A 116819-nucleotide genomic window follows, 5' to 3' on the forward strand; every position below is an offset into this window, starting at 1 on the left:
TACATTTAAAACTGCAATATATGATCATTTATTGTTAAATTTGAAATTTTAATTGGTAAAGTAAGTTCACAATTCACTATTCAAAATGGTTTTTCTGATGCAATTCTATAAGTTATAAGTAATTATAACCAATAAACTGTTTCCACCTATCTGATGAGTTATCACAGATTTCGGCATTTATTATATATTGTGTGTATCGATAATATTTATTGAAAGTACTTCCATATAAAAAACTTCCATTTAATAAATTTTTTTTTAGGATCAAGTCAAATAAGAATAAAATGCATTTAATTATATTTAACAAATTTCATAATAATATGATTTTTTTTTTCATGAAATTTGTTATTTGGAAGTTTCGCTGTATATTTACTGAAGAATATAAAAGTAAAATATTATTTTTATCGTTCGTATAGTTAGTAGTTACTATATAAGTTACCAGGTACTATATAGCTCTCAAGTCCATTAGCTTATCTATAAACACAAAATATGTGTCTTAAATTACCCCAAAATTGACTCAACGGCAGCTGCGTCAAAAGTAAATATTTACTAAAATCATAAACACACAAAGGGGAAATATTACGTCAGAGTTTAATCATTTATGTTATATGTCTCATGTATAGATTTATTTTAATTATTTATCTATATATAATATATATTATGTATAACAATTTAGCTATATCGTGTAATGTATACAATATTATTCAACTGACAAACATTCTAAAGAGGAATAAAACAATAATAATCGAATTGAGAACAGTTGACTGACATAAAAAAAAAAAAATGTTTTAAATAAATTGATTGTAAATGATAATCGTAATGGTTTATACGACAAATAACGTGTGAATTACAGGTACAGTGATTTCTGATTTTCATAAATAAAAATCAAATCAATCGTAATTTCCGGCGTCTGCAATAACAGACATTATATTGTGCAATCCTGTAGCGATATATTATAAGGATAGCACGTCCAACGTATGTTTCACGACTTTTTTTTTCGTGAAGACCTCTGACGAGTAGGAGGACGTGAGAATAAAGAAACCGTCAATAACGTGTCATACAATATAAATATATCATATTATTATAATAATTTCGATATACCTTTATTATTTATAATACACCCATATATACATATATACGGTGGGGGCCATTAGAAGAGTAAAAACCGCGATTACAATGATAGTATAATATAAAATATAAAATGTGTCTCTTGGCACACGTTATTATACTGTACCAGGTGACTTGACAGCGCTCGTCCTGATCGTATAATAACACACGGACAGTATACACATACATACTATATAGGTACGCCCGTTATAATAATAATATACGAAGATATCTGTATTTTTAAACGTCTATTAGGCCACGGACGACCTGACATCCGAGACGCGTCTCACGATAGCGCACGCAAGCCCTCCCACCGCGGGACGTCCTGAGAGAGTCTTGTTTTTACGCAAACATACAACACACACGCACACACTTGCCGGTCTCCTTCTCTCACACATTACAATATTATACGAGAAGAAAGAAAGAAAAAGGTCACCTCTGCGACGATACTCGCAAAACTCTTTAATACGTACGTCCTGTTATTTTGACATGCCGTCCCCGAGGCTTAAGCGATATTACATTATCCGTATACATTACGAGTGGGTGTGATCGACATTCTTTTGGTTCTATTCAATTATATCGGTTACGTCTCTACATAATGTATACGAATATTTTTTTTTTTATAGTACAACATCGATGTCACTGAAATCGAAAACATAATATGTTTATAGTTTTTTTTATTATAATTTTAATTTTGTTTTTAGTTAAATTAAAATATATAGGTATACATCTTACGAGAGCATTAATATGCTCTCATATGTTTAGATAGTCAGATGGACCGGTTAATCGATGTTGTAACTTATTTAGTGTTATAATAATTATTATATTACTATCATAGTATACTGCAACTATAGTATAGCTCTAACGGCTATTCCTTCAACAAAACTTAAGAAAATGAAACTTAAACGTCTCATTAATAATTATTCTGCTCTCTATATTATATTTATATATAATAAGATTTTGCAATCTATGAGTGCTATTTTATTTTACTTATGTGTTTTTAAAACTAATTGACGGTTTAATGAAACTTATAATTTTAGTTTCTAAGCAGCGAGTTGGATGTAATAATAGTTTTACAATGATGTATGATTTTTTTCCTATAAGATACTTTGCCTAATAGAAAAATATTGCCATTATCATAAACTTTCAAGAAAATTTCAATTAGAGAAATATAGTAGTATACCTAGTCACACCTTTAAAAAAAAATATTTTGCATTTATTTCTAATTATTTTAAAAAATATTAAGAATTATCTTCTTTACCTACTTGATTCAATATTCTACCAGAAATTAACCAAAGATATAAGATTTAAGCAATTTTGTTGTTCTAAAAGCTGATGATAGATACAAAAAATAAGCATACATAATTGTAAAATTAATATAAATTCATCGCTCCACTAAGAATTTAAAAATATTAAGAATTTTATTAAATTATGTATACAGCCATGTACTACCTACTCATTAAATTTCATTTGTATTAAAGAAAAATGAATAGTATTAAAATTTTGAAATGCTAATTATATAATTTTTTAATCTGAGAGTAGGTACCTAAATATTTTTTTCGAGGTTCTATTCATTATGATTAGCTATTTCGGTTAATTATTTTGTATTCCATTCAAAATTTTGTAAGTACGTTTAATGCATTTACGGATATACAGTTGAAAATATATTATTACTTTTTTAAATCGAACATTAAATGTTACGAAAAACAGTAACTAATATTAAAAACTATATCAGTCTATGATAGTATTAAGATTATCGATCATACAATATATTAATACCGTAAATCAAAAATTGTCTATTGATAACCCCGCGGGTCATTAAAAGGCCATCGGTTATGGTAATATTCACTGTTGAGCTTCATTATATACAAATTTTAAACTGTTTATATTTAAATTTCTCTTATAAAATATAAAAGTCAAATTATTATTTTGTTTTTTGTAATCATGTTTATCGTATATTTTATTATTCATATTATAGCTATTAAAAACACCAACAATTGACTTTAGACGCTGTTGCATTTTGCATATGAACATTATACGTAGGTAATGTATATTTATTTATTTTAATTGGCTTTTATTTTAATGTTATAGAATAACGATCCCTATAAGGCCCTCGCCCAAAAAACATTTTTTCATTGGTGTTATAACATTTAATATAATATACATACTTATTACATTATATTATTACCACTCGTTTTAAACTGCAGTGCTGATATCCCCGAAGTGATTTTGACGAAAAAACATATCCAAGATATATTATAATAGACATACATAATATTACGATAATGATATGTTTTAATATTCATATAAGCATTTGCGAATAAAGACCGCGGTCAAAAACAACTGCACTGCCGAGTTTTGCAGGAATATTTTTTTGGGGGCCATAGGAAATTGACGGACTCCTCTGCTCCCACACGTACACGCCCGATCACCAGCATCTGTGATTATTATTATTATACGCCAGGATGGGGTGAAGTGGTTTGTTCACCGTTCGGAGGCTGATGGTAATATTGCGGCGAGGGGTGAAGGAGCTATAGCGCGCGCGTGTGAGCCATGCAAGGGAGAAGTATACACCGTGGCTAGTGCGTGCGCGCGAGCGGGGATGGTCCGTGGGCGTTATGTGACGATACAGGGTAAGAGGAAAATCATATAATATGGATAGATGTTTGGGGGGGGGGAGTGTTTTGTGTGTAGGACTTGGAGTTATGGTCATCGATCAAGCGTGCTGTCAACCTGAAACACCCAGCACAGAACCTGCAGGGTATCCCTTCGGCGTTCGTATATATACGGTCACACACACTCGGGATATTATTCCGTTTTCCTCTCGCGTGGATATATAACCGCAGCCCGGGAGCCAACCAATTAAAACAAAAATTAAATAATTGTTTCGGGTCATTGCTGAAGGAGATTGATGGTGTGTTTGGAATAAACACTTCTTCGCCCGGTGTATAATATGAGCCGTACACGAGCCGGCAGGACGAGCGCGCGGTCGTTGTCCGAACAGACATTTTCCGGACAAGACGTTTTGACGCACCGCATACCTATACCTGCAGAAGTATAGTCGTATAGAATTCAACGATAAGTACATATACATATTACATGTATATCACATTATATACGTTCTAGATAGATGTATAAGTATACATTTGATATATGCTCAAACAAATTAAATAAATACTATGCGAAACTTACGTTATTATTATTTCGTCTACTTTTACGCATATACTTATACGTGTATAATACCTACATATAAATACTAATAACTAATAAATAATAATAGGTAATTTTTTGCATTTTTAGACTTTGGTGTAATTAATAACCAAACCTAATGCGTTAAGAGTTAAAACAAAATACTAAAATACAGTATAGGTATTATAAAGGTCAGTGGTCACACATTTTCAAATATTACCTATATTTCGTTTAATTTATTATCCATATTATATTATTCATAATCATTAATTAGTCATTACATAATATAATATTAATCAAACGGGTATAAACAAAAAATGTGTGTATAAAATAATTAGGTATTGATTATTTAGATATCAGGCTATTAAAAATAATAGATACGATTGTGATGAGAAAAAAATGTTATCAGCCGTTTATATTGGCAGGTAATAGATATGCATAATACTAATGTGCTGTGCTCAGGTATCAGTAGTTATGGTACACTCGGTTGGTCTGTGATCTAGCTATAAGCTCTAGGTAACGTGATAAACTTTAATAAACACTTTTTGAATAATAATTTTATTTAATCCGAAATGGTAAACGACATTGTATTAGAGACGTGGACCAAGAATGGAGAAAGGACGTAAATACACATTATAATTTTTTTTTTTTAAATATACAATATTTCATAATTCATTTTTTTTACAGTGGTCTTATTCGCCATAGAAACGATGAGGACACAAAACCACTGCATGCCTATAGAAGTCAAATTTTAGTTATCTTCATGATATTTTCTGTGCTGATTATCACGTTTTTGTTGTCAGTTATCGATTTCTGGATAGACGATGATCAATTCGTCCAGGTAAAATAAAACACGATAATACATAATTAGATACGTATGTATTTATTGTATTTGCATCAGTTTAGAGTATTTAGACAATAATTGTATATTATATTGGTTACGCTTAGATGCCTTCTTATTTATTGTTGAATCTGTTCCTTCGGTGGTAGATTCATAAAAAGAGGCTAAGGTGTACAACTTTTTACAAAAACAGAGAAATGTCCAACAATTTAAGTAGTCTGTGTTTACAAAGTACAGACCACAAGTAACATAATACCGAAATATCCAATCATGTTTAATTTATTCTTATGTGAATGCAAAACAATTTTAATTATTTGTCTGTAATCGTTATTGTCATAATATGGTTTAAAATTGTTTAATATGTTCTTATAAATTCTAAAATATTTAATATAAGTATACACTTTCAATAAATAGCATCAACAGGCAGAAATTATTAAAGAATATAAAATATAGATAAAAATATTATTCATACTTTAACTTCGAGTTTTCAATACCTAAAATTATAAAAAAAAATAATAATAAGGGACGTATAAAGTATATGTATTATATTTTATACGTGTATAATATACTCAATAAAATAACTAAAATATATCAAAATCAAAATGTTATCTTAATATTCAAGTACCTATTTTAATTGTATAATTTTAGTTCAATTTGTTGGCTTTAATATTCACCTAAAATCAGTGTAATTCCTAACCACTGTTAAGTAGGTAAATTAATTTATCATGTCACATGTACAATATTATCAGAACTTAGATATACCTAATACACTAACGTTAATCGTTAAACGAGCTCTTATCAATAGTTATTATAATCTATGTGAATGTTTAAATTCATAAAGTAGATCGAATTTTTCATATAAATTAGTTTCTTTCCATTTGATAAAAAATAATTATATATATATATATATTGGTATTATATAACGAGCAACAATAATAAAATTAATAACAACTATTATATAAAAGTAAATTGGGAGTATTATAGCTGTATTTCTATAGTTTAGATTATGATTTATTATATTATAATTTGTAAAAACGAGTACTTAAAATATTTGTCTATTACAGTTGTGAATATTGAATTTTAATGAAATGTATAAAAAATAATAAATTAAATAAATATGAAAGATGGTTCTTTTTATAAACTACTAGTATTCGAGTAACAAAATTATAATCATTATATTTTCATGGGATTTTTATTTTGGAAAACGCTTATGAAACAGTAAAAAAAAATGTAAAAAATGTTGTACAAAATGTCAATATAATTTGTAAATATATAGATCATAAAACAATGGCTATAAATATTATAATAATAGTTAATACATTAGATAAAGAGTAATTTATTAACATTCATGTATTTTGTTATCATCTTTACGCATTTTAAATCTGTAACATAATATTAATTACGTAAATTAAGAAAATCGATATTAATAGTTGAAAGGTTTTTGGAAAAAAATAATAAAGAGTTATATTATAATATTTTGATAAATACGAATTTTATTTAACCATTTATATTAGATTATATTTATATTTTTTCAATCATTTATATTTATATTGTGCTTCATTATAATATACCTATTATACTTGTTTAAAATAGTCACAACACGCAATAGTTAAAAATAAAGATCACCTTGCGATGAAAAACAGAGAGTATTTCTACCAATGCGCACCTATTGTCTCATGTGATTACAGTGACAAATACAGAACTAGCAATGGGACGTGTAACAATCCAAACAATCCAATTTGGGGTTCATCGAACACCCCATTCATCAGACTTGTCGACGCACACTACAGCGATGGTAATTAATAATTATTGTTTAAACAATTGTTTATATCTATGTGGTATTTATTTATATGACATAATATATCCACGTTTCACATAACATATAAATTAGGTAGCGTATTGATGATTTTTATTGTTGAAGATTTTTTGATAAATTGTTACTCTTAATCATTTTATAATTTAATATTTAAAACACTTTTAACTGAAAATAAGCATAGGCGTGAGCACGGGGCTCGACTGGAATCTTTTTAGGAATATAATAAAATTTCATTTGTGTACATTATATTATATTATAGCAATATGTGTTCGTGGAGATCATAAAAATTTTATTTGTCGTAGTAATAAAATCAAATTAAAAATATCAGAGTACTACTATTATACATCAATTTTATTGATTTATTTATTTAACAAAATTATTGTGAACAAAACACGTACTATGACTATAGATTATGTCAGTATGGGAAATAGGAGAATTCATATTATACTTTTTCTTTGATTAAAATTATTACATAATTACACATTTATACATTACTAAGTTTATATGTAGGTACATACATGCATTATGTATTAATATAAAAATGTACATAGGTATAAATAATTTTTTTTTTATTCAACCAGTTAAATAACCGTATTTACCTATGTACAAAATTATTATCGTTTTGTGAATAATAAAATAATATTATAATACAAGTTAGTAATATTTTTCTAGGTGTCTACATTTGATATAATGTTATAAATTGTAACCAACTCTAATATCAATGGTATTATTATTTATTAGAATAACAATTTAAATACACCCAATCGTTATTATTCGTTCTTGAACTAGTCTATAAACACTAAACACTACAAAATAAAGTTTAAAATGTTATTATTATAAAATTATTGTACATATGATTAATTGCAATATGATATAATATGATTAATGTTTATTGTATAACATATCTGGTAATATTTATATTATTATTATTATCATTGTAATTATTTATGGCATTAGATACTGTAGATTTTAGCTATCTCAATTATGAGATATTCATTTTTTTAAGAAAGTAAATATATATTTATTAATATTATTATTATTTTCTCGTTATTAACAGATTGCTTTGTATAAATTGTCGGTGATATTGAATTCATTTTTCACTTATGTGAAATTCGGGCAGTGAATGATGATGTATTTTGATGATGATGAGTAGTTTTTTGTACTGTATGTTGGTTTAAAGAGTGTTCCGTATTATTCATAATAAGAGGCCAATGTGAGATTTTAGTGTATTCAACTCTTAGCCAAATAACTATTTTTATAAATAATATTTAAAAAATATTAAATATACATTAATATGATTTTTGAATGAAATATATTTTAAAGCCGGTCAATTGGCATTAAACTGTGATTACGGGAAAAAAATTACTTTAAGTTACTAATTCTTTTTACATAAAAAAAATAAGTATTATTAATTATAATTATGAGTTTTACTAATATTACACTTTTAATAATATGTTTAAGAATATTGTTTGTGCTTACCGTACGTACATTATAATAAGCTCCTATAGTTGTATTTATTTTGAAAGGGATCTCTAAACTACGCACATCGTCTGATGGGGAACCATTGCCGAGTGCAAGAGAAATTCAAGTGAAACTGTTTCTGAATAAACAAATAAGAATCCCTGACAAAAATAACCAATTACTAATGCAATGGGGTCAATTCGTTGCTCACGATGTTTCTAACTTAGCAATTGATATAAACGGGGAAGGTAATATAATGCTATTTTATTTGAAATTTAATCATATAATTAAGTAATGTATAATCAAGTCTACCTCTTAAAATTCGTTATTAAATTATACACTTACGCTTATTCTATGTACCTACAGTTTAAATATTTTTTTCAGATTGTTGTACATATAAAAATGAACTTGGGGTTTCAAGAGCATGTGAAGCTACCATCAAAATACCTATAGACGATCCTGTATACTCAAAGTACAACATAACATGCATGAGATTTACTCGTGCAATGACATCAAATAACTATAGTTGCCCCTTACAGCCATTGACATTTGTAAGTTATTATTAAAAATGTTTATCATTCATTCTAGAAAATTCAATTATTTATATTTTATACCATTGCACTCACAATTATAATACCCTATATTATAGTGTACGATATAGAGCCTAAAATAAATTTAAATAGTAACTATAAACCTTACTTTTATAGTGTTATGTAGCCAAGTCTCAGTATTTCTTACATTTGATTTTTATAAATTTGATTGTTCATTAAACTAAATGTCTGCTAAAATTTCTGTTGTAAAAGAAATTATTAACTGAACTTTTAAATAATAATATTATCTCTTAAACATAAAACATTATAAGACCAAAATATTAAATTTAAATATCTGTATTATTTTATTATTTTATTTACTAAAATTGTATTACAAAAAAAAAAGACGTGAAGTGTAAAATATCTATAATATTATATAGGTAGCACATTTTTAATTAAATAATCGTAGCCTAAAAGACGGGTGGTTTTCTCTATGCAATTCCATTTTAAATTGTTTAGATTCTACCTAACCACTTTTTCATAGTTAACAACTTAAAAACATGCCAATGAATAAATATTTTGGTTACTGTATAAGTTTTAAAATTATATTTCATTCATATATGTTGTTCTTAATTTGGTAAACTTATTTTTTTATTACATTGATAACATCATGTACCTACTTCTAATTATTATTTTTTTACATAGTTAGTTCTTCTAATCTAACAACAAAATTAATAGTTAACTTGCATTTTTAGATAGACGATGCTTCACACTTTATTGATGGATCTCAAATATACGGTTCTAATGATTACGTTGTATCAAAATTAAGATCGTTTACTGGTGGGACGTTAATTTCTGTTCTTGATAACAACCAGGAGTTTTGTCCACGATCGTCCTTTAATTCTTCTGATACCAACAAATATTTGTACAACTCCGGTAAAACTATCCACGCGTTGACACTGATTGCTGACTATCATGTATCATGTGCTAATGTGCTATAATATATATATAGTTATATTCTGTTATAGGAGACTCACGTGCAAACTTGAACCTTGGAATAGCACTTTTTCACAATATGTTTTTGAGATTTCACAATTACGTAGCGTTTAAACTAAAAATTGAGAATTCTTTGTGGTCTGATGAAAAGTTATACCAAGAATCTCGCAGATTCGTTGGTGCAATTATCCAACATATTACATACACACAGTTTTTGCCAATAATTTTAGGTAAGTTTATACTAATTTAAGGAGGAGAGGGAAACAAAACAAAAAACCAAAAATATTTTACACAACAATCAACATTGTTTTAATCTTAAAAATTGTATGCGTTATGCCATAATACTATCTGTTATTCAGGCAAAAATTATACTAAGGACGAAGTGCTTTATGGTAACAATAAATATGATCCCACTGTGAACCCATCAACTTCACAAGAATTTTCAACTGGCGCATTCCGTGTACTGCACAATATTATACCAGCTCAACATAGGTTCAAACAATATAGACACTTCTTTTTATAGAAATATCGTATGCGTAAATATAATATTTGTATTTATATTATTTTTAGATTTATTGATTCGAATTACACAACTGTGCAAATAGTCAATGTTACAGATTGGATGAACTGTCCGTATCTTTTACAACAAGGTTCGAATTATGATCAGTTACTTCGAGGTTTATTAAGTACAGAGGGACGCCTGAGTCAACCTTCGTACAATCCTTTAGTAATGTTCTCTTATTAAACAAATAATAATTAAAGAATACTATTTCAATGTTAACTTATTTACCTGGTAACATAGCTTCTATTTTCGAATAGATTTCGAACTTGATGTTTCATTCAAACAATTTGATTGGCGTGGATCTCCTATCGTACGATATTCAAAGAGGGCGCGATACTGGTCTGCCGCCGTACAATAAAATGAGACAATTATGTGGATTGCCTGTTGCTAAATCATTTGACGACTTGATCGACATTATACCAATAGATGTTAGTGACAAACTGATCAAATATTTGTTTTTTAAATATGAATTAATGTTACTATATGAATTGGTGATTGTAGTTGGAGTATAAAAACTCTTTTATTACCACGCTTTAATAGCTAAGCATTTAAACATAACTTAATTGCTAATTATCTGATGTGTTGTTTATTGTTCAATTTCAATCACTTACCGATTTTTTTTTTTTTTGTTTCAGGACATTTATAAATTAGAGACACTTTATTCATCTGTGGATGACATAGATTTCATTGTGGGGGCTTTGTTAGAGACACCAGAAAACGATGCTTTGGTTGGAAATACCTCACGATGTATTATTAGAGATTTTTTCTATAGGTCAAGAGTTGGTGATCGATTTTTCTACGATAACAATGGTCAATCCGGTCAATTTTCCAAAAGTAAACAATTTATTTTTTATTTAAGTACTTATGACACATTTGTGTTTTTATGGACATTAAGTAAATATTTTAATTTCGTTTTATACTTGAATTTTTAGATCAACTTGAAATAATCAAATCAATTAATCTGGATCATATTATATGTACTACTTCGTCTGTTGATAACTTACAAAAAAACATTTTCACCAAAGTAGACAATGGGTGAGAACATTGATTATATTACTAATAATAATGTATGTATTCTTAGGTAGATACATAATATAATAGTTACACCAATGCACCACTAAAACGTCAATAGCATGAAATATTTAAAACACTACAAGTACTATAAAATATTAATATGTCAAAGCTTCTCTATTAATGATTTATTATTGAATATAAAAGTATTCACTATTATTTATAACTTACCTGCTATACTATTACTATACTATATAGTATATTGTATGTATTTTAATATATTTTAGATGGTATTCTCCAATGAAGTGGAGTTGCAGTGAAAAATACATGATAGATTTTAAACCATGGAAAGAACAGTATGATTAAATTGTCATTAAAACTAAACATAATTTCTACACCGTGTAATTTGTGTCTATTTTATTTTTTTATTTGAAACCCTATAGTACAACATTTAAAATGTATTCATAATTTTTATAAACATAAAATATATATTTGATTTAATAATGTATAAATGATTAATTAGTATTTGTAACAGAACTGAAATACACAATTATAGAATTTCAGTTATTTTTTTTAGATTTTATGTTATCAATATGAAGTACTTTATACTTATGAATATAATCTTGTATTAAATTTTCAAAACTTGAATACTAAGTAATTTTTTTATACATTTCAAATGAATTGTGTCAAAATTCCATTGTAAATGAAAACAAATTGTACCAATGTATTTTTCATATTTTTATACATAGCTATAAGAATAGCTATTTTGAAATATTGTATTAAATATTCAAGAATTTTAACCAAGAGAATAATTTTTTATCAATATTTATAGAATAAAAATTAAAAATAGTCATGACAATTTTATGGTATAAAATAAATTTACATTTCACGATTGGTCAGTTACTTAGCTCATTATACCTCAACTATAATACTATGGGTAACCATTTATGTATAAAATTAGACCTATCGTATTGTAACTCGTATCTTTAGTGGCCTATCTACGACTCCGTTTAATCGTTATTTAAAAAAATACATTTTATTTTATAACACTATTTCTATGATATATCATTTTTTTTTTTTTTTTTATTATTAAATATATTTTCAATCTGTATCATGTGTATAATAAGCAAATTTGATAAAATATAATAGATACTAAAAATTACATGACATTACTTTCATGAGGAGGGAGACTATCCATTGACAGAACCCTTTATGATATATCATTATACCATTCAATCAGAATTTTCATTCTTATTACTAAAAAAAAAACATCGCATTTAAATATATTGACTTTTCACAGAGATACTAAGAATTAAAGGATTATATAGGACTTATTGTATAGTAAATTTATTATATAATGTATGTAATATTTTATTGAATACGCAGTGATAGTTTTTTTTTTTTATTGAACAAAGAGAAACATCGGCTACGTGGCCATTAGTTATAGTAATACATTATTTTTTTTTTAAGTTTTTTTTAACCTAACTTTTCTTGTGTAATGTTTTAAATCAACTGATAAGTTAGTGTTTACACCTTATCCTTAGACATTTAAGCTTGGCAAGTAAGCGACGTAGTTATCACAAATTCGTGAATCGTGGTATTTACTATTTATTATTTAGTATTTACACAATTACACAGAATATTAATTTATTCTTTGCTCGTACATATTAGTTTTGAATATTGTAGTGTACTCGTTTATAAATAATATCAATAGGTATATGATTAATAATACTGATGTGGCTTTGCGCAAACATAATTGCAAATTGCAAATTGTAAAATTCAAATTATGAATTTTGACTCTTTTTAGGAATACTCGATTAAAAATTATTTGCTAAGTTAAAATTTCTGAAAATGTAATACAAAATCTCACATACGTTGTTCTTATAGTCATGCAGCAATTGATCATATTTTTAAGTGTTAGAAATTGTCATATTAATACTATTATTTTAGAATTATTATTCATTAATCGTCTTAGTATTTTGTTAATTATTAAAAATTAGTCAACTTTCCCAGATTTGCATTTCAATACTTCTTTTTAACACATTTTAATAAATACATTAAGATTTTTTTGTATTATAATTTTTATCTTTACTCTTATAGTACGACTATTATAAGTATTTTATTACCACGTATAAGTACATTAATACACTACATACAATTATAATTTATAATATATTATATAACTGCTACAACAGCACATTTAAGGAATAAAATGTGTGGTTCAAAATTAATACACAGTTAATTAAGACATTGAGTAATATGTAATAAATAATAAATCAATTTTTGAACATTTATAAATTATAATATTATGTAAATTAGATTATTGAAAATTAATAAAAACGATTTAGTTTAATGAAAAGAATATATTTTTCTCCAATAGATTTATAATAATGACTAATGAGTAATGACTTAGTGTGCAAATTTCTGTCTCGTTATTTATAGTTAGAACGCTTGAAACTATAAACATAGACGTATAGTAACAATCCGAAACTATAGATCACGTTTGTATATAAAACAATGTGCTTTTATTTTATTTTTTCGATAGTATATGCAAATATAGAACTAAAACTAAAGCCTAGAGAAATGTTACTATCTAATTATTATAGTATTTCAACGAAATCGTAAAAAGCCATACATAATATATATAATATATATGTATAATAATTATGTAGAAATTATACATACGTGTCCGTTACAGTTGCTATTTGTCATTCAGTAATTTATCTTTCCGTGAAACTTTTTTATGTTTAAAATCTAGTTATTGCATAATGTATAGGCTCCCAGATAAGTTAGCCAAAAACAACAGTATAATATAGTATACTGGACAGTGGTGGCAATATATAATATCCTATACTCGTTGGTATTTTCATTTTCATATATGCCCTCAATTCAGACACATCAAACGAAACCATGGCGAATTTAGGGACAATTTTTACTATAATCATTTACATTATTATATCCACTAATACGTCTGTTTTATTGGTAAGTTGAGTTTTAATTATCATAGTTATTAGTTATAAATGTATTATCTAAATAAAATAAATTATTTAGTATTTCTAATAACTTAATTAAGTATTAACCTTTTGTCATTTAGATTATATACCTACCGGTTACCATAATTATTAACCTATAAACCAGGGGTAGCTAATCCGTGAACCTCTAGATTTATCACACTTTTATAACGTATGTTTTTTTTTTATGCATTGAGTGTACAAATTTAATATAGAGATATATAATTTTTTTTATGTAGCTTACGTGGGTATAATACATTTCCAAAGTGGCCAGCGAGATTATTTGGGATGGTCATCCCTCTTATATACTTATTATTTACACTATACTATAAGTTATATCAACTAAAAGAATATTTCATCTTTACATTATTTTCCTTTACTCACATAGTCGCATTGAATAATTATCTTATAACTATATCTTTGAATATCAAGTTAAATAATATCCTTATATTTTTGTCAAAGCTTAAAATATTAATTTAAAATATGAGCTATAAGTTCATTTTTTATTGTAAAATTAACTATTTAATTAACTTTATTTTACCTCAATATAATTCTATTGAGATAATATTTAAGTATCGTATAAGGCATCAAATTCTAGATCATATTGAGTTTGAAATATTTCATTTTATCTTTATCGTTCAACACTCTGTACACCTAAAATTATTCCATACTATGTATATTTACTTTTACTATATGTCATTTATACAACTATATAATCTATAAGTACAACATTAAATTTAATATTTAAATATACCTCCCTATGGTTTGTTATGACTCAGTTTAAGTTAGCACCGAATTATGCTTTGACATACGACGATTATGCCAATTTATGTGCTCCGACCATTTCTTGCAACCCAGCTGTCAAATATCGAAGTATTAATGGATCATGCAACAATTTAAAAACTCCATGGTTTGGTGCTTCTATAACTCCACATTTACGAATACTCGATGCTTACTACGATGATGGTAAGTGATATATTAAATTAATTAATAAAATAAATAATACTATAATAAGATTAAAATTAAAATAGTCTTAAAGTAAACAGAATTAGAATAACAGTGTTAAAAAAAGTAATAAAGAAAGGACTACATTGACATTTAGGCAACCTAACCTAATTGCAAACAAAATATTAAGTATAGCAAAAAAGGCAAATTGTATTTTCATTGCAGAAGAATGTGGGCTAAAATTAATTTTGTAAAAATAAAATCTCAACAAACATTATCATTTACAAAAAATTATATATAAAAAAAAAATAGTCCAAAATGCACCAAAGTGAATACACAAAGCAATCTCATTCTATAAATATTTATAGTGTTGCAAAAGAAAAAGATAATGTTATATAATTAGATGCCAATATGACAACATCTATGATTTATAGATACTACATGTTGGTGTATAGTATTTGGTTTCAGCTATATTAATTTCAAATTTACATAATGTTTAGAGTTGTGAGCATTGAATTTTGATAACTCTATGTTATCTCATGCGGAAATAATCAAAATCATTTAAAAAAAGAAAACTATTTTTCGCAGGAGAGTACCAATTCCGTAGGCAAATAAACGGCAATCCGTTGCCTAACGCAAGATACATTCAATTGAAAATGTTTCTTGACAAACAGTTTCCGTACCCAAACGACCATAACATCCTTTTTATGGAATGGGGTCAATTCATTGCACACGATACAACCCATCTACCACCCGACGTTTCAGGTAATCATCAACGAAATATAACTCTCCACGAAACACATAACAAATACGGTATACAAAATTAATAAAGTTCTAATAATTAATATATAGACATAAAGCCAAGATGTTTTTAAGCCTAAGAATGGAAAGGTATAGAGATGAAAACAAAATATAAATTAACCCATCACTTCAATACTAATTTATTATGTGTTCTAGAATTTTTAAGTTATGTGCTTGTAATACAACGTTACGTACGTTACTTAGGTAGGTATTTATATTTTATATGCTTTATAAGTATCCATAATTTAATTGAGCTACATTATTGATTTAACTAATTACAATAATAAATAAATTTTTTTATACACAATTGTTATGCAATAGTCTATTGATTATGCAAGCATACTGGCATACTGCATAGTCTGTATTAAATATTATGTAGGTACCTACCTACCCTACAATATCTAACCTATATTGAGTACTAGCTGACCCGGCAATGCTTCGCTATTGCAAGATTTCTCAGATATTAAATTGCTATTTATTTTCTGGATGTTTCTGGATGTCTTTTTATTTAAGACTACTTTTAGTCACGTCTTCGTGGTAAGTAGTTAGCGACTTAGCGTCGCCACCGCGGATTCTTCATAATATTTAAAACAAATTTTTTTGTATGTAGTATATATTACATATTATGCCTATAAATTTAAAGCCAAACTCAAATTATACTACGAATAAAGAGCCAAATAATTATTAATTGATTTCCTTAAATGTACTTATTTACATAATTTGGGTCGTTTTCAGTCGGTTCCAATTGTTGCGATTTGCAAAATCTCAATCCGGTGCCTGCACAATGTCAAGCCGTTATTGAAGTACCGGAAAACGATCCAATTTATTCAAAACTCGGACAGACGTGCATCAATTTTAACCGTGCTCGGACGTCTATTTCTGACGGCTGTCAATTAAAACCTGCGACATTTGTTAGTACAATAAAATTATTTTTTATTTATCCAATACTATATTATAATTTGTATAGTATTAAATGCATTTATTATATACTATAATTAATAGTATACCTATCATACATAATCCAGCGTTTTTCAACTTTTAGTGCTTATGCATATTATAATGCTTATTATATTCGTACTATATTTATCTTAAAACTATCTATAGATTATTGTTAAAAATAAAATGGTAAAATACTTTTAGATAAATTATTTTTTTAGATAAACAAATACAATATTATATTTTAAAATACCTACTTGATTTTCTCAACCATTGTATATTATTATTACAAAAAAAAAAAACGAGTGGTATTTTAATTTTGATTTTCACACAATTGACTATACCTATATTAGAAACAATTTACTATCTACAATAACTTATGTTAAATTTATAATAATATTAATAAGTTTATTTATTAGTATAAAGAAGTCAATCAAAAGTACAATAGAACAAAAGGCTTTTTTTTCTATCCACTAATCGTGTACATCTTAATTATATATTTATGGGTTGTTTTTTTTTTTTTTTGTACATCTATTTGAATGTATTTCACATTTAAATTGATTGAGTAAATAGACATTATAATCTTACAATTAAATATTTCATGGTAATATCTTAAATTTGTCAAATTCGATAATAATATTAAGTACATTGAAAATAATAAATGTTTACAGATTTTGTAATGATTAGGAATTATACAATTTAACCATCGTGACAATAATAAACCTATTTTTACCATAAATTAAACATTGGTCAGTATGGCCACTTTAAATGTATTATTATTAAAATGAAAAAATTCACAAGTAAAATCGCATAATTAATATCTTAAACCATGTACCTATACCTAAAAATTGAAAAATGCTGTAAATTCTATATACAATAATAAATTATTTTCAGATGGTACAGTCGACGCATTTCATCGACGGATCCCAAGTATACGGTTCAGTAGAAGAACTCGCTGAAAACTTGCGGTCGTTCAAAGACGGTCGATTAAAATCGGATTTTTCCGTAGATCAACAAGAATTTTGTCCGCAAAGGAATCGAACGTCACTGCAATGTGACACATCGACACATTCATTAATTTGTTATTTTGCGGGTACAAATACTTTTAATTTCATCAAATAAAATAATATGTAATTGAAAAGTTTCGCTTTCGATAATATTTATATTAATTATTGTTTTAGGTGACAGTCGAGTAAATCAAAACCTAGGCATAGCTCTTTTTCAAAACATTTTTTTGAGGTTCCACAATATTGTCGCATATCAGTTATATCGTTTCAATCCATTTTGGTGTGACGAAGAAATTTACCAAGAGACCCGTAGAATTATAATCGCCGTCATTCAGCACATTACTTACTCTCATTATTTACCAATCTTATTGGGTAAGAGTTGAAATGTATAATATTTACGAGGTTTGCATTGTTCGTGTGCAACTTAAATGTTTTAGGAGAACAATTTATGTATTCACGCGGATTCTTCGGACAAACAGTATACGATGAAACTGTAAATCCGGGCACGACTTTAGAACATTCGACTGGTGCATTCCGAATACTCCATAAGCAAATTCCTCCTATCTTAAAGTAACTATATGTCTATATTATATTGTTATGAAATAATGGTCTGAATTTATATGCATTTGCATGTTTTTTCTAAATAATTCAAAAAATAGCGAAGTAAGTTACAAGTTTGAATTATAGTCAATAGATCTAAAATATAAAGTTGTAATTTGCATATTTTGACATGTACTGCATATTTCAGTATTTTACGATTTTTTATTGCATACATACGGTTTTTAAATGCATAATATGTAATATTTTGCTTATTTTAATTAAAATAACATATTTATAGTTTTATTTAATATAGTCCATGTAATTTGACGAAGTCGTTTTCTTATCTGAAACCTATCGGGATACCAGACGGGACAAGTAATACCTAATGTGTTATTGAGTAAATTTTCAGATTTTTATGATTGAATCATACATCATTAGTCGTGTTAGTGTCTTTGTGTGTGTAGTATCCGAGTGCGCGTAATTTTCATTTGATTTATTTTATTTATATTTAAAATGCCAAAAAACTTTTATTTTATTTTTTTGCATATTTTTATTTTAAAACATGAATGCATATATTTTATAGTGCATACTTCTGAGATTATTAAAGCATATAAACTCGGGCCCTTCTGAATACTGATAAGTAATTATGGCTGAAAATATGTATTTCTGAACGCTTCGTGTAATTTTAATTTAATAGAGACAGAATAATTTTATAACTTATAAGTAATTTTGTATAAAAATATTAATAAAAGCTTATAAGATGCCCCGGATATTATTGAGTTATATTATAAATAGGCAATATTAGGTCAAATCACTCTAATATAACGCTAACACACTAAGTTATTGTTTCTACTGAACGCAAATGTACAATGTTGTACGTTTATATAAGACAGCGATTACCCGCGTATTACTAACTTTCAACTAATAACCATTCAACAATTATAGTATTATCCCTTGGTAACCAGTAACCACAATGTGTTCGTCAGTATTATAGATGAAAACCACTTCAACTTTCATCGCTTTTTGCTGACTGACTGGATGAACAAGCCCGATCTTCTGTCATTACCAAATAATTTTGACGGATTACTACGTGGATTTCAAGAGACGCCTACTCGTGAAGAACAACCGTCTTATAACACTTGGGTATAATAACCAACTTTAAAATAGTATAAAGTATATGCTTGTTAATATAATATACCCCGTTATCGATTAAGATTTTATATTGTGTAATGTTATATCCACTTTGATTTCAAACCGAATTTATCACTGGCTGCCTATTATATAATATAATTTAAGTTTCTAAAATATGTTTTGCATAATACATTACAGATTTCAAACTTCTTATTCCAAAAAACTACACCGAAATTCATCAGTAATGATTTGCTCTCAGCAGATATACAAAGAGGTCGCGATACCGGAATGCCACCTTATAATAAAATGAGATCGATTTGTGGAATCCCGGAAGCTACAGAGTTCGACGATCTAAATGATTTAATCGCTTACGATGTTGGTACTCGTCCGTTTCTATAGCACATTCATCATGTTTTTTATTATTATTCAACGTGTAGGACATCCAAAAATTGAAAACCCTCTACTCTTGTGTGGATGACATCGATTTTATAGTGGGTGCACTATTAGAAATGCCCGCTGAAGGTTCAAAGGTCGGTCCCACTTCTCAATGCATAATAGCTGATAATTTTTACCGGCAAAGGATAGGTGACCGTTTCTTTTACGACATACGAGGACAACCTGGAAGCTTTACATCAGGTATGTATTATTTCAGTATTGGAGAGGAAACTGTACGATTAATTGGGGTCTTGATGATAAATGTTTATAATAGAAATTAAAATATTATGTATAGGTATCTGTATAGGTTTTAAATTGTAATTATAATCTCTTTCTTTTGGTTTTGTCCAATTCGAGTATTGTGATTTGCTCTTATTATGTAATATTAAATAAATATATTTAAGAATAAAATTATGACATACCATTTCTTTCAAAATTTAAATGCAATACATCCGTGATCTATCATTATCTTCTATACCTACAGCAGAACAAGTTCTTCACCTAATATATTAATTAATAGGTACAGTTTTCGCGTTTAAATATTAGTTTTTACCAAGCATTATAGTTTTTTGTTCGTTCAGGATTTATCAGGTAATATAGAGTAAACTTAAAACTATTAAACTTAACAGATATACGTAGTTTATAAGTTAAAAATTTTTAAAATATATTTTGTTTTCAGAACAATTACATACATTGAAAAACATGAATTTCGGCAGTGTATTATGTGCAACGTCTAATCTACGATATTTACCCGAAGATATATTTATGCCGTTTAACAGCAAGTAAGCGACTTAAAGCGTGTACTTATACTGTACTGTGACGTGTTTATTCTTCGTTTTCAGAATGATATTGAATTTAAAATTTAGAAACATTACCAATCCGATTAATGATTCGATTTATTTTACAGATTTAATTCAAGACAAATCGACTGTAACGCTTTTACACTAAATCTAAACGCATGGAAGGATATTTATATTAGTGATTAGCTAGTTATAAGTTATCGTTTGTTTATTTTAATAAATTTATAACTATGTGTTGTGTAGATGTGTAGTACCTACTAATACGGATAATAATTAATAACATATATATCTACGTGTTTTATAGTCCTTTATTTATAACTCTCTAAATCGCAATTTACGTATATAAACATACTGTCTACTCACTAAAGATCGATGGATCGTCACCACCGATCATGTTATATTATAATACATAAAATTATTATTAATATAAACACGACGGGTGGCATACTGCATACATAAATGACGAATATGCTACATTACATATATCATGTATTAAAAAATCGATTTACTTTTTAAAATTATCATTTGGTTAAACCTATCATTGGTGCAGGGTAAAATTATTCAATAATAATAATGTTTATTCAAATGAATAAAAACGGGCAATGAAATGAAATTGATTTACGCGACATGTTATATAAAAATTCTGTGTAATTTTATACGAGTACAATAGATGCACACCCCTTATTTTGTATCAATAATAGAGTTATTAAAAATCTGATTTTTACTGACAATTATTTAACAGGTTATTAATAACTGAATATTTTGAGGTATTTAACTTTATGTATTAAAGATCAAATTTATTACAATAGATTTATGATTACACGCGAGTTAAAAAAGTTATTCTGTACCTATATTCCATTATATTATGATACAGTCTCAGAAAATTGGGATTTCATTATAATATAGTAGAGATTCACAACTGTATGAATAGATACATATTTTTAAATAATAATAATCTTTAGCGCACATATTACCTACTATACACAATGTATGTTGTTATTTAGGCTTATACTGTAGAATTTATTATTCATTCATAACAATAGAAACAAAGATTATTTTATTTTTAGGTATTGAATGGTTATAAAAATTTATAATATATTATAGAAATTGTATTTTTCTTTTTTATAAAGTGCTTATGAAGTATAAACAATTTTTAAATAGAATGTTCAAGTATAAAAACTTATACATTTCAGTGATAACAATTTGGTAATACATGTAAGATTTTAAGCTATTAAGAATATTGATTTCTATGTTAATTAGGAGGAAAAAATACCTGAAGTGGCATAAATGGATTACCCATAAACCAGTGTACCAATATTTGAATCTTTGTACTGTATCTTTATGTAAGTTTGTCGATTTATTAAAATAATAAAAGAAAAACCATAGTCTATTAGTAGGTTACTTATAAATTATAATAGTATGTAAATAAAACACTATAATTTAAAAATATAATATAATCCAATCAATAAATTGATTAATATTTCCTATACTCCACATACATGGATTCAATTAAAATTACAACAAAATATACATTTATATTGAATCATTATTATTACAATATATTTTAAGATCACAACCTAGTTGTCATTATAGAACATTTAATCGCCCAATGCAGAAAAATAGTCTTGATAAACTTGTATGTAATGTTCTTTTTCTGATGGAGTCATTTGACTAATGGCATCAGTCATGTTTACTACTTCTGTTATTGGTACACGACGCCCAGCCACACTGACCAAAGGTACGTCTTCATCATCTTCTTCTTCTTCTTCTGATGTTAGCTCTTCAACCCCTAAAACAGTTATTTATAAATTGAAAATTAAAATTAAAATTTTAACAACTTAAACGTTCTTAATAAAAATTTTAACACTAGTATTAAATTGATTTTTAATGAATATGCTTATCGAAAAAACAATGGACTTTTTTTATTTTTAGCTTTAGTTTTTTTCAGAATTACAGAAATATCTTTTGAAAAATTGAATTAATACAATATAATGTTTGTTTATGTTCTTTATACATATTTTTCATAATTCCTAATTAGAATATTTAACTTCATTAAAAAATTAATAAAAATTAATTACCTGAACCAATAGATGGTTCATTCTTTATGGTTTTTGAAAAATCTTCATCACTTGAATCCACGTCCTGACCACTTTTCTTACCAGGCCCATCAGTTTGATCAGCACGTTTTTCGTGTTGCAGTAAGACAGTCATTATATCTACATCAGGAGTGAATTCTATTGGAGCTCCTTCAGTTTGATCTTTAGTGTCCATTTCAATTGAATCCTTCAAAAATATTTGAACACAAATTAATATATTTATACATCAAAATACAAAAGTCAATATTCATAATATAAGAATGATAAAACCTATAGTTATTGACTCACAATTTAAGAATAATATACTGCTATATACTACTATAATTAAGCAAATAAATCTATAACATTTACCAATTTGTATGACATGTAAAGACAAATGAACTCAACTTTTATAATTCTTAATTAAAAATATAAAAATAAAATACTTAAACAACAAATATTTACATGACATAATAAAAATAAACTTAAAACATTAATATCTAGGAATTATTATTGGCCAGTAACAAAAAATGGCACAATTGTATGATTTCTATATTTCTTAATTTAGAATTTGTACAATTTGTAAATATTTTTTTACAATAAACATTAATTATGTTTATTAGATTTATATGAAATAAAATAAAATTAATTAGTTACATTTTAAAAAAGACTGAGGGCTTTATTGAGGTAAAACTTTAACACACAATATATATTCTAAAAATGTAATTAAAAAAATAGCCTTATTTCTATATAAATGCAAGGAGTCTTTGATTAACCTATCAATTTACTTTGCAGTGATGTAGTTGATTATTAGTATGGTATAATAACTTGAGGATGATTGATATTGTTGCAAATAATAAACAATTTAAAACCCAGATAAGTATGATAAAACTAACCTTAAATAAATCTAACATACATTCCATAAAAAAATTATTTAATTACTTTAAAGTATGAAGTATAATATAATAAATCTTTAACAGAAATAATTTTTATTAAATAGCACAGTCTAATTATTTTAAACCATTATATCATATGAAAAAAAATGTGTAAATTGCTATGTTTAACACACTAAAATTTGAAATACAATAAATAAATTTGCTTCTTAAAAAATATTATGTATTATGTTGTTAATTAATTTTAATAATATTAAGTATGAAAAACTATTTCTTACCCGAGTAGAAGTATTTTCTACAACAGTACTTTCTGTTAACCATATAGGCCGTTCTTTAATAACTGGGCGATTATCTTGAAGGTCTTCTCCAATAGTAACTTCCATTTTAGAATTATTCGAATCCATATTTCGCATTTTATCAGGTCCCCATCGTTCCATACCATTAGTTTGTTTACTGCCAGAAGACTGTGATGTTGCTGATTCCAGTCTAACATAACAAAATAATGTATAATATTAATAGTTATTTTTAATATTAAGTATCCTAATTAAGTGTATAACAGTACCCTAAAATACGGGTAGGTTCAGGTTCGAGAAGTTCTGGTGCAAGGCGGATACCATCTAATTCACGGAGTATCGAATAAAAAGGTTCTACAACTTCATTGAAGTTAGCTAACATTACACGAGAATCTTGTTGTGGTAGAACTGAAGTATCTTCTTCAACCAACTCCCCACAAAAAGTACAATGGAATTCGTTGGTTTGAAAATCAAACAACATATCAGCCTAAAAATTAAATGTTTGAGTATTTGTTTAACACACTCCCCAAATCAACATAAATGTACCTACATACAAAATGTATTTGACATAATACTAACCTAACCTCTATCACTTATAATATTATACAAAATTTTTCACATTAATACTACGAAGCATACCAAGTACAATACCAGAAATATATCATTGAATAATTAATAAGAATTTATTTTTTTTTAAACATTTATTAAAAATGCATACATAACCTAAATTTATAAAAAATAAACAAGGTAAAATTAGTATACTCGGAGTGACACTTTTTAAGCAAATTGATGTTTTAGTTTAGAATAAATAATAATACTATGTAAACATTAACATTTTTTTTTTCAATGAAATTTAATATCGACATATCGCTATAATCTATACCAAGGTTAATATTAAAAAATTAAAATCAAACAAATATTTATGAATTATCAATTCAATTATCATACTTTACAAACTCAAAATAATAAGTTCTTGTTGGCAGACAAATGCTTACACCTTCCAATAGTCATCCTAATAAATATAACACATCACCATTATATTTACTAATACTTAGCTCCAGAATTAATTAAATTAAATTATTTAATCAATACAGTATCTATTTTAATTTTAATATTACATAACAACAATATAGGTACTCAAGTAGAAACTGAAATTTAATTATTTTTATATTTTTAAAGTAATCCAAATATTTAATGATATTTAAAATCATAAAATACATTTTACGTATTACTATTCATAAGAGTAAATAGTTAATTGTTATCATACTAAATTATAATTAATTTATTTATTTATTATTAATAATTGATTTTAAGAAAATTGTTATGCATACTTACTTCTAAATCGGTAAATGTTTTAAAACACTGTACACATTTAAAACTGGCTCGACTTGTTGCATTACGTTCTTGTGTCTCCATTTTCTTTCGCATACAATCAAGTTTATACTTAACCATGTTCACAAAAGACTAAAAATGTATATATTTTTTAAAACATTAGCATAATATTTAAAACTATTAAATTCTAATAATCCATTACCTACCTTGTAATTTATAAAATAATAGTTGACTTTCTGTGCCTTACTATCAGCACCAGTTTCCATTCTCAATCTAGTTTGTAAAAATTTTTCACTTCTCAGTATAGATATACGTTGTCTAAGCATTTTTCTTTCAAATTTTAATAATTCACACATGTCATCCTCTTTCATACAAGGATTCCTAACCAGTATGTCAATTATAAGTGCATCTTCTATGGTGTAAAAACCTCTTACAACTAATCGTGCAAGACGTTTTAAGCTTGTTGGCACTTCCATTACAACTTCTCCAGTAGACATTTCTAAAACAAATAATAGGTATTTATTTTATGAATTAGATAACTTTATTTTACATTATTACTAATGTTTTAACAAAAAAAAATATTAATTTGAATTAGGATTAATTAAAGAAGAAAAGCAAATCAAATATTCTCATTGTATAACTCTTATTCAGTTGTTTTATATAAATCATAAAATTAACAAAATGTGATTGTATTTGAGTAGGTAGCTTACTGTTAGATGTTGGTTGAACTTAATAAAATAAAATTATATTAAAATATCAAATAATAAAATGTAATTTAATTTAAGTAGTTTCTTCATTTCCGAGTCTTTTTAATGGTGTTTTAAAATCATAATAAAACATTAAAACAAGGAAACGAAATACAGAAAACAGTTTATGTATTTTGAAAATTAAGTTTGTTGATAAATAGAATATTGTTGATAGTAAGCAGTAATTGATAAGATGTTGACTATACCGCAGTATGGCCACACATTGAATAATTAAATTTAAAAATTGATTTAAATATTGAGACTATTCCAAAATAACAAACAATTATTTTTAGAGTATCGAGTATCCATATTCTACACAATATATTATACTCAAATTACTTATCATTATTTACTAATTACCAAAGTCGCCAAACGCCCATACTCACAAATTATAAAACATAAGGTTTAATTAATTTCGCTGAATCGTTATATTTTAAAACACCCATCCCAAGTAGCATTTATTTTAGTATTTTGAAGTTCAATGTCGATTTCACATAACTGTAATTTTAAAATGGTTCATATAAAGTCGTTATTCAGACGTCGTACCGTGCGGTTCTCGCTGAACTTTATCTTTTCAATTAACGATTTAATTAATCTTGTTATCACAATTTATTTTAGTCTTAACTTATTTAACATTTACGGTTTAAGTATTTTTGTTATTTTAACATTTAATTATCTTTGCACAATGCCCACTTCAACCAATGAAACGCTTGATACCAGTGAGACTCTCAAACAAATTTTGGATACGGTAAATGAACTTAAATCCACTCAAAACAAAATCATTGCATCTATCAATTCATGCCGGGAATCTAACAAAACCCAGGAAAAAAAGTACGTTATTATTGAGTCGAAATTAGATACCCTATCGAATCAACTAGCTGAAGTTATTTCTGAAAATAAAACCTTGAAAGCTAAAATTGAGCAGATCGAAGGCAAAATAACAATTTTAGAAACTGCGGCTTCTCCTGGAACTAATGTTGAATCAGTTTACTCTGAACTTATGGACCGTCAATCTCGAGCACGTAATATTATATTTTTTAATATACAAGAATTTAATTCTTTACCTGATCAGTTAACTGACACTCTTACTGTTGATGAAATACTCAAAAGCATTGATTTACAAATTAATCCTGTATCTGTCCGTCGCTTGGGCAAACAATCAAATAAACCTCGTCCTCTGCTTACTACTTTACCTAATTCATCCGATGTTTTTGAAGTCTTAAAAGTAAAACGTAAATTACTTAGTACTGCTAACTTCAAGAATATTCGCATTGCATCTGATCGGACAACACAGCAACGGCAATATTTTACTAAAATTATATCTCAACTTAAGCAACGTAGTGATTCCGGTGAAGATAATTTATTTATTAGATACATCAACAATGTACCTACTATCTCAAAAAACTTATAACATCAACTACCTCAAAAAATCTATCTGTATATTATCAAAATGTCCGCGGTCTAAATACCAAATTAGACGTATTTATACGTAACCTAGCACTTCTTAATTATGATTTAATTATATTAACTGAAACCTGGTTATCTCGTTCTGTTAATGACTCTGAACTTGGACTTTGTCCTCATTACACCGTTTTCCGATGTGATCGGTACGAAATTCATGGTCCTGACATTCGAGGAGGAGGCGTCTTAATTGCAATCAAAGTCCAATATCCATGTTATCGCTTAATTATACAACACGATTTGGTCGAGCAGCTATTTGTAAAAATACATTTAAATCACATTTCCCTAATTGTCGGATCCGTGTACTTCCCGCCGCGCTCTGATTTAAATTTATATAATAGCCATGTTAATGTAATCGATAATCTTATGAGTAAATATTATAATGATAAATTTTTGGTGTTAGGCGATTACAATTTAACTAATGTTAATTGGGTCTCTAATAACCGTAAAATTATTCCTAGATTGTCAAATAATAATTTGTATGAAACAAACATTATATCTGCCTTATCTTATGTTAATTTAATGCAAAATAATTTAATACATAATTCTTCTGGATCATTACTAGATCTAGTTTTCTCAAATATTGTCAATGTTAATGTTTCCTCTGAAGCTTCTCCTCTTGTCCCTCTAGACTATAAATTTCATCCTGCATTAAAAATTACACTTCCACTTTCATCCACAAAAGAAAATTTATATTATAATGAAATTGTTCATGATTTTATTAGTTGTGATTATAATGCCATTAGGTCTTGTATGGCCTCAACTGATTGGAGTTGCACATTTAAAGATTTACATATTAATGAAGCACTTGATATATTCTACTCTAAGTTACACGATATAATTGATATACACTGTCAAAAAAAACGTATGTTCTCCTCAAAGTATCCTTTATGGTTTTCCAAAACTCTAAAACAGTTAATATTCTCAAAAAAAGTTGCCCATAAAATATATAAACAAACTCCAACTAATGTAAATTATAATATATTCTCTAATCTACGTGCTCAATGTAAATTTGTTAATAAGACCGATTATGGTAATTTTATACAGAGAACTCAAAGTTCAATAGCCTCTAATCCTAAAAGGTTCTGGAATTATATTAATAGCAAACGTTCAAATTCTAATATTCCATCTGTTATCTCATATAATAATCAAACTGTTACTGGTGGTGACAAGATCGCGGAAAGTTTTGCCAATTATTATTCTACTATTTACAAACAATTAAATTTTATGCAAAAACCACCCGATGATATTAAATCGATGAAAGTCGATTTGAACACCTGCGTCATTACTTTAAGCGATATTTATGATGAGTTAAGCACCTTAAAATCCACTACTTGTCCTGGTCCTGATAATATTCCGTACGCTTTCTTTACAAACTGTAAATGTGTTCTGTCTATCCCTTTATTATACTTATTTAATATGTCACTTAATTCTGGTGTTTTTCCGGATAAATGGAAAATTTCTTATATTAAACCGATTCCGAAAGGGGGAGACATTACTTTGGTCACTAATTATCGCCCAATTTCTATAATTTCGATTATTCCTAAATTATTTGAAAGTATTGTACACAAAAAAATTTTCCCGTTATTTAAAAATATTATTTCTGATGTTCAACATGGCTTCATGCCTGGTAAATCAACAACCACGAACTTACTAGTACTCCAAAATTACATCCTACAAGCTTTCAGAACTGGACTCCAAGTCGACGTTATTTATACTGATTTCTCCAAGGCGTTTGATAAAGTAGATCATTGTGCTCTAAGCACAAAGTTATTTAATCTAGGTATACGTAATCCTTTCCACTCTTGGTTAGTTTCATTCATAACTGGAAGGCAGCAATATGTAAAATGCACGAGTTTTAATTCTTCATTATTTAAAATTAACACTGGTGTTCCTCAGGGATCACATTTAGCTCCACTTCTATTTAATTTATTTATCAATGACATCAAATTTTTAAACTCTAATACGTTACTATATGCAGATGATATGAAAATTTACCGTATAATTACATCACCAGCAGATAATTTGTTGCTACAGGATGACTTAAATCGTCTTAGCACCTGGTGTACTCAAAATAATTTATCCCTCAACATTAACAAATGTAAAATTATTACCTTCTCTAAAAACCGTACACCTACTTTATATAATTATTATATAAACAACATTAAATTAGATCGAGTCTATCTGTACAAGGATTTGGGAATTTATTTTGACCCATCTCTTTCATTTAATGATCACTATATTTATATTCAAAATAAAGCCTCTTCAATGTTAGGTTTCATAAATCGTAGCTGTAAAGACTTCGTAAATCCTTTAGCTTTAAAGTCACTCTACTGTTCCTTCGTTAGATCATTACTTGATTATGGATCTATAGTATGGTCCTCACAATCAATCGGTGCTACAAAAAGCATGGAATCAATTCAAAACCGTTTTCTACGTATCATTCAATTCAGATTATGTATCGAACGTGTGCCTCACTCATCGTATCAACCATTATTGTCCTATTTAAAACTAGAAACCCTTGTCAATAGAAGGAAAAGACTGGATCTATGTTTTATTTTTAAATTAACGAATGGGTATATTAACTGTCCTGAACTACTTTCTTTATTGAATTTTAATATCCCAAATCGTAGAACTAGGCAATTGAGTACTTTTTATGTGCAACTCCAACGTTCAAATTATGGTCTAAATGCTCCTATGAATAGATCAATGCAACTTGTTAATTATTTAAATGTTGATCTATTTTCCTGCGTCTCCTTAAAGGATTTTAATTCTTACCTAAATAATATTTTAGCTGTATAAATGTTTTAATCTATGTCTATTTCTTATAAGTCGATTTCCAATGTTATACAACTTTATTCTGTATTCTAACCTTTTTGTTTTCAGTGAATTATTTTCAACCATAAGTGTCTCATCACATACATTACTTAAACTTGTATATTTACCAAATTGAAACTATCTGTAAAATTGTCTTATTATTATTTTAAAATTAGTGTTCATGTGATAACAAATATTATTATTATTATTATTATTATTACTATATTATATAATTGTAGACGTATGTCTATAATAAATGTAACTGGGTTCGCCCGTTTAAATTATACAAATAAATAAATAAATAACCATATGCGTATGTGATCTGTACTATTGAACTATTTTCTATTGGGATTGCAATAATTCAAAAAAAAATTTAGCTGCAGTTTTTAAACTGAAAATTATATCATGGTTAGTATAACTTATAGATATTAGAAGGGATTGTCTCTGTTTTTAAATTTATATTCTCTTTTCAAACGATCTTGATTTTGTTGGGATAGCTTCTAAGTTCTAACCGAATTTTTATAATAATTATAAATCAATATATTATTATGATTGAGATGTATTTATTTTATTTAGTTTATTAGTTATATGCTTCAAAAATACTTTATAAATATATAAAAAAAATTCAAAGTATAGGTATAACGTACTATTCTGTATTTCTGTGGTATTATCATTTATATAGTATTTGTTATAACATAACGCGCCGTCTAAATTGTTCAGTCGTGAGGATAATTAATTTAGATAGTATTATTTATATACTTCAATATTTGTATAATTTTGAATTGATAAATAGCAAAATAGTGAAAATTGAAGTATAAAAAATAAATATTACAACAAAACTCTGCATTTCAAATAAATAAAACATTGTATTTACTTTCTTGGTAATTTTCCTAAGTACCTAATAGAATGCTGTACCAGCAGGACCGGTGCAAGAAAATTGTTATGTGTAGGCAAAGATCAAAATTGCCTCTTCTTGTTTTATTATTTTTTCTTATATGCCGCCTATATATAAATACAAATTTTGCCGTAGTAGGATTGTGCCTACGTCGCCTACGCCTATAACCGGCCCCGTGTATCAGATATAAAGGACCCGGGACACTTGTCCAACGTGCACTACTGGGTGGTGATAAGCTGACTTCTGACGAGCCGAACAGCTACTTGTGTTTCCTTGAGTCCAAGAACCGTTCATCACCAGCCCTCCGGCTGACGATCTGCTGTCGGACCCGACCGGTCGGCTGTCATCGTCGATCGTAAATCGCGAGTGCAAGCAGAGATGCGCGACCGGCCGCGGCGGCGGCGGCTCGCTCGGCGAAGCGTTAGCCGACCTGCTTGTGTCGGACCGACAGCGGTGCGACGCCGGCGGAGAAGTTCGTGGCAGACGACGGCACGATGACGTCCAACTGCGGCACGCTGTTGAGAGCCGTAGCTGTGCGACGTGGCCAACATAACAATCCAATATTTATTACTATTGGCTGAAATGTTGTTTACTACTAAATAGTAAACAACACCTCAGACAATGTTAATAGTCAAGATCATTTATGCGGAATTTTGAATCTGAAAAATGACTCCTTCACCAACTATTGTACATAACGTGATATTTTCAAACAAAAAAAAAACGGTATTTTGTATTTTTTGACATTAAATTCTGAGATATTCCATATTGTTATTGTTCTATACGATATAGTACTGCGACGTTTTTTTTTTAACGTGTATAGTGCGTTTGTGAAATGATTACATGAATTTTACACTGTGCAAAATACGAGAAACTAGTTTTTTTAGAAAAAACTGACAACAAGTGGTCGTGAACCAAAGATGAAAGAAGAAATATAAATTGGACATTTTTAACGTTTTTACGCATGTACATTAATTAAGAAACATATAAGATCACATATGTGGCATTTTGAATCTGGAAACTTACTCCTTCATCAAGTTTAAAAAATTCCTATTTACTTTGAAGAACTTGGTTTAGTTTTTCGTAAATTATGAAAAATCAAATTTAAAAAAATCAAAAATAATCTGAAGATTAGGAGAGGTAAATTAACTAGATAAACGGTACGACATAACAATATCAGAATAATAGAGGGAATCCATAGAAGAGCAAAATAATAGAGTAAGACCCCACTTTTAGATCATATGATCTAAGCTACTACTAGAATAATAAGATAAGATGTTAAGAAGTGAAGAATATAGGGTGTGAAACATACTATGATTTAAAAAAAATAAAAGCTGAAAATCGCAAAGAATGGAAAAATGCTACTAACCAGACCCTAGGCTGTTGATGGTAGAGAGAGAATAAATATATATTTTTTAAAAGTTTTTGAAATGTTAGTGAGTTTTTTATTCGATAAAAGAACCCTACCCACCCGGGGTATACACACTACACATCAATACGAATGACTTAAATAAAATAATCACAGATTTAAATAAAATTAAAAATATCCCAAAAAGATGAAAATCATGTTCAGGGGACTTTTATTGATTGATGTTCTCGAGTTTCGGCACTAGTACATAATTTGGGGCGTATTGCCGTTTTTTTAAGCTTAGTATCGTTGAACAGAACTTTTAAAGAATAGTTGCACCACCCTCTCACCAATTTAAAGAAACGCTTTTTAACATAAAAAATTATTATTAATAAATATGAAAGATTTACATACAATTGGTTATCGATGTTATCATCAGTATTTCTGATGATTGATGATACCAATAAACTAGGATTTTAGGGAAAAATTTGAAAAAGGTGTCAATTATGTCCTTTTTTTTATCAAACTCGTATATATTTAATTTTAAAATGTATACAGTAGGTATGATATTATTATTTGTAATGGTTGTTGATTTACATTTTCTTTTATACATATATATTTTATATAGGTATAGTAATTAAATTAATCTAATCTAAATCGTTGATTTATAAATGCTCTAACTAAATAACATATAAAATTGACGATTACAATCTAATAATAGTTATTATATATGGTTGAATATGTTACACTTATATAAATAGTTATATTATGTTAAAAATAATTTTACATTGAGTCAAAAATTTACTGTGCGTTTTATATAATGTACAGTTCTCTTGGTTTTTGTAATTACATAAAATGTACAGGAAAAATAATTAACATGATCTTATACATGAGGCTATACTAAATTTTAAAATACAATAATTAACAATCGCCTCTAAATATTTATTAATACAAGAAGGTCATTTTGTATTATAATAAATATTAAACAATATAAATTGAAAAAAAGTCCAATAAGATATTATAGTCAGTAAAATAGGTTATTAAAAAACATTTATTTAACTATAAACTACCATTGAATAACAATATTAGGTACATTTAACAGTGCTATTGGTTATTATACTAACATTACTTTTTATTATACCTAAATTTGCTAAAATATATTAATATTATTGTTTATAATTAAAAAAATTCTAAACTGTGTAAATCTTCTATATAACATAGGCTGTTAACTGTAATTTGTATTTGTATCATTATTAGTTGCCTATTTATTGGTGTTTGGAATTACGTGCAAACGAATTTTGAGCAATAATAATGTAGTCAAAGGCTTTGTAAACAATATACGTTGTTTAAAAAAAAACCATTTTTATAATGAAACGCGTAAAATATTTTTACTAAGAAAAGATAGGATATTTTTCGTAGATGTGATATTCAAGTACAAATTGTACGGCTATAATCAACTATAGATATATTTGAACATTAAACAACTAACAAGTAAGGTTAATATATCACTAAAACCCGGTTTAATGAAATAATATGTAAATCTTATATAAGTGAGTATTTTAGTTAACTACCAGTTAAAATATCGCTAGTACACTAAGTTTTTTATTACAGAGAAGTTATAATTAATAGTTAATAGTTAATACACACATAGTTAATATACAAAACATTCAAAAATATTTTAAGAGTGGGATATATATTGTTGAATTTATAATATTTAATGGTAGGTTAGGTATATTTAATATATATATATATATATAGGTGTATGATATAAAGATAGAATATAATATTAAGTATGAAAAAGTCTTTAAAAAGAAGAAATAATTGGAATAAAATAGCGTTATTTAACACGAAACCACGTAAATCATATAAATAATATACTATCGTGAATATTATAGATAGATAGTATTTTATCGTCAACGGTTATAGCATAATATTATATTATTTAGGAGCGTATCGTGTAGAGCCGCACGTCCAGAAGCGTATTGTATTGAATTGTTTGGTTTAGTCATAACTTTCGGATTCTTGCTGGACGAGCTTAAACCTTCTCGGGCTCTTGACGTTCACCGATCCACAATGGTTGTTCAATATCAAACCCCGTTTTGAAAGGTATTTCTTTATGTAACGGCATACCAATTTCTGGGGTCTCTGCTGCCATTCGTCCAATACCTCTTTGGGATAATGGATCTGCAAATATAAGCGCATAATTTGACAATTGTAACAACAATATATATTATAGATAATACGATAATACAAAATAAGCACAACAGTGATGAAAAATTAATATTAAAAGGAAAAGAAAGAATTTTCAAATGAATATCTGTTGGCTGAAAAAGAGTGATGATTATGTAGGAGGTAAGGAAAATCACCCGATTTTGGGGAATGTACATGGCGCATAGTGTAAGGTAACACAATGCACATGTACCTATGTGTGTGAACCAAGTTTGAATTTAGAGGACTAGGGCAAGTCCTTTCATTTAATGACTATTAATGTGTATAACCGTTCTAATCTGTTTATCTGTATTCATATACTTTTAATGTGGTCATAAATATTATTAATCACTAAAATATTTTTGTCAATTATCAAACTACTACACAAAATGAAAAATTAAACTAAATTAAACAACTACCTATTCGATCTTCAAATACTCTTATTTTTACAAACATCAAATATGTTTATGTCAATAAAACATTCATAAACTTAGTTGTTTTTATTCATACTTTCATAGGTAAGATATAATATGATGAATTATAAATATATATTATTTACATTATACATTTATGAAACATATCATATAATAATATACATAATTATATAATATATATTATATATACATCGTATATTATATACATTGAATAATAGATGATTGGAAAAATATTAATTAGATGTCCTAATCCCATTATAATTTAATACTTCAAATGAAATGATAAAACAGTTAAACCATTTTTAAACCTGTACTCGAAATTTAATTTTATAAGAATCAATAATTTAATCGAAAATCACCGACATTTTAATAAGATTTTACCTGATCTCCCTTTAGTCGATCCAACAGTGTGACACAAACCACGGCTGCTTTAATTCCCGCATGGTGCGTGAGCGCTGCGAAAGCTAATGATTCCATCTCGATATTCCTCACACCGTTAAATTTTAATTTCTCTAGATATTCCATTTTTTCTTCTTCTGTGAAGTCGCAAAATGCTCCGTCCATACGTCCTTGACCTACGACAATGTAATTAATATTAATCTACTTATTGTTTTTATCGAGAAACGTACCTATTGATTATACAATAACAATATTTCAGTTTTAAAACATTTTACGACTTCTTGCATTTTATGTGCACAAAAAATTATAAAAATTAAACTATTATAATTAAATAACCGCAATATTCTAAAGATTTTAAAACGTTTTCATAACATTTCGATTCTTAAAATTTTCATAAGACTATCGAGAAGTTAAAGAGTTCAAAAACTCATCAATTTTATCGAATAAAAACCAACACAAAGGAAATTCTTTACTTACATTTTTAATTTTTAATGTTTAAACGAAAAATGAATAATAAATATTTATAGATTATATTAAAATCAAATTATTATTCAATTTATTTATAATTTTTTTTTAGTATATAAATATATATAATATATAGTTGTTTAATATTATAGGTTTTTATTGGAACGATACTACGACAGAGCGCTATATTATAGGGTACTTGGTACTTCGTATATTCTTTTACGATAATTTGGATTTTTTAGTATTAGAAATACACTTTCTTGGATAGTAAAAGGTTCAGCCTGATTCATATAGAATTTCTTATGATTAAAAATTTAATTCAACAACAAGATTTATATAAGAAAAACATTTAATTTGATTTTTTTAAGTAATAACTACCTAGTACCTACAATGAGATATGAAAAGTGAATATAATATATTTGAATAACATTCAGAAAAAAAAATAAAACATTCCACAATAATGTCAATATATCCACATGCGTGATCAAACAAAGTATTTAAATAAAAAGAAAAAAATCGTTAAAGCAAAAATATATTTCAACAATACGAAAAATAATATTGGATTTTTTTTTATATTTAATTGTTTTGCTTTTATTTTTTATCTGACATACAGCGGTCAACCATACTTCAAAATAGTTTGTAATCAACACGCGCTTACTTAGGTAGAAATAAAACTTATGGAGCGGTAATTTTTTATGAATTATTTTATGTTTAAATATAATATAACTTAATTTAACATTATTTCTACTCGTATATATTGTATGCTCGATTTATAGATCGACATTTAAAAATGTTGTTTAATATTTATTTATCATTGTTGTTTTTAAATTATGTGAAATTAAATAAACTTATAAATACGTGAATGGTAATTATTATGTTATTATTGTTAAGGTAGACAATTACATTATACTATATTTATATATTTTTAAATATGCATACAGGCATAGTTATACTTCAGTAGTTAAGTACCACAATTATACATCTTAAATAAATTGTAAATTATATTTTTGAAATTTTTGTCATAAAATGAAAACCATTTTTTTTTTCAGAAACATTTATTTCAGAACCATTATTGTTAATTTGCTTCTTATTGCTTCTTAACCTTATTTTTAATAATTCAAAACAATTCAACTTAAAACTCGTTGCTTTTAACAATTTAACAAATGCATATGTTTTTTAAATCGACCTAGAATTTTTTTTGCCAACTTATACAACCAATTCACTACACAATTTAACAACTTATATCATCATATATTCATATTTATAAAGTCTTGAACAATGATTATATTTTATTTTATATTTTACAATTTATTGTGTTAAAAAAATAACATTAGCACAACTGCATGTATAAAAAAACCCCCCTTAAGTAGGTAACTGTTATTACTACTCTGTTTTACAGTATTATAAGTGCCAAATGTGCATCATCTTTGAGTAGATACTCAAATATATTTTATTTGAGCTCAATGGTTGCATACGATAAAAAACGATTCTAAGCGAAGAAAATCCAAATTTTTAGTAACCAACATTTAAAAAAGAAATAAAAATATTATACATTTAATTATTATAATAGTTTATATTTACTATTTATTATTTATTATTATAATTATTATTCACTTTTGTATGTATATAGTGTACAAATAATATATTTCTAGGTTTTTCTTACTTTTAATAATTCACCATCCCCCACCAAAAAAAGTTGACAACTATATTAATTTTCCTATTAGAAAAGATATTGAAATTTTTCCTACTATAAAAAGTGTCTTCAGAAACAAAAAAAAACATAGATCATTTGAAAATCAATATATTTACTGCTCCGCTCATAATCTAAAATACACATTATTTTAAAATTAATACATTATTCGCCCCGTTCAAAATGTAAAATAATTAAAAATGCAAAATTATAAAATCAACAATCGTGAAGTCATAATACATATTTTAGTATAAACTATTGTCCATGACTACACAGATTTTGACATGAAGTCCTAAACCAGTCAATTGACAACAAATGGATGTAACCGTTTGGACATAAAAAAAAAAGATATTCAATAAATATTTAATTATTAATTTTTAATATATTTTTTATTTTTTAATATATTTTAATACTACCTAATCTATATGGCTATTATAGTAATATGCATTTTTTTTTGTTTTCTAAAAATGTTTTTATTGATTGATTTATTTATCTTTTTTTCACATCCATTTATCTCCACGTCTAAGCGGCGTGGAGATTAGACGTTAATTATTTCGACGTTAATTTATTATTTGTCCTAGATCGCTGACCAGTGACTCCCAGTGTCCCAATAAAGGGTGTGGCCAAAAGCCCCAAGATAAAATTCAATACACAATAATAATAATTACTAAATAGTAAATAACATATGTTAACAGTTTGTTAATAGACTATTTGGTCGTTAATCACCCCGATTTGTAACATTAATTTAGTTTTTACTTTATAGTTTACACCTAAACATAAGTTAAAGAATCGTAGATATCAGACCATTGTATATATGTGCATGTGTAACAGTAAGAGTATTCAGTTACAAAAAAAAAAAAGATAAAATAGATGGATGACCACGGAGAACTGGAGAAATTTTTTTCATAAAAATATACACAAAATGTTTGTCCGGATACATGGGTAAAATCAAATATGGCAATTCTAAATTCGATCCCTGGCAACTAGAAATCCAATTCCCCCCTATTTCACACCGTTTAGGTTAATAGTTTTGTTCAATATTATTTTACACTAAAAATATATAAATGTTTTGTAGAAAAAACTAACTTACAAATTAGAATAGAGAACATTTTTGACAATTTTCAAAAACATATATTTTTATAATATGATATCATTCTTGTAAATGTTACATATTATATTAATTCGATAATTTTAAGGCTATAATTTATAATGTTATTATACTTAACCAGTTTTAGTACGGTCATATAATTTGTCATGAAGATATTATCAATATAAACAATAGCTTTTCATACTGATAAAGGACTCCTGGGGACTAAATATATTTCTTACCAGATAATTGAATTACGCGATAAGAATTATTAAGCCTTTACATACGGAGTAAATTGCAGTAATGTATGATATATGATAATAATTTATTTATATGATTTATAGTTTATACCTTCATAGAAATCACTGGTGCATACAGTCTTGCCGATTACTGTTGGATACGGGTCGTCCGGTTCTGCTAGCGATTTTAACTCCCACTGAAGTTTCTTATCAAGGACTGAACTCCTTTTCACAGTTTTACCCAAAATTTGCTACATAGTAATATTTTTCAAAATAATAATTACAATAGTAAGACGATAGTATGGAAAATACTCGGTATACAATTTAATCAATATTATATATATAAAATAAACAAGACGTAGTACACTTACTAATTCCAAAAATGGTTGGAGAGTTCCATCAACAGCCTCGTCGGAAATGATCACGGTTCCGCCTTCCAGCCCAATACCACCACTTGTACCTATCCTAAAGAAAACAGGATCTACGACTTTGGCGTGGAACATCAGTTTAATGATCTCGTGTAAAAGAATTCCCACCGAAGGCATTCCCATTCCGTGCTAAAAAGGAAAACCATTTATAAAGAACAATGTGTCTTAACAGCACGAAACAAGTAAATAATTGTTTGGTTTTCGCACGTGATAATAATGAGATGAAAATATTATACACATTGTAAATTTTAATAGATACGATTTTATTTAAAACAATTAATAGTTTTCACTGTAATTATAATAATATTGTACTTACGCTTATACACAAAACGGGGCCTACTTTGTACATTGAGTATCTGTACGAATATCGACTGATGTCTTGCAACGTGGTACCTGTAGGTATTTTGTATGATATTTCTTCCATTAATCTATAAGCGAATTGTTCCATGCGTTTTGGCGTCCCACCCATACACACAAACTATAAAAATAATAATTTAAACTCTTTATATTGATGTACGCAAACAAAAATATCACAAAATTGTACAATACAACAAGTATCAAAAATAAATATTAATTAGAAGGTAATTGCGATTATACTACATTTATATTATGTTGTAAAAATAAAATCTGCAATAATCGGTTATTTTATACCCATTAATTTATATCATATTAACTTATTAATAATTATCATATAAATATATGTTTCGTTTCTATTTACTACTACAAGTATTAACTAATTGTTACATAAAATATTTTTAATTTAATATAATATATCAACTATTTAAGAATATCGACAACAACAGTTGTTGAAAACAAAACAAAAACAATTACTAAATATTAATTTTCAAATTATCTGTAATTTATTTACATATTTAATATTTTATAGAGGCTATAATTTTCATATGATTAGGAATTGTGACAATCTTATGTTAATAAAATATCTAATTATTTTATACATTGCTTGTTTATTTGACATCATAATTCATAAACAGTAGTTTCACCGTTAGACAGACTTCATTAAAAATATAATTTCACCAGAAGTCATGGACTTATGGAATTGAGTCATGTAAAAGACAATTCATATGGTTTTGTTCAATTAAATTTTTATCAGGAATAATTTTTAATATATTGGAAATTTTAACGCTAGTTAAAGAGGGAAGACGATGGAAAGCAAGATAACTTGTATTTGTTGTAAAATATTAAAGCTGCAGTAACTAACGTTTATAGTAATTTACTAATAATAAATCAACCTATAAAAATTAAACAATATTGCAATTAACTAAAAATATTCATATTTAACTAGAAAAAAAAACTTATTACCTTGATATCTACATAGTACCTATATTATGTATGTGTGAGTGTAGTATACATATCCATATTATTATATAATATGTACTATATTTTAAATTCTGAGCGGAGGAATGAATGTATTAATTTTATAATGATGTGTGTTTTATTTTTTTGGCGTGTCATCACTTATTAGATCAGTAAATACGCTTAGATTTTCAACTTGAATATTCTTCTTTGTAAGAAAGTGAAATTATTTGGTGTACTTTATGTGGTTTTGATTATTTTATTTCATTTTTAAACCATTTAAATTAATTCTATGCTATTGCCTTATTGCCTTTCTATATCAAAAATCTTATTTACGCTGTTTTACGATAAGTCTGAATTAACTCGGAAATTAATTATAATCATTCAATATTAATAATACCTATGATAAATGCAATGTTTTCGTCAACCTACCGTATTACATATTAATGGTAGGTACCTAAATTAAAATATAAATTGACTGTTTTCCATCAAAATCGTTTTTCGTGTGCGCGGAAATGTTACCTATTTCCCCTTTTTATCCTTTTTTTCTATGAATAATTATGTACTTTAAAGTTTAAACGTTGTACCTACAGGACACAGTGACACACTAAATAAAAATTAAATGGATACATATTTCAATTGTGATTTCAATTTTTATAGTTACCCACAATAAAATAACAAAAATGTAATTATTCATAACTACCTTAACATCACCGAACATAGCTCTAAGGTCATGTGAACCACTTCCTAGAGCCAAATGATATAAAATATCTTGATCCATGAGATCAAGATGCGAGTTTCGAACCATAACAGTGCTCACATCTTCATACCTGTAATAATAACAAAATCAATACAAACTTTACATTATTATTTTTTTATTAGTAATTTTAGTCATTAATAATATTTGAATACGTACAATATACCTACATATATTTATAAAATAAAAAGTAATTACTTTTCATTAAGTTATTGTAATTTTATGCATATTTTATATTCCTCTTATTTTGAATTTATTTATACATAGTATTATTTAATAATGGACATCAATGACATTGTTTTAATAATGATATAATATCAATAAGATACTAAATTATATTTACATAAATAATTTGATGTAATATAATAATAATTATCGCATAATATTTTAATTTAGGTTTGATGGAATAAAAAAGAATGCTCGAAAAAGTGAAAGTCATTTTAAGTATATAACTTTGCAATATACACACCGCACGCACTATACCCATTATGCATTATTATTATATATTATGTTTATTACCATATCATATTAAAGTGATATAGTTCAACTTTCACTGAAACGTATACTTTGTTTTAGCAATGCAATTTTCTTCGATCGAAATAAATGTGAGTATATTATAAATGTATATGCATAAGTATAATAATATAAAAGCTTTTATAATAATACTATAATGTACACCTATTCACTCGTATTGTATAAGAATATACTGTTGTTGTGCATTTTAACACCTAGTCAAAAGGGAATTTATTACCTCGATCACTATAATATAATATTCTGATATTCATTATATTGATAAATCAATGTAGTCTGTATAGTCTATATATTGCCCGTTTATTAATAAAGAACATTTCACATAATAAACTATATACATTATATATAATAATATATACATGTATATATTTATTTATACTTAATCGCAATAATAAAAAAAAAATTTCAGTGTATACGAATACGTCGATAAAATACATTTCATTAACAGACGATTAAAATCAAGCGCATCTACAAAAATTATTTTAAAACGTTATTAAACGATAACGGCAAAACCTCGTACAGCCATCATGGCGACTTCTACTTATTCAACCATTCATAATATTATGTACCTATTATACTAATACAGACACGTGGTTTTAGATCAAACAAATTATATACAATACGAGTGCGTCAATTAATATAATTATTTTATCTAAAACACTACGACCTACCTTCCATTTATTACTACGTAGAAGATAGAACGCTCAACGCTCAGAGTTAAGAGTTCAAGAGCACATTTTACTCTGTCAATTTATAAAGGTATGCCTAACTAAATCAGTAATATTGCCTGGAATTTATTGATCATGCGAATCATAACGATAAAATAAGTATTGTATTACAAATTTACAACTACAATAATACGCATACATACAGTGTACAGAAAAAAAGCATTGTATTATATTATATTATTATTAATCACGTGCAAGGTTATCGGCTCATATTTTCTGTTTAATAGTTGTTAAATTTAGTAGGTGTACCTACTATAGATAGAGATATACAAGTATATATGTTTTAAAAAAATACTATTACTAAACGACTACTGCGACTATTTGCTCCATGAGTCCCGTGAGTGTTGACAAAAGAACAATTGACGCGTTCATATATTATTACTGAAGTCGTAGAAATACATATCAATAACCCTCAGTCGATGTGTTGTTAGTTTTTAATAAAAAGGAACAGTATTATTAGTTTATTTTATGTAACTATATAAATTACAATATTGTATTAGAAGTTTATCGAGATTGCGAGAGAAATGACGGTAGAGTAAGTTGTAAGTATAGAAGTAAGAATACTTGCAGCGCTCATATATACTCGTAGTATTGTACTAAATTCAGTAAATAGTAAATTGTTATTTCGTTCTATTTAAAAATAGTATACTGCATAGTTGGAATTGTATATAGATTTTAATATAAAATATAATAAGCTAACATATAGGTACATTGAAAAAAATAAAAAAATATTTCATATTTCTTTTGAATAATTATTCTTGCTAATGTGCAAAATATAATAATAATGACGTTTTCTCTTGTATATTAAACTCGAAAACTCAAATAGGTTTTGAAAGATTTCAATATCTACATCTGCAAAGAAAAAAATTACGAATAATATACTGAGACACTGAGTATTTTTTTTAATTGCTTAAATCATAAATTTGATACTAAAGTATACTTGAGAATAGTCTGTAAATTATATTATGTAGTTTGAGTGTTTCTAATATAGTTATATTTATTATTTATTCTATCACGTAGAGACACTTAGCGACTTAGTGCTCATAAAATATAATAAAATTGTATTTAATATTCATATCACATAATTTGTATATTGAAATGTCTTCGTCAAAATAATAACATTTTGACGGCAAGTTATTTATTGTCAATAGTTACCAATGTTACTCAATTTTCTTAGCAAATACTAAGTATGAGTATTGAAAATTAAAAATAATCTATTTGCTGTAACAATTACATCCTAACAATTCCAATATATATAAAATATCAGAGGAATTTCAAATTTCCGAAGCCTTAATAAGATTTTCTGCAACAAAAAAACTAATATAGGTATAACATTGCGTCTTTACTTAGGTATTAAAATCTAAAATAATATTTATATATAATAAAAATAATTAATATCGTGTACTAATTTGAATATATTAAATTATATTGAAAGAGAATATTTATTAAAATTAGATACCTAAAACGTTATACATATGTCATATACAGCACTCAAATTGGAAAAATAAAAGGAAGGGGACTCTCAGACCTAAAAACAATTAGCGTTCCTTACAATGATTAATCTTAACCTAAGCCATGGAGGTTTCTCCCCCATAACTGTACAATTTAACAAAAATTATAATATAAATATTATTTTACTTCTCATTTATTAAAATAAATAAAATTATTATCGTTTTTAACGATTAGTTAATTCGTTAAAAATTGTTTAAATTAAATTCCATAACTGTTGATAAATGTGGTTTACTTAAGTATTCTTTCTTTTAGGACAACATTCTTCTTCAGCAGATAAATTTTCCCTATGCGTATCAAAAACAATACATACTTATAAATTATAATTATAATTAAAATTTTTTTAACTAAACATCCAACACAATTTATAAACATTGTATATACATTAGAAAAGAAATATGAATATAACTTAATGCATTAATTTTGTACATTTTGGTAGTCACTAAACTTTTCATAGAGCTAAACGTTTACACTCACTTGATGATATGCGATTAACAAAGAGTTTAGATTCTGTATATAAAATTTATTTTTAGTATCTTCACATTTTCGAAAGCCACGTATGACGTATTGTTGACTTTTAGTCAACTTAAAATGTTTACTGTTTAAATGTTAAATTAAATAATCGTCTAATGGCACTATCATCGTACCTAATTGAATATTACAATTGTCATGTTAGGTTGTTTTGATCTAATCAATAAAAATCTTTAAGTAACTGAGTGTATTTGTCTTTAAATTGGTAATTCTGAAGAAGTATAAATTGAGATTTGATTATCGTTTATAATATATTATGATAAGTGGTTACTTTGAGTTAACCGATTATCAAAGTTAATTAATCATACATCGTAATAATCATAAATAGACAAAATACTTTTGACCATAAACTAAGATATTATACTATACCTTAATCTATGCTTATGATCGCCTTATTAATTATTCTTTATTATGGAAAAAATCATTGAATTGAATTTTAATATCTTACTGAATAGGTTCAACTTTACGAAATAAAAATTACAATATTATTTTAACAAATAAAACGTTTAGTCCTTCTTGTTCTAATAAAAACAATTAGAAAGGGTGCTCTCATCATATAAAAAAATTAAGGAGGAACTCCGATCCCCAGCGGCCTATGCAATTTGAGCACTAACATACAAATATATTATTATTTTTATTTTTACATTAGGTACCCACGCGTACAATAATGATTTTTAACCCTTTAACCTAATCAGTTAATAACGTTATAGTATACTGTAAAGATTATTTTAAACTAATTGATAGTCTGACTCATTATACATTAATTTTAAAAATATTATGAGTTCTTTAATTCATTAAATAATCTGACAAGTTTAATGTCTGTGTGTTTGATAACAAAACATTATACGAAAACAACATAAATGTTAATTAAAATATTCCAAATGCTTAGGGTCAGTTTCATAATAAAATTTAATGGGTACAGATAAACTTTTGTAAAATATATATACCTCAACTGATATATAATATATTTTGTATTAAATTATTGTTATCTACCAATAAGTTACTGTGTTTACTGTTTATGTTACAATAAATATTTATACTTTTTATACTACATAACATACGATTATAATATATCTAACGTAATGTAAACATATAAGGAAAGTTTATTTTTTGCTTGTCTTGCAATTTTTGAATAAAAACTGTAATCTACTTAAAATAAAATAATGACTAATTCATTCATGTTAATATACCTACAATTTTACTCCAATTTCAAATTTTTAACAACGTTATTTGTACCTATATTACATTTGAAATTTGAAATTTAAATTATAGTAATTAATTAATATTGGCATTAATACTTAATAGTACCACTTGAGTGAAAATTTGACTTATTATTTTTTTAGACAAAACCTCGGAAACTTTCATACTATTGATTTTTACTTTCCATTGTTGTATTATTTTTTTGTTTATTTTTATGTTGTCAGCATACATCAAAAATCAAGAACATCTTATGTTTTTTGTGTAAGAGTTTATTAAAAACCTCTTAAAAAATAAGTAAATTCATCATAACGTCTCCTTTTTTTTACTTTTTATAGTATTTATTTAGATGTATGATGTATCGTTTTAATACAGAAATATCTAACATTTACTTTTGATACACTTTTTACTAAAATATTCTTTTAAGTATAAATTTCTGTATAATTTAAAATTTTGAAAATAATTTATTATTTATTTCAATAATCACATAATATCAAATATAATATTATAATAAACATATATTTTTCTTATATTATATTGGTTTTTAAATAATAAACTACAAATAACCAATATTACAATATTATTATATACAGTGGACGCAGCTAATTAAACTCAAAATCGTCTGAAACGGTCCGGACGTATCCAAATACTTAATAAAAAATTCAGTTATAAGACTCACTTTGTGCTGGTCCCAAAGTGAGTCTTATAAGCGGCGTCCACTGTATATTATTCCATTATAATTTATTGTATAGGTACCTGTTGTTACTTGTTAACATTTTGATATTTCCGAGAACTGTACAAACTAAGGCGAAACGGTTTTTGCGCAAATAGGTGCAGTGTATTGAAATATACTAAAGTAAAATACCTATCATGAGTACCTATCATGTGATTTATTATTTAATTGAAATAAAAATTAATGGTAAATGTATTATGTATATATTTATGTATAAGTATTCAATAATCGTATTGTTCTTTTTTTATTTTGTCATTAAAAATGAATACAGACACGATATACTTGGAACAGTTACGACAGTTACGAGTAGGTGGTTATAATATACATATTTCCGAACGAATCGCTTTATGATAATATTATTATTTATTAATACGTCGAGTACGATATATATATATATATATATATATATATAAGCTTACAACTCGTCAAAAAGATAAACAACTGTATTAAAGGTATAATATTACTATTATACAATATGTAACATAAACAATACGATCACGAACGAACACATTCGGAAACGTATTATTCGTGTTGCTATTAGTGACGTTTCCTAATATTATTATTGTAATATAATATATGGACGGGGCTCTTCGTTCGGATTTCGTTAAAATATTATTGTCTTAGGCGCGTGTATTAAATTTTGTACGATCACACTTACTCGTCGTTCTCCTCCTGAAAGAAAGACATTGCGAATCTTGCTTCGGTCCGGCGCTGGCGATTTGTCACGACTCTGTCGTTCGATAGTTTATACACTATAAAACAATATCGTTATAACAATGTTGATTTATTATTTTTATATTGTTGTCTTGCGGTACGGCGTGGGCGAGAGGTTTTCTTCTCGTCGATAGTATTACTATAATCGTTGGAACACTCGACGTGTGACGACGCGTATTTTGGGTACAATGGATACCTACCTGCTGTACGTACGGCGCCACCGGTTACACTACAATGGTATTCCTTCGGGGGACGAGTGGACGGCGAACACTGAAAGGACTCCTCGGAGCTCCCACCGTACGGCGGCGGCGGCGGCGGCGGAACGAAAAAAAAAAAAAAAATTCGCCCGAACAGTAATACTTGACGGTATATATATATCAACAGTTGCACGCGCTTGCGGTACCCACTATTCCAACGAACACTGGACGTGCGGCGTTAAGGCGTACGAGCGTGTGTGCGTGTGTAAGCACGTGTGTGTGTGTACGTGATCCGACCGAGGCGCATGCCCGCCGTCTCGTTCGCCAGCTCGGCGGCCGACGTCGTCACCGTAAAACGCCGCCGATCGATGCGATCGCAGTATACTGTTATATACGTATACGTACGTACATTCATACACATATACAGGGTGATTCGCCGAGCGCGTTCACACCCCCCTTTTTATAATATCTCGTATTCGCGTTAATTCGAATTATGATTTTCGGATGATTTTCGGATAATTTTATTTATTTTTTTTTTTTCTATTTCAATACTCGTTTAGTAAGACCGCAATGTTCTCACTGCGCGTATAATATTATATATACTTATTTGTATTTTTCATATACCGTTATTATCGAGAGTATAGTGTCTTGTGTCGGTCCTCGTTTGTCGTAAGCTTTGATTATGAATTGTTTTTTTTCTCTTTCTCTTTTTCTTTCTCTTTTTTTTTAGCCGATTAATCCAATTTGAAATTTGAAAACTTGGTAGTTTCTGAATCACAATAGTAGATTCGAGGTAATAATCCTCATTCTTTTTAACGGTCTGACATCGGATTTTAAAATATAACATTTTAATTATTTAATACTTAATACCTAATCAATACTTGGACAAAATCAAAAATGCTAATAATTAATTAAATATATTATATATTATAATATTTAAAAATCACAATACTATAGTACTTATAATCTTTAAGCTATAATTAAACTTATACATCATGGGCAATATCTTTGGTACCTACACTTGCACAAACCTATTCATTATTCTGAAACTAATCGTTAACATTTTTATTTAAGAAAAAAATCATCTGCGTATTTTTACAACGTTAAGTACACGAAAATAAAGCAGTTTTATTTAAAACAAAAAGAAAATTTTATCGCTAAAGGACACTCCTTAAATTACATTTAAGGATCTAATTAGACATTAAAAAAAACTAATCATAAGTACACTTTAAAATTCTAAAAATTAAAATGCGAAAACATTCGTTGTTGGAATTAATCAAATAATGGGGGTGAGCACGTCTGAAGAATCATTCTGTATAAATACTACCGAGTGTGTGACTCTATCGTGTTTTGTCTTGTCGACGATGGCAATAATAATGTATAATGAGAAAATATGATTTTTTTTTTTTTCTTATAATTCATTCTCGCTAGTCATGTATTTATTAAACACAAACTTACGAGCGTCGACCGTCTTATAACCAATATACTATGTACCTAAGTGTATACACACGCTGACACGCACACTGTGTATGCATTAAAACGACTATAATGCAGCACGCTGTCGAAGAGTGTGGTGATAATAATAATAATGTAAACGAATCGTGTTTACGAATACTAAAGTTTATGAATTCCTACATTTTTTTGTTATTATTATATTTTACACGGTAGTGTAGAAAAAAAATGATTGACCCGATCGATTAAATAGATATACGCATTTGATCTATACTAATATTATAGTATACGGGCACACCCTATATGCACTATATTTAATAATAATATATACATATTATCCTCTATAATACTAACTACACTTGTATAATAGTATACCAGTTTACACCAAGTATTACAGCAAACACAGTAAATTATATTCCCCGGGCACTAGTTTATATACGGGATGAACTCGCATGGTCATTATTTCATTAAATCCAGTGGTGACTTTGATGGCAGGGAAGTGATGCGGCGGCATTGATTAAACACCCTGGTAACTATTGCTCGAGAATTACTGTAGTACAGACTTTCATAGTGATTTTTGTACCGTTTATGTGTATTATACTATAGTTATATGTTGTATAGTATCATAGCGGTAGTCACATAGTGAACGTCGTTTCAACGAACGGTTCGTCCGGGGTTCTGTACAGTGCCATTTAGATTTTACGATGCTTTTCGTTTATTCTTTTAGGGGTGGCCATAATATTAAACGCAGCACATCTCTCTACGTAAGGGTTGAACTGATTGAAAGATAAAACGCGTTAAACGCAGCACGCGGTCTTGTTATAGATTTCTGAAAACAATTGTCTTTGCATGCCACACCCAAGTCCGCAAACGATATCAGGATCCACTATAATACATATACTGGCTCAAATTCCATCAGAGTATGTAACTTAAATGTGATTTTTTAACGGTGGACGGGAGTGTAAATGGTGGTAAAAATCCTAAATAATAGTATGTTTCTTCGAAATGCAAATAATGTCTAAGAAGCAGCTTAAATACGAAATACTATAATTTATGTGATATTTATGATTATTGCGGTTTATTTATTAAGATTAAAATGCCTATAAAAATGTATTATACTTTTATTAGACGATGAGGGCCACCGGCCATTATGTTGTCTCTAAACTCACACAGCATTACACATTTAGCAAGTAATAATATATTATAAAAGAAAAAACCGTAGTTTTTATTAATAAAATAGTACAAATAAGGAAGTTATGTTGACTCTGATGTGTCATCGTGTCGTACGTTTCGAGTATGACTCGTCATTGAGTAGATTACTAAAAGAATGTGTTGAATTTGAATTTAAAAATAAATTACAATACATACATGTTTTACATACAAAAAATAATCTATCAACCAATTTTTCAAGTATATTTTTACTAACTTTTTCCAAATTATACCATGTATGTATTATATTATTAATTATCATAATTCATAATATATTACCGATATTTAATTATAAATCCATAAAGATACCTTAAAATTGTGTGAATTTGAGTGTGGTATATAATTGGTATAAATATTTTAAAAAATTAATTGTGTTTAAAAAATGATAATACGCGTAATATTGGTTTGAACATCCAATTTCATAAACATTTAAACTTTAAATGTTTTTATAAAAATATTTTGCATGATATATGATTAAGTTTTTTTATATTTTTAAATTTCTATAAAAACAACTTATGAATTACATATTTAAGTTTTTATTGAAGAAAAATATATTTTATTAAAAAATATTCAAAAATTTTAAAATACCTTTAAAAAGTAAAAATTTCAGAAAAATTCATTGTGTATAGAAAACTATGCACAATAATAATAATTTATATATTATATGTGTAAGATTCAGTCCAAGTTATTTTGATAACCCCTGCAGGCTATACTACTCATCCGTTCCTCTTCTAACCTCTCGTTCGATGTTCACTTATAACTCTCCCAATCAGCCCCTCGTAAACGTTTAAAATCGAAAAAAATTCAGTATATATTATACAGCTGCTGCAGACGGCTGCTGCTAATGAAAATTAACGGTCTACGCATCTCACGCTATATATTGTACAAGAAAATTAATGCTACGTAATAAATTGTTTGTCACCCTGCACTCTTAGCTATTGTGCAGTGAATGGTGAATGCGCCTTGTATAATTATATAGCAGAAGACGTTTTTATGACAAAGTCAGTAATTACGGTACACTGATCACGAATAATCAAAATAAAAATTAAATTCAATCATTTTATCTATATAGTTATAATATTAAGGTATATAATAATATATATACAATATACATTTTTGGTATTTTTTTTTTTTAATCGTTAATTGATTCATTTTTAATTTGTAGGTACTTACTTATATCGTAATATTATATAAGTACACTATTTAGTCGGTATATATAATATAAATAAATCATATAAGTCTCTTACCGACATGCAGATAATAATTTACCTATATAATATACTTAGTATAACACGAAAAATATAACTTTTAATACAACGTCATCAATTTGGGTTATCTTGATTTTTTTTCCCGTTTGATTTAAACGTACGACATATTTTCAATGATACTCTTGCGACTTTTTTTTTTTTTATAAATAATCACGATTGACCAAACTGTCAAGACTTTAGACGTTTTTCTATATTTTATAAAGCGTATAGTATATTTATCACGCAGTTTTTTTCTAATATTTTTTTTTTTTTTTTACTTCATTGATAAATGTCACTAAAAGGTATACAACAAAGGCGCCTATTGCATTATTATTATTATACTCGTATTATGTTTTTATATTATATACTTAAGTAGACTATTATTATTTGCAAACTGCAATTTATTTTATTCTGTTTACTGATTAAAATTGATTATTACATATTATTATTAGTATTATTACCCAATGATTATCCCTGTTTAATAATATTAACATGATGACATTTTTTTTTTTTTATAAAATCAACGCAGTAAAAGATTTGCATATTACATTATTAAATCAACTAAATAAATATAATATAGTTGTTAGTAGTTCATAGTTATATATAATATTAAATTATTAACTATAAGATGAATATTTAATAACCATTTATTATAATAAGTTTTAAGGGGATGTCAGAGGGTTGCGTGCATAGTACAGTAGAACCTCTCTCGTTCACCCTCGGCTCGTTTAGTTAGGCCACTCGGTTGATCCAACCATATTATTATCGATAATAATAGTAGTATATCGATAGTATATTGCTTTAAAAGTACATAGATACCAAATTGTTAGTAATTAACAGACAATAAATTGTATAATTCATTATTAATTCACATACTATAAATCTGTATTTTTTTTTATTTTCTGATAATCCGACCTTTTCTACATTTCCGATTTTTTTAGTTTATTATTTATTATTCATTATAATTGTAACCTGATGGTGAAAAATCAAAGTTCATTATTTCTTATAGTTTATAAAATATTAAGTATTATTCTAATATTATTAGTATATATTATAAGGGGAAAACAAATGTTATGCTGACGCTGACCTTATGATAATTATTATACTTTTTATATTTTATTAAAATATTGTTTTATAAATACAATTTTTTCATTTGTGTAAAGATTTTTCATATAATATTCTTGTAGTCATCATTTTATCCATTAGCAATACATTTAAAACTAATGCTGACATTATAAATACTTATTACTACTTATTTACTAGATAGTTATATATTTGTGACCAATTTATAGCTTGAAAAAATTGAAAATCAAATTATGGATTTTTTTAACTCAATTTATTTGATTTTATACCTATACATATTGAATATTGACTTAAATGAAGAGTTAACAAAATTTGTTAACTATCACAGATTTACTTATCAAAAAATGCATTTAGAACTTTTGACACATTCTGCACTGTTTATAAATAATGTTTTACTAACGCGCATATTTATAATTTATACAAAACGATATTTGTTATTCGGAATAATTTATATGTACTCAGTGTACTAATAATTATGATGGATTATTTTAGATTATGCAAAACACAATATTATATAATATTATATTATATAAATTCGGCGAATCTTCTTAATGAGAATTGAGAACAGGAGAATAATATTCTCCGTACTGATGATAGAATATGTTACATATCACTATATCAGACACCAGATTATACGTTGATACAATTCTAATGAAATCCATTCGTCTAAAACTCTTACAATTTAACTATAAATATTTATATACATAAAACTGTATAGAGTTTAAATAATAAATAAAAGTTATAAACAATACAGTTATTATTTTCATATCAAAAACGATGTACTTATAATACAAGATAATATCCCTCCGCAATAGAATATGAAAAACCATTATACATATCCTCTTTTAACTAAATATAAATATAAAAGCCTTATTCGCCGTGCATTGTTCATTTATTTTATTTTTAAATTGATTTTCCGTCAAAATCATACTTTTCCTTTTTCAACTAAATGAAAATTGTGAGGAAACCGTTTGATTAATATTGAACGGTTGTAGGTATTTGAGGGTCAAACAAAATAATAAAGATTTATATATATTTTTTAAAAAATATATAATTGTTTATTTCATTATTTCAAATTAATGTCATAAACCATGATAGGTACTTTAGGTACTTAATTAAAAAAAATAAAATTTAATCTTAAGATGTATTTCAGTGTATGTGTGCTGATGATGAAATTATGTAAAAAATTACCAAAAGCAAAAATTTTAATTTTTTGAAGTGAACAATTATATTTTTATTATTATTTCACAAAAACATCATATTATTAATTCTTATAATTTTATAATTTATATTACTTACTACTTACTATATCTAAAAATTATTTTTAAAATGTGTATACGTTCATTTAAACTACAATATAATATAAACATTAAAAATTAGTATAAAAGATCACATAAAAACAGTAACAAATATATTACATTAATAATTATTCTTAAACTATTGTTTGTAAGCGACCATCAGTTACAAGATATTTATACTTATATCCTAGATTACGGTTATAGGTTTATAATCAATTAATCATATTTTTGGGGGCTTAAAGCCTTGCTATTTTCATCTATGGTTTACCTCTTCTCTACACTTCACTAAAATATATAATTACTTGACTTATAACATTCACTTTTTTCATTATAGAATATTCTTTTGTCTGCCATTGATCGTTTACATGGTAAAATATAATTTAATATAATAATAAAAAGTTGCTTTAATAAATAAACATAAAAATAAAACTATTAGAATGTTTTGATTAGTTTCCAGATGACCAGATTAATTACACCTATATATTATTAATAGCATACGTAGTTAGTAAGTCATCGCACATCAACACAGGAGTTCGTAACTATAAGTTGAGGAAAAAAGTCATTAAATACAATGAATAATATAGACAGTGAGACAGATGTTTAAAATTTGAGGTGCCATGAAAAAACATTTAAGTATATCTTACCATTCTTACCCTTGGTCTTTAACAGAAAGATGACAAAGAAAATTAATTCGATAATAACTACAAATTATAAAAATAAACTATATAATTAAGTAAGTAAGTAAGTAATTCTGTTATTATAAATAATAATATAAACTAAACTAAAATCGTAATTTTTTTCGACATTTGAACTTGATATTATGTGATTAAAACAAGTTATGCATATGTATTTTTGATCATTTTATAAAGAAAACTTATCAAATTCAACTTGTATTACATTTTAAATGTTTTTTCTCATAAATTAAAACTTTATTACATATATGTAGATTGGAAAAAAAGCAAATAGAAAATTCATTATATCTATGAATAGCACAAACATAACCATATTATGCAAAAATATTTTGAAAAATATTTTATTTGATTATTGGAAAATGCTAACTTAAATATTTAGCAAAAAATGTAAGTCTTTATTCATAAACTACTTTAAATGTTGAAGATTCAAGCATTTTTACTGATCTAAAACGTAAAAGGAGAAGACAAATACAAAGAAATAATAAATATACACATGACACATACATCATTGTAAACCAATTCGACAATAATATATTCATCGTTCCACTCAAAATCTAAAATAATGTAATTTTTTCACACTTTCAAATTCAGTGTCTTAAAATAAATTTTAATAAAAAAGTATAGGAAGATCGTAGCCTCTAGGTACTAAAAATTTTCATTACAATATATTATTTTTCACGAAATCGTATAGTATTAAGTGATTTGCAAAACCTGTCGCATGGTTTTTAGTGAATAAAATATGTGGTTAATGCAAGATAAATGTTCTTGTCTCCCTGGCAAATACAGTTAACATAATAATTTCAATAAGTAAATCGGTGTATTATAGATACATTATATTAAATATATAATATAGGCAATAGGCATTGTAGTAATTAATAGGTAACATATATTCATTTTAATTGTTTTAAATTATATTTTCATGTACAGTATGCAGTGAACAATTAATATTTTAATTTATTTTATTGTACAGTAGGTTTTTTGGTATTTACTATTAATATTTACTCTTATACAGTTAAACACAACATAATGTTACAAATGTGTGCTTGTTGACCTTGTTTAAATCTAGTAATAAGTTCGGTGAAATCAGTATCAGAAGTTTAATACTGATCCACTGTAAGGAAATTAAATGTTAATTTACCACTCCAAGACCGCAGCTCGCTGCAGTCCCCAAACATATTATTAACACTCCACTATTAGACTAAAATCTAAAAGTCATGTCTCTTTAGTAATAAAAATAAAACTAAGTAACGATAAGAAGAACAGTTAACCTAATATATTGTTTATGTTACCTTTTCCTACTGGAGGAATTATTATCAGGGGGTTCGCAAATGTCTATAACAAAATAGTTCCTCCATAGAACAAACTTTGCTGGTAGAGACCTAAATAGGATAGAATAGAGATCTAATAGGTAATGTAACTTCTTATACCTATCGTGAACTTCCAAATTCTTTGCTAGTTCTGCTGTGTACTGACTATTGAGTTTCGGGAATATATATAATAATTGAAATTGTATACTCGTAATAAATGAAAACTTTTTTGCTCAATAAAAATTATTGGCACTTGCGTAAAGCCGATTTGAATTATTAGAGATGGGTGTAGGTAAGAGGGGTGTTTTAGGTGTTCAAAAACCCTCCGAAATTAAAGATAAAACAATTTTAAAATAAATATTATGAATTAAATTTAATGTATATCCAGACAAAAACTCTCCGAAAATATTTCCTACCTACGCCCATGTCATAGATCAACTCAACCAAATATGGCCTACCGAATACGGCAGGCCTATGCGAGCCAGCGACCGATGTACACGCGAGTGGATACTAAAAACGCACTAGCCGATGATCTGTTTGAAGTGGCATTTTATGCTATTTTTTGGAAGTCAAATGGTCCTTATTGTGTTAAATATTTATTGAAAACAATTTTTATAGTTATCAATACAATTAAATATTGTTTTAGTGTAAATATTGCATTGATATGAATTATATTTTATCTTGATTCTTTGTATACCTTTGTTATTTTATACTTACACATTCAGTGGTTATATTTCTAATAATTCCACCTATAATTTAATATTTAATAAAACTATTTGATTAAAATATGTCAATATATAAATAAATATTTACGTAATTTATTCGTAAAAGTGGTTCACATTCTTACAAGATTATTTTAATATAAATAATAATGTAATCGTGCAGAGAATATAATATTTAATATTACTAATATACTATAGCATTATTATATTATAATACTATATGAATATCGTATGATATATGGGAAGCGGAAAAAATGACTCGGAATAAAAACCCACGGAAAAAACCCCAAATTAAAAAACACGCGCCGGAAAAAAAGCCCAGGGAAAAAAAGTGCTATCGTTGTAATCTTATAGGTACTATGAAATATTTTATAAACAGTGGTTGATTGTTTATTATACAATGGATTTACAATCATATAATATATTTTTAAAACAATTTATCATATAATTATTTAATAGAATATAGGAACAAAATATTAAAAATACAAAATATTCTCGTTTGTGGTAACATAATAATAACTAATAATTATAATACGAGAGATCGCATAGTCATAATAATTAAATAATATAATAATAATAAATTGTTAATTTAAAAAAATAATTTTCGATAAGTAGTCTATAAAAAAAAAGTTAAACTTATTTAAGCAAAATCAACATTTATTAAGGGTTAATTAATAATCATTGATTACATTTGTCTCATTTGAGACAATAATAAAATGGTGTCAAAATGATAACAATCAATAGTTAATACTATTAGTACTACTAATACTACTTTTATACAATAGTAAATTGTTGAATTATAAGGTTAATTATAATAATAACATTTAGGCTATATCTATACATAAAAAAATTAAAATTAACTTAACTGTATAATAATGATAATTAACAATAAAAAGCTAAGTTAAAACAATATAAAATTTAATTGAATTTCTAAAAAGTATGTATGTATGTATGTATATATGTATGTATAATTCAATAAAGTATTATATTTTACTACTATGAATATTATTTAAAATATGTATCTATAAATAAATGTAAATATATTATATATATAATATATTTTTTTGGGCTTTTTTTCCGACGTGTGTTTTTTAGTTAGGGTTTTTTCCGTGGTCATTTTTTCCACGATTTATGTATATATATGTATCATGTCACAATTATTGATATTAATTTTTATCAAATCTTAGTGAACGCTGCCTTTATAAATTACAACTCATATTAGTTAAGTTGCAGAATAAAATATAATGACAGATATTGCTGCAGTTTCGAACCATCATGGTGATTCACTGCCGCGCGTGCCGTCGATAAATGTATACTTATTATGTATAAAAATAAAACAACTCAAAATAACAATATAATAATCACATATTACTTCCTCAAGAACAACAGTCGAAAGCTAGACGACAAGACCACACGGGGGTTAATCTGGTGGGTGTGTCAAAATAGTTCGCTGCAAAATAATAACGGCGCGCGCGTGCGCGTTTGAGTGAAAAAGTGAGTGAGCATTTGCGTGTGTGTGTGTGTGTGTCGGCATTTTGCTTGGGTATAAAATTCTGATGTCGTTTACACACACACACATATGTAATATGTATATATATTATGATATCCGTACGTGGGTGTATGAAATACGTTTACGTGTTCAGTGTTGTGGTAATTGGAATTTCGTCCGAGAGCGCATTGATTCGACGAGTGGGGTCAGTCGCCCGACCTGTCGTCGAGTGTCGTCTATGTAATATACTCGAACGGAATGCGTACTTATACGACTTACAAGTTATACACTTATACATAATGTCCAAGTTGTATATATATATATAAAGTTCTATCGCGTACAAAACCTTTGCTTAGCCAGTTATATGATATATATTATATATATATATATTATATATGGGATTATATATATATACTAGGTATAGTAGATATAGTGTACATAATTTCCGTTTTATCTCCACGGAGACGACCGGGTTTCTTTGTATATACCCAGTACCCACCTATATATAACTGCATATTATACGATATAAACTATTATAACCGAGTTCCGTTTTGCGCGTGTTTAGAACACGTTGATTATAATATAATTTCGAAATTCTCCCCCAGAGCGTGCATATTATTATAATTTATAAAATGTACAATGCACATAATTATGCACTGTCATTCACCAAGCATGTACCCCTTCCTCTTTTATCCTTTGGTGTTGCATTTTGGAATTTTTAAGTTAATTTAAAGAACTATTTTTTTTTCAAATAAGTACTTGGTTTTTTCATACCATTTAAGAAGCGATATGTGGCTATAGGTACAAACTTCCTTTTTTGTCAATTGAGAATCACTCTTTTTACCATAAATTTATAACACAATAATTTTTTTTGTAAATGTGTCAAAATCTAAATTTGAACGAGTATTTTATGATTTATTATCTGTATGTAATGTATAGTATGTATATACTATAGAACTTATAAGAAAATTGAAGAATAATTATTATTAAGTATTATAATGGTTTTTTTTTTTATAAAACATATACATATAGATAATAAAATATATGTATGTATTATTATATATATGTATTATGTATATGTATATTTAGCGATGATCATCTGTTACTTCATTTAAACTCACCAAATTTCAATATGCTGGTATAATTTTTACATTTTTTTGGTTTCAGTATAATATGAACTAAATACTTAAAAGGAACTTTGTACTAAATTTTAAATTCTTAATTATAAACATTTTTAATTAAAAAGATATTAATTACAATTTAATTTGCAATTTTTGTTGAGTTGCACCCAAAAAACAAAATCTATTTTATCAAAACTTGATTTTCCTTTATAATTCTAGTTTTTCTTTAATTTTTTGTATGAGTTTCCAGATTATTTAAAAAATAATAATAATAATGTTTGAATTTGCATGACTATTCAAAAATGCAAACAAAATCAAATTTGTTATCAAAAATCATTCTTCGAGTTGAAAATCAAAGCATTTTTATTTTTTTCAACTACTTGTCATGTATACAGGTATACAAAAAAAAAACACACACATCATTGTAAAATCAATAAGTTTATCACTCAGCTCGACCACTCAAAATCTAAAATCGCCATAGAAAATATTACTTACTTATAAAGTAATAACATACCATGCCATAGTCCATAGGCTAACTTCCAAAACTTAGTATAGTTTTTATATAATCGTTAAGACAAATAAAATGTTTTTATGAAAGTATTTTTAACAAAAATTATTCATGAATAAGTATTATATGAGTATTATTATTATTATTATAATCATAAGAAAAATGTTAATAATTATAGTTTAATAATTTTGAAACAATAATTGCTACATCTGCATCATAGTATTAAGGCGTTTCGTCAAGGCAATTTCTTTCCATAATGATTAATGATTCACAAAACAATAATTCAAAAAAAATAACACTTTTCAGTACACGTAGGCATTAAATTTAGTAAAGATTGAATTATAAATTGAAAATGATATTAAAAACAAATAAATCCAAAATTGGTTAAAAAAAACTATATTATTTTTATGATTTAGTTTAATTTTGGTGTATTAGCATTTAACGTGTAAAGTTTTATATTTATTTTGACTTGTAGAACTATATAATACTTTTTATGAATTATACATAATAATATTATTTATGAATTTGGCTATAGAACACTTCAAACATCTGATATATTTTGTTAAACTCTCGCTGATGAAACATTAAGTTAAATAGTAGTATTATTTACCAAATAAAAATAAAATAACTATGAGAAATAAAAACATCAGGACCAAAACCATCGAAGTACTTTTATCTACGTCTACTTGAACCATATTTGTTGTATAGGTAAAAGGTACATCTAATATTAAATTACATTGTGTGACCACTGACGGTCACGTGATCAATCATATCACACCTTATCATGTATTTGTATAACTAAACATGGTTAGCACTTTACAAGGTCGCATTTGTATGTCCCCGGTCAACATATTTATGCCGCCCCCATCCTCTCAAAAAAAAACAATTAATAACATTAAATCTATTATTTGTACTAATTAATAATTATATACGTAATGTAGAGTATGGTTTATATTATTACATAACATATACCTACTCTACATAATATAGATCTCATGTAACATAATTGTTACAAAACAATAATTTATGTTTCATGAGGAATATTTTATACTTTGAAACAAATGGCATCAATACACACGAATCATGATTACAATCAAGTTTAATACACCTATAAGCATACAGCTACATGAGGATTAAATGGTTTAAAAATAAATTAATTAAAAGGTTAATTTATTTTTAAATATTTAACTTAAAAAATTGATTAAGTTGAGTATTGACTGACTTTAAAATTATGATACGAAATCAAATATTTAAAATATTTAAACTAATTTATTCTAAAATATTTATGGTCATCCCGGATGACTCATCTGTATTTTACATAGGTACCTACTTATAATTATTATATATAATACTCTATTATATTACATTTATGCACTTTTAGCGTTTGAACAATTAGAAAATAACTAAATTGATAAATAGAATATTGTTCAACATTTTTACCTATAAATATAATAAATTAAGGATGGTTGATGTGAATAAATGTTTTAACAAATAAAATATTAGCAAGCTAAAATAAAAAAATAAAATAAAAGTTACTATTAACAACTCGTGTTATTTAAGAATTCAATTAATATTTATAACATAAACAATTTGTGTTAGATTGCATTGTATTACAATAACGCATTCTATATCGTCATATCGACTATCGAATTATTATTAATTGTATTTAATCCATACAATAATTAAAAGATGGATTCAAACCATCATTTCCTAAAATCTTTTTTTCTTCCGTATAGCTATAAAAGATGCATCCATTGCAAGAAAAAAAAATTTTTCAAATTAGTGTATAGATGCAACAATTGCGAAGCAATAGTTCATAAAAAATGTCACAAACACTCTCAACGGCAAATAGAAAAAATAATAGCAACTGAAATCGAGAAAATTTTAACTACACAAGAACAAGAAACAGCCATAATTAACATATCACAGGTACACCCAAGACCCAATTATAATTAAATTTATCATATTATCTAATAATAATAATTTATGTAAAAATATAACTGAAGCCTCCTCCGAAATGAATGGATGATTAATTTCAAACGCAGTTATTTTCACTTATGAACCTTCAAAAAATTCTAATTTTTTCAAACACCCCCCCCCCCCCCCCCCAATTTTTTTCCTGCGTCCGCCCCTGCATATGTCCATAGTAGATCAGTATATTTATTGTTACAGTTTTTAACGTTATAACATTCAGCATGTATAAAATGTAAAGCATGACAATACTTATCATCGTTTAATTTAATAGTTATGTAAAAATAATAATAATTTTTTATTTTTATTTTTATTAAAAAAAATATATAATATTAAATATTTGTCGCTTTACGTAACAACTAACAGATAAATGAGATAGAGCTACAAAGGGGATCCCTCTCCTAAAAAAGATCAAATCTGATCAAATCTGTTTGCGATACTAATAAATATACCTACTATATTTAAATATAATTCGATCATAATATTGTTTAAAGGCTAATTGCGTTACCGACCTCATTGGTAATGAATTTGAACTCGAAACTCAGAACGATGAAAAAAAATCTAATTTACCAATATTAAGTCACGAGCATCCTCAAGAAAAAACAGAAATAGATATTCCAGTTATAAATCTTAAAAAAGAAACTGAATCTTTTCAAAATTCACTTTACTTTAATATAAAGGAAACAACATCAACTATAAAAAAAATAGGTAGGTAATTTGCATTTTTTTTTTTTTTTGTACAACTCAAATACTTTCTGGACGTCAAGTTTATCTGAATGTATCGATAATTGATGTACCTAATCGGATATGCTAAGACAGTGAAAATTACGAATGATTGGTCTGATTTCTTAGTACCTACGTGATAATATTGCATTTTATTAGTTAAATATTTTAGGTAGTTTTCTCAACTTTTAACATTGATACAACTATATAGGTAATAGGTACCTGGCTTATCATTTATAATTTTTATTGAAGAAAAATATTCCAACAGTTTTAACAAAATTTTCCTAGTAAAAGATTTCACACAGAGAAATAAGTATACCTACTTAAACATATTACCATAAGTAAGTGTCTGATTTTAACAGAAAATTTAAAATATTTGGGTACTTGATGATCATCAAAACTAAAATAATAATAATAAACCGTGCCACCCTTATCAAGTTGTATGAATTCTAAAAACTATATTCTCACATTAAACAATTTCATCCGTTTAAGAAAATAGTGCACTATACAATTTATAAATTGTATTTTTCTTATATTGTGAATATATATATTAGATATATTATCGATTTTAAAGTACGATAACAATTTTATTTGGATTGCTTAGATGAATATAATGAAAAGTTAAAATATTTTAATATTGTTTTATTGTTTACCGAGACCGTGAGGGGAGTAGACAGTTTTTAATTTATATATTTAAAATATGCTTGGCGTGCGTAATACACAAACAATGTATACTTTTCCATACATTATTAATTATGCGTGCGCTTTTAGTCACGTAAGTTTATCATATCAGCTGAAAGAATAAGGCAAATTTCATTTACAAAGTTTTGTTTTAATTAATTTTGAATGAATAAATAAAATGACGAAGGGAAAAATACTTTCACATAAATACCTACTATACCGTCTATACTCTATACCTACATAGTTATTAAACACATAATGATATTTATTAAAATTGGGGTCTGTCCGAGGGTCTGTCCATTTTAATATTTGTCCTTAGGATATTTCATATAATCCTTTTTTTTTAATAACAAATTTATTTTTATTTACAATCTATATTAAATAATACAATGAGTAAATTTGATAAATAAAATGATTCTTGACTTGAAGTATCCGCATAATGAAAGAAAATATCATTTAAATATCCAATGACATTACTCACAGTTAAATACAATAAGTAAAAATGACATTAATTAGATGCTAACCAGAGTTCAAGTATATAGAATATAGATTATAGACGATTATCGATTTTTTCGGTGAAACCCGAAAGTGCAAATCAACCTTATTTTTTCGATAACTCAAAAGCGAAAAATGAATTTGCGCTTTTGTACCTTAGTATTGAGATAAAAGCGCAAAAAAAATTGTATTAGGTACTTGATACAATATTTTACTGACCTAACGTGCGACACTCGACGCTTTGTACGCGTGGCCTTACCCGTTCCACGACAGATTGTAGCAACAAATAATACTCAAAATTATATTTTTTATTTTTTACTGATTTTTATTAATGATTTTTTGATACTTGTTTAAATAATTTAAAATAATTGTTTTATGCGCCAGTGCAAATCCTGCAAATAATGAGGTCGTTTGCACTGACTTGCGATGTATCGAGGACAGGCATGTTACCCCAGTACGTATATATACGATTATATAAATAAAGAATAAGATATAAAATAGTATATATAAGTTGAGACCAAACAATATAATAATAAGAAACAAGTTAATAATAATAATAACATATAACTAAATGGGCAAATGGGCGCCCAGGTGGTAATAATAGAACAAAATTCGTAATAAGTATAATAAAATAGGTATAAAATATAAATTAGAATATAAAATAACGATACCGCCTCGAATTCACTGTCACCACCTCGGGCTGAGTCCAAACTTGAGAATAGCTGTCAAGTTATGGCGGCAGACGCACACCACACAGCTAACGGCGTACACCAACGTAAGTTTACGCGAGCTTACGGATGGCAACGCGAAAGTATATTATAATATACTTACGAGACGTAAACTTAAGCGACGCACACGGACGGCAAACGCGAATGCACAAAATATCATATTATGTCGGTAGACGTACACCAACACAACTGGCGGACCACGTAGTTGGAACACAACGGACACACAAAATTGAGAGCTGCAAGCTCGACGCAGAAGAACACCGCACACACGGCGTAAAAGCTATTATGTTACAAATTAATATGACCACAAGGTTTAAGATGGTGGCACACAAGCGTCGAGCACGAACACACAGACGCCGAAGACGGACAAATACAAAACCGGGTTGGCAACGGGAGGTTACGTACGCTTCGGAAATTAAGAAAAAACCATATACCTAGGTAGAGACTGGTAGCAACGCCGTCGGCCCGGCAGCGTACCATAGAAGGTGCGACAACAGCGAGCGATAACCGCGTGACCAAAAACGTCAAAAGGGTACAGGGATTGTCTGAAAGCTGCAGTCGTGGACAATCTCCGTGCTAGTTTCAAGAATAATACTCAAAATTGTATTTTTTTACTGATTTTTTGAACTAATTTTAATATCACTGTTGCTTGATTAAATATTAATAATATTTATAACAACGATTTTAATTAAATACACTTTTTTTATAAAACTAATTTGAGCTTATGGGTTATTAAAAAGGTAATTTTTTTTTTGCGCTTATGGGTTATTTATTTTTGCGCTTTTAGGTTGCGTTTGGATGATATTTTGCGCTTATGGGCTATACGGCCAATTTTTTTTTTTTTTTTTTGTACACGAAAACTGAAACATCGTATTTTATTTAAAAAACCATAAACTTGTTTTTGATGTTTTTTTTTTATAAATGATAAAAAACTCAAATTGTAATTTACCTGTCCTCGATTATGTGTCCCTCTCTTTTTTTTTCTTTATCTTTTTTGATAATTTACTTTATATTATATTGTTATTTTGGACCCAGTATTAAGAAATCATAAATATTTATATTTTAATAAAATCTGTTCTTATCAGCTTAACATCTGATACACGTCTCATCGAGAGGTTCAAATGTTAAACTAATTTTTGTAAACTTGGTGAAGATTTTGGGGCTTGCTCCTGTTCCATCGCGAGTTGACCCGCGGTATGCAGTACCACTGGGAACGGCCCACATATTATCTTGATAGCTCAAAGTACTATATTCTGATAGTACTCATAAAATCCAAATTATCAGGTTTTTCAAGTTTAGTTTTTCAAAATTTAGAAATTTCCGTTTTTTATAATTTCCAAAATTAACTTTTGAAAATTGGATTTTGAAATCGACCCCCCCTCCCATCACTCCAAAATCCATATTGATTCTACAATCATGTGTTTTATTTTTTGTTCTGTATGTTGTGCACACACCATAACTTGTCGATATAATGCTTCAATTTAAAACTTCAGGGTTGATTTCTGATGGCAAATTGAAACTTTGTTGCATTTAGAGGTCAAAGATAAGAAGTTTCCAATAATTTTTTAAGTACCTATTAAAATTATATAATTTTATATACATAAATATCGATAACATTGTTTTGGCTAAGTCAAAATACTTGGAACTTTAATATATATATAGGTAAAGTATGATGTAGGTATTTGGTATATATTTGACTGCCACAGTCCACAGGAACGCGTGTTACTTAGTGACGAACATCAATATTTATGTATCTAAGCAATAGGTAACTAACGTCCTAACTACATAAGTTGTTAAGAGTGCACTAAAGAGGGTACCTGCTGATTATAGTTTATACAATATGCATACGTTTACTGCAGTTATAACCGTTTAATTTCAGTTTTTCCATAAAAAAAAGTATAAATTAATTGAATCGATAAATAAATCGTGGAATAAAGAGTTCAATATCATTTGCTTGATGTGAAATTACTAATGAGGTAGGAACCTTTACCCATAGATATAGATTATCATAGATTATTATAGATTATAATTTATTATCTATATCTATGCCTCTACTTAATCGGTAAACCAAGCAACGTCGTGCAGATATAGGTGAACTATCCTGTCTGTTGGTATCAAAAATACCTATAGTACCTAGGTATTATATTTTATGCGTGTTGACAATAAATTTTCGGGATAGGTCGTATAATTGGTCAAATTATCATCGAGGATCATTTTAACTCTGCAGTTGTCTGTACACAAAACGTGAATTGTTACGCCATATAGACTGTTTAAACTATTTTTTTTCATATTAACTATTTTATCTACCCATTATCTCTACAGAATATTATAGTCCTAGTGATAAATCTCAAATCATATGAAACCGATTCAATCTGTACGATGTTGATGTATTTTGTTTAAGTATACAAATAGCAATCACTTATTGTATAAATATAATGTAATACAATATTACTATTATATATAGGTACTATTAATTATTATTGTATCCAATACTACTATAAATAATATGAATGAATAAATGCTAAATAAATTGAATAAAATTAGAGTAGGTAGGCTTATTTTGTTTTAATAATTTATTTACTTTATTATATGACACGGAATAGGATGAACAAAACAATAAAAACGCGTTTTAGTATTCTACTAGAAATTTAAAAAGTTTTAATAAACATTTCTACATACTTATCAATACCTATAGTTAATTTTCATTTTTACACGAAATATTTTTGTTGTGATATCTTTTAACTATTTCAAATTCAGTTTTTTGAACTCAAGTCATCAAGATGGCGTTACATGTTCATTTTTCTCTTATCATTTGCACGTCTTTTTTCGTTGTTGATAATCATATGTTTAGCAATGTCTTTCTCTCGTTTCACGTTTTTCTTCAAATTTGTGTCCGAAACCAAAATAACATTTATATTTTTATATAACATTAGAATCTAGTGATATCGTAAAAATAAAACGTTTCTACTCATTGGAACTCAAATACATATCCCATCGTAATTCATCGATTTTTTTATTATTCGTTTGTAGATACGTCTTGTCTCTTACCGTTGACCAATGACCGCCCGACTGTGCACAATGTGAGTTCCCGACTGTCTAACATGAACATGACGGATCAAATGGCCGTCAACCAGAACCGGTCGCTGTTCGAAAAGTACGGTATCCCTTTGGCCGATATCGACTTCGACTATGTGAAGACTTGCAATGACCCTAAAATATTGAAACGCATCATTAAAATATTGGAGTGAGTTAAACGTTTTTGTTAGGTTAATCGTTGTATGTTCAGAAGTTGATAATATATTTATGCAACTATGTGGTGTATTGCTGTAGTGTGTGTGTCTTACAATATGAGAAATGATCTACCAAATACATTTAAATCCACGAATTTTCTTTTTCGTTGAAACTAATAATTGTGAACACATTTGAAACAATTACAGTTGTAACGAACCATAATTATGCTTACATTTTTGTTATTGAATAACATGTTCTTATAAAATCATTACTAATTTTCATATTAGGAACCTATTTAATAAAAATTCTTTGTCTCGTTGGTATGATTTTAGTTATAATTTATAATATTATTGTGTGTCTGTGTATAAGTAGATAATGTAATAATGTAGGTATCTTTAGCCATACCTATAATATAATTTTCTTATTTATTCATAATTAGTATAAACACTTGAATTGTTATTTTATTATTTAGGTAAATTCCTACTTTGTTTCAAATTTTCTAAATTATTAATGACAAAAATAGTTAAACTTAAAATATATTGTATATATGCATATTATTTCCCACTTTAATAACATTTTCCGCATTTACCTAACAAACCTAAATTTACATTTAGTATTTCATATTTTGTGTTAACTTAAATTGTAGTTAGAATTGACTTATTATCAAATATTTGAAATTAATTATTTAAAACTAGATCTATAAAGCATAAATTAACAGATATTATAAAAAAAATACCTAGCTCGAAAAATAGTATTTGTGACAAAACAAATATATTATGATAATACTTAATGTAATGTAAAAATTATTTTTTTTTGAAAGGTCATCTTATCCCTAAAACCCTCATTCTAGGTACAGTCAGTGAACATTAAAACAAAAATATAATTAGAAATATTTTTAAAAATCAAAATAACAAAATAGATATGTATAATTTCAGATCTGGAGAAGAAGGACTTTATCCAGCACTGTTAAGGGAAACCGAAAATCGTTTACGCCAAATTAAACCAGATGCTTCAATATTGAATAGAAAACTCTGTTTTGCCCAAAAGTCTTCTGAACTATCTGTAAATGAAAATTATGGTGATGAACTAAATGATGTGGCTGTAAGTATAAAACTTTAAAAAGATATAAATTGTTGAGCAAAAATATAAACAGTATTTCATCAAGTTACAGTACATTTTTACCATGTATTACATATATTAGTACTATATTAATTCAACTTGTCTCTTTAGTTAAATACCCAAAAATCCTATGTATTAGAAATGTAGAACAGATAAAATGTTTTCTATATATTTAATCAATAGAATAAATAGTAATTAATTAATTTTAACAATTATAATTAATAATGAATGCTGTTTTGTACAGTACTATTGTTATAATTGGACAATGCATGAATAAAATGGAATATGTTACTTTTGGCCATTTATTAGTGTTTCCATCTTTAGTCCAATCATTTAACGATTTTTACTGGAATTAAATCGGATAGTTTTGAAACTTTGCAGAATGGTTGGTTGTGGGTTCTTTATTAACCAAAAAAAATTCGCCATCTCTCTGAGATCCGGAAGTGTCCGCCATCTTGGATTTTATGTGAATTTTTTCAGTTTTTATAGATTAATTTTATCACAAAAATATTGTTGACAAAATTTACAATAAATATGTATATTTACATATTTCTGTATCTTAAATAGGTAAACGGTGAAATCCATCCTCACGTTGTAATATTTGATGTGGCGCACTTTAATAGTTTACATACAAGTTGCGCGTCTCACTCGTATAAGCTAGAAAACGAAATTTTTATACTTTTTACATGTATTAACATAGTAACATTTCATAATTTATATTGTATACTATTGATAAATAGGTATTACGCTTTATGTTTATAGACAAAGGTACACTATACCTAGTCTATATTTTATTTAAAGTACTTGTATTTAATAATATGTGGCCAACTTTTCAAAATGTTTAGTTCTACAACGTATTATGTATCTTAAATAATGATTAAAATGTTTATTTAGTACCTACATAATTAACAAATATTTTTTAACATAAATTATTTACATTTCTTAACAATTTTTTTTTTAAGTAATAAATAATAATAATGCATTTAATTTATTTGCAAATATTACAATATATATTTTACGTTTGCATTTGTATAAAGGAAGCTTTGACCATAGGCATAGCGTGATGAATTTATATGGAGGGGCTATAACCTTTTTTCCTTGTGGAAAATCTGACATGAGTCCAGACACAGAATTCTAGGAATGGGGGTTGACATAATTTTGGGGGAATATAGTCCCCTTGCCCCTACCATTCTGCTCCTATGGCTTTGACCATATAAAATGTTGTTTTTATCTTGAGTATCATCTAAAATTTAATTCGTCGCAATTGAATGAATGATATTTCATAGGTCCAAATCAAAGTATGTTCTCTCACAGTTCTAGAGTATGCAATATGCATGTATCATGTATGCATGACCACTGAACATTTTATCTGCAGTTATCAGGGTATAAATTGTACTTAAATCTTTTTTTAAACCGCTTCCTTTCATTATATATCCTACACAACCCCATGTATGACATAAGTAAATGAAAAATTCCTAATCCAACGATGATATTTGATAAATTGGGACTTTTTGTTACTATATCACGAGCTTTATAAGTAAAATACTATAATACTGTTGTTTTCAACCTTTTTGTATTCGCGTACCGCCTACACAGTTTGAAAATTTTTACATACCATCTGACCATTTTTTTTACTTTTTGGTTATTAATAATGTATACGTTTATGTTTTTAATAAAGAAAGATTTTCTTCGCGCACCACCTAAGAGCTTTCCATGTACCACAGGTTGAGAACCACTACTATAATATACATAGTAGCTTTACTGTATAATATACAGTTGCTGATCAAAAGTTACGATATTGGTATTTTGGTTTAATGTTGAATACAGTATTTATAGTATTATTCTTGATTGCGGTAATAGTTTATTTTTTGGTTATGTTCATTATAAATGCAGTTTACCCTAGGATAGTAGGTTTATTGATAAATTCTCCTAATATCTATAATAAATTATTTAAATGTAACACAATTTGATCTTCTACACTAATATTATTTAAATTCCTGTTAAGAATATTATTTTTAAGACCATCTTCGTTAGCTGGTTCAAATATTTTGACATTTATTTTTCCAAAATTTCTTAAATCTTGCGACGTTGACATTATTTTCAAATGAATTATTTTATTTACTAGACATCTATATGAATACCAATTTTTATTAAGTATCCGATTACCGACCAATTTAAAATAAATTGTCTTATATTTTCCGCTATTACTAATGAAAATTATATCACTGCCATGTTTGTTTGTTTAATAATTTCATTTGTATTGGCGTTGTTATGTTTCTTAGTTTACAATTAAGTTTGACCCGTAGCTATACTAGCTACACCGCACAGTGCAGCACCTATAATATAAACTATTAACACGTGCAACATTAAATATCACAAAGAGTGGATGGATTTACATTTCACCTATTTAAGCTACAAAAATATATAAATATACATATTTGTTGTAAATTTTGTCAGCAATATTTTTATGAAGAGGTATTTTTGTGATAAAGTGAATATTTTTAAAAATAATTTAAAAACACAGAAAAATTGCACATAAAATCTAAGATGACGGACACTTCCGGACCTCGGAGCAATTGCGACTTTTTTTTGTTGATCAGGAACCCACAACCAAATTTTCTATAAAGTTTCAAAACTTTCCGATTTAATTCCTAAAAACACCTTTTTGGAAGCTTAAATGACTGGACTACTTGTAAAATATCATATTTTATTTTTTATTAGCGAAAAATAATAAAAATATCATTTATAAAACATTTTAGAGATTTTTAAAGAAGATATGTGAGTGTATTGATTCATATTAGTTTTAAATCGAGCATTTAAAAAGTTACAGTAACAATATACCAATTATAAATTTAATTTAAAATTTTTCACCTGTATATAATATATATATGATTCAATATAATATATCACTTTCAGAATGAATTAATTAATTTATTGAATAATTAACTTATATGATGTTTACACATTTCTTTGTTTAGAATTGGATAAAAAAGTCAAATCAACAAGAAAAAGAATTATCATCTGTAAAGAAAAACTCAAAAAGCTTCATGAATGGTCACAGTGAACCACCAGTTCGAAAGTCTATTGATTTAACATCAATGTTTAATAGTGAAAAGGTATTATTATAAGTTAGGATTCATTGAAAACAATTGATTCTTTACCTTATATTCCACTTACATAAATTATTAAAATATGTTTACTTTTAGCCTGAACAGGAATTTTCAACGCCTAAAACAACTAGTGTAAAACATGAACCATTGGAAGCCTCATATTCTAAATGGGATAAATATGATCCTGATGTAGAAATAATGAAGTTGGATAATAAAGAAAAGATTGATAAATTACAAGCGCATAAGAAAAAAAATATGAATTCAAATACTTTGTCAGTTGGATTGAATGATTCAAAAAGTTTCAACGATAGAGTTAAATCTATGAAGAATTATGTAGATACAATGTCTAAATGCAAGTGATCTACCATAAAATTTTTATTATTCCTATCACTGACAACATAAAACATATATTTTTTTAAAGTGGGGGTATATCCTCTTGTCAAAATTTATATTAAACTTCTAAAAAGTTAGTTAAATAGTTATATTAAAAGTATTTTTAAAATGCTTACAAATTAAATACATTTTTTTTTTATCATATAAAACTAAGTGATATTTTTGTGATAATTACTTTATTAACACACTAGTGAACGAACTATTGTTTACGTTTTATTATATAAGATTATTGTAAATATTTTTGCTTAACTTATATTGTTAAAGTAAAACGCATATTATTCAGGATTAATCATTCACTTTTACTCCATTTAACTTTGCTAAAGGAATTAAATTCTTTAGATTTCATTACAAAACAAAAAAACATATTATATTAAGACATAAACTATTAAATATATATTCATCTATATTAATGATTATTTGAACACTTTATCTGAAATCAAATTCTGAGAAACTAGTGATTTTTACTTTTATTTAAATTTAAACATACTAGATAAATATTTTAAAATAAATATCTGGCAATCATTCAGCTTTCTTAAAAATTCAAAATATTTTGTAAAAATAAACATCTAAATTGTTTTAGGTGGTACTTTTAAACCTCAAGACTTGGCTATGCGAGAAAAAGAACTGGGAAATGAATGTTTTAAATCAAATGATTACGAGGAGGCAATTTGTCATTACAATACTAGTATTAGCATTCATTCAACACCTGAAGCAAGAAACAATCGTGCTATGTCATGTAAGCATAATACATTTTAGATTTTCTAAAAATTTATATTTTCTTTCATTTTATGTTGAATACAATAATATGTCCATATTATTTTTCATTGCAACTAAACGTTTTAATTTTTAATTATGTTTTTATTCAAGAACTCTTATTATTTGAAAAAATATGTTTTAAGTTGTTATAAAGTAACAACATTTTTTTACATTTCATTGTTAAAATTTTTTGTAATTCCTTATTATTAAGCAATATATTTTTTTAATGTATACTTTGGTATATAAAAATGTTAGTTTATTAGTTTATGGATTTAAAATTTTTGAATTCTTATAACTTAGGTATATAAATGAGCATAATAAAGTAGCGAAGAAGTATCTTGCAATAGGTTGGTCCACTGCTCTGCTTGTCTATACTTTAAATACCTTCTTAGAATTAATAAATACTCTTCCAAAATTTAATTTTTATACTTTAAAATTCTCTTTGTAATATTTTGCTTTGAAAAAATAAATGGTACTAAAAATAAAAACTCAGGGAACTCAATCTGTTGTACAGTTTTTAAAATAATGAGTGTCTTATATTAATTTAATCATTTGGAATAAAAATAATATGAGACAATTACATTTGTTTCATCATATTTAAGCCTATAGATACAATTATACATAAATCTGTTAAAAATGTATTACAAAATTATATACCATGTCTGTTTATGTAATTTTTTTTTTCTATGTTATAAATAAATTGGAGTTTACCAATTGCACTAAAATTACCTTTTTGCATTATAACAATTGCAACTGGTAGTTTATAAGGTTAATGAATCAACTGTCCTTTTATTAAAATAATAAATAATATACCTCAATAATTTAAATTTAAAATATGTAAGAATATTATTTACCTACTGTATTCAGTAAAATTTTATTTACTTAACTTAAATAAAATAAAAACATACAATAATGAATATTTAGATCGTTGGTTAAATAAAGATATTATTATTATTATTGTATATTTAATCAATGATTTAGGTATTATAAAAATAAATAAAATTACAATCGTACCTATGAAAGTGTTAACCCTTCTTATAAAATAATGTTTCAAACAATTTAAGCTGATGAATGTTTACGAAAATGAAAACTTGATTTGTTGTGTGTAAGTATAAGTATCACTTAAATTCATACTTTGTATGTTGGTTATAGTGACGTTATAAAAATGCCCTATACTTAAATAGAATATTAGCTCTAAATCAGCTATTAAAATTTAAGAATATTTTTTTTTTCTAAACAATAATTTAACCTGCCATTTAGTAATTAATTTATCATTTTATCAATATAAATTTCTGATTTTCAATTATTAAAAAAATATATAAATACTTTTATGTAGAATACATGTAAAGGCTTCAACTGTACATAACTTATAAGCTGGTGATTAAATTATATTTGTCATATTTATAAATAAATAGTTGCTTAAATTAGTAGTTGAGTATTACATAAATTGTTAAAACTATAGATGTGTACCGAATGATTCTTCTAACATAGTTCATTACAATAATTTTAATGTAGGTATTTTTAAATTGCTTTTTTTTTTATTTTTTTATTTTGTGTTTAATTTATTATGGAATTTTATTTTTAATATTTTTTTTTTTAACAATTTTAGTTATTAAATTGAAAAAACATGAAAAAGCATTGGACGATTTAAGAGAAGTAATTGAAAGTGACTCAAAAAATATAAAAGCACATTTTCGAAGAGGGTCGTGTTATAAAGCTATATCCATGTACTGCTTAGTAAGTATTGTGACATTTCTTATTTAATTATTTATCAGTTATAATTATTTAGTATTATATTTTTTTTATGTAGGCATTACGATCATTTGAATCCACATTAAAGTATGATTGTAACAATGTAAATGCCCTCAATTCTGTAAAAGAATTAAGAAATACGATAAAAAACATTGATCGAAAAAAATTAATCAAGTAATATTTAAATTTATATAACAAAAAATATTATATAAATATAATATTTTTAATTATATTTATTATTCTACAATTTGCTCTTTTTCTTTCTAGGGTTCGTGAAATAACTAGGCATTATGATGGATCTGTCTGGGATATAGAAGATATATTCTATGTGTCTTATATGGAACTTTCAGAGTTGATTAAAGACAAAATTGAGCATGTGTATGAAGCTAATTCTATTGGTTGTATAGAATATTGTGTTTGTGATTTGTGTCCTTGGCACGAGTGGCTCCAGCGTCATAAAAAATGGGGTCGTCACAAAATGTTTAAAAATGAAGTCCCAAAGAAACGTTGGCAATTTTTGACACCTGATATCGTGCCTAAATTATTGTCTACGTCTTTAACTCTAGAAACTCAAAAACCGAAAAGATTAAATGTTACTGAAATCAATTCAGCTAAAATAAATGGTCATCATAATTCAACGGTTCTTATTTGATTTTTAGACATAATGTCATAATTTGATTCACTTTATTGTGATAATTATATTTATATTATTGTATATTTCAGAAAATTTCCAATAAAGAAATTAATTCAACTAAAATGAATGGCCATTATAATTCAACGGTTAGAATTTAGTCCTTTGACTATTGTTTATAATTGTATTCACACTATTTTAATAATTATATTGTAAATTTCAGAATATGAATGGTCATGTAATCAATGGAATTGATAAATCTCCTTGTAAAAATTGTGACGACAAAATAAATATGAAACCCGTGTCTAATGTTCAACAATTTTTACAAATCTGGAAAATAGCCAGTCAAAAAAATAACTATGAATTATATCATAAACTTTTGCGGAGTATTAAACCAAATGATTTACCTAGGGGTAAGTACTTTGATAATGGTTATTTTCACATGTTGTTACATGACATGCTAACCTAAATAAAGATAATTAGTGTGCAATTCATAGTGGATTGGTGTTTGTAGTAACAATTATGTTATGTGTTAAGATATAAAAGACTGAAATCATTTTACAACATTAAACTAAAATGCTCAGTGCATTTACTACTTAGAATGTATTGTAGATAAGTAATAAAATGTATTATAGCTATTTATATCATGAAAATTTAAATTATCTAGAGGATGTCAAGCTTGCATGGCTACATATGTTGTCAACATAGTAAAATGTATACTCACAATTAAAATTAGACCTATTGTAAAATGTAAAAGTATGGTTATTATCTACAGAATCTCATAGGTTGTATTAATATTTTAGTTATGAAGTAAGTTATAAGCAGGACTTGTGAGTTCATGAATTTGTATCTTTGTATCTTGCTAAGTTGTATTTAATATTAGATGGAAATCGATTTTGAGGTACTATGATTAAGTATGTGAAGTTTTATTTTGCACATTTTTCCATACTTAGAGGTTTATTTCCTATTTGGTAAAGTTAGGCATTTTTCTATTTTATTTGGTATATTTTGCGTATTTTTGTCCTAAATTTGATGAAAAATAGAATATTTTATATATTTGCACTGATAAAATATATGGTAATTTTTGCACGTATAATTATTAAACATAATGCAGTTGCCATTATTTTATTCAGTTAATCAGTGTATCGCACTTACATAAGCAATTAGTGGAAAACATATTATTGTATGAAATAGACATAGTATCTTCTTAATACTTTTATAATGCTTTTTTCTCAAGTCATCTATTTTGGTCGTCATTGTGACATGTTTTTTTTTCATAAATATCAACAAAAAAGATTTAATTATTACCTATGATTTTTTTTTTAATTTTTAGTGTATAAATATATACTTATTTAGGGATTTTTTTAAGTCATGAACTTCCAAGCCCTGGTTTTAAGCACTATAGAACTATAAATATTTTGTACATTTTATAATTAATATAACCTATTTTAAAATTAAAATATTAATAAAAGTCTCCAAAATTTTAGTTTTAAATTTTATAATGGGTCAAATCAATCTAATTTTAAAAATAACTTAAGGAAAATAGACTTCTGTGACTTGTGAACATAAAATTTGCTATGCTGAACAATTATTGTAAAACAAAGACAAATTATATAGGTATGGTATTTTCTTAACCAGAATTCCATAAGTGAGTGTATTCTTGTTTCTAACAAAATTATGTATATTTAAAATTTATATTATGTTTTTTCAAATTAAAAAATCTATTAATTTATTGTTTCATCAATCTATTGATTTGTAATATATTTCTTATTATATCTAGTATCTATATTACTTTTTTTAGTGCTGATTTCATATCCGTGGAACATATTTTTAGAAAGTATTAGCTAACTTTAGAATTATAACCTACTGTTATCACTTATCTAGTATCTTATAATGTTGATATGTTTATCACGTATTATTAAAAAAAAGTACTATTTATACAGTACATAAGCATACATTATTTGTCTACTATATAGCACTAAAATCTCTATGATTGCCATAAAGACCATAAATCTGACCACCAATCTAGAGAAATAATTATGAAAATATAAAAATAATGTTTGTTAAAACTAAACTTAAAATAACTTAAATTATTATTAAACCTAAATATTATTATGTTAAATTTCTGATATTTATTTGTACTAACTGTTTACTGACACTTGATTATGATAATTAATTAATATCTCATGACTTTGTATTTTATATAGTTATAGGATCGAATTTGGATGAGGAAATCATGTCCAAGTTTTTGGAAACCCTGAACCAGAAATTTGATCGCAATTGTGAATTAGATCTTATTGTAGAATACTTAACAGCCATGACCAAAGTTAATCGGTTTAATCTTATTGTAAAGATGTTAGACAACAAAGTTAAAGAAGGTAACATATTTATTTTAGTAAATTTTACGCAAATAATTTCAACTAAAATTATAATCTTTTTAATTCAAACATCATTAAAATCTATAATTTTTGTTATTCATACAAAAAATACTTTTAAATTTATTGAAAATAATACAAACTTATATTTTTTTATAATATAATCATAAATCTATTATAAAAAAAAAAATAGGCTGTAGCTTTAAAAATATTATTTAAATAACTTCAAGTTTACATATATATTAATATCTGTATGCTTTGTTGTTAATTCTTGTTATTCAATCCTTTTGATAGTTATTATTCTTATCATGATTATTATTGTTAATAATATGTTTATTTATAGTTTTTTTTTGATAAAATGTATATTTTATGTTTCAGATGTCCAACCATTAATAGATTGTGTTCATCGCTATAAAAATAATAATTTGTTCTCATCATTATTATGATTATAACTTGTATGATGTATTACTCTAGTTGGGTGAATATTGTCAAGAAAATGTTCCACTTTTTAATTATACAAAGTATATTTCATTACGATTTTGTTGTCCAAGAATTTAAAAAAAAAAAAAATGTTTAATAAAATAATAATAAAAAAAAAAATGTAATTTCAAATGAAACAAAACTATACAAGTCTGATTAATATACCTATCAAATCATTTAAAAAAATTTAAATGAAATAAAATATAGTTTATAGTATACCTGTTTAATGTTATTAACAAATGTGTGAAATTTTATGTTAAAATAATAATTAAATACTTTTATTGCTGTACCGGTTAATTAATAATATGTATTTGGACTTATTGGTAATATGTAAATGTTCTATAATGTATAGTATTTTATTCTTTTCAGTACTTGCCTCTGTTGAGTACTGACTAAGATTAATATTTACAGTTCAAATTATAAGTCAAACAAATATTATATTTACTCTTAATGTCTAAAAATTTAATTAATTTGAAACTATAATCAGCAGTAAATCTGCATTTATTGTGGCCTTTTAATACATATTATTTATAGACTCATAGTATTCTACACTTTTACAATTATCAGTGTTCTGGTGTTAAAACTACCAATTAATTTAATTTAATTTTGAAGTACATAATTTTGCATTTTATATTTTCTGCACCATGAAAGCTTTTGTTTTAGAAATTTGATTCATTTTTATCGAGTATTATTTTAATTGAAGTAATTACTGTATTCACAATTTTAATTTACTATAAGCCAAATCCTTAGTAATAAATAAATACATTTTGAACCGTTAGTTATTTTAATTAGTTTCCTATGTGTCTGCTGTTTATCATCACTTTTTTGATTAAAAAAAAGTTTAAATGTTCAACTTAATGGTTATTTTTGATAAAAAATTTTCAAAATAAAAATTTCCAATATCTTTCAAAATTCTGAAAAAATTATAAAAAAAATTAATTTAAATTTTTTGTGTTTATATCTAAGGTTAATGTATTAAAATTATGTGATAAATTTATAAATCATATTATATACAAGTCTGCAATGAAGTACCACATTTTATGTCTTTTGTGTCTTTGGAAACTGTAACGTTTATCCGTAACGGATTTTTATTCTGTGTGTCAAAGCAAAGACATAAAAAAATGTCAAAATTAGGTATCTATTATCATTGATTATAATATAATCAATGATGTTATAGAAATGAAAATTATTATTCAAAAACAAAAAAACTGCAGAGACCTGGATTCATATTATTATGTATTAGACAATGTATAATTTTCATAATGCTGCTTTGTGTTATTCATAAATATTTGTAATTTTCTATTTATATATTTTTTTTGTTTCAATTTATTTATTATGATAATATTTTTATTTTGTGTAAAGAAGTTTAACAATCTCCAATACAATTGGTTATATATGAACGGTTTTTTCAATTTTAATAGCTTAGGCTTGAAAATTTAATATAAATCATGAGTAGTTTTTTAGATTAAAATAACAGTTTTAATTGTTTTGTTAAAATTCAAAAATATTTGTGGATCCTTGGACTTGCATAATTTATTTCAAAAAGTAGTTACAAATGACCTCCCCATATTATAGTATCACTATTTCTTCAAGGGAAATCCTCAATTAGTTTACCAGTTTGATGAGACGTTTAAATAATTTTACGATTTTCATCTTAGCAATTATTCTAACTAATATGATATAACATTAAAAGAAATTAAAAATAAATACTGATGCATTTATTCATAGACCTGATCTATTATGTTTTACTATTTAGTAGCTAATATTTAATTTTATTAAATTTTAAGATTTTAATAAATTTGTCTAATAAAAAAAAAACTTGAAATCAATTAGTTTCGTACATACCTACTTATTATAGACGTATTAAGTAATAGCATATACAAGAAGACGCAGTTGCACTAAGCTTAGATGCTAAGGGCCTGTTATGGCAATATATATATATATTTTTAATAATATAGGTAGGTATTGATTTGAATTAATTTTCATGATTTCAAATTAAAACGGTTGAATTCAATTTTAATTTTATGAACATGTTTAAGTGATGTTAAATAATATCACCATATTCCATTTCCCTGTGTACCCCGCCCAGTGCCCAGTATCAAGATTTATTTTTAGCGCCCTTACTGAACAAAGTGTAGTGAAATGTAGTGTATGTAGTGTAGTGTAGTGTACCTATCTAAGATAAGTTTGTTCAATCTTTTTTATGACCTTTAGGGTACCAATTTCAATCAATTTGGTCTCTATTTGAAAATTTAATATTTTATTATTATATGCTTATGTATGTTTATATTTTAATGATTTCAAATCGTTAATTTAAAGAAATATTTAATTATGTTTTATAAAATAGCTATTGTGTTCCATGGTTTTAGCGACTGGTGTAGTAGTGGTTAGGTAATAGGTATACGAACATCATATATGCCTTTCGCACCCCCTTACTAATATAACTAAGTTATGAATTTAATATCCCTACGGAGTACTTATGATAACTTATTTAAAATTCAAAATATTTGTTAAGGACTTTGAAATGCTTATATATGTATTTAACGCAAATAACTTAGTTGGATGATAAAATCATGAGTTCTGTGACAGTTCAGTATGTACATGTACATCGTATAAATATATTAATATTAAAAATACGTATAAAATAATTTCAAAAAATGAGCGAAAACCCTTAAGATCTCTAAAATATTTACCTACTTAGATAAGGGGGAGAGAAGCTTTAAAATGTTCGTTTCCAGTTCAAATTTTGAAATTATTCCATTAGTAGAGCTTTGAGTTACCTATATCTAAGTACCTAAATCTTTTGGTTTAATACTCCACAATACTAAAACAGTTTATGATATAATTCATAATTATTTTTGCCTATTTGCTTGTAAAAATGCATGGATGACGATGTTTACCTACATCGGGGCATGGATACATCAACGGTGCATTTAAAGTTTAAACAATAATTAATTATGGTTTTACAACATGTTTTATTTTTAATGTGCTCGATATTATTTCCATTACTTTTTTGTTGAGAATTTTTTGCCGGGATTTTTGATTTTTTTTTTTTACCGGCTAATACCATGTCCATAGATAAACATAATATACAAAACCATGAACATTAAAGCACAGAATAGATGAAATCTATTCTAAATCTATTCTGTGAATAGAGTAGGTAGTACTCTAATCTCAGATTTTTATACAGAACTATATAGAATTATAAAATAGTTAATTATCTTAAATCCTGCAATATAGATATCTGTGACTCTAATATTCATGTACAAAACAATAAATGCTTATAAATATAATGCACATAGACCTCATACTCTATCATTATACGATATAAAGTTTTAAATTATATGCACTGTTTAAGACTATATATATTATATAATGCATGATATAATGTATATATATACTCCATGAACCAAGATATATCTTGGATAGAACCATGATGACTATAATATGGATATATAACTTATCTTAAACCATTATATTATGAAACATTTTGTATTTATCTATATGGGATCGTAGCATAGAGTAACTCTATGGACTGGAACCACGATTTAAGATATTTAATCGCGACTGGAACACAGAATAGATGAAACTATTTTAAACATAAAACAAACATCTATTCTATTCTGTGCATAGACCACAAATAATAATATACTATATATTATAATATAGACATATAATCAAGCCCGGATTAAGGGGGGGGGGCCATGGCCCCGGGCCCACAACAGATATTAAACAATAGTGGGCCCCTGGCGAATAATAATTATATTATATAAGAAAAAATACAAAGATTTGCAACGATAAAATATAAACTTATATCATTATTTTTATAATACATTAACGTTTCCTATAAGCTACATAGAGTAGATGTAATTAATACCGATGATATAATCAAAGAGTTTGCTGCCCAAAAATCAAGGAAAAATTATTTATAATAATATACTTTTTATTTTTGTATTTAAAAAAAATTAAATTTATAAACATAATTTTTTTTTGTCTGTATTATTTTTATTTGTGGGTGGCCAAAATTTTGATTATGGTTATGGGCCCCTAAAATTGTTTGGCCCCGGGCCCAAAATTATCTTAATCCGGGCTTGCATATAATAATAGGTATATGTTATATGTCTATGGTACCTACATTACATATGTCATGGAATAACTTCCTAATATTATTTTTGTTAATTAGGTAAACTAAAAATATTTCATATAATTTATACAAAAATTTTAACACAATGTATGATGTGATTTTTTTCGAAAAGCTTTTTGTTATGTTGATAACAATTTGTCATATGTTTAATGGTCAAACGCTAAAAAACGATTTTGAAGACAATTTAATTTGTGGACTTTCTAAGAAACAAATACATGAAGCAATGTTTTATTCTAATAAATATTCTTTGAAAGGTATTGCTAAAAATTCAGAGTGCTTGGAAGAACAAAACATTGGTAACGATCACTGTTTAACAGAACAATACAAATTGATTGAATGTCTTCAGAAAGAATACTTTTTGGCCAAAGGTAAACTGTAAAATTAATAGATATTAAACTTATATTCATAAAATCATGACTTTCTTCCTATCTAAATATAGGGAGTAGAGTAGTGTGTACACCAAAGCATAATAAATAATAAAAATATACCTATAATACAATATAAATAATAAATATTATAAATATCTCTACGTTTATCTATTATTTTTTAATTTTTTGTGTAACTCAAAAACAAATAACCGTAGATACTTAAATGTTTATATAAAAATCTTTTATAAGTACAAATAATGATGGTAAAATTGCCAAAATATTTTGACTCTTTTTGAACTAAAGTATACAAACAGTTGACATTTCGAATATTTTTTCAAAGTACCGATAAACAATTTTTCGTTTCATCAAAAAGTTTGAAAATTTACTTCAAAATTCCTCATAAGTAATTTATACCATAAATAAAAAATCTAAAAAATGTATGTAGGTACCCAAATTGTTTATAAACATTTTAATTTTAAATTTCGATGAAATTATACATTTTCACAAAGAATAATGATTTTAGTTATTCTTTAATAACTATTTTAAAATATTATTTATGGATGATAGGTGTATAAACATTTCAATTTTTGAAGACCAAAAAGTAAAAATGCCCAATCATGTTACATTATTATCAATATCCAAATTTATAACATTGGTGCATACCCACCTATTTATTTTTTTTTATACAGGAAGGTATAAACTTTAAAATACCTATAATATAATTAAAATCGGAGCTTAAAGCCCCAATATTCTTAATGTCTCTCTCTATACTCAATCCACTAATAATGTCTTTTAAGTATTAGATAGGTATATAAATTACAATATTGCAATATCAATATATTATGGGTAATTAATTTACAGAACAAGGGAATGAGATAACTGAAACTAATTTAGCGAAAAAAGACAAAAAACTCCAAGATATAATTAAGAAACGTAGCTTACAAAATATTATTGAAGGAAATGAATCATTGGATATCATGGCTAGAGACTATGAAGAAATAATTGTACAACATTTGCAATCTATTGACAATTTGATGAAAAAAACAATTTGTGTTGACGATATAAACAAAGCGTTGACCAACACTAAAGTTGAACTAACTACAGTACTACAACGGCAGATATTGAATAATAACATTGATAAAATAAGTAGACTCGGCATATATTACAATTGATAATACTGTGCAGGTGTATAGAATACATTGGTAGATTCACCTAAATACCTAATAGTTATAGGTACCTAATACTTGTCTAATAATATGAATTCAACATATTTAGAAACATGAAATTAAATAAATATACTCTTTATTACATGTTCAATGTTTAAATTATACAAAAAAAAAATTGCTACATTAATTGTAAATAATATATTAATTGGTTATTTACTTTTTACTTACAACTTAAAATTAGTTATAATTTCTCAATAATCACATACACCTGGCGGAACCTTTGAAATTGTCTCACGGAACCCTGAGGTTCCGCGGAACACACTTTGGGAAACGCTGTTATAGGTAATAGTATAATACATAGAAACATAGAGTAAATTGTACTAAGCTTACTGGAGCCTAAGGATTAAGATACATCTTAATTCATGCTGGTGCCTGGTAAATAAGTATAGGTACCACAGATATCGAAGTTAGTAAATTGCGTCCCGCAAAAAAGGTCATATAGTTATATACTGTGTAAATTGCGGTCCGAGTATACTTTATACATACATAAATTGCGGCCCGGAATATTCCGATTTCTGGTCGGCTGGTTATATATAATTTTATTGAAATTTTAAAAAACGTGCAATTTTATACGTATATTATATTAAGAAGTCAGGGAACAAGAAGCAAAAAAATAAAAAAATGACTGCTAAAGAAACATTTATACATGACAAAATGTATGAATTGCAAGCAAAAAAAATTATTCAATTAGACTATGAACGGGAATTGTCTTGATAAGTTTTTACCAGTATATTACTTCAAATTTTTATAAAACTATTTGTTTTACTTATATTTTTTCACTATACACATTTTTACTTATTTTTAATATTATATATTTTTAATTTTAAACAAAACAGCAAAATCAATATTTTTAACCATACCAATATGGCAGTATGAATACAATTATATTGCCAGTCCTAAGTCTGAAAAATGGGAAGGAAGATATTGATTTCGTAACCCTTGATGTAATTTACATAACAATGACAAATATTTAAGTAGACTGTAGACAAATATATTAAAATATACCGGGGCCACAATTTACGTATGTATATAATATACCCGAGCCGTAATTTACATAAAAAATTTGAAACGGGACGCAATTTACAGCGACCCACAGATATCTGTGATAGGTAGAAAATCGTGTGGTTGATAAACTGATAATTAATAATAAATAAAAAATTAGAACAATTAAAATTCTAAAAATGTGTAAAGTTGTTGCTACACAATTAAAATTTATAAATTTTAAAATACCTAGTAAAAATTTTGAAATTCAAATAAGCATACATTTGAAACCTCATGGAAAACAATTTAAGAAGGGTTGGTAACATTGTTGTTGTATCCTTTGTAGCAACGACGGTTTTATGATAAGGTTTTTTTTTTTTTACGAGGACCGAGAAGCACACGCTACAAGTTTTTGGTTGAAGTGAAGCATTTGATCAGAAGTGAAAAGCGTGGCGTTCTGTTACGGTATTTTACTTTACTGTTTTAAGTAATTGTAATCTGATAATTTATAGTGTTGGTAAGTAGCAAATGGCCCATCAGTACTTGGACCAAACTTCTGCTATTTTAAAAGACGATAAGGGTTACTTCGTTCCAGCTACACAGCGCGCAGACGGCACTTGGCGTAAGGAAAGGCGACTCAAGGAGAATTATATTCCTCAGGACGAAGTAGCACTTTACGAATCCAAAGGTAAAAAATTTGCTGCCAATAAACCCAAATTACCTCCAGGTGCACCTGTTGCAATGGTTGCCGTACCTAAACAACAGCAACAACCCAAAAAAGTTCTCACCGAAAAACAACCTAAGCAGGAAAAAATTAAAATGCCTGTGGTACAAAAAGAGAAAGAAAAGGATAAGCCAGTAGAAAAGAAACCTGAGGTAGAAACAGGAACTGATCCTGTTAAGCGGGTAAGAAATCTTAAGAAAAAGTTGAAAAACATTGAAGAGTTGGAAGTAAAAGTAGCAGAAGGACATTCTATCGATAACGACCAACGTAAAAAGATTTCGACCAAAAATGCAGTTAACAAGGAAATTGCTAATCTCGAAGCACTTATTAAGTAAGTATATAAATATTATTAAAAATTATACCTATTTATAGTTATTTTAATTGTAAATATTATTTTTTTTTTCATAGAATTATGTTTCCTTCGCCTCCTAAACCAACCAAAAAAGATGGGAAAAAGGATGCTAAAAAGGATAACAAGAAAGAAACATCCAAAAAAGAAACAAAACAAGAGAACAAACCAAACAAAGTTAATGATAAAAAACCAGCCCCAGTATTGACAAATGGTAGCCAAGCCAAGAAGGTTGAAAAAAAAACAGTCCCTCCAGTACAGCAAAATGGTACAGCAGCTATTAAAAAGACTGAAAAGGTTACTAAACCTGATGTCAAAACTAAAGCTCAACCGAAGACCCAATCCCAACCAAAAACTCAATCTCAATCTAAGACACAAGTCCAAACTAAAACGCAATCTAAAGCTAAGCCAGCTGCTCCTGTAATTGAGATTTCAGTTGAAGCAGCTAAAAGAATTAGGAACCTTAAGAAAAAGTTGAAGACCATTGATGAACTTGAACTTAAGGTTGCTCAAGGTGGTAAAATTGATAATGATCAACGTGTGAAGATATCTAAAAAGAGCGAAGTATTGGCAGAAATCCATGCTCTTGAAAGTGGCAAGTAAAGAGCCTGATTCTTTTGAGTATTACAGAGGTTATCAATTTATTTTCTGTTGGTATATATTATATATATATCTGATTATATTGATTCTGATTTAAAAAAAATGAAATTTCTGTTTGTTTTGAAAAAGTATTTTTAAGTTGTGTTCAAACTATTTCAGTTTTTTCTTCCTAATTAATATAATTGACAAAAATCAATTAAATAATAACCAAGTTTCATAAAATGTGTTTATTTTATTTTTAATGCTTATAATTCTTCTCCTTTACAAAAAAAATTTGAAATCTTATTTTTGACAAATTTTTGTTTTCTATTAAAATAAATACTCTAAAAATATTTGAGTATGTATAATATGAATATGTATGTACTTATTCTTGATTACCATTGAAATATACTTAAAATTCAATGCTATGAAAAGGAAGACATTATCTATTTAAATTTAGTTAAAAAAAAAAAGTGTATAGTACTATTGTAGAAGGCTATTTAATTTTACGTTTGATTCTTTGATCATGTACAAGTATAATTTTATGTTCTTGAATATTGCATTGTTCGATTTTATGGTATAAAAATATTTTTTATGGGATGTAACATTCTATTTTTATTGAAATAATTTATCTACAGTGACTGTTTTTTTTAAATTACCTACAATAAAGTTACTAACTTGTATGAACTGCTGCATTTGATCTTATAATTTAAATATTATTTTTTTCATACACATACTACCCAATGATGGTTATTGAAATTCATATAAGATGGTGCACAAATAATTTTATAAGATAACTTTACAGGCTGGTAAAAAAAATTAATTTTGTTACAGGTACATACCCATAATAATGTACTTGGGTGGTTAATGGAAAATGTATAGTGGTGCTTATCTTTTTGATGATCAATATGACAATGTAGCAGTAAAATAAAAATAAATCCAATGTATTCACTAAATGTACCCCAATCACCATGTCTTACTAGTCATGTCGACGCATGCTCATGTTTTACTTATGAATAATGTAATCGTTAATAGACTTTTCAACACGAAAAAAGCTGCTAAACATTCGTATTTTAATAAATAATTTTTATACCAAAAACTGCATAATGATCAATTAGAATTTACTATAACAATGTAATACATACTTTTTGGTAGTTAACTACTAAATATTTTTCCAATGTATTATTTTGTATCTATGAAAGTTTTATTTTGTAGTCAAATAACTACTTTTATGGCTAAGGAAGATCGTTTAACAGTTTTTAAAAAATAAGATGATCAAAAAATGAATGTCCTAGTAAATAAAATATATTATTTTAAATAAATTATGAAATTGTCTATTAAGATTATTTTAATGTTCGTGCATATTGTTTTATATATTGAATTTTCATAACTGATATCAGAATTTAATTTATGATTCTAAGGTACTTATTTGGTTATCTAAATTATAGGAAAATATGACACAATTAAAATATTAAGCCCTTTCTTTATAATTAATATTGTTTTATAATATATAGGCTCAAGTGCTGAAGTGCACAACTAAGAACTATGTTCTCAAGATTTATTTGAGCCTCACCAATAATTTTTTCTTCAAATCTAGCCTATGATGGAATGTTCAAAAGAAATTTTCAATTGAATTTTAAATATATTATTATATTATGATTGGTATAATAAAAAGCAAGTAATAGGTTACACTGAAATAACAAGTAATAACTATTAACTTTATTATGTACTGTCTAATATTTTTAACAGACTATTTATCACAGAGCATTCATCAAATATATACTTATCAGTAGAGTACGGGTTTTGAAGACATTTACCTTTATTTTCTATTGCTCTAAAACAAAGTTGTCAGTTACAAATTCAATTTATACTATTTATACAGTAGTATAAAGTACAGTAGTAGTCCATGCATGACATTTTATTTTGCGTTTTTTGTATATTTATACTTTTTTGGGCGATTTTTCAAAATGTGTTCTAAATAAACATATTTGAAGTATTAATTTTTTTTAATTTATAATTTACAATTTGTATTTTTCTGTTTATCTACATTTATAAGTATTTAAGTTTTACACTATATTAAAATATTGAATTTAACATCAAAAGAATTAATTGATTTCTAATATTACTGAATAATTAATAATCAATGTATGTTTCTATTATTGCAGTTGTCGTTTTTTTATTATAAAAATATTAAATTGATTAATTTAATACATTCATATACAGTAGAAATGAAATCATTTAGATTTAGAAGCAAGCTTGTAAATACATTTATTATAATACCTTTCTTTTTAAAAATAATTTAATGAACTAATAAATAGTTTTAATAATTTTTTTGTGATAAACATTTTTTAAAAAACCTATTTTTGAAGATTTAGACAGCTGTATTGCTTTTCTTTAGCTTTTTATTGCTTTAAAATCCATACTCTACTTATCAGTTATCACCAATTTTTGTTTCAACTGAATTTATTTCTTCAAACACTTGGATTATTATTCAATTTAACGAGTATTTTGTTAGGAATAGCAATACAAACTCATACCCTTCCTCTCTTAATGAAAATGATTATTATTATTTGTTTAATTATTGATGTATATAAATTAAAATTCCAATAAATAGTTCCTAATAAGTCATTAAGCTTCAAATATAGATTTCATCTATTCTTTTTACACGTTACTTAAATGGTACTTGATAATATAATCTTTCTTAAAAATTTAAAAAATCAACAGAATATTAGAATTTTAATAAATGCATTGTAAGATTAAAGGAGAGTAAGAGTTCTTAGTGAAACATCCTGCAAATACTAAATTTTTCAACTAGGCACATTTATTGTTAGCCCACAAATCTCATAATAATTTAGACCTAGTTATGCCAATATACCGACATGATATAATATACCTTCCTACTTGGGGTAAATACTCATGTGGTGTATTCCAAAGGGTAGTTGAATATGTGAACGAATTGCTATAAATAATATAAACCTACAGTATAAATAATAAAAAGTATTATGAGTATACAATATTACATATTAAATAATTTGTATTATTGTATAAATTATATCCATGTAGAAATTTATTGTAATATTATTATCATAATAAATAATTTAAAAACAATATAGGTATTTATAAATATTATTTTTAATTAATTAATATAATTTATTTAAATAACAACATGGATTTGTTTATTAATTAATTTTAATGCGATTTAATTCATAAATAACAAGAATACTTATAATAATCTACTTAACATTGGTTTTAACTAAATAATTTTCACAATCATCCAATAATTCTTGCATTTCAGGATAAGATGCCAAATGTTTAGCTTCTACAAGAGGCAACCATTTGTAATCCTGGTGTTCATTCGACAACACTACTGATGTTTCAGGATTAATTAATCGAGCCAAATAATATGTGACTTGTTTGGTAAATGGTTTGTCTTTTGGTTCATACTGTAAAAATAAAATAAGTCATATTAAGTAAAAAAAAATACAACCAAATTAATAATAATGACATATAAAATTAAACATAAATTTAAGTGCAGTTGAAACTACAATTTAAGATTAACTTTAGAAATTTTTTATTTAAACATCAATAGTATAATCTAATTTCGAATTTTCCAACTAAAAAAATATGTACTTATAATATTTTCAAGTTCTAAACTGAAACCATGCTATTTAATTATTATATTAGACATAATGAATAAAATAATTTAATTTTTAAAAATATATCAATATAAAAATACATTTTTAAAATTTAATACACAAATATGTGTATAGCCCTAATAATACAAATTATAAGATATCAAAATAAAAAAACTGAATTGTGTGCAGTAGATATAGAAAAAATGTACAAATATTAACATCAGTAAATAATTCACACTATAATATCCCTTATTTACCTACCAACGTGGGGAATTATGAAAAAAAAAAATCAACTTCACTTTAAAATATTAAAATTAAAACATTTAAATAATTAATTTTTATGTTAACAAAATAAAAACAATATTAAAATCATTAAATGGATTAGTTAGTTTACTTTGGGTATACAAATATTAAGTATTAATAGTATATTAGTATCATACACAAAATTACTAGAATAATGATTGTAAGTACTTGTTTTTTTTTTAACAAGTTGAACTTAACCTTTTATGATGGATTGTTGTACAAATTTGTATACTGTGTTATTTTATCTTTGTAGTTAGATTAAAAATTTAATATTATAAAATAGATAAAATATATATTTGACAATTATATTATACAACTAATATATGGACAGCTATCAGCCCAAAATAGATGTGTAATATAGTGTATAATTACAGAGGACATGACTGAACTGAAAACTGCAGGGTATCTTCATAACACTTAAATAAAATAAACTAAAAATAATGTAAGAGTCAACATTTTTAAGGAATAAAAAAATTATGAGTTAACTAATATAGAAAGTTGGAATTATAGATTACAATACAACATTACATTTATATTTATATTTAAAAAAACATTGGTAATGAAGTGCATAACTATCCAAAGAACACAATACACTATAGTATTAGTCACAAAACATTATACCTTCAACACTTTTTCAAAATTATGATCAACACTAAGGTCTTTCATTTTAATACCAGCTTCCTCATCAGTTTCTCTAACAGCTGCATCCATGTTGGATTCGTTTTCCTCTAAGTGACCTTTAATATTAATATAAGTCAACATATATAACAATTAGATGAATCATGTTTAGTTGTAGAATTAATACCTTTTGGTGGAGTCCAATGATGATTTGCATAAGATGCTTGCATAAGTAAGTACTCAATTATTTCATCACAGTTTTTTCTATAAACTACAAATCCAGCTGCTTTTCTTACAGCCTTAGACATGATTTACTTTTAAGTTTTAACAAATACTTAAATTTTTATAATTTAATAGAAAACCTTACTATAGTTTAGTAAGTTAAAATAACTTAAAAGGTTGTTATATAAAATGGTTGAACGTTTTTAAAAAATCCTTATTTTTTTTTCCTAGATAATTAAAATAAAGAATTTAAAAATTAAAGAAATTAAGATGTACGCACAGATAATAGATATAAATGATAAAATTGTAAACTACATAGATTGCTAAGCCGGTTCCAATAATTATTATCTATGATACTCACTGAGATAGATAAGAATGTACATCATCAATGATCAATCACGGTTATAAAAAACTTCTTTATAATCGTGTCATCATGACACTGGCTTGCTTAGTACCACGGCTTTAGACAGTTTCGTCTTTACCCTATAGGCACGTGCCCAGAGCCCCCAGCCAAATGTGGGCCCCGAATAATAATAGAAATTACAACTTTAAATTGTAAGCTGTAACGTATTAATATTTAATACGACCATCTATAAAAAAATATTTCTAAATTCTGTAAAATAGTTTTTAATTAATAAAGTAATCCATATTAAATAAACTTTTGATGTTTTTATTGAACTTGTTTAGGCCTATTAAAAGGGTCCCTTAAGCTCCGGGTGCCCATGGGCCCCTGCAAAGCTTAAGACGGCCCTGGCTATAGATAATATCTTTATAATAGTCGAGCTTAGTACTTATGATATTAAATATTACTATTACCTAGTATATTATTATTCTTATATTTATCTTATTAATCTTTTTTCTATGTTACCTATAGATATTCGTGCCATTTTTTTTTTATGCCCTCAATAATATCTATGAAATAGTTAAATTGTTAAATTCATAGACCAAGGTGGATAGATATCAATCCACCTTGTCATAGACATAATATTTATATTTTATTATGTCTATGGCATGGTTGAAATATACATATTTATATATTATATATTAATATATATTATATATATATTATATATACATATTTCAACCATGGTCTATGGTTAAATTAAACTTACGCTTTAAACATAAACCATCATAAATCAATAAACTTACAGGAAACTAAAAAAAACGTGTAATTTATAAGTCTACACGCAATGTTTTCATTTTATATGAAAAACTGAAAATACAAATAATTCAACAACAATAAATGGTGTAATTTTTTTCATTTTAAACAGGTAATTTATCTATAAAAGTAGGAATTAGGAAATAATAGATACATAAATAAATAATAATAAATATTTGTTAGAAAAATAGGTAACAACATTTATTAATGGCATTAAAGTATGACATTATTTACAGTTGTTTATTTCGTTCCGGCAACAAATAATCCAGAAAACAAAAAACCACCTCCATCATCCATTGTGACATCAGGATGTGTTCTATTTGGAAGGACTTGATGATATCTCATAAAATTATCAGTTAGTCGAAGGAACACAACATCTCTTCTCATCTTAAATTCAGCATACATAGAAACTAGTACTTCTCTAAACGCTGAATATATGACAAAAGGTCTTGACAAAGATAAATATGGTAAAAGTGTTTTGACAAATTCAGTTGGTTCTTCTCTGCAGACTACAATTAAGCCATCAAATTTATTTGATTTTATAAAATTTAAACCATCTGTACTTGTTATTGGTCGATGTTTTTTCTTTATTTGCGTATATGCTTCGTCACTTTTTCTTTTTTTATCATCTGAACAATTGGGTACATCTTCTTCATCTTTTTCTTCTGGAATATTTTCTTCATTTTTTGTATTCAATATTTCATCTAAACTTACAGTTAACATTTGTTTTATTTTAGTTTCAGAAAAATTCATAGCCTTTACTGCTCTTAATGCATTTTGTTCAGATGTCAAAGAGAATATGTGTACAAGGGATCCATTATCATGCAGTTGGTTAAGAAGTGCCGCTTGTAATAAACCTTGACTTCCATTCTCATATAATAAATATTTGCCACCAGGATCCAAATTCACACGACATAATATCTGAGCTAATGTATCAAACCTTAAAGCTATTGTTTTAGGAAGAGTTTGTTGCTTGTACAACACATCAGTAATAAGCCGTATTGATGGTTTAAATATAGTTAAATAATCACAGTATTTCCTGGCTTTTTTCTTCAAATATTTTTCTTGAGCATATTCAGTTTTTAGCTGAAATGTCTTGCTGTTTTCTAATAATCGTTCAACAATATTTTGCCCACTTTCTCCACTTTCTTTCAATGCTATAATTTCGTCAGTGCTTAACAATTGAGATGAACTATCATCGGTTATAAGTTTGTTATCGGTACCGCAACCATTCGTTGACCATTGGTTACGTGCCTGATTATCGTTACATATTACCAATGTGTAGTGTCTTTTTTTCTCTGGAATTGGCTCAAGTTTGTAGGTAGATGAGAATGGTTGTCCAATAGCAGCTTTCAGATCGATGACATCGCGACCTAACTTCAATATGGCTTTGTTCGATATTTGATGAATTAAATAAGTCTCGTTTTTGTTAATTATTAAGTAATGACCTCGTGAGATAATGTTTTCTAGATTTGTTGTCGTCATGATATTTATTTAAACAATACTTTTATAATTTCGGTCAATACTCATTTATATAATATTAAAATATTAAAAAAAAAATTCAAGTTAAATTTGTAACAATATTGTTTGAATATGATGTTAGTAAGTTACTAACTACTAACTAGTAACTTTTATTTTCTTATCAGATAAAATATGTATATTATTTTGAAAATACTCTAAACATTTGATAACATCCTCGTGGTCAAAACCGGATCATTACAAATTGTTCCACAAAACACTTGTTCCGATAACTATTTGTCCCGATTACGATTGAAGATGTTCGTTAAATTGAAATCGTTAAATTTATTAATAATCTTAATATATTAATTTATTAAGCTAATATAGTAATATATTAATCTTAATATACCCTCGGGTCTTAGGATTGCATAAACGTTCATTAGAAATTTACAGAGCCGTTAACGGACTACCGAGTAATAATTTAAGAATAAAATATGTATTATATTTTTAAGCTTATTGATAAGTAAAACATAATAATTTATTATATTAAACTAAATAAATGTCTGATTACACAGGTAAATGATTACTAATTTGATTTTGAATTTTAGTTTTAATTTCCTTAACAATATTTTTGTTCTGACGATCTTTAACTGATAACTCTTCTAGTAAACAAAGTTCTTTCTAAAAACCAAATAAATAAAATATTACATTAATCATTATAAAAAACTTATATCTTATATCTATTTACTTGTATGTCTGCGAGAACTGAAATGTTTATAATTGCTGGTTGATCGTTTGAAAGTTCACTAAAAACTCCATTACGAACTGCAACTAAAGAATCTTGATCTAGACATTCCAGGGTGATTGTGTTAGTAATTTTGTTGTCCAAAATTATTGAGACTATTTTTCCAAAATAATTTAAGTATAGTGTATTTGGTGTATTATCTAGAATAAAAACAGTTATAAATTCAAATAAGATCACAAATAAATTGTTAAAATTGTAGAAGAATAGGTATATTAAAAATATATAAGCACAATTTTTTTAGTGTTCAAAGTTGAAATTTTGAATTTAATATAAAAATATTTTAAAATAAAAAAATAATGAAATATTTAAATTTAAATTTGAATGTGTTGAAAAGTCTTGCAAATGTAATACGTACAACTGTACAAGGTTCATTATAAGTAGTTCTTACTAAAAGCTAAAGTTTTAAAAATTTATTATATCAATTTTTTTTTTGTACACTGGAATTCAAAAATTAGTAAAATTGATATGTAAATAAAACAAAAAATACAATTTATTTATGAAGACTAATTTTTATGTACATTATTATATTTTAGTACATATTTATATTGAAAATAGCGATATAACATTTGAATCTTATTTATATTTAATATACCAGTTCACTCAAATAATATAAATACTATATTATATATTTTGTTCTTAGAATAATAAATGATAATCTAATAATTAAGTACACAGCACGGAGGAAACATTTAATTTGAAACAAACCTCCGACTGGGAAATACTGATTTTAGCACTTACCAATTATACTTTTATAAAATGATTTTGATGTTCTATGTTTATTTCTATTGGTAATAACAGTTAAACAATCTGCTAATGATACATTTTCTGGAAATTTAAAAACATACTTATGACGATCTTCCAAAGGATTGATCATCAGTATCTTTTCTCGTTTTTCAGCTTTGACAAAATATAATGAATTTAATTTTATCGGATTCAATGGAATAATCAAACAACGATTGATTGAATCATTTTGTACTTGACACACCAATTCACAGTGTACTAAACCAGATGTATAATTTTCAGCAACTGTAGCTAATAATTTATGTTTTACAATTAATGGATGATTATTGTTAAAGAGATCAACGTCAAAAGAATGTAGACCACAATTTGATGATAAATTGTTATTATCAGTAATTCGAACTAAAAGCTGCCAAATTGAAGATGGAAATGATAACCATGAACAGTCAGTGGAAAGTTTGATTGCAAAAATATATTCATCTTGACAAGCTCCTAATTTGACAGCTTTAGCACCTAAATTTGAAAATTGTTAATGTTTTATTGAAATCTGTATGTACAATTGAATAAACAATATAACCTGAATATATTAAAATATTTAATGAACAATGTTGAGCAACCAAATCTTTACGAGCAACAATAGACACTGCATTTATGTATTTATTCATAACATCATGTTGTTCTTTTAAAGACTCTATATTCTTACAAAGAATTTTTATGTTTTCTAAAATTGATTTTTCATTAAATTGAAACTTGAATTCATCTTCTTTAGTGATCACTTCAAGTTTAATAGATAACTTATACACTTTATTTAATCGAGTCATTGCAATAATATTATTTGACTGAAATCGGCATAATGAAATAACTCCTAAAATATTAAGGTTTAAATGCAATAAGATATTTCTAATACAAGAATCTAAAATTAAAATAGTACCTTTCAACTGAGTTACAGTTTGTTTGACTATTTTAGAAAAATTTTTATCTAATGAAATAAAGAATAAATTACACCATCACTTAAAATCACTGTATGGTCGACAATAAATGTAGCAACTGTTTTTGTAACTGCCAAGTAAATAAATGCCGAATCAACACTTTCAACACAATGGACAACCATCAAAATTCCATTAGATGAAACTAGCAGTAATTTTTTTGAATCTGAAAAATTGACAAAATTATAATAATCTAAATAGTAATAAACGTAATCCCAGAATTATTACCAAAATCCGAAAATTGAATGTGTAGAATTTTTTGTGGACTGTTTAAAAATAATGAAACTTTTTTACTAATCACATTAGATGTTGTACAATATACTTTTGACTCTTCTGTTGCTATTATAAAAATATCTAGACAGTCAATTACATTTAATCCGAAAAGTTCTATAACTCGTTTGCTACTGAACCAATCCCTCCAAGTACAAGATACAAATGAAGTAACTACAAATGGAAACTAATTGTACATACAATTATTAGAAGTAATATTTGAATATATTTTTTATTTTATTACCGGTTTTTGAGATCTAATTTGTTTATTACAAGCATTGAATATAGTTGGTTCATTTTTATCATTAATAGTTATTTTTAACATTTGTATCATTATCCATTCTCCTACTGCTATTATTAGAGCAATTCCATCTGTATAGCAAGTTGTTCCAAAAACTTCACATGGACATTTTTGAGAGTAGAAGGGTTTCCATTCGTAATTGCAGGATAATGGCTGTTGAGTAACTTTTGATAGAGAACAATCAAATAAGTCTGGAGAATCTCTAAAATATTAAATTTAAATAAATTTAGGACAAGGAAATTATAGTGAATAAATTACCGTTGAACTTGTTTTAGATGATAAATAGACCCAACTTTATCAATACAATACATTTTTGAATTAAAGGTCAATATTGATATTATTGGATTACTTATTGGCACAATCTAGTAAATATAAATACACATGTCAATATATTATATAATTTATTTATTTTTTTGTTGTTGTTAAAGATCAGCGCATGCATGCATTCAATTTATATGAATATAGATCATAATTATTATGTAATTAGAGATTTATCATTACCTAGTTTATATTTTCACTTATTATAATATGTATTTGTATCAAACAAATTGTAATTATTTTAATTTGAATGTACGTAATCAATACTGAATAGTATATACATAAAAATATATAAATCAATTAAAATCACTTTAATAAAGGCGCATAGGTATTTAACATGGGTATCTTATTAACTAACTTAAAACTATTTTAGATTTCTAAAAATTTAATGCAAATTTATTATTTATATAACTTACAATAGGTTCAATGGGATTCCAAAGACTAGCTTCGGATAAATTGTTAAGTGAGTATAAAACCATGACACAATCGTCCCATGAAACAAACAAAGTATTTTCACCATCTTCATGAAAGTGTATATGTTTTGAATTAGTGTGTAAATACTCAGATTTTAGTTGTAGTTGTTCGAAATTCACAGAGGGTTCCATTATGTATTTATTTTTATAAAGTTACCAAACATAATTCCTTTGCCAAAGTTATTCTGTTTTAAAATTATATCAAGAGTAGTTCAAAAGATATTTAAGCACAATAATATTATTATAATACCTACTATGATTCATTATCAAAATGTTAAGTGTTATTTTATTTATAAGTAATGAAAATGTTTTTAATATTTATACTTCGTAAGTCTTGAATAACTTTGCATGCAAAAACTGGAATTATAAAGTCTTAATTTCTTCAAGAATGATAAAAATTAAAAATATCTAGTAAAAACTAGTTCTAAATCAGACTTCTGCTTGAATTTTATCAAAATGTATAAGTCATGATTATGAGACCGATGATAAAACAAAAATTGGCGGCAAAACCATAAGGATTTTTTTACATGAAAGCCACGGTCATATTGTTCTGTAGCAGCTTCCGTCCCCATCTTAAATCGTGGTCCCCATTTTATCACAATTCATTGTGTTCAGTGATTGTGATAAAAATTATACAATGTGTATTGTGTATTTGTTGTGCAGTGTGTACCACGATACATAGAATACAGATAAAAGATAGTATTACGGTGACCGTGGTGTACAAATTAACAATTACTTGTTGTGATAATATATTTAATTTTTATTTTTTAAATAGCTTTCATGGTGTTTGTTAGTTGTAAACTGTTAACTTGTGACTTGTTATAAAAATTCCAATCATAAATTATTGAGATATCCGTTCGACGTCGAATGTTGATTTGATTTAGATTAAACGTTGTTTTTTTTGTTTATACTTCAGTATTCAAGTGCGCGTGTTCGGCGAAACCACACGCCGGATTGACTGACTTTAACTGTAATTTATAATAAATAATAGTTAGGTATGGCGTTTGTTCGTGTAAAAAGGCGTCACAACGAAGATCCTTTTAACTCCATTGTCGTATCCCACAAGAAGTTGAAAACTGTCGGTACAGATTTCAGCCGAGATAGTGTATTTCAATTTGCTGGCACTTTAAAAGACGAAGTGAGTTTGTTTTGCATTATTGTTTCATTAGTAGTGGGTAGGTAGTATTAATTTTACAGTTAATTTTTTTATCTTTAATTTTATTCAATTCGCCATTAGGTAGGTATGAGAATAATATTAATTTTAGTTTGTACTATGTATTGTAAAATTGCTTTTAAATGTGTGTACAGTATACACATAGACTTGGTTTTTCGTTCTACTATCTATACTGGGATATATACCTACACGTTAGACCAGGGTCACCAATTAATATTTTCTGTGGGCCACATTAAGAATTCGGAAAATTCTACACGATCAATAATTTTGCATAATAATTGATATTGCGCAATATTGTTGACGGTCTAGTATAGATATTGAAGGATTGTACAAAATATTAAAAAAATTCAAACTGGGATGGAAATTAATTGACTCAATATAATTGATTGAGTTTTAGACATACAAGGGATTAGTCATGTTAAGGCATTTTTTTTTTTGTATTTTGAAACGTTAGCCCTTAAGTATAAAATGTGTTTTGGGTGATATTGATTATTGTAAAGTAGTTTATTTTGCATTTTTTGATGATATTAGTGCATTTTCTTAGTTTTTAAAGCATTTTTCACAATTTTGTTCTTAAAATGAATGATAATTGTTGCGATTAACAAGAGACTTTTGGCAAACTGCTGACGATACGAATAATAAATTATATAGCATAAGTTATTGTCTATAATAATTTTATCATATAGCTAAACCTCAATAAGTATAACAGAACTAAACATTTACAAATACTATAGTTATAATGCCATAAAAAAAAAAAAAATTAAATATACAATTTTTAAAGCTAGGTATAACTAATTATAATATAAATGAATTTTCATAGTGCATATTTTGAGTTTTCTAAGTCATTTTTTGAGATTTTTTAGGTCATTATAATCCTATCCCTAATAATAATCTATGAAAATACCTACCAAATAATTAAACAATATTAGATCTATTACAAACATTAGTAAAATGTAAAAATATGGCTTTATTAATTTTTTGTACTTCCTCCATTTAGTCTTATGTACCCCAGTTTGAGAACTGCTAGGTAGTTTTAATTTATTGTTATTAACATGTACTAACATAGGTAATATATGTCATGTTATTTTGTTATATTATTATATTTTGTTAGTTGCACAGAAAAACTCATAATAATAATTTTATTTATTCATATTAATTTTAGTATGAAGACTTTTCACAAATATTAAAAGAGGTCCAAGAAGAGCAATCTGTAAAAATGTTAACAAAGAAGAAGAAAAACAAAAACATTAATGATGTGGTTGAACATTCAAAAGCTAAACGTTTAAAGGTTTGTCATAAATTATAGTTATTATTTTTTACTCAATCATGAAGTAGGTGCTTAAATTATTAAAAATAATTAATAGCTATTATAAATAAAAGTAAACTTGTATTTATACTATGCCATTCAACCATCTTACTTAAAAATTGGTGTATACATTTTAAATTTTGTAAGCAATGATAAAGTTTAATTAAAAATTCTTTGTTCTTGAAATCTTATAGTACTTTTCGTTTTAACTTATAAAAAAAACCCCCGAGTTAAAAGTTATTTCTTGAATAAAGTAGCTTATAATTACTTTTAAACTAATAATGATAATAATAATAATTATTGTTACATTTAATATTAATATTCTGTGCTAAGATTAGAGGAAGAATTATTTGTCAGTTCTTTAATTTTTATTTCCTAATTGTAGCTACCTACTTTTAAAAATATATTTAACTTAATAATTTATTATTTATATTGTTAAATAGTGGATATGATTCTTATTAATTATTTAATCATTAATAATACCAAGTATCTTCATAAAATTATTTTTTTTAGCTAGTTAATACTCTGAGAGCTGTTAAACAAGACACAGTACCCATTGAAGAAATAGATGGAGAGAACTCAGAAATAAAAGTTGTTGATTTTGTTAAGCAAGCCGAAGATAATAGCAAGCCCTTAATAGATGAAGGAATTTCAGTTGACTATGTATACGACTTATATGTTGCATTAAATAATGATGATAAATTAATTGATGTACAAGATATTGATAGGTACCATTACTAATTACTATTTAATCATTTGACCTCTTTTAAGAGAATTAAAATTTATATGTATCTTATTTTCAGCGTACATGGTTTAGATTCCGAACTATTTTTTAATATTTGTAATAATATTGAGAACTCTGATATTGATTCCTCGCATTGTGAAGAAGATGATGATTCCAATGATGAAGGGAATTGGAGAAATGATTATCCTGATGAGGATGAAATGGATAACGAGTAATTTTATTATAATATATTATTAAATACATAATAGTTTTATTTTAAGATAATAAAACATTTTATTACTTGCTTAAATATTTTATAAAAATAGCATTAAAATATACGGACAATTAGTGCTTACGTTATACTCGTTATCAAATTTTATCAATGGAACAGTTGGATCCAAACAAAAACTATCACAGTGTAATAATACTGCTTAAAATTAATAATTATATTTACACATTGTTTAATCAGAATTATTTAATTTTATAAATTCTTATTGTTTGTGTGTACTAATGCACTGTGCATAGTTCGTTTAATGAAAAATCTAAATATAATACAGTTTTTTAGCTATTTATAGACGTTTGAAATTAAATAAAATTGAGTCAAATTCTTAAAAATTTAATACAAGGTAAAAAGTTGATAAGTTGTTCTTTTAGCAATTGAAAAATTTCAAAAATGAATTGTCACATTTTATTTATAAGTCTTAAAAGTTTAGATTTTGACGAGTTCAATTATTTTGTTATAATAAGAGAAGTATTTAATTTTGAGTAGGTTAGAGTATATAAGGGTTATAAGACTGGTTCATTATGTATATTATAATTTTTTATAAAGTAAAGTAAAGTAAAGTAAATACACTCAGAACACACTATAAAGTTGTACTACTAAATCATTTTTTTATTAATTTAAAAAATAGTAATTGTTTTAAGTTATTAGATTATACTCTATTCATATAAATTTAAGAATGGTTAAGCTGCAAACAAAAACTGTGTAACTTTCTCTAGTTCTAACATTGGCTTAACTAGCTACCTATCCGTCTTGTGTTTGTCAGAAATGATTGGCTTATAATCATTGCCAACTTTGGCATTAGGTAGGTTGAGTCAACATACAATCTTAATAAGTATGTAGAAAACTGGACATTTTTGAATTGAACAAAGTATAATCATAAAAGTTAACATATTCATTTTATACAATATTGTAAATTTAATCTGTATTAAATGAATAAACGCTCTTTTGCTCATAAATATATAAATATGTTTTTATCAAATGGTCTTTACTTCTAACTTGTCTCCGAACCAAGATGATGTTATGTATTTAAATAGTGTTGGTAATTCAATTTATTGGTTTTTATAATTAATTTTTTCTAGTTTTATTTTTCTATATAATCTATCCAGCAAGAGAATGGACCACGGGCCAACCAAAATCGAATTTTTTGCTCATCCTCAAATGACACCCTCCTATGCTATGGTTTCGTTAATAGGGTAATGCTGGAGGATGAGCAGAAATTTAGAATCAATGTGTTCTTTTGCTGGACAGAGTATAGTTTTTTTTTTTTTAATTAGTGGAATATAGATATTAGATCTTATCTAAGATAATATTAATAATATTACTATTATTTTTTTTAAATTTTAGTGAAGAAGATAGTTGTGAAGATCTAATTTCTAAATCAAAACAATGGAAAATACATAGTTAGTATACTTATTATATTCATAGAATTTTATGATATATAATAAAATGTTAATTACCTATAAATTAAATAGTTTGTTTATTAAATAAATAAAAAAATTTTGTACTGTATTTGTTTTAGGTGATAGCAGTACTGATTCAGAAGATATTGAGGACTATGAATTACATTTTGCAAAATATAAAGAACGTGTGAAAGCAGAAGAACACTTTTTTTATAATAGTGTTATAGATGATAGTTCTGGAAGTACAAATGATTCAGATGACTGATTAAAAATGATCAGTTGTGTTCACAAAATGAAATATTATTAATTTTTATTTTTATAATATATTATATTTTTTAAGAATATTTTATTACATTTTTTTGTTAGTATTTAAAATTTTTCCGAATTATGTGTAATATTCAAAATAAAGATAAATAAATACAATAACTTATCGTCAATAAGGAACTATATTTATTAAATTAATATTTTATTCTCAATTTATTAGTAATTTATAATACAATGATGATTATTTAATTTAGACATTTTTTATAATAAATTAGTCCAGAAATATAAAATTATTCATTTTCACATTATAAATAATGAACTCAATACAAAATTGACTAAATAAATTTAAATTGATCAATGCTATTCTACATCTTTGATTTTCAAGAAATTCAATAAACTTCTGGTTTTTATAAAGAAAAAAGGTATTTATGTTTACATGGCCTTACTTAACATGTAACTTTCTATGCTTTATTTTTCGGTTAAAAAAATCAAAAACAAGTTGAACTGACTTAAGAGTAATATTTAAATTAACAATTTAATTAAAATTAAATTTTTTCCTTGGTGAGTTTTTGTTTGTTTTATTTTAATTTTTTTCTGAATCACCTATCAAACCTTCATTACTATGTTGGAAAACTATTTCAAAACAATAAAGAGTTACTATTTCGTGTATAATGACTGTATTAATATCATTAATAATTAAATTCAACTAAGCATAAATGTAGACTGTAGAATAATATATTTTCCAAAAATAAATACTTCTATGATTGGTATACTATTTAATTTAAAAATGAGGTGATAATTGTGTATGATCAAAGGGTAAATTTCCTCTTCACTTTTGGGGACCATTATATTTATTTTTATAATAATAGTTTTGTTTTATTTTAATTTATTTATTCAGATAATTATTAGTTCATGATGCTAAAGTTTTTAATCTTTTACTGGGGTTGTCTAGAATAATTATTGATGAAATGATGAAACATTTAAGATGAGTCATCTTTAAACTTATTAAAATTGCGAGTTAATGAGTTATTGAATATTGTAACACTTAAAGTGGAATTTAGATAGTAACAGTGTCTGTGAGTATTTTTTAAATTAGAATGGAGTATGTCATTCATTAGGATATGAAATGGGATTTTTGGAGTTAGATAAACTATTTTACATTGTCAAGTATATGTTTTTTATTATTACAACCCTCAAATTGGTTTGTAGCTTTTCTCTATTTGTTACTATTATTTCATTTCTTTTCAATTAAATAATATATTAATCAATCATAGATCTTTCTATTTACTTAGAAAATTATTTTTTTTTATGATATCTTAATTTTAACTATCTTTTGTTTCTGATTTTATAATCTGTCCATTGATTTTGTCTTATCAAGCTTACCAATATTGTTCTTACTATATATTTTATTTAATGATTTGTTATCGGTTCAGATAATTTTTTGTTAACTTTTAGTTTTATAATATTAGCTAGGTGCCTAGGTACCTAAGTTACTGCGTTTTAATCACGTTTTTCTAATATTTTTAAGGGAATTGGGAGGAGAGAGATTGGTCTGTATAATGGAGTGCAGTTCGGTAGATGTTTAGATATTATTATGAAAGTGATATTAGAGTATTTTTATAAGCTATATTTTAAATATTAAGCCAACTTTAATCATTGCGATGAATACTTTTTTTGTAAGTAAAAGTTTAGTTTTTCTAGGTAGATATTTTATTATCTTGGCAGTGATTAAAATAAAATATGGGATGAATTTTTTTATTATGATGTATAATATTAAATAATTTATAAGTTGTATTTAATTAGATACTTAGATACCTACTTAATAATTTTTTTAAACCGTATAACGTAAACCAGCTATAACTTAATTAAAATATAATTATATTCATGAGTAGGTACTACCTAATGATAAAATATAATATATATCAAAATATAATGTGTACGACCACTGAATTTTTTATATGATGTGGTGTGTACTCTTCAAAAAACAATCTGCTCTAATGACTTGTTCTTAGATGCGTGATCAGTGCTCACATAAAAATTTAAATAATAGCCGATAGGACATTATATAATATAACTCTTCATTAAGTTTCTAAACAATAATTGTCAAGATAATTGTGAAACTGCAGAAGAATAAAAAATTATATACTTAACATAAAAAAATAATGAACCATATTATTTGGTATGATTTTATGTAAGGTTATTCAGTCTTACGGCATGACTCGTACAGTAATACACATCTATATTTTACTAATCGAAAGATTATACCGAATTGTATTAAATTTTATAAAAATCGAATGATTTATCAACAAATGAAAACTGAAGAGTAAAAGCAATCTAATCGTAAATTGTATTTTTATTTGATTTTACACAAATTTGATTCAGAAATGGAATATAGAACAGTTTTTCAAATTAGTAAAAAAAAAAAAATATACAAAATATAGGTAGGTACAACTGTACAAGTGTATAAAGCAACAGAAGGTCGATTTTCAAAATTATTCAATAATACATTTTTTTTTTATTGATAATAGTTAATCAACATTATTTTCCTTTACATTTTTAGAATCATAACTTCTTAATTTTTTAATAATATAATAGGTACACTAATGTTCTAAATTTTAGATTCTAAACGGAGTGATGAATGTATATTGATTTTATAATGATGTGTGTGTTTTTATTTGTTTTTGTGTATGTGTTCACCATAACTTCTCAAAATAATTCTTCAATTTAAAACTTCAGGGATGGTTTCCGGTTGCAAATTCCATATTCTTGGTGCATTATAATTTATAGAAGTCAAAAGTAAGAAGTTTCAAACAGTTATTTATATAGTTGTAATTCAAAAAAAAAAATCAATGTAAACACTTGAATCAAATGTTCGCCAAATATTTATAATATCATTATCTATACCTACTCGGTTAAATTTTCAAAATATTTTGGCTTTTTTTTTAGCTATTTATTGACAACTGAATTTTTTTAAGTAATTTTTTTTTTTTTGAAAATATCAATTAAAAAACTTGAAAATTCAATACAAGGTTTCTCATAAGTTGTTCTTATTGTAGTTAAAAAAAAAAATCAAAAATTGTTAATCACGATTCTTTTTTTATAAGCGTTTAAAGTTTAAATGTTTTCATAAGTATGTCAAAATCACGAAAATTTGCAAGTAATTTTGTAGGTACCTAGTTAAAAATTCATTAAATTTTTAGTATTTATATCTAAGTTTGAAAAATTCAAGTTCCTTTAGATAACTATAGAGAAAACTCGAAGCACCATTGCCATCATTATAGGAAAGAATGTTATGAGCGTCTGAATTTTAAATTTTTACGAAATCGTGTACCTAATGATAACGATTTATCCTCAAACGTTCTGAAATATTCGTTTGTACTTATTTTTTTTTTTTATATAAAACATGTCAATTAAATGTTTTTGGCTTTTTTGTCAAAATTCTGGAAAATTTAATTCAAAGTTGTCTAAAAGTGATTCAAAAACCGGTCAAGTGCGAGTCGGACTCGTGCACGAAGGGTTCAGTACCATTTCTGTAATTTTGTGATAGATTTGGGAATCATCTTTTGAAGTTCAAATATTGAAAAAATTCGTCAAAATCATGAATATTTGCAAATTATTTTATTGTTAAAAATGTATAAATAATTTTGTATAAGTAGCTTAGAGTTGAAAATTTAATTCAAGATTTTCTTAATTTTGGCTTACAATAATTATAAAAAAGTTGTGCGTTGGCAAATTAAAAAATTTTTACGAAATCAAATATTCTGTACATGTAAAATAATAATACGATTATTTACAATCAAATAATTTTAGAATTTTGTTAAAATTAAAAATTACTAGTGTAGTAATTTGAAACATACACCAGTTGTTTAAATTGACATTTTCTGTACATGATTTAATTTTGAAGTATTCAGGTCATTAAAAATAAACCACATTTTTCACCGTCTAGTGGAAAATATATATCCTAGGATGACAAATCATCTCCGTTCAGAATCGTTTTTCGTATATAACGATACCTATCATTTCATTCAAATTTAACACATCAATTATAGTGACCTTCTCTATATGAGAGGTTCACTCGATACACACTGTACAGCAGAGCGTTACTCACTTGACAATCCTTTGAATCCATGACTAATTGTTGTTAAATATTACATAGGTTAAAGTAATAGTTACTGATGAATTTATTTATTTATACATATGTTTAAACACGCGGTATACGTGGTGTACGTGGAATTCATATTATATGTTATATAATTAATATAATTATTCATTATATTAATTATTATATTATCATGCTCACACTCATTTCATCATTTAATAAAAAAATTATTCAAATAATTGTGGTGTTTAAAATTTTTATAAATACTTAAAGACCATATAATATGTTCAAATTCTTGAGAGTTTTCGTAATTTTAAAAGAGTGTCCTTTAGAGATACAAACTTCTGGTTTTAAAATAAAAACTCACCCTTATTGCTATAAATTATTCAGTGCACCGTTTTATGAAAAATTTTGATTTTTTTATAATTTAAATAAGTAGTTTTTTAGTTATCAAAATGTTTATATAGAGAATAATTGAACTAAACAATGGTATTACAAAATTAAAAAATAGAAGTAACTATTATCGGATCTAGTATTTGTTAAAATTTTACCGTATTTATAAATTATAAAATAAATTGATAGGTCAATACAAATTTGAAATTATGTTAACATTTAATATTACTATTATACGTTCCATATTTTTCAAACTCATTATCACGAATTTTTAATCTTCAGTACACAAAGTTAAATAATTCAAAACTAATCGATTATACATCAAAAGTTTCTGAAAAATTATCCACTCAATAGGTTATTTTACAGTAAAAAAAGGGGAATTTTCCATTTTGAAAACGATGTAGTTGATCGCGTTTGCTTGCATACACCGATACACTGACAAAGTTTGTCATGCACGCTTGAAGTTTAAAGTTGTGTGTTATTACCGCGGAAAGTATCATAAACAATTTTGATATTTTGAATATATATATATAGTCTAAGTGTATTTAAAAATTCTAAAAATTAAATTTCAAATAACTGCACGACTGGAGAAAAAAGAAGGGGTGAGTGTGTTTGACGACTCGCCCTGTATGTGAGCGTGAGTGTGTAGGTATACACCGGAAAGAAAATAAAACGTGTTTTTCGAATGCGCCGCCAATAAGTTGTCAAATTACCGAAGTTTATTGCGCACGCCCTCCCGCGGGATGACTATCTGTGTATGTAATATGTATGAACCTCCGTGGTGGGGAGGGGAGGTAGTTGCATCCGTGTGGTGTAGCAAGACTTCATTTTTCGCTTACACGAGCGTTTACGGTGTCGTCGGCGACGTTTATTTTCCGCGAGCGTCGTACGAATATTGGACGACGTGATGTATGTTCGAGACCGGGCACTCGATCGTCACTATTATTTTACTCGATCACGAGCCAGTTGTACCCTGCAGTTGACACTTACATTGTATTGGGGCTCATGGCATTGTAACGACTAAATCAGAATACACTAATATATATTACCATAATACGATGTTATAATATCAAAACGATTAAAGGAAATTCATAACCGCAAACACCCGATAGACGTCACACATTAAGGGTATAAATAGTTTATACCAGAGGTCCTCGAACTTTTTTTTGCGTACCACCCATGTATATTGTATATTAAGCTCCTGCAGTTACGTACTGCTAATGTGCTAATGATGACTAAAAATAGAACTGTTCAATGTTTTTTACACATTTATATCAAAAGGATAGGGCACTAAAAATAGCAATAATAAAAGTTTCTAGTTCGATGATAAATGACATAATTGTCAACCGATTGACACGTGAATGGGCTCCTTATTCATTATTATATATTGACGTATTTTCGTGTTTCGAGATAATAATAGTATACAAATATGATAAAATAATATTTACATAAAATATATAATGATATTAGATTTTCCGTGCTTTCATGTGGTTTTCCACGTGCCACTATGTGGCCTTTCATGTAAGTACCATAGTTTGGGAATCTCTGGTTTACACAATATCGATAAATATATTTATTAACGAATTAATCAGTGATTTAACTTCCATACCTATCTGCTTGCTCAATGTTATGTTAATTTCGTATAGTCTATTGATATCATTATTAATTATTGTGGCATTTAATACTCATAATGAACTCGTATCCACCACAGAGATTAATAAATTTACTATAGGCGTGTGGTATTTATTCATTTATAATATACACGACACACGGGCTTGTCTTTTGAATACAAGGATACAATTATATTTGAGTCACTAGGAATTGGGTAGTTGAAATTATTAAATATTGCCGCGGGTGAACAGCAGTGAGAAAGAGAAGTTCCATACAACAAAACAGCAAGCAGAAAATTATGCACAGAAATGAAACAAAAATAATTGACAACACTAATAATAGTATATAAGTACCTATAGTAAATATATAAATCGGCGAGGTCCGTGTTGGTTTATTTTTATTTGTAAGCTCGTAAAGATAAGTACATACATTGTATTATTATAAACACCGAGTGTACAGGCCAAATAATATTATCCTTAACAGTTTGAGCACATCGACGTGACATTATTTTGTAGGCACGAATCGTATCGCACACGTTCATTATAATCATATTATATCATCATGTATACGTAATACGCGTCATTAAAAAAATATATACTCGTATAAATATAATTACCCGTTAATATATTGTGTGTTGAAAAAAATTTCTATTTGCGTATTATAATAATAGTATCACATATAGTCGTACCGCGCGTATATTAGAGCACGAATTTAGGGAGAGGGGTTGGAGTAAGCAAGAGAAAACTTTTTACCACGCCCTAATTATGTATATATTGGTATATAACAAAACGGCGTACCGCTGTGACCGGATACGGAAGACGAGCGACGTTGGCGGTGGCGTCGTACATTCGAGTCGCGCGTTCCTTCGCCGCCCGACCGTATAATAATAATAACAATAATATAATATAATATAATATATATACATATATATATGGTTTCAGACGACGTGCGTTTTTGTATTAATTGGGAGCGGACAACTAATGACTTAAATTTGTTACTTAACATTAAACTATACAGGTCGCTGTACGATTGTATAGGGTACGCGAATAGTATATAGACAAACATTACGTTGTAAATTTTACGTTGTAAGTTTTTATAAAAAGACTATCGTTCGAGGTCCAGTAGATGTGATCGTATACTCGTTTGACGTTATTTAAATATTTTTTATGTTATACTCTGACACTTTGCCTTTACATTACGTTATTACAAGAGTATTGTTTAATATTATATATTACTATATACTATATATACTATAGTATATTATACTATCGGCTTAAATGGGATGAAAAAAAAAAAAATAACAATAAATTAAAACGAAGTAGTTTTAATCTCAATAGACATTGTAATTTATTTTGATAATTATTACGTTTGGTCAAATATTGTTATACTATATCGTTTACAAAGTGGACCTTAACTTATCAACGTCGATAGTTCTGTCTCATGGTGTGAATGATTACGACTACCTGGCAATATTGTTAAAAACCATATCAGATTTTAATAAATACATTTTTCTGCCTAAATTAATATCAATTGTTGGGGTGATAGTTTTTGTTTTGTTTAGAGTTTATTTTTTAATCACACCTACGTTATAAACTAATACAATTATATTATTACGAGTATTACGATAGATATAAAATACAAATATCAATGTTCAATATCAGCCATACGTAACTTTTTCTTTGCTTGAACAACATAAATATTTTTTTTATATTTAAAATAGAAAATAGTTGTTTCGTTGCCACGAAATTTGATATCAACACATTTTCTGTCGTAATAATTTTTCTATTAAACACCAATCACGCTTATGTGCGTGGTTCACACAGATACTTGACACGTAAGTTAATGTCGCATTAACCGTGTGATGAATAATGCCATATTAAAATCAGTTTACCGATTACATCCCTTTTGTGTATATCATTCAAAAAGCACCAATACGCCAATGTACCGAAATTGCCTATACAACGCGCCGGCTAACACATTTATACACACTAACACTGAGTAAGATGATTTCATAATACGTATTATTCGTATACATTGCTCGCATGCGTGTGACGTGTGGTGGTCGTGGGGTGTGGCTTGTATATTATTGTATATAATATGAAGCATAATGGTTAGGTTATTGTATTGGCTAATTTCTCTTCATAACTAATATCACTATTATTAGTGTACATTTTTTATAAAAATATTAAACATTGAAAAAAATAATAAAAATAGATCATATTATATTAGATTTTTAATGATCTAAAGAGTATATAATTTAAAAATTATTTGCTCAACATTTTAGTCAAAACATCGCTTTATCACTAAAACCATCAAACGAACTTACCAGGTTATGACTATATATTATTTTACACCCATTGCATAAAAATTACCTATAGCCTATATTATTACAAATTTGACGTGGCAACATTGGTATTATTTTTTGAGTGCAGCATAAATATTAAGCACCCATTTTACATATTTATACGCCGTTACTGAGAAAAGAACTGTCAAACTAACAAACGCCTTTATTCCAAAAAAGCCTTAAATAATGTTATAAATTATATTGTCAGTTATCACATTCTAACATCGTTTTATCAAGTTTAAGAATCATCCAATTAAAATAGTTATTTTTCTTGGAATAATATAAAATAAATAAATGTTTAATTTTATTGTTTTGAAGAGATTGTGAATACGTGAATAATTTTTTGAATTACTAATATACCATTTTCAAGATTTAATATAAAAATAATAGATTTTATAAGAGTTCGGCGGCACATTTTATTGCACACCGTGGATTGTATAAATATTTTACCGTACTATAATTTATACAAAATTACAAAATGGTGTTCAATCATATATTTATATGGCTCTGTAAAAGTCTCAAACACAAATCAAATTTAATTCAATCTAAAATATTTGAAATTAAAATTGTGCTAATGAGGAGTATGTATACAATATAATATCTATATTTATGATGCTGTACATGTATTATATTGTATTAATACATTATGCGTATTTTTATAGATTTAATATAAATTATAATTTATATCATACAATTATTATAGTGCTCTTATATACAGCGTGTTAGTATATTGTATGTATGGTGTAATTTATGTCTATAAATAATGTTTATTGAGTGTATAACCTAAATGACACATAAGATGCATATAATATTGTATATTTGTATATATAGAGAGAGTCAACTGATAAACGTTTAGAAGTTAATTTCCATTGTTACTCTATACATACATTATAATGCATCCTCTGCTCAACAGAAAATATGCACAGAATCCGTACTTGTTTTACAACTAAAAGCCCTCTACTTGCTATTCAAAACTTATAACCTTTTATTCTTAACGCCATTAAATTTAATGGTACGCCGTGTTAATGTCAGCGGGTCCATATCCACGTATTTTTTTCATACGGTTTTGATGCATTTTAATAGTTTTTTTTCCCTTTTCAATGTAAACGTGCGTCGTACGTGTTTGTATTTTCTTTGAAAACAAATGTAAAATATTCATATTTATGATGTGCGTTATACATAGGTACATACGCATATGCTACATACAGGTGAATATAAATCGCAAACCCGTTAAACTGTATTTCTGATTCAAGGGTGTTCTCCCTCATTTGGATGCAACGATGACTTTTATAGTTACAAATATCTATTTTATGTGTATATTTAACACTGTTTATTAATATGCAGTATCAAATATGTTTAAATTTCCAAAATTATTGTTTCGACGAATAAAAAGCACGCGTATTCACTATTTATATCTCAGCAATCACGAGTGGCTATATTTAAAAATGTAATTATCTTAGGCTTATGAAAAATCTTTATATATTTTTTAGCTTTTTGACCAAAAAAAATAATTAGGTAACCAATATAAACAAAAAAGTCAAACGTCTATTAAATATATAATAGCTCAGACAGCTTAAAGATTTTAAAAATTAAATTATGTCTAGAAAATAGATATTTATATTAGAATTTGTCGAAATGTTAAGATTTCTATGATTATTTTTTTGGAATAATGATCTTTACATTCCTACTGTTTTTTTTTGTCTCAACTATAAAGAAAAGTTACTAAAATTAAAATTAAAAATTTGAAAATTAAAACAAATATTCAGACTATCTAACTGAATAATATGATAAATTTTGGTAAAATTATAAAGGTAAGGTTTTTTTTCAGTTTATTTGTGATCAAATATGGTGACAAGATCAATGTATCTCATTTAATGTTCTTTTTTTTTATATTTTTAAATACATTTATTGTAGATCAATCTATATAGAGAATGGATGCGTTATGTCAATACCACACATCACCTGGACGTTATCAATGACAAGGGTATTATATCATTCAGAATAAGAAACTTTCAGAATAGATATATATATAGGCAGTGACTTTATTGACATATAGCTGAACTATATATTATATATCGGTAAGATTATATTATTATCTCTCATCAATACAGTATATAAGTCATGAGGAAAACGAAAAGAGATGACCTTTGCACAATAAACATTTTATCCACCAATGCCTCAAAAAACTTGCTCTCTAACAATTATAAATGAAATATTTAATCGTATAAACAATTTTTCCGTTATTTTAGCCTTGTCTCTGATAATCGAGGATTATCACGGGGTCTCCGCCTAGGTATAAAACATTTATCCCTAAACGGCCTAAACAATAGACTTCAACGGTTTCATTATCTATATCTATGTAGTATGTATTCAGTTTCGTTTTTATCAAAAACTCAATCTTCCAATCAGACCCTATAATAATACACATTATTTTTCATTGAAATTTCAAAATAATACACACGAATATATATATATATATTTGGAATATAATAAACAGAAACGCTAATGTTTCACGTTTAAAAATAACGAAAAACTTCAAACATAAAAATTTCCAAGTATAAAATAAACGATTTTAATTTTTTTGTTTAGTAATAATAATATACTTAATCCAACACACTATTTTTTCCTGAAAATTTTAGGAAACACATTTATTTCAAGTAAAGTTATTATCTATTTCTTGTAACCACGATGACGTTGTATAATATCGTTTAGGTTTTAAAATTAAAATCTAAAATACAGAATAATCAAAATATTATAAAACCAAAAATAAGAATACATTTAAAAAAAAAAATTTAAATCCAAATTCAAATGCATTTCCTAAATATTGATTTATTCAACTGTTTTATATTATTATGGACGTACAAATACTGAAACATAATTATCTATTTACTATTTCAGTATGAACAGCTCCAGATCAAACATTCAAACAGTTGCACACGTGTATACAATTATACAAATAATTTAAATAAAACTCTCAGCTTACATAGGTATATATTTCAAGTACAGAGATAAAAACAATTTTAGTGATAATGTATTATTCAAATAGTTAATATTATAAAACATTGTGTAATTATATACTTAGTTAAAAGTATAATATTGCTAAATTTATTTTGTTCCATATAATATTTAACTAAATATTTCAAAGATATTGTCATTATCATAAAATTAAATAATAACGCTTATTTATAAAGGTATTGGATAAGTTTTCTAAGAAAAAAAAATTATAAACGAGAATACATTTGATAGCTTTATAATTGATTAAATATCCATATATTTATTTAATTTACCTATAGTATATACATATATATATATATATATATATTGTATTTTGAATTTAAATATATGAAAATTCTTTTAATGTTTATAAATGAGTTTTTTTTTTATTAAAAATATGTAGTAGGTATTTGCTTAAATAAAACTCACATTTGTCTGTGTATTAGTTTGTAAATATAACTTGTCTACTTATTTTATATTATTACTTATTATAGCTGTATAAACTGATTTTGCCCGTGAAAAATGAGCAAAATAAAATATGGCGTTATTCAGGTGTATCTATCTCGGTTTCAGTGTACACTGTACAGTTCAAGGAGAAATCAGCTTTGGTGTACCTTTAGTGTCTTAACATTGTTAATTAATTCGACTGAGATTAGAAATCCACATGAGACAGATTGGATATAGCATTTTTACTGAACTTTCTTGATATCTCTTGCATCATTTGAAAACTTTTTCAAAATTGGTTAGTAGTTGGTGTAGTAGTTTTTGAGTAGGTATACAAATTACAAACGTAGTACATACATTTATATAATATAGACTATATTATAAAAGTCTCTTTTATTTTTGTAACCAATGAAAACCCTTTATGTATAAAAAAAATTTATTCGATTTTAGAGAGCTACACTATATAGTAACTTATAAGAGGTAGGAAAACGAAGGACTGAGCACTTAACCTTGAACACTTCTCAAGTTTCAAAGAATGTGTGTGCTAAATTTGGTGCCAATCGGTTCTGTAGTTTCCGAGTTTATAAATTCCATATAAATGTATATTACAGAAGATAAACATTTTTTGTTTTATTGAATAAATTGTTTTATTTTATTTTTCCATGACAACAAAAATATTATGTATGTCTGTTTAAAAGAAACCTACATAATTTAAGCGGCTCATGCAGTTTGTATTGTCCACTGGGAGAAATCTTGTTACTCCGGCGAGGCAATACGTGCTTGTCCTAAAATAAAATACAAAAATAATATATTAACTGGCTTGTAAGTAATCACAGGCTTATGTTATGCTTACTTAGCTATATGTTATAATATAATTGTATATTAGAATAGTATACATGTAATGTATTATTCCATATTTCTAAGAAAAGTAGTAAAAATATTAATTTAAAAAACTTATATATATATTTCATAACATACACATAAATTTATATAAATTATATATTATTAGAACAGATTGCAGATACAAGATTAATACAAATAGTAAATAAAAAGTTTCAAATACCATCACTATTCTATATACGAGATAACGAGAAACAGCATAGTAAATAATAATTAAAAATTAATAACTGAGTGATGAGTTATGTAGTTATATTTGCATAATATAGTTTGTATAGGTTCAAACAATTCGAGACAATAACAGGAAAAATAATAATTGTTCTAGAAGCTGTAAAACGATTATCAATATTGTAGTAGTTATTGACATGTTCAATAAATTCTACTGCAATGGTGAAACAATAAAATTTCTATAACGTCGAAACTCAAAGTTAATAAGTAACATAAATAAATAATTTTTGTACGTTAAAGCTGAGCACAATAGAATAGGCATTATACAGATAACTATTTAAAGGAGCGATAATT

The 116819-nt window shown here is 26.2% G+C and overlaps 11 protein-coding genes and 1 non-coding gene across 18 annotated transcripts; 7 read left to right on the plus strand and 5 right to left on the minus strand.

The window, feature by feature from the left end:
* Positions 1–4743: 4743 nt before the first annotated feature.
* On the plus strand, positions 4744–11915 carry LOC114123417 (peroxidase-like). Of its 2 annotated transcripts, XM_027986376.2 has the most exons (13): positions 4744–4915; positions 4981–5134; positions 6728–6929; positions 8477–8659; positions 8796–8962; positions 9697–9877; positions 9970–10167; positions 10297–10429; positions 10508–10664; positions 10757–10927; positions 11135–11333; positions 11432–11534; positions 11798–11915. In XM_027986376.2, the coding sequence occupies exons 1-13, from the start codon at positions 4866–4868 to the stop codon at positions 11874–11876; spliced, it is 1977 nt and encodes a 658-aa protein (XP_027842177.2). In that variant the 5' UTR covers positions 4744–4865; the 3' UTR covers positions 11877–11915. The 2 variants fall into 2 exon arrangements, with proteins under 2 accessions (XP_027842177.2, XP_050055624.1); XM_050199667.1 differs by lacking the exon at positions 4744–4915 and having other exon boundaries at positions 4987–5134; positions 6823–6929.
* A 2472-nt stretch (positions 11916–14387) lies between these two features.
* LOC114123409 (peroxidase-like) lies at positions 14388–22476 on the plus strand (the record flags this gene model as incomplete). Its single annotated transcript, XM_050202755.1, has 12 exons — positions 14388–14492; positions 15301–15487; positions 16055–16231; positions 17003–17178; positions 18098–18296; positions 18385–18582; positions 18648–18780; positions 19737–19893; positions 20080–20256; positions 20319–20517; positions 20996–21098; positions 21224–22476. Coding segments are annotated over 12 exons (1890 nt in total), but the record flags the coding sequence as incomplete, so codon positions are not given.
* A 76-nt stretch (positions 22477–22552) lies between these two features.
* Positions 22553–26593, minus strand: LOC114123413 (general transcription factor IIE subunit 1). The gene is made up of 7 exons (XM_027986372.2): positions 26420–26593; positions 25916–26208; positions 25713–25841; positions 24647–24864; positions 24363–24570; positions 23195–23399; positions 22553–22905 (listed from the first exon to the last, which is right to left on the minus strand). Exons 2-7 carry the CDS (start codon positions 26204–26206, stop codon positions 22715–22717), a joined length of 1242 nt encoding a protein of 413 aa, XP_027842173.1. The 5' UTR covers positions 26207–26208; positions 26420–26593; the 3' UTR covers positions 22553–22714.
* A 6892-nt stretch (positions 26594–33485) lies between these two features.
* On the minus strand, positions 33486–65240 carry LOC114123412 (uridine phosphorylase 2). 3 transcript variants are annotated; one of them, XM_050199734.1, is made up of 8 exons: positions 48138–48371; positions 47882–47975; positions 41941–42067; positions 40240–40401; positions 39867–40052; positions 39608–39746; positions 35997–36190; positions 33486–35157 (listed from the first exon to the last, which is right to left on the minus strand). In XM_050199734.1, exons 2-8 carry the CDS (start codon positions 47908–47910, stop codon positions 34975–34977), a joined length of 1020 nt encoding a protein of 339 aa, XP_050055691.1. In that variant the 5' UTR covers positions 47911–47975; positions 48138–48371; the 3' UTR covers positions 33486–34974. The 3 variants fall into 3 exon arrangements, with proteins under 3 accessions (XP_050055691.1, XP_050055700.1, XP_027842172.2); XM_050199743.1 differs by lacking the exons at positions 47882–47975; positions 48138–48371 and adding an exon at positions 64804–65240; XM_027986371.2 differs by having other exon boundaries at positions 47882–48371.
* Positions 61937–79485, plus strand: LOC114123411 (uncharacterized). Of its 2 annotated transcripts, XM_050199642.1 has the most exons (14): positions 61937–62191; positions 62728–62941; positions 67891–68104; positions 69027–69192; positions 72189–72326; positions 72417–72672; positions 73294–73449; positions 75079–75206; positions 75280–75395; positions 75489–75861; positions 75945–76001; positions 76076–76265; positions 78060–78230; positions 78606–79485. In XM_050199642.1, exons 1-14 carry the CDS (start codon positions 61952–61954, stop codon positions 78671–78673), a joined length of 2487 nt encoding a protein of 828 aa, XP_050055599.1. In that variant the 5' UTR covers positions 61937–61951; the 3' UTR covers positions 78674–79485. The 2 variants fall into 2 exon arrangements, with proteins under 2 accessions (XP_050055599.1, XP_050055602.1); XM_050199645.1 differs by lacking the exons at positions 61937–62191; positions 62728–62941 and adding an exon at positions 67567–67807.
* On the plus strand, positions 65908–66087 carry LOC114123420 (U2 spliceosomal RNA). Its single transcript, XR_003592350.1, has one exon. It is a non-coding gene; the product is annotated as a U2 spliceosomal RNA (small nuclear RNA).
* A 3379-nt stretch (positions 79486–82864) lies between the features above and the next one.
* On the plus strand, positions 82865–84524 carry LOC114123418 (uncharacterized). Its single transcript, XM_027986379.2, has 2 exons — positions 82865–83219; positions 84081–84524. Exons 1-2 carry the CDS (start codon positions 82937–82939, stop codon positions 84389–84391), a joined length of 594 nt encoding a protein of 197 aa, XP_027842180.2. The 5' UTR covers positions 82865–82936; the 3' UTR covers positions 84392–84524.
* Positions 84525–85779: 1255 nt separating this feature from the next.
* On the plus strand, positions 85780–87321 carry LOC114123410 (partner of Y14 and mago). 3 transcript variants are annotated; one of them, XM_027986367.2, is made up of 3 exons: positions 85780–85943; positions 86022–86481; positions 86559–87321. In XM_027986367.2, exons 2-3 carry the CDS (start codon positions 86168–86170, stop codon positions 87100–87102), a joined length of 858 nt encoding a protein of 285 aa, XP_027842168.2. In that variant the 5' UTR covers positions 85780–85943; positions 86022–86167; the 3' UTR covers positions 87103–87321. The 3 variants fall into 3 exon arrangements, with proteins under 3 accessions (XP_027842168.2, XP_027842169.2, XP_027842167.2); XM_027986368.2 differs by having other exon boundaries at positions 85790–85943; positions 86006–86481; XM_027986366.2 differs by having other exon boundaries at positions 85794–86481.
* Positions 87322–90204: 2883 nt separating this feature from the next.
* LOC114123408 (bis(5'-nucleosyl)-tetraphosphatase [asymmetrical]) lies at positions 90205–92162 on the minus strand. Its single transcript, XM_027986363.2, has 3 exons — positions 91822–92162; positions 91638–91753; positions 90205–90521 (listed from the first exon to the last, which is right to left on the minus strand). Exons 1-3 carry the CDS (start codon positions 91940–91942, stop codon positions 90312–90314), a joined length of 447 nt encoding a protein of 148 aa, XP_027842164.2. The 5' UTR covers positions 91943–92162; the 3' UTR covers positions 90205–90311.
* Positions 92163–93190: 1028 nt separating this feature from the next.
* LOC114123403 (tRNA (adenine(58)-N(1))-methyltransferase non-catalytic subunit TRM6) lies at positions 93191–94823 on the minus strand. Its single transcript, XM_027986358.2, has one exon. It carries the CDS (start codon positions 94498–94500, stop codon positions 93256–93258), a length of 1245 nt encoding a protein of 414 aa, XP_027842159.2. The 5' UTR covers positions 94501–94823; the 3' UTR covers positions 93191–93255.
* Positions 94824–94947: 124 nt separating this feature from the next.
* LOC114123402 (uncharacterized) lies at positions 94948–98922 on the minus strand. Its single transcript, XM_027986355.2, is given in 11 exon segments — positions 94948–95154; positions 95222–95418; positions 96017–96529; positions 96594–96881; positions 96948–97016; positions 97019–97168; positions 97231–97459; positions 97517–97775; positions 97832–97935; positions 98308–98549; positions 98619–98922. Coding segments are annotated over 10 exon segments (2112 nt in total). The 5' UTR covers positions 98497–98549; positions 98619–98922; the 3' UTR covers positions 94948–95040.
* Positions 98923–99096: 174 nt separating this feature from the next.
* On the plus strand, positions 99097–103691 carry LOC114123404 (probable RNA polymerase II nuclear localization protein SLC7A6OS). The gene is made up of 6 exons (XM_027986359.2): positions 99097–99502; positions 100701–100826; positions 101358–101572; positions 101648–101800; positions 103196–103251; positions 103371–103691. Exons 1-6 carry the CDS (start codon positions 99362–99364, stop codon positions 103514–103516), a joined length of 837 nt encoding a protein of 278 aa, XP_027842160.2. The 5' UTR covers positions 99097–99361; the 3' UTR covers positions 103517–103691.
* Positions 103692–116819: the final 13128 nt, after the last annotated feature.

This window comes from Aphis gossypii, chromosome 1 (assembly GCF_020184175.1).
Source record: "Aphis gossypii isolate Hap1 chromosome 1, ASM2018417v2, whole genome shotgun sequence".
Lineage (NCBI taxonomy): Eukaryota > Metazoa > Arthropoda > Insecta > Hemiptera > Aphididae > Aphis > Aphis gossypii.

Bases quoted from the DNA above. Each gene is read 5' to 3' on its own strand.
- LOC114123417 (XM_027986376.2), top strand. From the start codon at position 4,866: ATGGTAAACGACATTGTATTAGAGACGTGGACCAAGAATGGAGAAAGG. The intron at 5,135-6,727 runs GTAAAATAAAAC...TGTTTAAAATAG, and splicing joins ACGATGATCAATTCGTCCAG to TCACAACACGCAATAGTTAA. The intron at 11,334-11,431 runs GTAAACAATTTA...TTGAATTTTTAG, and splicing joins ATCCGGTCAATTTTCCAAAA to ATCAACTTGAAATAATCAAA.
- LOC114123413 (XM_027986372.2), bottom strand. From the start codon at position 26,206: ATGTCTACTGGAGAAGTTGTAATGGAAGTGCCAACAAGCTTAAAACGT. The intron at 24,865-25,712 runs GTAAGTATGCAT...TTTAATTTTTAG, and splicing joins AAACATTTACCGATTTAGAA to GCTGATATGTTGTTTGATTT. The intron at 22,906-23,194 runs GTAATTAATTTT...TAACTGTTTTAG, and splicing joins TGAACCATCTATTGGTTCAG to GGGTTGAAGAGCTAACATCA.
- LOC114123412 (XM_050199734.1), bottom strand. From the start codon at position 47,910: ATGTCTTTCTTTCAGGAGGAGAACGACGA. The intron at 42,068-47,881 runs GTAAGTGTGATC...TTATTATTACAG, and splicing joins TTTCAGGAGGAGAACGACGA to GTATGAAGATGTGAGCACTG. The intron at 39,747-39,866 runs GTAAGTGTACTA...ATTACTATGTAG, and splicing joins TCCAACCATTTTTGGAATTA to CAAATTTTGGGTAAAACTGT.
- LOC114123411 (XM_050199642.1), top strand. From the start codon at position 61,952: ATGGATTCAAACCATCATTTCCTAAAATCTTTTTTTCTTCCGTATAGC. The intron at 62,192-62,727 runs GTACACCCAAGA...TATTGTTTAAAG, and splicing joins CCATAATTAACATATCACAG to GCTAATTGCGTTACCGACCT. The intron at 75,207-75,279 runs GTAAGTATTGTG...TTTTTTATGTAG, and splicing joins CTATATCCATGTACTGCTTA to GCATTACGATCATTTGAATC.
- LOC114123418 (XM_027986379.2), top strand. From the start codon at position 82,937: ATGTATGATGTGATTTTTTTCGAAAAGCTTTTTGTTATGTTGATAACA. The intron at 83,220-84,080 runs GTAAACTGTAAA...ATTAATTTACAG, and splicing joins AGAATACTTTTTGGCCAAAG to AACAAGGGAATGAGATAACT.
- LOC114123410 (XM_027986366.2), top strand. From the start codon at position 85,955: ATGGCCCATCAGTACTTGGACCAAACTTCTGCTATTTTAAAAGACGAT. The intron at 86,482-86,558 runs GTAAGTATATAA...TTTTTTTCATAG, and splicing joins AATCTCGAAGCACTTATTAA to AATTATGTTTCCTTCGCCTC.
- LOC114123408 (XM_027986363.2), bottom strand. From the start codon at position 91,942: ATGTCTAAGGCTGTAAGAAAAGCAGCTGGATTTGTAGTTTATAGAAAA. The intron at 91,754-91,821 runs GTATTAATTCTA...TTAATATTAAAG, and splicing joins TCATTGGACTCCACCAAAAG to GTCACTTAGAGGAAAACGAA. The intron at 90,522-91,637 runs GTATAATGTTTT...TTATTTTTACAG, and splicing joins ATTTTGAAAAAGTGTTGAAG to TATGAACCAAAAGACAAACC.
- LOC114123403 (XM_027986358.2), bottom strand. From the start codon at position 94,500: ATGACGACAACAAATCTAGAAAACATTATCTCACGAGGTCATTACTTA.
- LOC114123404 (XM_027986359.2), top strand. From the start codon at position 99,362: ATGGCGTTTGTTCGTGTAAAAAGGCGTCACAACGAAGATCCTTTTAAC. The intron at 100,827-101,357 runs GTTTGTCATAAA...TATTTTTTTTAG, and splicing joins CAAAAGCTAAACGTTTAAAG to CTAGTTAATACTCTGAGAGC. The intron at 101,801-103,195 runs GTAATTTTATTA...TTTAAATTTTAG, and splicing joins GAGGATGAAATGGATAACGA to TGAAGAAGATAGTTGTGAAG.